At 39.2% G+C, this 144,179-nt stretch overlaps 3 protein-coding genes across 7 annotated transcripts in view; all 3 read left to right on the forward strand.

The window, feature by feature from the left end:
* Nucleotides 1-508: 508 nt before the first annotated feature.
* Nucleotides 509-59,108, forward strand: C6 (complement C6). 4 transcript variants are annotated; one of them, XM_014867418.3, is made up of 18 exons: nt 509-646; nt 5,893-6,055; nt 7,505-7,661; nt 8,920-9,064; nt 13,296-13,437; nt 18,006-18,144; nt 21,327-21,527; nt 25,087-25,327; nt 30,365-30,487; nt 34,237-34,403; nt 35,842-36,067; nt 36,884-37,055; nt 37,308-37,419; nt 40,914-41,046; nt 41,968-42,156; nt 47,114-47,204; nt 50,009-50,250; nt 55,491-59,108. In XM_014867418.3, exons 2-18 carry the CDS (start codon nt 5,913-5,915, stop codon nt 55,670-55,672), a joined length of 2,805 nt encoding a protein of 934 aa, XP_014722904.2. In that variant the 5' UTR covers nt 509-646; nt 5,893-5,912; the 3' UTR covers nt 55,673-59,108. The 4 variants fall into 4 exon arrangements, with proteins under 4 accessions (XP_014722904.2, XP_014722903.2, XP_070375814.1 ...); XM_014867417.3 differs by lacking the exon at nt 509-646 and adding an exon at nt 974-1,111; XM_070519713.1 differs by lacking the exons at nt 509-646; nt 55,491-59,108 and adding exons at nt 2,227-2,276; nt 51,981-52,122.
* A 13,011-nt stretch (nt 59,109-72,119) lies between these two features.
* On the forward strand, nt 72,120-74,031 carry LOC106847874 (eukaryotic translation initiation factor 3 subunit L-like). 2 transcript variants are annotated; one of them, XM_044779374.2, is made up of 2 exons: nt 72,220-72,448; nt 72,520-74,031. In XM_044779374.2, the coding sequence occupies exons 1-2, from the start codon at nt 72,371-72,373 to the stop codon at nt 73,849-73,851; spliced, it is 1,410 nt and encodes a 469-aa protein (XP_044635309.1). In that variant the 5' UTR covers nt 72,220-72,370; the 3' UTR covers nt 73,852-74,031. The 2 variants fall into 2 exon arrangements, with proteins under 2 accessions (XP_044635307.1, XP_044635309.1); XM_044779372.2 differs by having other exon boundaries at nt 72,120-74,028.
* A 27,700-nt stretch (nt 74,032-101,731) lies between these two features.
* MROH2B (maestro heat like repeat family member 2B) overlaps nt 101,732-144,179 on the forward strand; it is a 56,368-nt gene continuing 13,920 nt past the window's right edge. The window contains exons 1-29 of the mRNA XM_070519708.1: nt 101,732-101,855; nt 103,180-103,241; nt 104,674-104,784; nt 106,069-106,228; nt 106,938-107,036; nt 109,705-109,859; nt 112,950-113,090; nt 113,468-113,560; nt 113,649-113,718; nt 115,375-115,488; nt 116,430-116,503; nt 118,102-118,224; nt 118,973-119,086; nt 120,965-121,121; nt 121,483-121,523; nt 122,138-122,279; nt 122,846-122,889; nt 125,006-125,113; nt 128,218-128,334; nt 130,876-130,983; nt 131,534-131,686; nt 133,967-133,993; nt 134,712-134,831; nt 135,053-135,132; nt 140,095-140,230; nt 140,325-140,420; nt 140,683-140,772; nt 141,135-141,255; nt 142,654-142,751. Of these exons, the coding sequence (XP_070375809.1) occupies nt 101,732-101,855; nt 103,180-103,241; nt 104,674-104,784; nt 106,069-106,228; nt 106,938-107,036; nt 109,705-109,859; nt 112,950-113,090; nt 113,468-113,560; nt 113,649-113,718; nt 115,375-115,488; nt 116,430-116,503; nt 118,102-118,224; nt 118,973-119,086; nt 120,965-121,121; nt 121,483-121,523; nt 122,138-122,279; nt 122,846-122,889; nt 125,006-125,113; nt 128,218-128,334; nt 130,876-130,983; nt 131,534-131,686; nt 133,967-133,993; nt 134,712-134,831; nt 135,053-135,132; nt 140,095-140,230; nt 140,325-140,420; nt 140,683-140,772; nt 141,135-141,255; nt 142,654-142,751 (3,078 nt within the window). The remainder of the gene's footprint in view (nt 101,856-103,179; nt 103,242-104,673; nt 104,785-106,068; nt 106,229-106,937; nt 107,037-109,704; nt 109,860-112,949; nt 113,091-113,467; nt 113,561-113,648; nt 113,719-115,374; nt 115,489-116,429; nt 116,504-118,101; nt 118,225-118,972; nt 119,087-120,964; nt 121,122-121,482; nt 121,524-122,137; nt 122,280-122,845; nt 122,890-125,005; nt 125,114-128,217; nt 128,335-130,875; nt 130,984-131,533; nt 131,687-133,966; nt 133,994-134,711; nt 134,832-135,052; nt 135,133-140,094; nt 140,231-140,324; nt 140,421-140,682; nt 140,773-141,134; nt 141,256-142,653; nt 142,752-144,179) is intronic.

Raw genomic sequence — 144,179 nt, forward strand, 5'->3', positions numbered from 1 at the left:
ATGACGTCATTTAAAAAATTACATATGTATGTGTGTTCATGTGTACACTTAGAGAGACACACATATATATGTTATATGACTGAAAGTATTTACTCCAAATATTAATAGCAGTTTTGTCTGTTTATGAAAAATGATTTTAATTTTCCTTTTCACGCTTTTCCATATTTTCTAAATGTTCCTCAATAAATATTCTAGAATCAGAAAAAAGTAAGAATCTGTACATATTTCAATTAAATGGACGCATTCCTAAAGGGGAAGGCAATTTTAAGCAATTTATTCTAAAGGGTTTTTAAAAATAGAGTCAGAGATTTCTTTCCCTGCAACAGCAATATCTATTGCAATAGCTCTTGAACGGGAAAATCATTGAAAATTCAGGCCCCTGTGTAAAATCTTGCTCAGAGTTTCAGGATTACTGCTGATTGAAGTAATCATTTGCAAAGTCCAGAGTTTCCACAGAACGTTTATTTTGACAACACTCTAGGTGGTGTTGGGTCTCTGGGACATAATGGCATTGTCTTGTGTTAGCTAGCAATAGCGAAAGAAAGTTTGTTTGGATTTTCATATAAACTCTTTTCATTGTGAATACCTATTGTTTCCACAGCTATTTGCAGATTAGCTCTCCGGATACCACAAACTCTGTTTAAAGGTGAGTGACATCATGATTTCATTTGTAACCTTAATATTTCAGAATTGTAGATTGTGTTTCCAACAAACTTACTCTTTCTTGCATTAAAATACATAACTCAGATTATAGCCATTTCTTTGTCTTTCTTTTAAAAGAAGAAATAACTACTTTGCTAAAATCTCAAAAGAACCAAAGGTTTATGTCTTTTAAAGAAATATCCTGCCAGAGAGCTACCCTGTTAAGATCAAGTTTTTCTATGAGCTAAACTACAGTTAGAAGTAAAGCAAACATAACCTTTAGCCAAAGGACCAGTCATGTGCCTGGGCTCCCCAGCCTGTCCTAGCAACGGTAAATATCATTTCTTGAGCCTCTGGGGCATGCGAAGAAGAAAACAATAAGAAATAAGGGATTCGAGACATTTACAAGGAGACGGAAAGGAAGAACCTGCAGTTGGGGTCAAACTAGAGCATCCTCTGAACCTGTCGGGTAAGATGTGCCGAACTGCTTTATGGACAAATCTTTCATGTGACTCAAGTACTTCTAAACGTGACAGGTCAGAATAAGATGGACTTCACTCTATGCTAGAATTCTCTAAATGCTCACAAAGCCATCTTCAATGGGCCCACTGATTTTTAGAGTTCAAGAGGGAATGGCAAATATAAAAAAACTGCAGAATTGCTGCTCTTCTATCATGATACTGCAGTGGAAGGTTTTTCCTTTCTTCCTCTATTCACTGAACATTCTTTTGTTCCATGTTTGTTTGGTAATGGGTCGAATGCCCACATGTAATTTCAGATGTCTCCAAAATGCCTAGAGATGTTGGAAATGAATAAATAAGGAACCATTTGATATTATATGCTGGGCCATGGAAATTAAAAAAATAGAGAAGTAATTATCTTTATTTGAGTGAAAATTATCCTTTTAACATAAAACAATTTTTCCTCGTAACAATAAAATGTTATAAAAGGAAAAGGTACCAATTAGCTCTTTTATTAGCATCTCCTAAAATAAGAAGCTTTGATGTTATCGTCTTAATTTATAGCATTTTCCAAATTGCCTCAAAACAGTTATAGTCAAAGAAGAGATCAGGATATTTTATAAGAATTCTGTCCTTGCAGTTTTTGATGAGAATTGGAATAAAAACCACATATACTTTCCAAGCTTTGGAAGTTAAAACAGATAGTGTCTGCTGAGAACTGAGAACTGGTAATCTCTGGTAATTCAACTTCTCCCATTCATTTACATGCTGATTCCACAAAATGCTCTAAGAATCTGTTTTGCCTACAATTGAAGGAATTATTCTGGAAGATAGCTATCTGTTTAAAATCTAATAAGAAAAAACAAATAAATAAACAACAATAAAAACCCCTCTGTTTAGGTTTCTTTGTTGAAGTGGTTTGTGTATAAGAAGATCCCAATTTGGAGGTGGGGGGATGGGGTGGTGGTCTGTCTAGCAGTTAACGGGGAGACTTCACATTGTCTAGGAGCCTTGGCTTCCAAGGGCCCCAAAGCCAGCGAAAAACCACCCAGTCTGGACTTGAGTCTGATGATTAGGATTCACACTATTCTGTCTGATCATTGCCTAAATTTTGTCTGGACAGTCTTGTCCCAATGTCCTGTGGTTCTATGCTGTTGAGGAAAACCAGGAAAGGTAAGTTACTTATCAGTGAACTAAAATCAGTAGACAAGCTCAGCAATCTTTAAAGGAGCCTCTGATTTTTATGATTGAAATAGCCTAGGGCTGTAGTAGCTTGTCTATGAGTTGGATAAGAAAGTTTGGATAAAAAGCCTAAGAAGCATCTTCAGTTGCCGTCTACCCTCTGCAGACAGTGATAATGGATTCTATTTCTTTGTATTTCACTCAACGCCTAGCAGCACACAATAGATACTCAAACGTGTGTTGATTCCATTTTAAATTGAAGGACGCATTCAGCCATATGTCAATGGATTTGGTCGCTTTTATTCTAGCATTTTTCTCTGAGCTTGTAGGAGAGTTCAGAAAGCTTACTGATTTATTAAGAAGAAATGTTCTAATTTCTGAGCATATTGGAGAAACAGTTCTTATATCTGATTTCAAACTCTTGGCTTGAGTGAAGATTTATAAAATGATGAATCCAGTTTTTTTTTTTTACTGAAATATCCTTTCATCACAACTGAGAAACGTAAATGACCACATTAAAATATGATCAGAAACTCACCCTCTGAGACATTCGTTAGGGCAATTTGGCATATCTATCAATATCTTAAATTTCATATCATTTGACTGAGCCATTCTATTGTTAGGAATACACCCATTGGTCCAATGGATATACTACAAAAGCATGCTAGGATGTAATACAAAGATGTTTATTGCAGGGTGTGTCTATACTAAATGTCTGCAAATAGGATAATGGTTAAATCCAATATGATACATCCATATGGTCTAAAATTATGCAGCCATTAAAAAGAATAAAGTAGATATGCATATATTAATATGGAAAGATCTTCAATGTACACTCTGGAGAGAAGAAAGCAAAGTACAGAATAGCATACATCATGGCTCCTCTTTTTCGTGTGTATTTAAACCACATGCATGCATGTGTCTGTGTAAGGTGATGTATGGGAGAATTTTCCCTCTTTTGGTTACCTATAAAAAGAGAAAACAGTGATTATGTGTGGGGAGAGGTTCTGGCTACAGGTGGAAGAGAACTCAGGCCTTATGTTTTTCTTTCTGTTCTGTTTAAAATTTCCAAATATGGGAACATTATTTGTATTTTTTGAATGTCAATAGAAGTTTTCTGGGTGGTTACATTATAAGCCATCTTAATTTTCTTCATTATAGATTTCTATATATTTTTTTCTTTTTTTTGAGGAAGATTAGCCCTGAGCTAACTACTGCCAATCCTCCTCTTTTTTGCTGAGGAAGACTCGCCCTGAGCTAACATCCATGCCCATCTTCCTCTACTTTATATGTGGGATGCCTACCACAGCATGGTGCTTGCCAAGCGGTGCCATGTCCGCACCCGGGATCTGAACCGGAGAACCCTGGGCTGCCGAGAAGTGGAACGTGCAATCTTAACTGCTGCGCCACTGGGCTGGTCCACTGTATATTTTAGAACACAACAAATGTTATCAAATAAATAAGAAGTGTACTGACTAAACAAATTACAAGTGTTTTAAAAGTAAATCTGTATCTCAAGAGGCCTAGTTTTTTATTTCAATCAACTATTACAACTAACTAAAGCTAAACCAGCTATACTGCAAACTATCACTCTTGCTAAAATGATGCATAACAATTGAACAGATGAGTTCATTTCCCAAAAGTCTAGAAAATATCCTTAATCTGACAGAAATTTTAAGAATAGTATTACAGGGCCGGCTCCGTGGCTGAGTGGTTAATTTCGCGTGCTCCGCTGCAGTGGTCCAGGGTTCGGATCCTGGGCGCAGACATGGCACCGCTCGTCAGGCCACGTTGCGGCGGCGTCCCACATCCCACAACTAGAAGGACCTGCAACTAAGATATACAACTGCGTACGGGGGCGGTTTGGGGAGATAGAGCAGAAAAAAGAAAAAAAAGATTGGCAACAGTTGTGCCAATCCTTAAAAAAAAAAAAAATAGTATTGCAGAAGTGGCCGTAATGATGGACCCAAATTACACTATTCAGATTTCATTAAAACCCATTTCTAAACAGTGTCCTACACTCCACCAGTTCAACAATACTTATTCATTATATACGATGCTTGCTCTCATTCTCCTAAATGCTGAAATAAACAAAATGGACAAAAAAAGATTAACTGCCATGGTGTTTACATTCTAGTGAAAGAAGAGAAAAGAAAGAGGAGCTATTTATTTAAACTTAGTTTATACATTAGGGGGAGATATATAACAGAAAAAATAAAGCAGTGAAGGAGATAGGAAACTGGTGGGAATTACAATTTCAGATAAGATGGTCAGAGATCCTATTTTATTTGTGAGATGAAAAGCGACTAAGGACATATTTCTAAATCATTTTCACTATGAATAACCTTACTTAACATCAAAATATATTTTCTATCTTCACGTGATGCTTGTTGTAATTTGAGGAGCCCCTAATTTTGAAAAATGCATGACTAACAGCTACAATTAAATTTGTAACATTTTTAAGTGTTATTGCTAATTTGAAAGCTAATATTTATTGAGGTATGATTTTATGCCAATGGTTATTCTAAGCACTTTACATGAATTTTCTCACTGAATCCTAACAAAAGCCTTATGAAGAAGGTAAAAGTATTATTCCTATTTTATAGATAATAAAACTGAGACAGAGAGAAATTAGATGAATGCATTTTACTTCTTTAAATAAAAATTAAATATTAATTACAGCAGCATTTTCTATATTATCTAGCCATGTTGTATATTTTGTTAGAGATGTAAAGATCAAAATAACAATATTGGGAGGCAGAGATGGTTTTGAAAATTCCTTTCAATAATTCACAGATCCTCAAGGTTCCACAGCACACCGTTGGAAATCACTGGTCAAAGTTTTCTCTAGCACGCAGCCACAGCTGGATAAATGCTCTTGTGGCCTGGGTGGTGGAGCTCTAGGCATCCAGATGAGCCAGTAACACAATTATTGGTGTTATTAGAAATTCAATGCAGCCACGCACCTCATCCAAGAAGGTGGAGTCTTCGGCTCTTACTTGACATGTAGCCTCACCATTCCCGCACCTCCCTAAGCCTCAGTTTCATCATCCATAAAATGAGGGAGCTTAACCTGGAAGCTTCAAAGATCCATTCCAGCTCTGATTTCTGTGACCCTATACGTAGAGACAGTTGGACAGTGAACTCTCTCTTTAGCAGGTTTCCAGGATGCCGGGAAACTAAATAAAGCTTCCAGAGGAATGGTCCAAACTCCTTCCTCAGTCCCGGAAAAGTATAAAAGTTGAAAGGTACTTGAGGGTACTACCCACAGAAAATGAGCAGCTGTTTTGAAAAGTATAAGATTATATAAGAATTTCCATTTTGGAATGAAATAGGATACAAACATACACTACATATTTTGTCTTACAGTCTATCACTAACAGTTCAGAGAAATTTACTAGTCCTGGAAGTTGTAACTATGGGAATATCCACCCTAAGAAATAGGATTTGTACTCATGAGCATGTGAATTTATAGGTGTTAACTTGCCTTAAGGAAGGCAGGGAGATGTTGATGTTTTCTAAGATCATATTCGAGTCTGTAACTGAAAATGACTTGTAAAGTTTTACCCCGATAAGGTTGGATATGTATTACATCCTTCCTCCTCAGGGCCTGGGGGCTCTCAAGGCATGGCCAGACACTCCATCCTGTATTTCATCCTGCTGAGTGCTCTGATTGACAAGAGCCAGGCCTGTTTCTGTGATCATTACCCATGGACTCAGTGGTCTAGCTGCTCAAAGACCTGCAATTCTGGAACCCAGAGCAGATGGAGGTGAGTGTGAGCTATGTAGCTTTCCTTTGTGCCCTGGGTACCCTGGAGGACAGAGTTAGCAATATCAAAAATGCCACTCTAAGCAATGGGGACAAAAACAATATCTTAAAGTGAGAACTCGTGAATTTGGATGGAATTTGAGGTCTTTTCCATATAAGGTTGAAATGAAGTCTACTTTTGTTCTCTCCATAAAATTGAGGAGTTTCAAAAAAACTTAATTAGGAATCTGTGTAATATTTTCAGTTGACTATTTAACTTACTTAGACTCACCACTCAAGCTTTTTTTCAATCAGCATATAACTCTGCTTGCCTGCAGTTAGTGAGTTCATTATAGAGAATTTTCTACTTATTAAACCGAGTCTAACGGAACCTCAATTGAGCGGCACTGCTAGCTATTAGCTTGATTGTTGGCATGCACAAGAAGGCAAGAAAACTATGTTTACTTGATGGCATTTAATAATTCAGTCTTTTCACCAATTCAGACTACTTGTCCCCCACATTTCTTTAAATCGGTTTCTTTAAATCTGTTAGATGTTTCTGGTCCATGGAGATGCTCACATGACATGGGGGAGAAAGACATATATTTAATGTGTTTTAACCATTATAGCACTTTTTAGAGACCTATTTTAGAAAACTATTTTTGCCTATGTAGTGTGAGTCTTGTTAAAATCACCCACTGACTTCCCCAATAAACCATTCACTAAGTATGTAAAAACAGGTTTGTTTATAATACTCCCCTACTCAAATGTCCCTCAGTAGCTCTCTACTGCCTACCAAATAAAGTGCAACAAATATCCAGTCCCTCTCAACCACGCACTCCTCAGGCCCATCGCACAAGCTCCTCCGTGGACACGTCAGGCTCCTCCATCTTCAACTGTTGCATATGCTGTTCCCTCCACATAGCCTTTCCTTTGTTGCCTGAAGAATTCATATGAATTTTTCAAGATCTCTCTCTCATGTCATTTTCTGTTTGAATCTTTGGCCCCACAGCACTCTGACTCCATCTCAATCATTATACTTATCACATTGTGTTATCATCTTTTAAGCAATTTGCAGGAACTTTCTTCTCTTTTCTTTCCTATCCAGTCCCTTCCAGGAATTCCATCAGGGCCAGCTTCATGGATGTGTGACCTGTCAGTAGCACAGGACCCCACACCTAGAAGAGCTCTGCGCTTGGCTTAACGCTCTGCCATCACTGTCTAGAAATTCTTAATAATGTTTGAGTAAGACGCCCCCCATTTTCATTTTGCACTGGGCCCCACAAATTATGCACCCAATCCTGAGTTCTGCTGAGTGGTAAGAACTGCACACATGCCAACCTGCCTGATTTTCCATGAAAACCTTCTTTTCTTTTATTCACTGTAGTTAATGCTCGACAATATTTTTCCTATGGGGCTGGAGTCCCAGTGAATTCACTCATTCTAAGTAGTTTTTTCCTTACTGTTATAGACAAATAGTAATAGATCAGTACTATCTGGATAACTCTTGTGACCAGCTTTGCACCAAGCAGGAGACCAGAGAATGTAACTGGCAAACTTGTCCTATCAACTGCCTCCTGGGAGATTACGGACCTTGGTCAGATTGTGATCCTTGTGTTGAAAAACAGGTAAGGGCCATATGGGCATATTCAGGAAATCTGAATCACAATAAAATGGCTTGCGTTCCCTGACAGGCTCAATAATCACAGAAATGCTGAATTTTTTCAATTTCTGAAAACAAACTGTCCTAGCTTCCATTGAGAGAAAATTCCATTTAACAATTTTGGAGAGTTGTGGGGGAGGATTCATTTTACATGTTTTCCTGTCCTGCAACCAACTAAAGGAAATTCTGTCCCCAGTACTGGTATTGCACCTGCCCAGCTCTGAGTTCCACTGCCTGTGCTCTCTGAGAGCTGAGAAAGCACAAGTAAGGGCTAGACAATGGAGATTTCAGTCCAAGCTTTAAAATCAGATGGAAATGAGGGATGTCAATCCACAGCCTGACTCCTGGCCCTTCCTCCAGTTGCCCTCTCCCTGGGGGAAAGTCCCTCAATTTGTTTACTGTTCCCAGCTGCACTATTTACCCACCTCAAGTTCATTCCTGTAAGGGCGGTGGCCCATGTGGACTCCAGTCAGGGCAGGTGCTGAGAATTCACACATCAGGGAAGAAAAAGAAACTTATTTGTGGAGCACTCCATCTCTGAGGGAAATTTTTGTAGGCCCTTTACATACATCACCTGATTCAAACTTCACATCACATTGTGTTTTTCTACCCATTTTTCAGGTGAGGATGTCATAGCTCGTTAGGTGTTAAGCAATCTGCCCAAGAATATAGCACTGAGGAGCTACATTTTGAACTTAGATTTTTCTGATTTTAAAGTCAGTACTTTTTAATCCTATCATATTTCTATCATTCCCTGACTCTTTTACTATTCACTCTTTTCAGCTGTTAAGAATGTGTCGACCTTGGTTTCCATGGTGACTTCCTTATGCAAAAGAACCCCCACATCCTTTCACATTTATCACTTCACACTCTCCTTGAGATATAGAAGAGCCATTGTTATTACCTGGAAGAATTTACTGTACTCGGGACACTCTCAGTAAATATTTCTGCATTTAATTTTGATTCTATTTATTTTCATATGATTTCAGAGTTAGAAGTCTTAGAAATCCTTTTTACCCCGCTTCTTTAGTGTACAGTTTGGAAAACTGAGGCTCAGAGAAGTGATGACTTCCGTAAGCACACACAATAATGGAATTGGAAAAGTCATTAGTTAATTTAGGAAACACCACTTAGGAAAAATCACTACTGTGATTGAGAAGCCAAGTTTTCTCAGATACGTTTTGGCTTTGACCGTGACTCACCTTTCTCTCCTTTCCCTTCAGTTTAAGGTTAGATCCATTTTGCAACCCAGTCAGTTTGGGGGACAACCATGTTCGGAGCCCCTGATGACCTTTCGACCATGCATTCCGTCCAAGCTCTGCAAAATCGAAGAGATTGACTGCAAGAATAAATTCCGCTGTGACAGTGGTAATGTACTTTTGGAAAATGTTCAGCCTCTATTAAAAACGACTTGACTAAATAGAGTTATTCCAACTGACTACCAATAAAAGCCATGATAGAGAAGTCCCACCTTATTTTAAGCATGGGGAGACGGGGGTGTTATGCTACCAATTACCAAGGTATTTATGTGTGAAATTATAGCTGTCAAACTATAATCATCTTAACCAGTTACCTGGTTCATTTGCTCATCAAGTATTGGTGCCCAAGTCCCCACACTGCTACAAAGCAAGAGGAGGAGAGAAGAGGAGAAAGAAAAGGACGAGTAGGCGGCTACTTTTAGAAATTGGCTATTAATATGCATAAACCTATAATCAGAATAAGCAATTGAAAAGGAAGGATGGATTAAAAAGATTTTCAATATAATTTATTAAAATAAAATATTAAGATACTATGTCAGGGGGATGACTAGAGATGATCTAACAAATTTTCTTCAGGGTCCATCAAATGGTTCCAAAGGTAATTTCAAAAGAGAAGATTGAAAATGATTTAAACAGTGGCAACATTCCCAAGTCCAATACTCATTCAAATTCATAAATTCTGATATTTAAGTATCATTAGATTATGATCAAATCTTGAATATACTGCTTAATCATATGTATTCTCTTGCCTCTTAATAGCTCTTGAAGGCCATCATTTTGAACAGTCTAGATCATGTTTCTGTAAGTTTTTTCAGTAAAGGTCCAGATGGTAAATATTTTAGGCTTTGTAAGCCATGCAGTCTATGTTGCAACTACTCAACTCTTGCAATGTAGCATCAAAGCTCCCGTAGACAGTGTATAAACAAATGAGCACGGCTGAGTTCCATTTGAACTTTATTTATGAAAACAGGCAGCAGGTCAGTTTTAGCCCATCAGCCATAGTTCACTGACTTCTTATCTAAACAGTCAATTTGAAGTTAACATAAAAGCAGAGCTAAGATGAATAAAATCCATACCATTTCTGTGTAGTCTGGAATACATTGAAAAGTAAAATATTTATAATAAGATAGCAGATCTCGAATCCCATAGAAAACTGACCCCAGACCTTGGATCTAATGTTTTTCTCCTCTTACTCCTTGCTTCCTCCCTTCAGCTTTTCCAATCTTTTCTGAATGTCATATAGGAATGTTGGTGTCAGGGTTTTCCCTCTGTGCTCCTCCAAACCTGAGATACGAGTGTGGGATGTGGGAAGGGAGATATACATCATGCCTACACGAATAAGGTCATTCACAAGTTGACAAAAGAGGGAATATGAGAAAAGTCTTGATGGCAATAGCTGAGGGGAATACAGACCTAAGCAATACATCTAGAATGTTAAGAAAAAGATTTAGAACTGAAATAAAACTATTTGAACCTTGAAGGATAGTTTTTAGAGCAAATTACCAGGAAGAAGTCCTTTATTCAATGGTTAAATAATCTGTGAAATTTATTACAAAAGAGCTTTGTTTAGGTCAAAAATCTTCACAAGTTTGAGAAGGCCTGAGAAACACCAATGGGCTGTCAATTCATAATGAGTGATTTCAGGAAAGTTAGTGGTGTAAGCATGGCTTATCTGTAGTTCATCAGCAAAATCCCCACAGAAAGTGACAAAAAACTCAACTACTGAAATGCATCAATAATGTTTGGTAAGCAATTGCTACCTAGAGCTCTCTTAGTGACCCTTACCCTGCTGTCCGGATCCCTTCCCCAGGAATACCTAGACCTTCCCAGGACCCAGCCACTAACTAGTTAATCCCTGGCACGGTGGTTGGCATCCATTCTCATTGGGTTGTACCGTGGCCTATTGGTTGTTAAATATTCCACTGAAGGTGATATGCTACTGTGCTCTTCTAAAAACGTCCAATAATGCCACTCTCAAAGGGAATAAAAGGTTGGATGGATCATCATTTGTCTGACTTAGGATGATGTTTGGCCCTCAGTTGACAAAGAACTCTCTATCCTAAAGCATTTCCCTCTTCCCTTTCCTCCCTCATGATTGCTAGTCAGAGTCCTCTAAGACTAAATATATTATTTTAATGTATACATGGATCTTTGAGAATTACCCATGAGATTAATCCCCATGCACTATGCCAACTGCTCTCTCAAAATCACAATTTTAAGCATTAAGACTAGAGAATTTGCAGCTGGTAGTAAAAATAATAAACTCTTGCAGTAACACAAATCAATTCAAGTAAGTAGGAAAACCTCGTACAATTTCTAAATGATTACATAGCTCCTGCTGTAAATGTACAAACGTGTGTGCTGGCTAAAACACACTGACTTCTGCAAATCCTGCACTATCCAAACTGCCCTTCCGCTTTCCCTTTCCTTCTCTGCTATAGGACGTATTCACGGCTAACAGTCTCTCTCCCCTGTGCTTCCTATTTCATTGAGTTTCCATTAGCCTGGAATCATTCTCAGCTATGCCCTGTTAGACCTGTATCACTCCTGCCACACTTTCATAAACATTACTCAAGGGGTGTCCTCCTGCTTTGATCCATACCCTTGCTAATAGGTCCTCTCCAATACCCCTAGAAGTACCAAGTGGATAGAATCTCTTGTATTCTAACATGTCTGATACCCATTCACAAAGCTAGGTTGGTGAGAACTGTACCCTGCATGTGTATTCCTCTACTCACAAAATGGGATTTTTTTTTGCATAATCATATCAAAAATTAGCTTTTGATTAAATTTGTAAGTGCCAGGTTCAAAACTTCTTAAAAATGTAATATTTGTTCTTTTTTATTCTTTAGAAAAAAACATCTCTATTTCAAACTAAATTACCCATTCTGTTCTGCCCTGAAAAAAGCAAACAAACAAAAAACTAGAGATGTGCTATTTCAAAAACAGAGCATCTTTCAGATTATGTCTTGGATTGACAGAAACTCAATTCCTTCTATATTTTCAGTCTTGTTTGATTGTGGTGCCCATAACTCTAATTCCTTATAGGAATGGTCTGGATACAATGCAAGGTTTTAAATAATCAAAGGAGGACTTAATTACTTTCATTACACTCTACTTAGTGAAGATTATTGACTAAAACAGTTGAAACCAAATGCTTTCTGGGGAACTCTCTATTAATAAAAATCCTTTAATTCAACAGAATACCCAATCTCCCCAAGCACTTTAGTTGCTCAAAATAGTCGTGCATAGCTGTAATGAGATGCTGATCACAACTTAAAATAGTTAACCAGATAATCTTGAGTAAAATATTTAACCATTGCCAGTGAGACCTGTACATAATGGTACAGATGTTAGCATCTCTGATTATGGGCAAGAAGCTGAGGGACAGGAGAGGGGTTGTCACTGTACATAGTAGCTAAGGCATTTCAGTTTCCGTAATATGTGGGTACACACTGATTCCAAGGATCCTTATGAAATTCAGCAAGCTTAAAAAGGATGGGAATTATCTGAGTATGTGGAGTTTGTTCTATTTTCTAAATTTACTCATTTAACCTGCTACCTAATGCTGTAGTACCAAGGCATTTAACTTGTCCAAAAAATAGTTAAATATAGTAAATTATATGTGGTAAAACAATCATGATCAATAATTATATATAGTAAATATATACAATAAAAGATGTATAGTTATATGTGGTAAACACAGATAAGTGTGCTATTTGATTTTGACAAATGGATACCCTCATGTAAATAACCCCTAATATAGAAAATTTCCGTAAACCTAAAAAGTTCCTTCTTTTCTCTTTCCAGTTAATCACTCTTCTTGCTCTTTAACATCAGTTAAAGGAATCACATGGCATGACTCTTATGTGTCTGGTTTCTTTCACTCAACACAAAATTTTAGAGATTCAGCCATGGTATTATTTGTACCTGTGGTTGTGAGTGGGTGTCAAATTATAGTTTTTTGAATAAAAACAGTGACCTTGAGTCTGCTATCCTGAATCAAAACAAATTCTGAACCTACTGTTAATTTTCTCCTACAGAACATGATTTCTGCAATAAGCTTACTGCAGTGAAAATGGGATTCTAGAATTGTTTCTCTTACTTGAGACAATAAGCACAATGAGGATTGAATAATTCTATAATGACTCTTATCCTAAAAAATAAGGGAAAATATCAGTTTTTCACTCTATTTCCATATTTCCTAAATCTTTACCAAAAATAATGAAAACTTGCTCTCAAGTTTCTCTTGAAATTTAAAGCTTGCATGTTTCAAATCAATAATTGCTTTCATAACTGACCATTTGTTGTCAATCTTGTTGTTTGTTTTTCTTGACCAGGCCGCTGCATTGCCAGCAAGTTAGAATGCAATGGAGAAAATGACTGTGGAGACAACTCAGATGAAAGGAATTGTGGGAGAAAAAAAGCAGTATGCTCACGGAAGTATGATCCCATCCCTAGTGTCCAGTTGATGGGCACTGGGTATGTAATATCTTTTCATTGTTTTGGGCAGTAGCGGCATCTCGGATCTAATGAGTCAGAAGCAGCAATGAAACAATGAGACACATCGTTGTCCATCTTCCTCATTATCCTCTTACTACTTCCACCAGCCCTGTCTTTGACACTTGGCTACCATGTTAAGGCAGCATGTGGCCAGGATCCTCACCCCTAGGGAATAAAAGAACTTAGCACTTTCATACTTAGTTTAGCCAGCAATGTTACAGGCCCTTCATAAATATTGTTTGTTTTAATTCTCATATATCCTTCTGACAGCTCTGGAGTGGATGAGGGTAAAGTGGTGGGAGGCCAGCCAAGCTGGGAGGTACTAGGGCGGATTCCTGGGACTGGGTCTTTAATGGGTGAGTAACCACTCAGAGAAGTGCAGTTTCTCACTGATAATGGAGGTCGAGGGTATCAGAAAAGTATGCTTGTGACTCTATTAAAAGTCAAAACACTAAAGAAGCAAAACCATCTTCAGGTGTGAGAGGCAAGCTCTGAATTAACAATGGGAGACAAAGCCAGAAGGAAAGGAGTTAGGCAAACAAGAAAAGAGGGTGATAAAAAAAAAACAATGGTGTGAAAAGGTAAGAGAGCAAGAAGTAAAGTGACCATGGCTGGGGGTCCGAGCTTCCTCTCACATGGCCTGTGTGATGCATGGGTACTCCGGTACAGTTTAAAGGCAGAAGGTCAGACCTGTGTTACCCTTGAGTTCTACTCGCTCAACTTACAAACCAGGAAACTGAGCTTCAGGAAGCTTAAATAACCTGTCCAAATCTACCAACTAGTAAAAGGTAGAACCAAGATTCGAATCCAGACTTCAAAACCCAGGTTATTTCCACCATCTCATTATGATTCAGGACTACATCTGCTTAAGAAATGGAAACATACTGGAAGAAACCTTGGTAGACCACACAACCCTCTCAATCTTTGAATAGTGCTCAGAAATTCTAATGTTCCTATTGTAGATCGTGAGGACATTGGAGGTTTGACAAAGGATTCTAAGATCATTAGACTGAGCCAATGTCTTAGAAAACTTTAGGAAATATAAGAGAAGTCAATGAACACAGAAGAGCTTAGCCTTAGTTGGAAGCATAAGAAAAATCCGTAAAGATAATCTCCTGTACTCTCCTGTTCCCATGGTTAAGAATTCTCCCTTCAATTTTTGGGCACAAAGCAAGTAGTTTGCTATAGGCTTTTATTGCTTTGCATTGGACTTTTTTAAGTCTTCACTTATGCTGCCAGGCTCGCATAATATGAAACCTTGGGGCACAAAAGACAAACAGCAACAGTTGCAAATACAATCTCTTTTGATTAGAATAAAAACCAGAAACTCAAGGACAAACTCAAGGACAGCAGTAAAATGGAACAGCCATTAGTCTGGAAGGAAGGGGAGTCAGACTTTAGCCACAGTTCTGCACTAACTCACTATATCATAACCATGTCATTGAATGTCTCTGGGCTGCTGCTTCCTTATATGTATATTGGATAGCTACGAACCGATTTGAAGTTCTGCCCTAAGAATTCCTATTAGAGTTGATTTCAAGGAGGGTGTTTCAACAACATCTTATCAACGTGCAGAAATGGTTTCCTTCTTTTTTCTTCCCCGGAAAGAAAACCTCAGCCAAAAACTCCCACTGATAATCACATTTTCTAATGTTCTGATTGATGAGGGGTGACATTCCAAACTCACCTCTTGTTCAGTTGGTCTAGACTCTAGAGTTGCAGATGGGGAGGACCACATGCTGTGTGTACTTTGGCAGAAGGACCATGTGGCCCTCTGCCAACCAGAGCTGTTGTTCCAAGGATTCTCAGAAATGAGCAAAACCTGCTGGCTCCAGGACAGCCAGTCCTCTGCTTGCCTCCCCAGGGACTGGGAGTTTTGAGAACTGCTTACTGGAATCTCTTTCTAATCTGCTGGCCTCAGAATCTCTGCCCCTCTCCTACACATGTCTACCCACAAAAGATAGCTTCCTGGGTGGCTGCACCTCTTTTTAAATGGCATCTCTCCAAGAAAGAATTTAACAAGACGTACCAACTTTCCTACCTTGCCAACATCAGTCACCGGGTCTAAAACTTGAAGGAAGAATCAGGCAATAATAACATACTGTTTGTTTTTTCTCAGGCTCAGCTAAGGTACAAATGCATACACACGCACTCACACACACACACACATACATACATGCACACAAATGCATATTTTTATATATATAATTTTTTATTAAATTCAAAAAGTTACAAGATATGACACATAATGTCAAATTAGATAAAAGCAACTTAGAAACCTAAAATATTAAAGGCCTTGATGTATTTGAAACACCAAAATATTTAAAGTCAATTTCAATACCACAGACAGAAGGAGAAAGAATAGAGCTGAAAATTGCTGCATAGTTTACTTAACACCTAAAAGAGTCCTCAGGCATGCTCTGATAGAGCCACGTGCACAAAAATCCTGTCTTCAGGCTCTCTGCAAGCAGCTGCTACCTTCACAGATTCCTTACGACCTGGGACCCATTTTTCTCAAGCCCTTTCTTGTTTGTGACAAACACAATAAGTACACAGCATATGGTAGTCTGAGTTCAACAGTTCTTTTTTCTCTCATTGATCCCAGTTAACTCGGAAAACAAAAATGAATGAGTCTTGAACACGTGTCTGTTGCGCTAACTTAAGCAGTTTAGAAAGTTCTTCCCAGACCAGCTTCTCATACTTCGTCCCTAAGATACCTATTGATACAAACTCAAATATGGATGCGAATGAACCTCAAATTATGCTTGCAGCTGAGTATGAGGTTCTTACAGAACCCACAGGAATCACTTCTTTTTTTAACAGCTTTATTGAGATGTAACTCGCATACAAATTCTCCTCCTGTGTGCCTCTTTTACTCTCACACTACTACCATACTCATGACACTTCTGACACCAGATGTGTGAGGTTTTCTCCCACCAAGCAATTCTCTCTGACACCAGCTGGGTGTCCTACAATTTAACTTAATTCTGACACTATCTACCTGGGCACAGTGTCAGATCCTGCAGGTTAAGGGCCCAGTCTAAGAAGACTGTGCCCCCTACTTCAGATGCCACGCTCAAGTCCAGGTTGTCACCTGTGCTTCTGACATACCAGATGTTCTAACAACTCACTCCTTGGGTTTGACTAATTTGCTGAGAGTGGCTCACAGAACTCAGTAAAACAGTTTAGCTACTATTTACCTGTTTATTATCAAAGGATATGATAAAAGATTCAGATGAATATCCAGATAGAAGAGGTGAGTAGGGCAAAATATGTGAGAAGGGGCGTGAAGCTTCCATGCCCTCTCTCAGAGCACTACTCTCCCAGCACCTCCGTGTGTTCACCAACCCGGAAGCTCTTTGAAACCCGTACTTTTGGGATTTTTATGGAGGCTTCATCATGTAAGCATGATGGATCATTAACTCCATTTCCAGCCCTCTCCCTTCTCTGGAGAATGGAGGGTGGAGCTGCAAAAGCCAAGCTTCTAATCATGGCTTGGTCTTTCTGGCGACCCACCGTTATCCAGGAGCCCACCAAAAGTCACCTCATTGCAACAAAAGACACTGCTATCACTCAGGAAATTCCAATGGATTTAGGAGCCCTGTGGCAGGAACTAGGGTTCAAGACCAATATTAGAACAAAAGATGCTGCTGGTGCTCTTCTCACTCAGGAAATTACAAGAATTTTAGGAACTCTGTGCCAGGAACTGGGAGCAGGGACCGTTAGATATATTTTCCATTATCTCATCACATGTAATCCAATATTACCAAAATTTTTGTCAAAAAAACTTCCTTTTTTCACAGAACAAAAATACCTATAAGAATTTGGAAAACTATTAGCACCCTGGTGAAGTTTTTCATCTACCACAAAACAATTTCTTAAATACTTGGTTTGTGAAAGCTAATTAATCTCTGTGTGCTTCAACTTCCTCCTTTGCAAAATAGGTATAATAATTATGCCTACATCACATGGTTATAATGAATATTAAATAAATATAATAAATATTAAATATAGGTCAAGCAGTGCTTGACTTATAGTAATAGTATGTAAGCGTTTGTTAAATAAATTTTAAATATTATTACAGTTACTAATAAAGCAATAGTAATATTATTACCATTCTATTAAAATATTGCTATTACTATCTCATTATTAACTCTCTGTGAGAATTCCTTTATTGTACCATACAGAAAGGAAGCGGACCCAGAATGGCATTAACTATGTGATCATTTATTTCATAATCTGCTTCCAAAGTTTGCACTGGCTTTGTAAGTCATGAAATAATTATAAACTCAAATTTTATTTCATGTTGGAAGCCGACAACAATTAAGTGAGTGGAATAAGGAGAATCTAACAGAGCCAAAAGGGTTGAGTTTTGGCTTCCAGTCCTTTCTGGATGCTTCACTATAGACTAGAAAAAATGGGGTTTCCTTCAAGTCATTCGTCATGAGTCAAAAGTGTCTAAAAGAAGAATTTCTTTCATATAAGTAAGGTAAATTTTAAAGATTGCTCTACATGTATTGAATTCTTGAAAATTACTTTGTTTCTAGGTTTCATTTTCTGGCAGGAGAGCCCAGAGGAGAAGTCCTTGCTAACTCTTTCACTGGAGGAATATGTAAAACTGTCAAAAGCAGTAAAGCAAGTAATCCATACCGTGTTCCGGCCAATCTGGAAAGTGTCAACTTTGAGGTATGACAGCCTATCATGGCGGCACTCCAAGGCCAATGGTGATTAAAAGCTGAATTTCCAATGTAAAATTAGTGATGAATGAAGGGACAGGATAAAAAGATAATGAACAGTTTTATCACCTATTATACATTGGTGTTTAGTCCTTCCACAACCCAATGAGGTCAGTGTTATTATCATCAATTTACGGATGAAAAAAGTACTATAACTAATTTGCCCAAAGTCAAACAGCTAGTAAATAGTGGATTACAGACTCAAGCTGAGGTTTCCCAAACTCCGGATGTTACCGGCTCCAAACACAGGTTCTTTTACCTGACACACAAGAAAGATACCAAAATAAAAATGGGAACACCAGGTTTATGACAAGGAAAGACCGCCAGACAAGGAGATGGGAGTTTGTTAGAACTCAGATCCACTTGCTCAAAGGAAAAAAGGTAGGGTTTTTGTTTAAGGTTTTAGGTAGAGGAGGGGAAGCATGTGACCTTGCTGGTTCGTGCCTTCCCACCAGCCTGCGGTTGGCCTTGTGAGGCTGCTTGTAGGAAGGAGGATGGTGAGATAAGGGAATCCACAGGTGAATATCCTTCATTGTCTGCCTCCACAGTGGATGGTGGATTACGGTGCCAGGAAGCCAAGGAACTGGGGTGTGGGAAGCTTCAGCTTCTTTTTTTTTGAGCAAGAGTAGTCCTGAGCTACCTACTGCCAGTCCTCCTCTTTTTGCTGAGGAAGCCTGGCACTGAGCCAACATCTGTGCCCATCTTCTTCTACCTTATATGTGGGATGTCTACCACAGCATGGTGTGCCAAGTGGTGCCATGTCCACACCTGGGATCTGTACCGGTGAACCCCAGGCCACCGAAGTGGAATGTGCGCACTTAACCACTGCACCACCCAGCCAGCCCCCAGCTTCTGCTTCTTGATAGTCTCTGGATATCAGTTTCCCTGTAATAAAACTTCAAAGGACTGGAAAGCAGCCAAAATGTTAGCATGAGGCCACCTGGGCTCTAACCATTCATAACTTCTATTTGCCTTGTGAAGTTCAGGGATACAAAGGTTTAAAAAACTGACATTTACATATGAATGTAACTTAGAGAAGCAGAGGAAGTGGAGAGTGCTTTTGGTTTTAACCCCATATATGCTGGGTTTAATGTAGGGAAACTGATATCAGGGCTGGTGTCACAGAGTCTGTGCTTTCTACAGTGAACATACAGCTGTAATATATACCCACACAGATAAATAGCTCCATTTATTCAGAATTTTCTCCTATCGTAGATAGCTCTTTCAGGTAACCACAAAATTTAGACATAAAAAAGTGCCTGGCTTCTAAAAAAATCAATATGAATCTAAATATATTGGGGGTAGCTCTGCTTATCTTCCTTCCCATCTTATAAGTTGGTTTGGTTTTCTGTTTGTTCTCCCAAGTGGTAATGAGCAGTATCATGCCTACTCCCAGAATCTAGCCCAGTGCTTTACACATGGTAAGTGCTCCATACTTGTCGAACTAAAGTAAACAGTCTACTTCATTTAATTTATGGTAAGAGAAACAGGAAAGACATGATTTTAATGGTGACATACATGCCTACAAATTTGACATGCTGGAGAGCATTTCTGAACGTCTAATGATTTCTGAGATATTTATGGATAGTAAAAGTTCAGAAACATTCATTCAACATTTCCTTTTAAAAAAAAACCTTTATATACATATAACTATAGGTATTTTCCAATTTGATAAACTCAATTTAAAACCATCTAATGTACATATTAATGAGTGTGGGAAATGTCCTTGGGAACTGCCAAATTCCAACACCTTTTGGAAGACTTGCCCTGAGAAGTCCCATCTCTGCCTGGAGGTAGAAGTGACAAGAGTAAGGAGGGGCCTCTGACCAGGTAAAGAAACTACCCGCTGTCTCCCTTCAGATCCAGAAGTTGCTAACCCCAGGGCCCACCAACACCAAGGGAGGTGGAAGAGGTCTTGCCGGTACCCTGAATAGGAGCTCAGAAGGTACTTTTTTCCAAAGAAACAATAAAATCAGGAATCCTGTCAAAGATGGTACTACTCTTACGATGTACAGTATTGAATAGGCTTTGTTGACAGAGCTAAAACCCAAACATTTACATATAATATTGTTATGTTGGAGGATGCTTTCTAGCTCCTAAACAACCAATCAATGAGGTTACTTTCAAAATACAATACTTTCCAAAAAACAAAATGTGGACGTTTTAAATGCTAACCAGCAGGCACTTCAATATCTGAAAGTAACACTGAATTTTGGACCGTATTTTCCTGTTGAGCAAGACTCTTGCAACTGGGTTATTTTGTCTTTCTTTGACTGATTTTGCAGGCTATTTAATCGTGACATGTGGTTTGCCTCACAGTGCATTTTAATATTGAATATTTTAAAACAAGAAGAGGTTGTTTCCATTGCAAACCAGACAAGCATCTTGAACATAAAGAAATACTCTTCGATCAATTTACTTTTCAGCTTAAAAAAGTATCTATTGTTGTCTTCTTACCAATATAACCATAACAGGGATTTAACTTGTAGTTGGAAAACATCCTGCTCTACTCATAGCTCAAGTCAAGTCCCACTGGCTTTTTCTCTTCTTCCCAGACCAAGTCAGTGAAGACTGATAACCCGCCACCAGGCAGAACCAATCTATTCTTTGTCCTCTGCCTTGTAGACATGGCCAGTAGAGTGCTGATGCCCAACATTGAATAAAGCTAAGGGGATGGGAATGGAACCAGAGCAGACAGGACCTACCCTTCCCTTTTCTAGCCCTCAATTTTCTGAAAGATACCTTAAATTAAACTCAAACTGCATCAAATTAATAGGCAGACTGAAAATAGTCCTCGTTGCTTATCACCTCAGTAACTCTCAGTTTAGGAGTCATTTCCTTGAGCAAGCTTTTCCTGGTATTGCCTCTCTGGATTTTGTATATTTGTGGCAATCCCGTTGACAGTACAACACTTGTCACATTGAATTAAGTGTCTGTGATTGTCTTTCTTCCTAACTAAACTATTGACTCCCTGAGGGCAGGGACTAACATTATTCCTTGTTCCCTAGCAAAACGAGTCCTCAGTAAATATTTATTAATGCATAAAATGAACGAACGATTCTTGCATCAGATCTTCACAGTAGCTCTGGTATTTCCTAAGTTATGTTTTATTTCATATGGATTTTTCTCCAGGTACAAACTAAAGAAGATGATTTGGAAACAGATTTCTACAAGGATTTAATTCCCCTTGGAAAGAATGAAAATCAACAAGCCTCAGCTTCGGGCGTAGGGAGCAGCAATTTTCATTTCCCTGTTTTTTATTCCTCAAAAAGAAGTGAAAGCTCTACCCATAGCTCTGCCTTCAAACAAGCAATTCAAGCCTCCCACAAAAAGGTAATACACGTGGTTCTTGATCTTTTTATTCTTTCCTAAAAATTAATGCCAATTCCAGCAATCATGCAATGAGAAGGGGAGAGTTTTCACATTAAATCAGTAAGATTTCTAACACAGATTTAAATAGTTTCATGTCTTGTTCTTGTTGTATCTCACTTTAAAAGTTACAGAGGTAATATGTATAATGATGCTCCCTGTCTGCATGCGTTTTGCTCTGTTTAGGGTTGTGTTTTCTTTATTGTAACTTTTCTTTGTCTTACTGTTTTAGGTTTATTTCTTATAAACTGCAAGTAACAGAATTTTGCTTTTTTGAGTGTAATCTGACAGTCTCAGGCCTTTGCTAGGGAAATTCAACCAACTCACATTTAATATACTCACTGAAACACTTGATCACATTTCTTCCATCTTTAATTTTTCTACTTATTTCATTTTGTTGCTATTTCTTGTTTCTTTACTTTTTCTGTCTTTGTCACATTTCTATCTCCTCCCTCTTATCCTTTTGGTCATTTTGGAAGTTCTACTAAACTTTGAAATTTTGATTATAGTTACCTTTCTCTAGTTAACGAGCATAATTAAACCTGTGTTTTTCTTCTGTCACATGAAATAATGTCTATAGCCCCCAAAAAGATGTTTTATTTACCTGTTCCCCACCTCCCATCCTCACTGTCTCCTTGAGAACACATTCACTTCCCTACTCCCCCACCACCGTGATCACAGATCTCCAAACCCTCAGTTTTATTGAGATAGTTCAAAACGTATGTGTTCCAAGCTATTCATAGGTATCATTTTGTATTTGTTTTTATGTTATATATATTTATTTGTTTTTATTCTGACTCTTGTCTTCTCTATTTAAAGATTCTTCACATAACATGTAAATTCAAAGTTAATAGTCTGTATTTTATATTTGTGTTATATTTTATATATGTATTTGTATGTATATGTGTGTGCATATATGTATATCCCATTTACTCCTCACTGTCTCCTCTTTTCTCATCTTCTCTTTCTTGAAATCCTTGTTCTCATTCAGTTGTCATATTTTTATATTTTCCTCAGGTAGGATACATGCAAGGTATATCCCCTAAATCTTTATATATCTAAAAATGTCAACCCTAGGGGCCAGCCCCATGGCCTAGTGGTTAAGTTTGGCACGATCCACTGATATGAACATGTAAGAAAAAACGAGAATAAAACAGATTCCTTTTATAACTAGATTATTAGTTCAGTTTCAAATGGGTCACAGAGTGTCCCTCAAACTTACCAAATTATATTCTTAAGACAAGATAAAATTACCGGGAAGTAAAAATATACACCCCCACCCCCAGGCCCTTCCCTTAATTTCCTGATCCAGAATATCTGGGGTCGGGCATGTGATTCTGGCTTTTTCTTTTTAAGTCCCCCAGCTCACTCTGATGTCGTATCCAGGATTGGAAATAATTGCCTAAAAATATAGTGAAAGATGGGGAGGGAAATGGAGATGTTGAAAGAGACATAGATAGACAGATCTCAGTCTCAACATTAAGATTTGCTTCACAGAATTAGTTTATAAGTGCTTCAAACATATTAGAGGACATTTGTAAAACCCTTATCTGTCAGTAAACAGCTGTTATTTGATCCTCTAATAGTCTGCCCCAAAGTGGAAACATTTTGGGCTATTCGCAGTATCGGGTTGGATCCTATGAAACTGCGACAGTCAACTATTTTTGACTCACAAAATTGTCCACTTAATATGATTCAACCCAACATCTTTGATTAGATCTGAACAGAATAAGGAAATCTCAGGTTAAATCGAAAATGCCACTGCAACCTTAAGTCTTCAAATAGTGAAAACAAGTTACCACAAACTTGAAAATCAATCCATGCCCTTTGGTGGAGCTTAATGCGCTTTATTTATTTATTTTGTCAATGATTGATCTGACTAAACATTTGTTGGGCAGTCTGTTTCAAAGTCAAAATACCAATTATTGCAGTAAGATTCAGTGCTGTTTCTGAATTACTTTACAAAATTGAACCGACAAAAAGATGGTTAAAATAAAGCGAGATCTCACAAAGTGTTGAAATAGATCGTACGTAGTTAACAACCTACTGTTACATAACTCTTTAGTCTAAAATAGCCTATTCCAGCCATCAGGCACTGGCAAGTGGAACGCTAGAGAAGGTGATGTGTTGAGTTACCCAAATTTCACTTGTATTTTCCACAATTTAGTTTTTAAAGCAACCTGAAAATTTTGAACCGCCCATTTAACATCCCTGTCTGAACAGGCATTTCAGAGACTCAGTGAGTAAGTGTGCTTCTTACTAAAAGCACAACGCCCCTCCAATTTTTGAAAACCATGGTTCTATGAAAAAATTCAAGTATTAAACTTAAAAATAGAATTAATGGACACTTACTAAAATGTAAGCTCCGCAAAGGCGTGAACTTTGTCTGCCTTGTTCATTTCTGGGCCCACAGCACCTGAGATAGCAGAGCAACATAAATATATTGAAGGCAACAAGGTAGGAAGGAGGGAAAGAGGAAGGCAGGAAGAGATATAGGAAAAGAGAGAGAGTGGAGGACAAATGATGACTCTTTTTCATTTCTTGTGATTATTTTTTTCTTTTGTTTACGCAGCTGTCCTAATTAAACATACAGGAAGATAGCTGTTTAATAATTTACCACCACAATAAAGTTATTTCACTAAAATATACTCCTTTCTCTGTTACTCTTACTCAAACACTACAATTTGCTAAAATTGAGATATTAGATAAAGTATACAGAATTTTTAAAAAATAGTCTACATGGCTGCACTCATAAAACTCAATGGATACGTAGAAGGGACTCTAACAGAGTGAGATTTTGAACATAGTAACAACCACCTAATCCTAAATGAACCTCAAATAACAAGAAATGATTTAAAAATACAATCTTCAAACAAATATTTCTGCTCATGGGTGGAAGAGAGAGAATATAAACAATTTTCTTTAATTTTACCCCCTAAGTAATTTAGAATCATAATATTTGGAGTTGAAAGGGTATGTAATGTCACCTGGTACACAGACGAGAGCTGTATACCAGGTGACATTTCATAGCCGACTGAGGCTTGGAAAATTTAAAGGCTTTCTCCCAGTTAGTGACAAGGTATGACTTGAATCTCAGTTGCATAACTTCCCGTTGAAAATTTACATGATCCTTTTTAAATTATTTGCATTAGCAAGGCCTTCTAAGTAAAAACTTCGTAAGGATGTAGTCACAATTGACAATCGAGAGAGAAAATTTTATTTTTCTGATAATTGATCTCTTTCCCATAGAATAACATATGCCTCAGTCACAGTTTACGTTATTGAGATAATCTTGTCTGTTCAGCACTTTGAAAGAGCACCTCATGGAAAGGTGCTGGAAAATAAAATGAAAATTATACTTTTGTACATGAGAACATGCAATTGAGAGTTAAAATTGTTGGCGTACTATGACTGGAATGAAGCTAATGATAAATAGATGACATTTAATGCTTGATACCTCAAGCTTTCATTACCTTTAATCATCTTTATTTTTTTTTTACCTCTTTTCTCCTCTTCCATTTAGGATTCGAGTTTTATTAGGATCCATAAAGTGATAAAAGTCTTAAACTTCACAATGAAAACTAAAGATCTGCAGCTTTCTGATGTCTTTTTGAAAGCACTTAACCATCTGCCTCTAGAGTACAACTCTGCTTTGTATAGCCGAATATTTGATGACTTCGGGACTCACTATTTCATCTCCGGCTCCCTGGGCGGCGCGTATGACCTCCTCTATCAGTACAGCAGCGAGGAACTGAGGAACTCAGGTATGCTTGCTGCAGCCCTCATTTCTTTTAAGTGATATGATAGCATGCAATACATTTTTCACTTTATCATTTTAATTCTTCTTCTTTATTGACTTTATTAGACTCTGCTTTATTTCGAAAATAATATGAACAACCAAAAAGTACAACTCAAGCACACAAAATAAAAATAGAAAATTAAGACAAAAAAAGAAGGAAAAATAAATATGCTTAACCTCTTTGACTGGGCATCAGATTTTGTCTCTGAATTTCCTGACATCTAGGAACAACATAAGCTACACAGGGGTGGTAACTGAAAAAGAGAGACACATGCCATTATCTCAAGGAAGACAAAATGTGTCCTGGAACTAAATTCTAAAAGATAATTTATTTATACTATTTGTATAGGAGATAATAATTTTATAGATCAATAAATATGGCAAATTCACTAGCAGTCTTTTTCTTTTAATGAGTTTAACTAAAAGCCAAGGGCATAAGATGAAAGAGCAGTTAAGGACTTGGCAAGAGGCTGAGTTAATGTAGCCCAGATATGCACCTACCATTGATAAAACTTGAAACCAAATGAGAAGCACTTTTGTTTAAGGAAAGATTGCAACTTTATATCTTGGGATATAATCAGTGATATTTTTCTGCTTACGCATAAAATAACAATATAAAGCTTGGTTTATGAATAAATTTTGGTTTCTTAAGTATTATCTTAAATTACCAATATTAATTGTTATTACAGCTTGAGCTCCTGAGGATAAATTTGTTTTCAGATTCCTGTGTGAAATGACGTAGGGTCTTTGTGATGATTCTATCATGTGTCTCTTGAGAACATGGCTGGGAAAACTGTACGGTAACTAGAACTCCACTGGCCACTTCCCCGAAATGAATCAGAATTCTACATCATGTAACTTTCATACAAAAGAACCCAGGAATTTCTTTAAAAAGACAACATCAGGCCAACCCAGGGGTCAATAGAGTATCAATCGCTCTGTTCTTACACCTCACTGTGGCAAATACTAATGCTCAGTGTGACTGCCCTGAGTCCTTCCAAACATTAAATGACCAGATATCCCTCATGATCTGCTTCCTAAGAGAAGAGATGGAATAAATGTCTTTGAGAAGGACTTTCAGTAAGAAGGTATTAAAAACATTTTACCTGACAGAGTTACTGAAATCCAAAAGATTTATGCCATGATGGGCTTTCCACACTGCCTGTCCCTTATGTCCCATTTCAGTTATCCTTTCCACTGAAGCAACGTTTGCATGATGAACCGGACGTCTTCTGCCACTGAGAATAGCATCAATGTTAATGCTGAGCAAAAATGGTTAGGGGAAATCTCTGCCCCTTGACTTGATTTCATCTCACCCTTGGGATGAAATTATGCTGGTCACTGCTGCTGTAGCCTAGAGAATAATTTTGCCCTGGATGAGCTATACTTATCATACATTCAGAGCAAAGCTTCTAAAGGCTTTGGGATCAGGTCAGTTAAATAACTATGTGAATCTTTAATCAACCACCCAGCATTTTAATAGCTGAAGCCCCATAACCAAAATGAAAAGGGAGGAGCTGCATTTTCCTACTAAAACATTCTTACCTATTCTTACCTGCCCTCTCTTTTTCTATAAATAGAAACCAGCAAACAGATATGCATAATAAGGGAAAGAAAGGGAGCTTGAGATGTGATAGGAACTAAAAAGATATAACCCTACACATCGACATACACATACATACACACGCTATATATAGTATTTATAGTGTGCATATATATAGGTATATTCAATATGTTCAATAAAACATTCTTACATATAATATATATTCTTATATATATATATATTTCTCTGAGTCACAATAATAATATTGGTGTGCAATTTTAATTGTGGTTAAGATGAAGCACATTCACACAGAAACAAATCTCAATAAACTGGAATTCTCTAGTGGGTGTGTTTACCTGTTTTTGGCCACTCTCTAGATGAATACACTCTGGGCTCCTCCCTTTTCTCTTTCTATTCCTTTTCCCCTTATCTGGCCATTACATGGAACTAGAGTATAGGCTTAGTTTTTGTTTACTTTATTCAATAAGAATTATATCCCTTGTCATTAGTTTCAAAAAAATGGCTTGAATATTTCATAGTCCTTTTTCTCCCTCAAGAAGAAGGAAACGATTAAATTGCTTGTTATTTGCCTCCCTTGATTTATTCCTCTGTTGTTCAGTGTGCCATAGTCAATTTAAAACCTTGAATAAAAGTTGACATTGCTTCAGTGTGCAAGGTGAAAAGAATTTCAGGAATACAGTGAAAACATTAAACAATTAAAATATCATAATATGCAAGATGGTAATTTTAAACTCCTTTTGTTGGGAAGTCATTTTCTGCTTTGAATTGGAGGAGAGAAACTATTCACCCCACTGTTTATCAGTATGCCATTTTTGAGTCACACTGTTGACCTTTGCCAGTCAGAGTAGCTGAGGAGATTTTCAGAATACTCATCCCTGTGCTGCATCAGAGGGATGCTCAGGTTTGAGAGGCTGAGTGCTGTAGCATCAAGCAACTCTGTCGTTAGTGTGGATGGAGGTCAGGCAGTAAACTACAGGACACACGGTATTTCGAGGAAGAAAAGAAAGAAATTCAGACGGAAGTTCTCTGATAAAGACGTGACATTTTAATTCCTGCATGACCAACATCATGGCTCATAAGAGGGATTCATCATTCAAATCTTCAAGGATTTTTCTATAACCCTCAGAAAATGAAATTAACTAAGTTTATAGTTGATTAATTATGTTATAGTTAATCGGACACATAAAACATAATTTTCACTTATAAATAATAAAAACCTAATGAAAGACTAGGAAAAGGATAGGACTTGTGCCCTATAGATGCATTAAATTCCTAACATGGCCTAAACATTTGACTGATCCATTATAAGAACAATCTTACCAGAAAACAAAATGACTTGTATTTATTCAGCCTGGCCAAGTTAAAGATGCAAAGGAAACATGAGGGTTTCAAACCAAGAATTTTTTACTCCCAACTTAGAATGCATCTCTTCAAATGTGTCAAACTATTGAAAAAACTTTGAAGTAGGCAGACCCCAACCCCATCTCCTCAGCCTCATTTCTCAGTGATCAGTGCCTTTAGCTTTCAATTTCCCTATCACACCCAAACTGTGCCTCAAGCTCTAAAAACACTCTTTCCTGCCTATTGTAAACTCCAACCCTAAATATCAGTATTTGTAGCCAGCCCTGACAGCCTAGTGGTTAAAGTTCAGCATGCTCTGCTTCGGTGTCCAGGTTGAATTCCCAGGTGCAGAACCACATCACTCATCTGTCTGTAGCCATGTGGTGGTGATGGCTCACATAGAAGAACTAGAAGGACTTACAACTATGACATACAGCCACGTACTGGGGATTTGGAGAGGAAAAAAAAAGAAAGGAAGACTGGCAACAGATGTTCGCTCAGAGTGAATTTTCCCTGCAAAAATGGGGAAAACTTGAACTTAAATATCAGTGTTTGATAAACTTCCTTGCTTTAAGGTGCCTAAAAGCTGATATTAACAGCTCTCTCTCTCATATGCTTATGTTTTGCAAGGCAACTTTAAACATCAAAAAACCTGGATTCTAATTTTGATGTTTCAGGTAGCAGATCAGGTAGGTTGGGAAGCTATTAAGCAATATGGGGGCCGGCCTAGTGATGCAGTGGTCAAGTTTGCACAATCCACTTCAACAGCTCGGGGTTCCCTGGTTCAGACCCCAGGTGTGGACCTATGCACTACTCGTCAAGCCATGCTGTAGCAGGCATCCCCCATATAAAGTAGAGGAAGATGGGCATGGATGTTAGCTCAGGGCCAGTCTTCCTCAACAAAAAAGAGGAGTGTTGGTAGCAGGTGTTAGCTCAGGGCTAATCTTCCTCAAAAAAATAATAAAAATAAAATTTAAAAAAAAACTAAGAAAAAAGAGAAATATGAAACATTGCTTCTTCTCAAATTATCCTAAATAGGCAGTCCCAATTCTGCCTACCAATAGCCAGACCTGTGTCCATGCCCGGTCCTACTCCATCCCTCACATCCACATAGATTTTGAAGTCATTGAGAAAAATGGCAAGCATTATAGTGGGAAAAAGTGATTCAGATGCCAAAATCTTCAACAAATGATGCTTGGAAGTTTGGTAGAAGATAAGAAGAATGAGGATAAATTTATTAGAGCTGGATGGCCTGAGCCTCAAAGCATCAGGGTTTTTACAAGACTTATGAAACCACGGAGAGTCATGCTATGGAAGCAGCAATGGAAAACTAGGAAGATATCAACCCCAGTTCCTATATCTGAAGGGGCTGGGAATGAGGCAGTACCAACCTGCCTTGGAGACAATAGGGGAAACATGTCAAGTACAGGCTTGAATTAAGATAAGGAGATAGAACAGCCAGTGAGGACATTGAAAAGAGGAGTTCATAGGTCAGGACGTGAGAATTTCTGAGAGCAAAACAAAAGGGTTTGGAAGTAGCGATGGAGTGAGCAGCTGAGCCAGGGAGCAGAAGCACAGAGAAGTACGAGAATGAGTGTTCAGGGGAAGAGAGATGATCAACAAGGTCTACTTTCAGTGAGGAACAGGGAAAAATGTGAAGTGACCTCAGGTCTCACAGAATCAGCTGTGTCCCAGAAAAAAGACCTGACATTGGGGCACAAAACAGATCATGTGCTCATCTCTGGGTTTTCTGGGCTATACGGTGGCAGTGGCAGGTAGGACCAGCAGGCTTAGAGGTGCATTGTGTGTAGGCAAAAGGGAGAGGCCAACATGATCCCCATGGGAGGGCCACAGTGACCCCAGGTTTGCTTTTAAAGGGCCAGTGTTGAAGGGGGAGATGGCAGAGACTCACAGATACCTCTTCCGTTCCAGCCCATCTCAGGGCCTGTAAAGGACAGAATCTGTAGGGAAAAGCTGTTAATCTCTCTAGCTTACAGAGTACCTGTAGCTCCCAGAGTGCCCAGAGCCTCATGCACATCTTCCCTGAGTTCTCAGTGGTGCAGCCTCAGGGTTTTTGGTTTTTTCTCCACTTCCCAGGTCTAACAGAGGAAGAGGTCCAACACTGTATCCGGATTGAAACAAAGAAACGTTTTCTTTTTGTTAAGAAAACAAAAGTGGAACACCGGTGCACCACGAACAAGCTGTCAGAGAAATATGAAGGTAACAGTACTCTCTCTTAGCAGCCTACCCAGCGTGTCCTGAGGCCGGCAGTAATTTAAGTACCATATTGCACATGACTGTGCTATTTTTTAACTGTTCATTCATTTCATTTATCTACCTCAGAGCTCTATGTGTGGTGGTGATGAGGATTATTTTAGGCTGGTTACTTTTAAAAACTGCAGATGGGAAGGAGGCTCTGAGGAGTAGAATTTACTTACCCTTTGTTAAGAGACATTTACATTGTAAAGGAAATCTCCATCTGTAAAGGTGTCTCCCTCTCTGCACCAGGAAGAAGGGGGGATGACCTTATCTCTAGAAACTTATCAATGCAGAAGGCAAGAACTTCAATCTGCATCTTGTTTCATCTTGTTTACTGTACTTGTGTGGTAATCTCCCATGATCGACTCCCCCTTCACCCCCAACATCCTCCTTTGTCTTTAGCTAAAAATAATATTTAAGATGGTGGCTTCAGCCATTTACTTAATCTGGTTTGATTCTTATCTAAAAGTTATCTAAAAGACCAAGCAATAACCAGACCCCACCTGCACTGATACCATTTTAACAACTTTTTTTACATATTCTTTCCTTTGTCTTGTAAAGAGATAACTCACATACCTATGACTTAAATTTAGCCCTACTCTCCACCCATGTTTGCAGCGGCTCTCCACTGCCCATGGGTCCTGTCCCTATGCTATTCCACACTATTCTCTAGATAAAAGAGCACTACTGCCAGACCTTGAGAGTCCAAGAAATCTTTCTTTTGACTTCTTGGCTCACCGATCCCGCATCAGTGGGAAGAGGGTGCAAATAAAATCATTAGTGCTACTTACAAGAGGAAAGGGTTAAGGTTTTCTTTATCTTATACTTAGGTTTAATTTAACGAATATTTGTTGATTCTTCCCCTGGGCTGAACTCAATATTAGGCATTGTGACGTAAAGATGGGTGTGAATCAGGACTTCCTATCAAGGAGCTTACAAAGTAAGGATACCTATAAACAACCATTAAAAATACAGAGTGACAAGGATCCAAGGGAGGTATGTGAAAAAGGCTCAGGCAGCAAAGCCAGAAACCTGCGTGTTGTCTTTGATTTCTCCCTCTTTCTAGCCTCCACATCCAATAAGTAACCATTCTACCCCATTAATACTTCTCCCAGTTATCCCCATCTCTTCATTCCATGGGCATGCCCTCATTCTTTATTTCCAACCTGGATGCCACAGAAGCCCCCAACTGGTCCCTTTGCCTATGGTCTTGCTTCTTCCAATCGATTCTACATACTTTCTATGAGAGGAATCTTCTCCAAGGCAAATTTTATCCTGAAACTCTCATGTCTTCAACATGTCATGGTTTCTCATAGCCTTAAAGATCAGTCCTTGTCTCTCTCTCTGCCTAGCTAAACTTTATGTATTCTCCTACATAAGTCATGCTCTCTCCTGTGCCTTGCTATTATAAATAACTCCTTCCTCTGTGTAAAGTTCTCTTACTCTCTTACTCTGCCTGACTGATTGCTACTCATTCTGCTCAGAACAAAGGGAAGCAGAAAATCCCAAAATAGGAAGCTTATATTCTCATGGAGAGACAGACAAAGAGCAAATAAAAATATAATATTTACTATAATAATAATAGATAATTTTAATTATCAGAATATATAGATGTTCTACATGTAGATACCCATGTTAAGCATAAGAGAAATAAGGAGAACTGGCTTGACAACTATGCATTTGTATTACAGCAAAAAACGAAAAAAGGGAACAGCATGCAAAGCAGACAAATGATTTAATAATGTAAACCAGAATGGAAACAGATTCTATAGCAGTTTTTCATGCAATAGAATGATTTAATAAGAATGTGAATTCAGTAAATCAAGAGCTCAGAGACAAAAAGATTAAATGTAAGAATTAATTGAAAAGGAAGATTTTAAAGCTAAGGTACAAAGACAAACAAATATTGAAAAATATCACCATTATAGCTAAAAGTAAATTAGACATTGCAAGGAGAAAATATAATTGTCTGAGAATAAAATTAATAAAGCTAATCACACATAGGAAAGATCTAAAGTAATTCATAACAAATGCAGAGAAAAAAATCAGATATTAACAGTTATTAAAGAAAATCTAATGGACTCGGAATGACAAATATAATTTAATATATGGGAAATAGTGTCCCCAAAATAGAGATCCCAAGTAATGACACAGAAAAACTGTTTTTTAAAAAAAGGCTATATAACGTGTCCCTGAAATAAAGGAAGAAACTTGTCTTGATTATATGTATGAAAAATATTGTTCGAATATACAACTTCAAGACAAATTCTAGTTAATCTACTAAATACAAAGATTTTAAAAATGAATTCTTCAAGTATCTCAGTTGAAAGAACAAGCCTCCTACAGAACAGCAACAACAACAAAATCTCGCTGACCTCAGACTCTCCATAACAAAATTCAATGCTACCAGACAATAGAGGAATATCCACAAATTTCTGAAAGAGGAAAAAAATGTGGTCATATGTAAATGTAACAGGAAGACATTCCAAAACACGAGAGAATTCTGGAAATATACATTCTTGAGTACTTACTAAAAAAAGCTACTCAATTATAAAATCTATCCAACAATGAGATGATAAAATGTCAAATATGGACCCATAGTTTTCAGCCTGTAGGAATAAAAGGAGGACATTGCAAAATCAGAGATGATTGCAATAGTCTCCAGTCTGATTTATCAACTCTCCATTGCTGCCCAGTTGACACATTGCTAATATTTTGAGTTGCGTCAACTTCCCAACTCAAAACCTTTCAACGTTTCTAGAGAATGCAGTTGTTCCTAAACCTAAAGAATGAAGTCTAGTTTCCCTGGCTTTACATCCACATCCTCTTTATTCTTCTGTTCCTCTCCTACCTAAATCTTCAGCTTCAATTCAAACTGATGCTCATATGCATTGTCTCCAGAACATGCCGAATCTGCCACTGGTTCCAGGTCTTTGCCCACACTGGAATGGCATATGATTTCATTTCTTGATGCAATTTCCTATTACTCATCTCCTACTCATGTCAGTTAAAGACCCCGTTAGTGAATAGGAATTGTCTTGGAAATTTGTATAAAAGATCTGTATTGTGTACGTTAAATGTCATTGCCTCTAAAGAAACATTGTGCCAACTCTTAACTTAAGGTTTAATTTTTTTTCTTTGACTGGTTGTGTTTTTATTCCTGTCTTTAAGCTTAAAAGCGTTCTATCAACTTTTTTCTGTAATTAGAAGTCTCTGGCATGGCAGTCAACTGATCAGATATCAGAATCACATGGTTTATTTTATTTCTGAGGTCCAAGAGATGAGCTAATATAAATTAATAGCGAGAGGTTTGGTGTCAAAGAGCAGGACATGGCTGCATTTGCAGCCCAGGCCCCTCTCTTAGTAACCACGTGTTCCAGGCCAGATTACTTGTAGCTTTAATGTCCATCTTTGTAATAATCGTAATAATTCCTACTTCTCAGGATTGTTCCCAGTTACCTAAGATAGTGTGTGCGGAGTGCCTGGCACATACAAACTGCTCAGTAAATGGTAGCTGTTCTCACTGTTATTATCATTTCTATTATTAAACTCCCTATAGGGACCAAGAGGAGCGTTTGCTTGCCTTTCGCTTAGCTTACTTAATGGAGCTACGTGCCTGTCCTCTCTACTTCTCCCTCCTGTGCAAATAGGCTCTTCTTTGAAGTTTGAATTTGCAATAAAATGAGTAATTTTCTTGAAACACCTTGCAGGTTCGCTTTTGCAGGGAGCTGAGAAATCCATATCCCTGGTTCGAGGCGGGAGGAGTCAGTATGCAGCAGCTTTGGTGTGGGAGAAAGGGAGCTCTGGGCCCGAGGAGAAAGTGTTTTCTGAGTGGTTAGAATCAGTGAAGGAAAATCCTGCTGTGATTGACTTTGAGGTAAGATTATAAAGTATTATGGGTAAGAGAGCTAAAGTGGTTCTCTAGCAGCTCAAATTGAACATCACACGATTCCTTTTCCATTTTCCTCTCAGATGATAAAGGAAATGTCTTTCTTTAGGGTGCATGCACAATGTACCTTTTTAAAAAATGTGAAATTACACATCTATTGCTTTTGCTACTCAAACAAGCATTTTCAAGTGCAGTATTTAGAATCTCTAATATAGATAAAATACTAGAAAAGGGAATTTAGTGAATAAAACTGTTCAAACTTGCCTTGAATAGCACTCTTCATCTCCCCATGTATACAATAAATCTGATTTCTTTATTTTTCTTCCAACTCTTTATTGGATGAGCACTCTTAAATCTTCATTTATAGCTCTGTGGGATAAATGGGATTTTAGATCCATTTGGCTTTCTGTTTCTATCACCATTGATTAAATTTTATCAGTTTTATATTTGTTGTAATTACATAAAAAGATGATTTTTATTATTTATGCAATACTTATCTGTTTATGCCCACATATCAGTCATATGCCTTTTAGAGCCAGTTTTCCACAAAACATAAGCACATTTTAAAAAGCCCCCAAAGAAGCTACTCTGCTCATTTCATTTAAACGAAGATAAAGGAGTTCCATCACTATGAAAGTAGAGTAATTTACATGTGAAATGAAGATACATTGGGCTCTACAGGTTATGGTGGGAAATGAGATCCAGCCGCCCATCTGGGCACTTGTGAGTCATATAGTGCACTAGAGAGTCATTCCTTTGAGGTTTTAAAGTGTTAGTAAAATGAGCCTTGATTTTGTGTTAGCTTCATTCTTTGTTACAATAATTCTCCCATTCATCCTACCAGCAAGTTCATTTCTCCATTTTCTCCCACTTCACATTTTCTCATCTGATCCCACCAAGAGTCAAAGTATTGTCCCTGGAAACACAAAGAACACAGAAAACCTCTCTGCAGTTTTCAGCTTGAGTCAAACTGAACAAGGTCTCAGCAGAGCCTTCATGAGCTGCCTCCCTCTTGCTGGTCACCTGTCTCAGGACTTCAATGCATGCATGTGATGCTTGATAAATAACATGATGTAAGTCCAAGTAAGCGACACCTCACGTGAGGCTTCCTTTGTCATAGAATGCCAGGGAAAGTAAGCTCCATATACGTCACGCTGCCACACTTTAGGGACAAGAGAAGCCAGCTCATCTTGGAGAGAGCTGCTCTACCCAATTTATAGAAGGGAGAGAAATTGCCCTGCCTTCATCGAGAGGGCTTTTCCCCACTGGTTCGACAGGCAGACAGACTATATTCTACAAATAATCCTTTTGAAGTGTGGGATTTTCCAGGCCTTGCGTCTCATCCCATGAAAATTGGACAGTGATGGCAACATATGCCAAAGGGACGGGACTGTGACTAGACCTCCTCTCTGCCATCTGTTCTTAGCTTGCTCCCATCACGGACTTGGTAAGAAACATCCCCTGTGCGGTGACAAGACGGAACAACCTCAGGAAAGCTTTTCGAGAATATGCAGCCAGGTTTGACCCTTGCCAGTGTGCTCCATGCCCTAATAATGGCCGCCCCACGCTCTCGGGGACCGAATGTCTATGTGTGTGCCAGAGCGGCACATACGGCGAGAACTGCGAGAGACGCTCCCCGGATTATAAATCTAGTAAGTATCAGTAATTTACTGTGAAGTGGATGCCTTTTCCCCTCCAAAAGGTATTCTAGGTAGGTTGGCCAATTAAAACAAAACAAAATTTCTATCAGCAACTTCCACTCACAAGGAAAACAAGCCTGTAAAAAGTTAGACTTTACAGTCAACCAGCCCTGGTGAGTCTCAGCTGTAACCTACCAGCTATGTGACCTTGGGAATGTCATCTAACCTCTCTATGCCTCAGTCTGTTCATCCATAAAATGGGTATGCCAGGATGTACCCAAAGATACACAGCACAACTCCTGCAACGTAAAATAAAGTCGTAAAACCTACTATATAAGAAAATATGTGATACTATTGTTCTAAGCCTCTTATGTATTGTAACATAGAGTGAGCGTAGCTTTGTAACAAGGGATGAAATAATCCACATCAAAGGTTTCTTACAGGACTAAGTAGTGTTCATGTTTACCTGCAATCTTGCCTAGAAAGGGGATGTGTCATGGGAGTGAGAATATATTTTACTACCTTTAAAAACATATCTTGCATATTCTGTTCAGAAGTTCATATTTATACATATCTGCATGCACATACGTATGTGTGTGATGTGTTACAGATAGTTCAAAATGATTCATGATTGTTGCCATTTCATTCAGGCTGTGGGAACACGAAAGGGTCATCAGGCAATGGGCCAGGCCCTTCCCACAGGTGACTTCTTAACCACAATAACCCTATGATATTCCATCAAAGAAGTCATAGCAATAAAGTGAGGAAACCAAGTTGGCCTGGCTTCAAAGCCCACGTGACCGGTGGGTGGGTCTCCCTGCGTTTCAGCTGCGGTGGATGGGTACTGGGGTTGTTGGTCTTCCTGGAGCCCGTGCGATGCTACTTATAAGAGATCAAGGACCCGACAGTGCAACAACCCTGCCCCGCAGCGAGGAGGGAAGCCCTGTGAGGGGGAGAGGCGGCAAGAGGAGCGCTGCACATTTTCAATAATGGAGAACACGTAAGGCCGGTAATGGGGAGGAATGGGTCATTTTCCCCGCTGACAAAAAGAGTTAAGATATTTATTATCCTACTGCTAAGTAAAGAAATAATTAGCATTGTACAGACTCCAGCGCAGCATATTAATGAGGTATTGGGTCTGCTGCTACCTCTTTCTCTCTGATGTTTTCTCTCTATAATATATTTACACACATACACATATATGTACATATATATGCATATACATACATGCATATGTATTTTTCCCTCTTAGTGGACAACCATGTATCAGTGATGATGAAGACGTGAAGGAAATAGACCTTCCTGAGATAGAGTCCGATTCAGGGTGTCCTCAGCCAGTTCCTCCAGAAAATGGATTTATCCGGGTGAGCATCCTGACCTTTACTTTCAGTTTGGAATTCAAAAAAAAGAACTTAAAAAGTATGCATTTTTTTTATTTGAAGTTATTGTTTTCCTAGTTTAATAATCTTCTGTTGACTTAAAAAGTAAAAAGTAATATATAGAAACGCCCCCCCTCTCTTCCGTCTTGAATTCCCTGGAGGTGTCTTCATACCTGGTTGTTAGACCAAAGGATAGCCGGTTCCTTGTGTTCCTCAGCACTGTTCATTCCTAGGCTAATGGCACATTTGTGTGTTTGGAGAATAGAACTTGAGCATAATATGGCTTTGGATGACTTGTAAGAATCTGCAACTAAGATCTGTTTGTTTATTTCTGAGTGTGAGCAAACCAATCCCCTATCAAAGGCATGTTATCAGAGAGACAATCTAGTTCATAATCATAGGAGGTGTTGAGTCTGTAATAGACTGTTCTAGTCTTATTAGATTAGAAACTTGCAGAACTTTTAAGCAATCAATACAGTTTTAATACCCTTTAACTTTATCTTTTTTCACTAAGCCACAATATGTTTCTATGATTAAAAACAACTAAATATTTTTTGTCAGACAAGTCTGTGACTTTAGAGATAAATTTTCAGGAGACACATAATACTTAAAATTGATCACAGAAAGCATCCTCCCTAATCAATTTTACCTTTTTACCATTTTTTTTAGTTTTACCTTTCTTAAACTCAGTAAAGCCTTTAAATTAATCTTTTTCCAACTGTATCATATTTATGTTCAAAGATCAGTAACCCTCGATTTGCCAAGGCCAGCAAATAAATATCCACAGAGCATAGTCTGGACTAATGTGTCTCTCTTCCCTGCTCATCTGTCTTCTGCCCATGTGAAAGATACCATGCCGAAGGCTTTAACGGGAGGAAATATTTTGGAGTGAGGTAATGTCAATTAGTCTTTACTCTGGAATGCAGATTCTCAAACTCTACAATACCCTGGAGAGCTTGTTAAAGTACAGATTGCTGGATCTCACTCCCAGAGTTTCTGATTCAACAGGTCTTGGGCAGGGCCCGGAAACTTCCATGTCTACTAAGTTCCCAGGTAATACTGACGCTATGAGTTCAAAAGCCATACCTTGGGAACGAATCTTTTAGAACAAGGGTCAGCAAACTATGGCCCACAGGCCAAATCTGGTCTGCCATCTATTTTCTTTTCTTTTTTTTAATGAAGTATTACTGGGACACAACCACGCTCATGTATTTATATATTGTCTATGGCTGCTTCGTGCAATAATGGCGGAGGTGAGTAGTTGTGACAGACACCGTATGGCCTGCAATTGAATATTGAGGCCCTTTACAGGAAAAGTTTGCCAGTCTCTGACCTAGAACATTATCCTCAAAATTACATTTTGTCAGATCCAGATACAAATAATTTTTAATCTATTTATGCCAGTTGCTTACAAAAACTGTTAAAATTATCAACATTCTAATTTTGAAAACAAAGGGTTTAAACAATGGTTCATTATTCTAATGACTCCTTCTGTAAAATTAGATTATATGTTTCCATTTTCATGAAGAAATTCACTCCTTGTTTTATTTTGTTTTTTATTAAAGGCCTAATCTCTATCTGACAATAATTTTTGGTTTTTTGGTGAAGAAGATTGTCGCTGAGCTAACATCTCTTGCCCATCCTCCTCCTTTGGCTTGAGAAAGATTGGCCCTGAGCTAACATCTGTGCCAGTCTTCCTCCATTTTGTATGTGGGATGCCATCACAGCATGGCTTGATGAGCAGTGTGTAGGTCCATGCCCCAGGTCTGAACCAGCGAACCCCAGGCCACAGAAGCAAAGCACATAAACTTAATCACTACACCACCAAGCTGGCCCCTATCTGACAATGGTTTTTACGCAAAAGTAATATAATTTTAATTTTCTTAATGAGCACCTACTGGAATTTCTAGTAGCAAAATGTCCCTCTTATGGCATCAAACAGAGGCAGTTATGCCTAATTCTAGGTTGGAACAATTATGTTACTGCAGAAGAAGATATCTGTTCAATGACCAAGACAAAGTCCTACCCCTAAGTGACAGTAACTTTAGGTTAGGTTTCCTTGTTTAGTCAGTCTGGTGGATGTGTTGGTCCAAGCTCGATGGCTGCCACATACACTAATAGGTTAGAGCTTCACAAAAGAAATGGAAGCAGAATCTTCAGGTAGTCACTTATTTCAGGAAGAATGCAAGAAAAAATGTGCAGCCTTGAACTAAAACATCCAAATCATTACTACTACTCATCATTCCATTTCTCCTGGGAGCAAAGCCACACTCATAACCAGTAGTAGAATAGTATTTTGTATTCAGGAAATTAAGAATCTTCTAGGAGACAGGTTGAATCATGCAGGCAAGTAATAATAAAAGTTGACGATTAAGCTTTCCTCTCCCTCAAAATTCCCAACTTCAATTCTCAGAGAATAACTTCTGGTCAATTCTTTGTACTTTTCTCCTGCTCAGTAAGGAAAAAGATTGTTAAATTGCTGCCTCCCTAAGGAGAATAATCTTTTGCATTCTTTCAGCAAAGAGTTATTAAGCCCAGTGTAAAGATTAATGAGACAGAGACCTGGCGGTGGAGTTGCCACTCAAGTATCAGGGGGTGGGGCTGATAAATGTGATCAACACCATAAAACAGAACTTTGTACAAGTTGCCCCCAGGACTGAAAGGAAAGTACACCTCATGAAGCTGGGAAAATGGAGTTTTCACAGAGGAAGTTCTTTTTGAGTTGGGTCTTGAAAGAGGGTGTTGAGAAAAGAGGGAAGAGCCAGGTAAAGACATAGAGGCGTGAAAGAGAATATTGTGTTCAAAGAATGGCAGATGGTTCTGTTTTGCTAGAGCACAGATTTTATGGGAGGACATGGCAAGAGGTGAGGATGGTAAAATGGGTTAAAACTAATATTCCAAGCTAAGAATATAAGACCCACTTTATCTTTAAAATTATAGTGAACCTCCACATGACGGTAGTTGTACTTTAATTACCCATTAATTGGGAAAATATATAATGACCACTGGGTTGTTAGGAATTGAGTAACATTTTTAAATGATTTGTAGTCAATTTGTTACCATAGCAACTGCTACGTTTGCTGCATATGTAGGTTACATTATTTATTCAGTTGATAGCCACTACAAGGTACATATACAGTTTTTTTATTCTTGCAATAGCAGGCCATCTCATATACAGAAGGCAGCAAGTTTTTAAGTTAAAAAAAACTCTAATCAATTTAGAGCAGGAATATGGAAGATGGATTAGAAGATGGACCAGTTCGAAAGCTGTCCTGGTAAGAGACAATAAATGCTGTGAACAAAGCCAGTGATGATGGCAAAAGAAAGGAGAGAACTTTGAGAGATATTTAGAAGTGGAAATTGAAAGGAATCTGTGACCGAGAAGACAACAGGAGTGAGGGTATTGAAAGATGACCCCAAGATGTTCAGAGCTATTATTCATAGCATTAATAATTTGCTGGTTTCTGTTTTAATTCTAGAATGAAAAGAAACTGTACTCAGTTGGGGAAGAAGTTGAAATTTCATGCCTTACTGGGTTCCAAACTGTTGGATACCAGTACTTCAGATGCTTACCAGACAGGACCTGGAGGCGAGGAGATGTGGAATGCCAACGTGAGAACTGGGCAAACATTTTGCGTGACTTACTCTAAAGGATGAATGTGCCCGATATAAATAGAGCCAGATCACTCCCTTAGATCAGTACATTTTGCATTTTTTTAGTAACTCCGGTGAAAAGGTTTAGTGAAGCAGAAAATAGGATTCATCTGCTAAAATTAGATTTCAAAGCATCTTCATATTTCGGTTCTCCTGCCCCAGCATATTAGCCTCATATACACAGGACTGCGAAGCATGTGCTTAAAAAGAAATCCAGGAAGTCTGCTAACTGCATCTAACCACAGACATCTGCCTCGCCTGATGCACAAATTGATGCAAATTGATGAGTCCCAGGAAGATGATACTTATAGTCTGTGTATCAAAAATGGGATTTTGTGTGAAACGCAGTTTTCTCCTTGAGGCACATTCACATCTTTTGCTGAGGAATAAAGGATGAGCTTGTAGGCTCCACACACATCCGTGTTACAGTAAAGTCCAAATGAGATTCAAACAAGCCTCAAACGGGAACTCCAAAGAGTTATCATGGGACACCATGGCGCAAAGTTGAGATGAGCGTCAATGAGAATGTCCTGCCTCAGTGTCCCCCACAATGTGGTGATTTGCTTTTGGGAAAACCCACTGGGGAGAAGAAGGAAGAAGATCCTTTCTTGAAAGGAAAAGGTCCCAATAATGTAATGAAAGTTGAAGTATCTAGAGCCAGTTTCTTAGCAAGGGACCTCAGACAACAGAACTAAAGGGAGTTTCTCAGTGGAAACCTAGCATCCTCAACCTCCATGTTTTCTGATCCAAAGGTGGCATTAGAGCTGAACCAATGCAGTAAATGGCAATAAAATTGCCTCTTGGGTTGCATAAAATCTGCCTACATCCATTGAAGAATCTGCTCCATTAAATACACCTGCACTCTTTCTCTGCCTGCAGGGACGGGGTGCCTCAAGCCAGTCGTGCAGGAAGTCCTGACAGTCTCGCCATTTCAGAGATTATATAAAATTGGTGAATCCATTGAGCTAACCTGCCCTAAAGGCTTTGTTGTTGCTGGGCCGTCAAGGTACACATGCAGTGGGGATTCCTGGACGCCACCCATTTCAGACTCACTCACCTGTGAAAAAGGTGAGTAGCAGCTCGGGCTTCTGGGATCTGCTAAGGGGGTGTCCCTCGAGACTGGTAGTGTGGCATCTACAGTGATGCTATTTCCTAAGTTGGGGGAGAAAGCAGAAGATTCCACTGACCATCTAGGTTGTATTTCCCCCTGTGTAGATGATGAGGTCGGGCAGCAAATAAGAAGCTATCGATCAAGTGAATATCTTCAAATTTTAAGAGCGAGGTCAATTTTCTTTTCCAATGTAATGCTTCAATATTTTGAGGGAGTGCAAGCTCTCTCGTCTAACAAAATCAGAATTGACTAAAGTCAGAATTACCTAAAGATTTGGTTAAAGTGGAAAACTATAAAAAAGTAGTACACACATAATTAAGCATTTTATTTTAACTTAAAACATAGAAATACACATTTATTCACCAATTTTCCAATGTAAGAACAAGGCCTTTTATTTCATAAAGGGTCTCTTGATTAGAGTTTCAAATTAATAAAACAAACACATAATCATCCCATACCATGTTTCCCATTCCAGTTTCTCTTAAACAATGGTTTTTTAGTTCCAGGTGAGGCACATTTTTAGAAAAATACTTCTGCCCAGGTCCCATCTCCTGATTCTGATTGTCATTGAGCTGGGGAAGGCCCACTATTTGGTGTTTATTTAAAATCTCTCTTAGCTAACACAAATGTGAGCAGAGAGGGCAACCATTGTTTTGAAGAGAAGGGAAAACTTAAAGGCACTTTTGAAGCAAAGTGACTAGAGAATGCTTTTAAATTTTTTTTTTTTTTTGAGGAAGATCAGCCCTGAGCTAACTACTGCCAATCCTCCTCTTTTTGCTGAGGAAGACTGGCCCTGTGCTAACATCCATGCCCATCTTCCTCCACTTTTTTATATGTGGGACGCCTACCACAGCATGGCTTTTTGCCAAGAGGTACCGTGTCCACACCTGGGATCCGAACCGGCAAACCCCGGGCCACCAAAGCAGAGCGTGTGCACTTAACGGCTGCGCCACCGGGCCAGCCCCGCTTTTAAATGTTTTATGTGTCTTTCTTTACTCTTCTCCGGAAGTCTCATCCACAATTAATTCAAAACAAATTTTTGAAAATCACTTTTAATTGTTCAAAATTTTCAACTTCGCTTTTATAAAAGTAACTCCCTTTTTCTTCCTTTTTTTATCAGCTGATAATGTTTAATAAACTCACACAATTACAATAACAACTGATATAAATAGATTTGGAAGTAAACAGAACCGACTCTTGGGTGGTGGGAGAAAAAGTGTGAAGCTGTAGAGGAGAGGACGGTAGAAACCCTAAAGTTCGGTGTCAGACAGGCAGCTGGCACAGAAGGACTAGAGAACATCGGTCAGGCTGGCAAGTCAGTAACTTGGACGAGAGTTAAGAGAGATTCTACTAATTCATATCTTCCAAATTTCTCAACACGCTTCTTCAAATGGCATCTCATTTTAAATCAGAGAGTCCTTGAGGATGTTTCTGAGCTCAGATATAATTAGGCCTATTTTGCTTATGAAAAAACCAAAGGCACAGAGAGAATAAAGTAGACCCAAGGTCGGACAGTTTGAGTTGAACAGGAACCCTGCAACAGCTCTTTGCCGTCTTGCTTTCTTTATTCTCTTCTGTGCTTTTACAATGTGGGAAGGAAAGAGGGCAAAGTTAAGCTGTTAAGTAACCTTTAAACTATTGATAAAGAGATCCCACGGAAATTTGAGAGAACTTCAGGTTAATGCTGTGTCTTGGTTTCACTTGACCCCTGATCATCTATGTCAGGGGTGGATGTGTTCAGGAACCACAGGCTTCAGAAAATTAGGATCCTCTGGGCATCTTAGGTAGCATCCTCTTCTCTATACAACACAAATACACACACACACAGCTCTGTGTTTGGAAAAGAAATTGAAATTATAATCCAAACTGAGAGATAATGAAATGTTCTACATCTAGATAAAGGAAATAAATATCTTATCTCATATACTTTCTCTCTAATGACAATGGCAGAAAGATCAATGAGAGGAGTCACAGAAAGAGAAAGAAAATCATCAGTAAAACTGAACACTCTTTCCTCTCACTGTGGGGGGAGTTGTGAGCCAAGAGACTTTCAGGCCATCTTTTGGTCAGGGAAGGACTTTTCGTTCTTCCAACGTGACAAACCATTTTGCTTCCTGAAGAAATAAGATGCTGCACTCCTCCACAGTTACTTTTTTCCCGTCCTCTGAGAAATCAACACCTCCAGAAGATCCTCTTGCCCTAGGCACTTCCAAGATCACAATGTTCTCATTTCCACGTGGCTTACAAACTGCAGGGTGAGCAGTGTGGGCAGCTGAGGGCCAGTTCCTGCTTCAGCGTGATACCCAGTCAGGTTGTCGTTGCACTCATGCAAATGCTCCTTGCACACGATCACTGACACTTTCAAATCAGTGGTGAGAGCAATTCTCTGTATGGCTTGAAAGTTGATCCTCTTTAGAAACAATGAGGCATAGTTATACAAGAAACCAAAGAAAAACAATCCTTTATCAGTGGAAATCTTAATATCTGAAGCCTTACCAGCAGCTATAGGTCTCCATGTTCATGAAAGTTCTGAGCCAAATCTCACTAGATAGAATGAGAGTCCTAACAGAGGATAGTAGTAGGAAATGGAAATAGCAGCAAAAAAAGAAAACCTACCAATTTTTAAAAATCTTTATTTTTGCCTCTAACATAAACCTCCTTCCCTTATTAAACTTTCTACCTGAGAGGCTAAGAGGAGAAACCGTGAGCTGGGTCTCCTGTTCTGCCATCTAGTGTGTCAGATTATCTAGCTATAGCTGCCTATTGCTTTCCTTTGACAATTAGTTGCTTATAGAGGCCATTGTGGTTCTGTGGATGCTCAATTAGTCAGATTCAGACCAGGGAAGTTTTTTCATCCAACAGGTTCTGGAGGTCAGCTCCAGGTCCAATTTAACCGGTTTAAAGTTTCTCTGGATTGGCCTTAATGCAAGCAAAGATGAACAGGATTTCCCCTCTCCTACAATATGCCTAAGTGTTCTTCCCTCTACTTTTATCTCCATTCCTCACATACACATTATTCAATTGCTCATCTTGGCTCAAGCATCATTTCCTCCTGGATCTTTCCTTACATTTGTCAGTTGGGCTCTTTTTGCTGTATGATCTCCTGGAACCAGGTTCTCTTTATTCAAAGTACTTATCTGAGCCTTTAATTATAAATCCATTACTATGATTATTTGATTAATGTCTATTTTTCCACTATCCTTTAGGTTCATGAAAAAAATAACCACTGCTGTTTTTGTTCTTTCTTTTTATTTTTTTTCCCACCATATTATCCCAGTGCCTAGAATATCATGCAGGAATAAATAGCTACATTTAGGAGTTGCATTTCTCCATTGATTCTTCTTATAAGAAAATCTGATTTTCAAGCCATTACCCTCCAAAAACCATTTACATGATTGCTGTCACTGACATCCATATTGCTAAATGTAATGGACATTATTTTGGTCCTCATCTCCTTTGACATCTCAGCAACATTCAATAGTGTTGACCTTCTTCTGCATATACTTTCTTTCCATGGCTTCCAATATACAACATCGTCTTGTGTAGCTTCTACCTCTCTGGCTATTGCCCTCTAGTTTTGGCAGGGTCCTCCTTGTGCTTAGACATTAGGTGTTGGAGTTCCTCAAGGCTCAGATCTGTCTCCTCACCTTATGCTACACTCTCCTGCTGGGGAATCTCATCCATACCCACATTCAATGATCCTCCATAGACTAATAACAAATTTAAATCTTTAGCACAGACTTCTTCACTGAGCTTAGACCTGAATATCCAAATTCCTATATATCTATTTTGTTTGAGTGTCTTAAAGATACTATAAATTCAATGCAGAAAGGAGATTTTGAGTCATCACTCTCCCCTCCCTAAAGCTAAGCATCTTCTAATATTTTCTATTTCAGTTAAGCCACTAATATTCATTGTCTTATGCAAACCAGAAACCTAAGAATCATATTTTACAACTTTCATAACTTACCCACAATATGCAGTAGCCTCCATTTTACCTGCTAAATATGTCTCAAATTTATCGACTTCTTTCCATATTCATCTCTGGCACTTTGGTCCAAATTATCATCAGATTGTCTACCCATAATCCTCTTGACTACCACGCCCATCCAAATCTACTCTCCACACAGAAGCCAGAATTAATTTCTTTTTCAAAATGCAGACCTGATTTTGTCACACCACCCACTGCTTAAAACCTACCAAAAACATTCCACTGCTGATAAAATAAAGACAAAAATTGTTCAAAAGCCACTTAAGACCCTGCACAGCCTGCCACACACCCACCTCTCTGGCCAAAATGATCTTACTTTCCTGTGCTTTAACCTCACCAGCTTTCTTTCAGTTCCAGAAAAGTCACATGCTGCCTCTCTTCAGAGCGCTTTATGCCTGATGTTTCCTTTGCTTTGAACACTCTCTTTTCTCTTCCCATTTTTACCATTCCTAACCTTCCTAGCTACATCAATTGTCTTGATTATATGCTTTCTCTTTAATAGCACTAATAATGACAGCACATCTCTTTGTATTAGTATTACAGACTATAAGTTCTGTGAGCACAGAATCTGGGTCAAATTTTGCTCAATCCACTATCCCCAGAACCTACTGCAGTGCTGGGAATATCGTAGTTGTTCAGTAAATATTTGAAAGACGAATAAACAAAACTTTCACTAATTCCATTTTCTTCAGTTATCTGAACTTAGCAGGAATTTTAGGTTGGAAAATGACAGCTCATGAGACCTAGAAAGGACCTTCCAGATGGAATATTTCAAGACAGCGTTATTTGGAAAAGCCAAACAAAGGCACTAACTCCAGGAGATACATGAGAAGCTTTCACTATTGCTTTTTCTCCTAAATTCAAGCTTATCTCTTGGAATCTATGCTGTGCACTGTTCTTCACTCCCTTTTCTTTTGTTTCAGATATTCTGACAAAATTAAAGGGCCGTTGTCAGCCAGGGCAAAAACAGTTGGGATCTGAATGTGTTTGCATGTCTCCAGAAGAAGATTGTAGGTAAGAGATACTCTGTGGACTTATTTGGAAATTGGAAAACCAGTGTAGTGTAACCAGCTTGATGGAGAAGCTGAGCTTCTTGACGCACAAACAAAAAACATATTAATTTTTCACGTAACTGATATGCCTTGTGCTCTATTGAATTCCTTCTTCCCCACTAGGTAGCAAGGTTTCTTAATTATCTCTCAGCTCAATTCCCTAAGTTTGCATGGCTTTTGTTTATCAACACAGTCTCAGTTTGGTTATAAAGACTTATTCCCGGCCATTTGAAAACTTCAGACTCAATCATCTTGAAGCCTTCCTCTTCCCTCTAAGTTTAGGGAAGGTTGTAATTCCAAAAACTTGCAGTACAGAAAGTAGTGTAAGTGTGGACTTCACAAACACACACACCCCTTTTTCAGTCTGTTATTTCATGTTGGGGTAGAGATCCTGAAGCATGAAGAAAAAAATGATATATTCTCTTGTGACTGCCATGACTAGATGGCTATCTCCTCTTTGTTGTAACTGCCCCTTCTTTACATAAACAAACCCGGGACTGTCGAGGGCGCTTATTAATTTAAGGGCTACTTTCAGCCAAATTTAAGCCAAACTAGCATTAGCTAAAGATCAAATTTTGTTTCTCTGTCTCACAAAATAAATGCAGAGGTAAGCAGCTAGGGCTAGTATGGCGATTCTCTCATTGCAGACAGGACTGAGACTCCTTTGTGCTGTCTGTTCTCCCATCCCTAAAGTTAGTTCAAGGTCCAAGATTGCTCTGCTGGAGCAGGAAGGAAGGAAGACTAAAAATGGACACATCCTGTCTTTCTAAGAAGAGCTCTTGGAAGACCCATTACTTGCTTCCATCTATTAACCTTCTCTTATTCACATGGCTACATGTACCTGCAAGGGAGGCTATGAGATGCAGTTTCTTGGCTGGCTACGTAGGCATTTTAAATAAAGTTAGAGTTAAATTACTGTGGAGGAGAAAGAATGGCATTGGGTTAGGAAGCTGTGGAAGAGGATAACTTTTTCCCTCTTCTCTTTTAGGTTCGTTGGCTGGTCTAGTAATTAATTTGACATAAGACAGATTAACAGGAGAAAAACAAATTTAGTTTCATGTGCACAGAAGCCCCAAAGATATGAGACTCAAAGAAGTGACCAAAGCAGGCAGCTTTTATACCTTGTAGACACAGAAACAATTATTTGTTAAGATTTGAGAAAATAAAGGATTTAGGGCCTGGGGTAGTAAATTAATGAAGAAGTAACAAAGTTTGTTTACACATTCTTCTTGGCCTTGAATTCTCTATCTCAGGCAATAAGGGTGCCTTCTACCCTTCCGGTATAGGGAGACTGATTCCACAAAGGAGATTTATTTCCTGCTTTTAGGGAAACAAAGGAGGATCAGAGAGTCTTTCTTACACTGGCTGTTCCTTAGGTAACTTTAATTCAAAATAATCAATATGCCAAAGTGGCATATTTGGGGGCGGCTTATTCTGCCCTCCTTCAAAGCCAACAGACGCCACCCAATTGTTATATATCACTTTTAACACTGATTGGCTATCATGTTCCTCTGTGCTGCAGATGAACAATTGCTTGCAGGGACACATTTATTTATTCATTTTGGAGAACATCACAGGGTGTTTTCCTGTATAATTCCATTGATGTAATTCAGCCCAAAGGTGGTTCTATCTACTTTTCTCAGCATTCAGCACAGGTGGCCCACCACGTAGCTTCTTGCTGCTGGAGTCTCCTCATTCAGCAGATGGCCTTCTGAGGAGTACTTACAACATTCACATTGTTCATTTAACAAAGAGGAAACTTCTTTCTTGATCTTCACAATACCAAGTCTGAGAATACAGACTGTCCTCTGGAACGTCTGAATTTCAGCTCTTTCCTACCTCTCTGGCCTCTTTCTATAGTCCTCAGTTCTCTTTTATACAGCGTCGAAGGTGTTTATGGGAGTGGCTGGCCCTATAGTTTAAGTTCTCTGAATTTAGAACCTTTTCTTCTCAGCTATGGGCTCTAGTTCCTGGAAATAATTTTACACACTGGTGCACTAATTGTTAACTCTACAATTGACATCAGAGAAGAAACTCAAATTTGGAGCAATCAAGGAGCTCTTGTCCTCTCAGCAAGAGAAGGGCTGTGGCCACTGGTTACCTCTTGGGAGTAGGTATTTAGAGAGATTAAGATTAAGAGATTAAGCAAATTACCCAGAGAATGACTTAAAAGCTCATGCTCTTAATCACCATACAAACACATTTGCAAAGCTATATAATGATATAAGACTCTGGGGTTGCAATCAATGAGTGTGATAGAGTTCAGAGGAGGCGCATCTTTCTGTGGGCTAGGTTGATCAGGGTTAGATTCACAGTGTAGCCAAGAATTGAAGTGGACACAGATAGGCAGAGGAAAGAACACAATGCTGATTGAGCAGGGCATGAGATGGCAGCAAAGCAAGAGTAATCTTAGCAGTTTAGAAAATTATCAATACAATTGTCAAGTGATAAAGAGGGATTAAGGAGGATGGGAAAATAAGTCGAGAAAAGAAAGTTGATTGGAGTCTAATTATGGAAGATTTTGATTACCAGAATTTGAGAATTCAGACTAATTTGAAGGCAATTAGGAATAATATCAAGATTAAGAGAAATTTAGAAAGAGGAATCCCAGCGCAGGCAAGTTGAAATGAGGAACTGAAAGAAGAGAAATCAGGAGGGAAAAAAGCAGGGAGAAGAAAACTGGCTGTTAACATACTAAATTGGCTACATGCTGTCTCTTTTTTTCTGGTCTTCATGTATAAACGCTTGCTTTCATCTCTTGGGCAGCCATTATTCAGAAGATCTCTGTGTGTTTGATACAGACTCCGATCATTACTTTACTTCACCCACTTGTAAGTTTTTGGCCAAGAAATGTTTAAATTATCAGCAACTCCATTTTCTACATGTTGGTTCCTGCCAAGATGGTCCACAGCTGCAATGGGGTCTTGAAAGGACAAAACTTTCATCCAATAGCACAAAGAAAGAATCCTGTGGCTACGACACCTGTTACGACTGGGAAAAATGTTCAGGTAAGCTCCAGTGGTGACCACACACTAGAAATACTCTCACTTAACCTTCATCTCAGCTGATATATCTTACTTACATTTATACACTCTTTATTAAAAATAACCCTTCCTTAATGAAAGATAATTCTTTTTCATTGTAAAAAAAATTTATAAAATTATTTAAAGAGAAAGGAAAAATATAACCTACCCACAATTGGAAATAACGAACAATTTTGGTGTAAATCTTCCTGATCTTTTTTCTATGCATATATAATCCGTACCACCCTTAGACCCCAGTAAGAAGAGCATTCGTCCCAATCTCGTGCTTCAGGCACTCTTCTCACCCCCAACTTTGGAGGAACTTCATCAAAATTGTCTAAGTTTTTCTCTGGCAGTTGAGACCAGCTGGGGCCAGCATAGGTAGAGCGCCCTGAGCCTGGGCTGGGTTCCTCATGGAACCGATTGCTGGAAGTATCTTCCTCAATGTTTTTTTAAGTCCTCTTGCAGTGCCTGGGACCAGCTAAGGCTGACAGTATTATTCAGGCGGGACACCCTGACTTCAAACAGGGTTGCTCTTGGCCTCAGTTCCTTCATGGAACATTCTCTGATCCTCTACTGCTTCTCTCTCTGGCTATGCATGAGGTCAGCCAGATGCTCCAAGGAGCTCTGTGAGTCCACCTATAGAGTCATCCTGGCTCAGATTTAGACCTTCATACCCAGAGAGCAGCCTGTGAGCCACCAGCCAGCAGGGTATTCTTTTCTCAAGATTGCTTGAGATTGGACTGCTACTATGGTGCTGACACTAATTCAGAGTGACTTTAACTGGTTATATAGAGAGGCATCACATAAAAAATTTTTCCCTGGGGCCTCACATACCTCAAGAGTGGCCCCGATTATATTACAAATTAAAAAAAATAAAATAAGATCATACTCTATATTCTATTTTATGTATTGCTGCTTTTTGCTTAAGATATCATGAAACTATTTCTGAAACTATTTCCATGTTGTCATATATTATTCTGCCACATAATTTTCCATGTCTACAAAAGCCCATGTGGACATTCTGTGATTTATTTAACCAATCTTCTTTTAGGCATTTAGATTTTTCCCAATATTTGACTATTATAAACAGTGTTGTAATAGACAAATTTATCACAGATAAATCTATAATCTAAGATTATTTCCTTAAGATATACCTCAGAAAATGGAATTTCTAGTTAAATATTATTTTAAAATATAGTCTTTGTTGATACAATGTATTAACCTGCTTTCCAGAAATATTTTGACCATATTATATTTCTCTCTACAACATATAATAAAGACTGCCATCCCACACCCTCACAAATGTTGGAGTTATCACTCCTTTATATCTCTGCCAATTTAATATTCAAGAAGTAGCGTTACATTTCCACTTTCCATAAGCATATTGGCTATTGAAATTTCATTTGTGAATTTCTTAGAAGCAGAAACTTCACAGCAGTACATTTGCTCTAAGATGAAGTTTGACCCTGAAATAACCCATCTAAGCTTCATATAATACATAAATATGGGTTGAATATCGGGATTTAACAGAACTCAAATAGGCAGCTAGATTTCCCTTGTGACACATCTTCAAAAAATTATCTTAAATCAAGGCACAAAGTATGCAATAGAAACTTGAATTGTTACATCTAACTTTTGCTGAAACCACTTACTTTTGCAAAAACAAAGATAAAAACCTTATTGTTCCCCTTGATTCTTCTTTCACATTCCAGCCCAATGATCTTCGGTTTGATCCTGGAAAAGGGGAGAGGACTTATTACCCAAATCCACTTCCTTCCTGATCCACTTAAAGTTGATTATCAAGATCCCATTCCCTTGGCAGGCAGCAGGATTGAACTCATGACAGAGGGTAGACATAGGTGGCATGGTCAACAGGCCATCTGATGGTGGCAACTCAGGAGGTCAATGTCTGGGGCTTCCAAACTTCATTCCATATCTGAACAAGACAATTCCACATAAGAGACAGCAAACCAGGGCCTGAGATATACATTGCCCATTTCTAATCAGTATTAAATCATCTTGCAGATAAATACAACTATTCATTTTTTGGCTGCCTGACCAACACCATTACCCAGCTGACATCTCTCTGAGAACTAATAATTTATGGTAGAAAAGAGCTGAAAGTATTATGCAATATCATTTTGTATTTAAAATATAAACTTTTTCCCTGCAAATTATAGTATAAGGACATTACTGTCAAAAATACATATGGAAAATAAAAGGAATTTGGTCAACAGGGAGGATGACAGTGGTCCCTGTCTATACCACAATAGGTGTGTAGTCTAAGTATGTGGGAGGTGTTTGCTGTTAGCTTCCATTCTTCCTTCTGTATAATGGAGAAAATGTCTTCATGGAACTCCTCTATTACAGAGACTTTCTTTCTGTTTTTTAAATATTTTCCCACAAATTATTCTTTTCAAATCTATCTGAATGAAAAATAATCTGCAGCTTACAATTTCATCAAAATATTTGTCTTTACTATCACCCATTACTGTACATCTATCTAAATCCCACTGTCTTTAGAAGTCTAAGTTTGTCTAAAAAATAACACTAAAAAGTTTGAAGACTTAACCTATATCGCTCAAGTGAGCAGAATGTCTTAGGATAATCCAACTAAAACATGAACATTTCCTTAAGAAGAGAGTTAAGGTATCTAAAATATTCTTTGATTCTGCACACAATCAGAAACCTGAGAGTATTTTTCCCCCTAAAGAGATAGTGTGCCTCTGCCAGCCTCCTCTAATTGGTGAGCGAAAGTGAAGGGGGCAGAGAATTCTGTTCGGGGAGCACTAGAGAACGGCATCCGTGTACAAACCACAGCATTCAGGAAGAGAGAGAAAGCTGAAAATGTATTTTATACCCAACCCACTCATGGGAAGTTGGGATATTATTAATTTTGAGTTGAATGTCACTTTGATTAAATTGTGTTCTTGATTACATTGTGTACTTTGCTACTCATTTCCTCCCTATCTAAAATGAAATACGAAAGAGTTTAAAATGAAACTTCAAAATAACATGAAGTTCACTTTTCAAATGTTAGAACACAAACGGCTTCCCAAGGAGCCTATTTTTATGACTATTAAATGTTTTGTCTGACTTTCAAAAATATCCACCATCAACCAACAGGAGGAGAAGATTTACTCAGCCAACATCCATGTGGTACCCAATATGTGGAAGTCACTATACAAGTATGGTGAGAGGTCTGAAGATAAAGGGCCTTTATATCCTCAAATTGTTCACAGTACTTGGAGAAGTAACTTTACAAAGTAATTGCATGAAGAACTTTAATGCAAGGCAGAATGTGATAAGAGCTGTAAGAGAGATAAATATCTTCTGGCCTGGAAGGGTTTCATAAGGCTGGAAGCAAGAGAGCTGTGTGTTGGAGGATGAATTGGTAGAGATGGTGGGAAATGCCTTTGGGTGCTGGTAGTCTGAATATAAACTTGCTAAGAGCATTTAACCCATAACTATGGTAAAAGAGCAGTGAGCATGGTCTTTCCAGAAGCTTAGGGAACTGACTTCCTCTCCAGAGGTGAAATAGTCTCCTGTCCTTTGCCAAACCCTGTCCTTTCCAGCAATGGACAAGACTTTCCATAACTAGAATCTTCTTTAGCCAGTTGACAGAGGGCATAGAAGGGAAATGCATGCATTTTCATTAAGTATTTCCCACCAAGGGCAGGAAGCATATGCATATGAGCACCTCCCCATTTCCTTTCCCTTTTTTCTCCCATCAGTTGAAACACATGGGAAAGAAATTACATCTACCCAAAAGAAGCTACTCATTAATGACATCATTGCTGATTTTTTAGGCCAACTCAGATATTTTGGCAACATGAATTATCTCAGATCTATCAGATACACTTCTTTTTTTGGATACTTATACCGCCCCCCCCCCCGAAATTCAGAATTTGAAATCAATTGATGAAGCACAATTAATTGAGCACCTTGTTAAGAGCTGAGTGGGACATACAGATGGACGAATCTTAGCTCTCAAACAGAGCACTTATAATTGTCTTGGGAGAAAGACATACGAAAAGCTGGCTGACAAGAAAGTATAAAAATGTCAGATATAGTATTGACAAATTTACATCATCAAAGTTTAGTTAAAGGAAAGATCAGTGTGGGGGTGAAGTGGCTATGAAATGGTTCATGGAGGACGTGCGACTTGTAGAAACTGGACGTGTAGGGAAAAAGTAGTAAAGAGCACATCAGTATGGCAAAAAAAAGGGGATAATATGGACAAAAGGAAAAAACTGACCACCTTTGGTGGCTTTTTGGGGAAACAGAGAGAGAATTGATCTACCTGGAATGGAGAGAGCAGAAAAGATAATGTTGCAAAGGGATATGGAGGGCAAACTGTGGAGGACCTTGAACTTTGATGAAAACATGCATGTATTTATGAATGAGCCTATATCCCTTTACTCAAAATTGATTTAATATACTTGGCTTTGGTAACTTTGCCCCTAAATAATTGTTTTAAAACTATTTCATGAACACAAGTTTTATGTGAATTATGAAATGATTGGATGGTTCTGAAACCAAGCCTCATAAGAGAAGCACCCAATTTTACTGCTTATTAAAAATACAGATTCCCAGGCATAACCCAGGAATATTCTAGAAAGAAATCAACAAATGTGGTGTAAGTTATGTTAAGGAGTTCAAGCCTGTGTGTCATTTATGACTTAAAACCTGCTTCTACCACTTACTAATTGTGGGACCATGGGCTAATCACTTAATCTCTGAGCTCAGTTTCCTCACACGTAGAATTAGTGTGATAACACAGAGTTCATATATTTGCTGTAAGGATTAAATGAAATAAAGCATATAAAGTGTTTGGCATGATGTGTGGTTTCACAGTACATGCTTAATAAATGATAACTATAAATGTATTCCGTCAATGCCAATGAGAAAAGAACAGAAAGGACTGAAGACATTGTGGAAATGGATTGACAGGACTTGGGGATCGATTGGATCTGGGCAGTGAGTGAGAGGGAGGAGTCAGAGACAGCCCAACTCCTGAATCTTACTGGCTTAGTAGTGCACTCTGCTCTCTTACATCCAGATCACTCCTTTCAACAATGGTTGGGTCTTTCGAGTCATCGCCTGTGTTCCAGCTTTCTTATTCATTGCCACCAAGGTGCTCACCACTCTGGGGACAAGTTAGGTGAGATCAAATTCTAAAGCACTGTGGTGAGTCACACCGTCTCTCTCTCTCATTGCAGCCCCCACTTCCAAATGTGTCTGCCTACTACCGCCCCAGTGCTTCAAGGGTGGACACCAACTCTACTGTGTCAAAATGGGATCATCAACCAGTAAGAAAACAGTGAACATCTGTGAAATAGGAGCTGTAAGATGTGCCAACAGAAAAGTGGAAATACTGCATCCTGGGAGGTGTTTGGTCTAACACAATTACTGATAAACAGATTTACCATCCAAAAATAATCCCTACAAAAGGGCATTCTTGTACAAACAACAGACTGGCAGGCCTAGAAGTTACTGACAAATTCTCTTGTGTTAGTTTCATGTAATTATTCTCCCCTACCTCTCCTGTCTTAGCCTCCTCTATCCAGTTCCAGCATATGACCCCCTGTAGCACACTCCTAGGTAATAACTTTCACGTCAATCTAGCAAATTCCTCTGTTCAGGTTGCACTAAAATGATGGAACTTCCAAGGACTTTATGAAGCCTGCAGTATTAAGCATCCTCACAAGTAGAAATAGGAACAAAAACCATAATTTCCTTCAGCGAATTAGTAAACACGGAAATCTACAACAACTTGTAAAACACATTCTTGAAAGTGAACTTTCATGCATTCATTCAGCAAATAATTCGGAATGTCTATAATGGGCCAAGTACTGTTTCAGGTGCTGGGGAGTCAGCAGTGAACAAAACAGACAAAAGCCCTCATGAAGCTCACGTTCACGTGGAAGAAGATCTACAAAAAATAAAACAGGCAGGTAAAATATATAGTAGGTTTGATGGTGATAATTGTATGGAAAAATAATGCAGGGAAGGGTGAATCCTATCCTTAAGCCTTATCTCATGCAAGCAAATATTCCATAGTAATAAGCATCACATTAAGGATGATTGCACTCAAGTGGAAATTACCCTGTTTAAAGTAGTTAAGAATAAACTTCTGGAATTCCATTTTCTTAGCAAGGAGAAAAAAGATTCAGCTTGTAAGCTGAAGTGTGTGATGGATGGAAAATCATAAGATAATTTTGAAGGAATAATTTTTAAAGCAGTCAGATCTTTCGTATTAGGCCATGTCAAGTAGACGCCCATATTGTCGTTTTGGATTGGAGAAGAGAAGATTCTTTGAAAGAGCAGTTCTCAAATATTAGTGTGCTCGGAATCACCTGAAGCTCTTGTTAATACACATCCCTGTGACTGACCCCCAGTTTCTGGTTCAGTAGGTCTGGGGTGGAGCCTGAGAATTTGTGTTTCTAACAACTTTCCAGGTAGTACTGCTGATGATCATGAGGGGATCACATTTGAGAATACTTAGTTTAGAAATCGAGTCATCAACCAGCTAATCCTGATTACTAATTGATCTCAAAACCTTAGCCAGCCAATGTCTAAGCAGGTGAGTGGAAACGCATTCCCTTCCTCTAAAACTCATTGGGATTCCCACCTCGTGGAAGGGGGCTATGAACTACAGCTCCCTGGTGGCACCCACGCTAGACTGTTTTACATTTGGATTCCCACCTCGTGAAAGGGGGCTGTGAACTACAGCTCCCGGGTGGCACCCACACTAGACTGTTTTACAGGAAATGCAGCTCCTCTTCGATCTCGTTAATCAAAGGATGTTAGCAAAATCTAAAACATCTTGTAATATCAAAGGAGAAGAATGAGAAAGGAAAAAGCCTAGAAACAGAAAACATATTTTCCTGGTATAACAGCAACTGAGTGGGAAGTTTTCTTTTTCTAGGAGTCTGTAACCTATCTTTTTCCCAGGGAAGTCACTCCACTCCCTCCTCACTACAGGAGTGGTACAGACCACACTTTTAAGCCTCAAGCCTTTGGCACTCCCAAGACCCCAGATGGAGGGCAAAGAGGAATTAAATACTCTCACATCCTAAGGAAAGCCACTAACAACTGATTCAAGGAACTTTCCTCAGAACTGCTGTACCCAACTCTCACACCAGCCCCACACCTCTCCAGGCTATACAGCAGGACTATGGGCAGAGGGAGGGGAGCCATGGGGATCTGCAGCCACATGAATGCAGTGCTCATAGTGAAAGTCCTCCTCCTCTCCTGTGCTTTTCCTCCCGTTGGTGAAGAGGAGGATGATGCTGAAAGTACCCACTGAAGCTAGGCAACTGAAGCCCCGAGAGAATCATTTGTAGGGTGTGGGGTCACAAGGATATGTGGTCCTGCCCTCGCTGGCTGGATGCTGTGGAATCTTAGAGCTGCCGCTGGTGAGCAGGGCGCTGGAGGAGTTCCCAGAGATGGGGATCCATACCACTGGTGGAGTTCTCCCTTATATGAGCACAAGACCACTTCCTGCCTAGAGAGTGCTGAGGGCAGGATGCTTACAAGACAAGCCTGCACCATTTTCATAGCAGGGAGTGGTGTGGCATGACTGGGTGCAGCCCTTGCTCTATCAGAATCCCAAGGCATAGGGAAGGAATGGAGAACTTTGGTACTGCTGGCTCAGCAGGAAGGAATACAGAGAAGAGGAAAGGCAGGAGCTCTGAGGCCATCCTGAGTCTTGAACATAAACCTATGGAAAGTACCAAAAGGAGCCACGGCTGCCTCTCTCACAGGGAGTTCTGGGGGACAGAGTGGGTAGGGGTAAACCAAAACACCACGCCAAGAAACACAGGAACCACCAATAACATAGAACCAGATTTAGTAAGAACAAGTCCAGAGGTGATGCTCCGTCACTGTCTATTACATCAAATAACTCCTGCCATCTCTTCTGGGTCCACTTCCTTGCTTCCAATACCAGACAGCCAGACCCAGCAGATCAAGGGGAGGGGAGTGTCCTAGAATGAGGCATGCTCCTCCCCATCACTTCTATGATGCCAGAGGGGTTATAAACAGACAAGAGCAACCCTGGTACCCTCCCGACCCCACGTCTTCAGATCCACAAGCCTGGCTGACCCTGGAGGCGGAGAAAGAGATAAGATGTAAATTGGATATGACAGTAGAGACTTAAACTGGACCAACTTTTGAAAACAGAAACTGACCAGAAATCTACGTGACCTGTCCCAGACATGAAGCATGAGGAAACCGGAATTTGGCAGAACATAGTGAAAGCTGTGAGCATGGCATTAGTTTTCTAGGGCTGACATAACAAAGTACCACAAACTGCATGACTTAAAACAATGAAATATGTTGTCTCACAGTGAAGAAATCTGAAATTAATGTGTCAGCAGTGCCATGTTCTCGGAAATCTGTGGGATAGAATTCTTCTTTGCCTTTTCTGGGTTTTGGTGTTCGTCAGAAATCCTTGGCATTCCTTGGCTTGGAGATGCATCACTCCAGTCTCTGCCTCCATAATCACTTGGCTGTCTTCATCGTCTTCCTTCTGTGCACGTCTGTCTACCCAAATTTGCATTGTCTTGTGAGGACAGCACTCATGTCGGCTCAGGCCCACTCTAATGGCCTCATCTTACTTGGATTACATCTGCACAGACCCTATTTCTAAATCAAGTCACATTCACAGGTACCAAGGTTTTGGACTTTAATGTATCTTTTTTTGCAGACACGGTTTAACCTATAGCACTGTGATTGGGGAAAACAAAATGTTTTCTTTTTGCACCCCATAATATAATCAAAGGTTTATACCAGCTATTACACTCATATTGTTTGATTAAAATCAGTCATGCTTGCTTTAAAGTGTTTTATTCTTTTACTTGTAGCAATCTTCCCTTTTAATGGTGATTAGTTAGTCTTTTTGCCACTTTAGTTACCTTTGTTTCAAAGGATTTTTTGAGTGCGCTAATCCATTAAAGTTTGCATTAGGCTGATTTGCATTCCATTTACCAGTGGAATTTTTCACTCTGATATTAATATTAATATAGCAATTTAGTACAAGTGTTAAGAGCTAGTGATAAAATTGTCATCATGAAGCAGAGAGCAAACCTGAAATATATTAAATACCTGGAATTTGGACCTAGAATCTCCAACGCTGTCCTAGAAGATTAAATAAATTCTAGATGAGAGGTAACAGCTTTATCCTCTTGGGCTACCAGAGATGAGTACCAACCATTCATGCTTATAGCTTAAGTAACTGGAAACCAATTCAGGTCTTTTTTTAAAATATGGATTGTAATTTTTGTTGATTCTGCCAGATATTGACAAAATAAATGAGACCTCCATTTAAAGAATTTTATAGATAGAATGCTATTTATCTCACAGATCCTAGGAGCAGAGCTCTAAGACTATGATTTTAAAATTCCAGTCCTCTGGTGAGGTGACATTCAAGTTTAACTAAAGAGTTCCTCTTTTTGGCAGGCTTTAGTAAAGCTCTCTAAATTTTAGAATATGTTACTGTTTTTTTCTCCTTCTACAAAAGCCTGCAACTCCCACAATCACCTTTCTTTAGTTTTAAAGATTGAGCTCTTCTGTTATACCCAGAAGAGCAGCCACAAGCTAAACCTAATCCACATCCCTTCCTCAATTCAAATTCTGAGTAATGAGACTCTCACAGACCATGATGTCTCCAGTTGGTGTTGGGCACCAAATCCCCTGAAGCTTGATTAATTGGATTTGAAATGGCTGGCTCTCTCTAAGGTCACCTTCATTCTTTTGGAATACGTTGTGTGTGGAATCAATGAGGCATCAATCTTCTAACCAAACAAATGGCCTGCAAAATTATACTTGTATCCATTTTATTTTATGAGAGTGAGACAGGCCACTGCTATCCTATTTGTCTTCTTGACAAGTTCTAGCTGCACAGCTTCAGTTCCACGTGTCAAATGTCAGTTAGTAGAGGTATGTGTCACCAATCAAGGGACTCCAAGGAACAGATGGTGCCTTGAAAGTCATGCTCACAAAGATTTATATAGAAAGATGTTCATCACGACATTATTTTTAATAGCAAAAAATGATAGAGTCTAAATGTCCAATAATAAATTATGGCCCCTCCATATGATGGGACAGTATGAGACCACTGACAAGCATCTTTTAAAAAAAGATAGGAAAGGACATAATAAAAGATGACAAACCAGGTTACAATACTATATATAATTACAGCTATGTAAATTGTGTGTGTACGAAAGCCTTTAAAAACAACGATCGGGAGAACAAATCTCTGGAATTTAGAGTTATTTTCATTTCCTTATTTATATTTTTCTGTACTTCTAGATTTTCTACAATCAGCAGGCATTTTTTTTTTTGAATAATTGGGCATGAAAACTCATCCTAAAAATTTTTGCTTCTACTTAGGTGAAAAGAACAGATAGCTAATTCTGCTTGTATAGACACACTGATGACAAATTGGCCTTGGAGTTCAAGCCAGCCTCATTGGTCTAGACCTGCCCACACGAGGCAGGTAGTAGCTTTCAGCCAGCCATGTAAGCCACACATGCATTCATTCATTCATTCACAAGCATTTTCTGAATACCTGCTAAGCCACAGGAGTTAGGTCTATAATCATGCAGAGATTTTTGGAGAGGTTTATGGTATACTGGGCAGATTTTAAAGGTATACTTAAACCAGTATTACACAAAATAGAAAGCATTGAGTTACTATTAAAAACTTACAGGTACCGATAACATCCTTAGGAAATAAAAAAACTGGACAGTTTAACAAAATAAAATTGAGCCTAAATTCTCAAAGTTTGATAACAGTTGGAGATACTGAGTAGCTGTTTGAACATGGACTGAGTTCTTCTGAGACTCAGTTTCCTTTTGTGAAAATAGGGACAATACCAGTCAACTCATTCTATTTGTTCTGAGGATTGGCAATAAATATATATTGCAACTACTAAAGAGCCTAGAATAAAATGTGCATTCAACTACTTGGGTGTTATCATTTAATGCCGATGGAGAAGAGTGACTGGACTTCACCTCTTATTTCCCACCACATGAGACACTTCCTCTATCGTCAATCTTGTCTTGAAGCCCAATTTATTCAGGAGCCCATGGATTTGCTTAGCGTGTTCAAGAGAGAGAGATGGCTGGAGTATTCAGACTCCACATCTAACTAAGCTGATGAAATGTGCGTGTTCACTGTGCTCATGCAGGCGTGACCACAATGATCAACATCAGCCATAAATGTTTTAAGTTCTCTTTGGAATGAATCACCCTTCATGCCAAATAAATGGAGGTGGCCCAGTGTTTACAATTGAAAACCTGACAATCTGTGATATCAAAGCAATATGAACAGAAGATCCATAAATAGAAAGTGAAGAGCAAATTCAACTGGGTAGCTGGAAATAACACTCGAAGGATTGCTTGCTTAACCACCCTTGCATGATGGAACAACATAGTGGATTTGGAAAGACTACATTTTACCTAAAACATGAGGGTAAAGCCATATCACAGTTCAAAGCCAGGAGACCGGAATTTGTCTCCTCCATGAAGCTGTATTTGTAATAACACCAGGATCTAAAGCACCACCCTAACTGAAACATCTCCATTTTGTTTATAACAACTGAAAACTAATTCTTGCTTTGGGACTTGTCTCCTCTTCTACCAAAAGGCAGTGATTCACACTGGTACATCTTTGCAATTGTCAAAAGTGCTACTCACCAGTGTGGCTGGCTCTCCATCTCCCAGGGACCTGGTAGGATCATACTTCTTGGCTCCTGTGGGTTGGGGTACCACGTAATTGGTTCTGACTAATGAAATGTGAGCAGGAGTACATGTTTAGCTTCTGGACAAAATGTAATTGTTGGCATGAAGATTCTCCAAAGGCCCGCCTTTCACTGTGGCACATTTGAAATGGTGACTGCTCCATCAACTTGAGTCTCTGAGTCACTAACATGAGCAGAGTCCTCTAGTCTAGAGAACTCTGTCAAACTTCTGTGGGTATGTGGCATGAGCAAAAAGTAAACCTTTCTGAGATTTGGGGGTGGTTTATTTGTTACATTATTACCTATCCTACCTGTCTGTCTATAAGTGTAACAAATGACATGATGACATTAGATGCTGATCTCTTTCATGTCCCCAAATTACATTCCAGAACACTTTCAGCTTTCTATGGGCATTATTGAGTAAATAGGAATTGCTATTGCTTTGAACATGGCCTATAATCATTACTATGCTTGGGAAAAAATACAGAAATAAATTAAAATTAGAAAAAGGGAATGATTAAGTTTAGTTCTTAAATACATTCTTAATTGCATCCATAATTTTATAGAGAAATTGATTAGTGGAAAATTTAAGTGACAAAGACCAAATAAATCTTGTATAGAGAGTTTACCTGCTAGTACTAAAAAGAAACGTAAATGCAAAAATGGTGAACCCTTTTCTAAGAAACTCATTATATTTGGATAGTTTTATAAAATGTTAGAAACATTTACTATTTTAAAAAGCATTTCAAAGTTAATTAAATCTGCTTCATATTTCTTGATTACCAAATTATTCCTATTATATTTCACACAAATTGCTTATCAAAACTGCATTCTAAAGAACTTCAGGCATTTATAAAGATGCATATAGACAAAAATGGATTCTTCATTCCAATTTCTAACACTGGGATATAGCTTAAAATCTAACTACTATATTGTAGCAAGTACTATTTATTACCTCTCCCTCTCCCCACCTCCCAAAATCTATTCATCCCCCTGTCAATGGCCACTATTTCACAAGAGGCTGGTCCCAATTCCAACACCAGACCCAAAAATTAAATTGCAATTGGTTTAAGTCAATCAGGGGTGTCCCATTTCCCTTCCCCATGTGGTTTAGACGGTGCAGGTGATGCAAGTCTGATGAACAAGAGGTGAGGAGCATCTTTTGGAAGGCTTCTTAGAAGGACTTTCTCACTCTTCAAGAGTTCACAGGAAGAGATGATCTCTTCTAAATGTTGCCAAGTCTGAATGTGATGCTTGAAATTGCTGCAGCCATCTTGCCACCTTGAGAGGATTTCCATTTGTGGTCTAGGCCAACACATGGAAGAGGCTCCAGCAGAGGCATGAATCTGGACCCTTTGTGACATCACTAAGCCCCTGAATTAACCAACTCTGGAGTGTCCATGCTTCTGGCCTTCTTACTAGAAAATAATAACTTTTCTCTATTGTTTCAGCTATTTTTGAGTTGCATTTTCAACTACTCATAGGCAAAGATATCCTGATTCAGAAATGAGTCATGTTCTTGCAGTTTGTATTTCCATGATGTTGATAGATTGATAGCATGTTTTTCTTTTAAAATGACTATACCTTGTTTACAAAAAATGGAGAATTCCCACTCCTGATTGAAAATACTTATCTTTTATCTAACAAAGGAAAGAGGAACCTTCAGAAATGGAACCTTATAAGGCAACAATTTAAGCTTATAAAGAATTTCTTCTTTATTTCTTAGAATGCCAAAGTCACCTCCAAAGCTTCCCACTGAACCAGTAATAACTGTAGGCCTGTTGTCAGTGCCTTGTTTAATTCTCTGAGGTGAAAGGGAGACCTACAGCTTACCAAGCCCTACTAGGTGCCAGACTCACCACAGAGCTATTTTATTTAGCCTCACAGCAACCCTAAGAGACATAGATATTACAGAACTCATGTAGAGATGAGGAAACTAAAGGTCAGAGACCAGAGTTACTCACCAAATGTTATATATCTTGTAAAAAGCAGAGACATAATTCAAACCTGGCCAGTCTAACTCAAGACCACAGGGGCTAACTGTACAGTATCAATGTTAAATTTATTGGTTTTAGAATGATACTGTGGTTATAAAGATGGCTGCAAATTATCTGACATTCTTCCACTGAGATGTGGGTTCTAGTTCCCCACCACTTGAATCTTGGCAGGCTTCTAATCCTTTAAAAATGATTTTGATGTTTTATGTGCATATATTCAATGAGCAGTTATTTAAAGCAAGTTCCCATGTCCCCTCTCACCCCCAAAATGAGTTTTTCACTTGAAGAAAAAGATTTAATAGATTACTGCTTCCACTAATGAAGTAGAGCAAAAGTGATGGTATGTGACTTCTGAGGATGTCAAAAAAGCCTTGAAGCTTTCACTTTGTTCACAGAAACACTTGCTCTTCATGCCCTGAGCTGCCATGCTAGAAATCTGACAACCCTGAGGCCACCATATGGTGAGGAAACACAAGCCACATAAAGAGGCCATGTGTCAGGGCCCTGGTGAACAGTCACAGCTTAGTCCAGATTTTGAAATATCCCAGCCCAGATACCAGATGTGTGAATGAAGAAGGCTCCAGGTGATTCCAGATTCCAGATGTTTAAGAAACCTCCAAAGGTTTCAATCTTCCCAATTGAGGCTCCGGACAGCATGAAGCAGCGACAAACCATCTCCACTGTTCTTGCTCTGGATTTCTGACCCACAGAATCCATAAGCAATATAAAATAGCTGTTGTTTTGCACCATTAAGTTGGAATTGGTTTGTTATAGAGCAATAGATAACCAAAATAGTTACATAAGAGAATGTCTCCGTTCTTAGGAAATACACAATGTAATATATAGGAATAAAAGATACGGGGGCTGGCCCGGTGGCATAGGGGTGAAGTTTACATTCTCCGCTTTGGCACTCAGGGTTTGCAGGCCTGCATCCTGGGTACAGACCTAGCACCGCTCACCAAGCCACACTGTGGTGTCATCCCACATAAAATAGGGGAAGATTGGCACAGATGTTAGCTCAGCAACAATCTTCCTCAAGCAAAAAGAAGAAGATTGGCAACAGATGTTAGCTTAAGGCCAATATTCTTCACCAATAAATAAATAAATAAAAGCCCTTAAAAAAAAAGAATAAAAGATATGATGTCCACATCTTTTACTTTCAAATGGCTCAGGGAAAAAATATAAGATATATTTTTGTATATATCTTATGTATATTTATATATATTATATTTATATATGATTATTTATTTTATTTTACATATATATGTACACACACACAGACAGAAAATAAGAAGTGTGGCAAAATGCTAACAATTGGTGAATCTGGGTAAAGTGTTTATGGAGTTCCTTGTATTATTCTTGAGATTTTTCTGTAAATTTGAAACATTTAAAAATAAATTTAAAAAGAGAACCCATGGGCTTTCCACCATAACATGGGTGAGACATCATATATGTGTGAACACAGCTAACAACCCAAGGCAGTATCTAATTTTCTGTTAAGTCACATGGTACAGACAACCTCATTCCATTTCTATGCATCAGTATCAGTCTGGAAGAGAAATACTCACAAGTAAAACAGAGTGTCTTTCCACCTCGGAGTAAGGGACAATAATCTAAGCAGAACAAGGCACTGTGATCCTACCTGGAACACAGGTTGTATTTTAGCATGGGCTCATTTTCTATCCAAAATAAGGCTTTGATGCCGCAAAACTCAATTATGGTGTGCACTCCAAAACGTCTGTTTGTACAACTATTTAAAAGGTAACAGGTGCCCAAGAAACTGAGCAAAGTCTCCCACTCTTCAAGAAGAGCCATCAGTCGAACAAGTTGTGCACTCTTGCAGAGCTGAAAACCTAGGTGAGAGCAGATTGACAAAAATACCAAAAAAAAAGTTCCTTAGAAACTAGATTCCATTAAACTATGAACAAGAATTGTTCTGAGGTGTTTGCCTGGCTGCACTGAAGGGCTGACAGCAGCTGATCATGCAAGACTGAGCATTAATGATTACAGCCTAATTGTTCACAAGCCTGTAGTTACGGAACCTGAGCAGACAGAGGTTAACAGTAGAGCTATGAGGTTGAATTTCCCTTTGTGGGTGGCTGTCTTCTTCACCTGATAAATATGCCCATTTTACTCAAGATGAGAGAGCTCATTTTTCAGACTGTTGTGACTTTCTGCTCTTAGTTCTAAACAACATCTTTAGTCTTTGGAGGACTTTATTGCTTGCTTCCCTTCCCAAAGACTGACTGAGCAGGAATGGTGAAGGAGGGCCAAGTCTGAGCCCGAAGTCCTCTGCCTGTCAATGCAAGGGCACAGAATCAATGACAACAGGACTTGCTTTCAAGGAATTATGGGTAACTGAACTGAGGGTAACTCAAGAGTGTCGTTTCTGGATCCTCAGCCACTGGAAACCCTGCCCTTAGCACCACAGGACTGGCCAACACTAAAAATTCCTAATTGTGCTTTGTTTTTATCTGGTGCATTAGTTTCCCATTGCTGATATAACAAATTAGCATAAACTTAGTAGCTTAAAATAGCATATACTTATTATCTTATGGTTCTGGGAGTCAGAAGTCCAAATGGATCTCACCTGAAAACAAGGTCCCAACAAGATTACATTCCTTCTGTAGGTTCTAGCGGAGAATCCCTTTCCTTGCCATTTCCAGCTTCTAAAAGCCACCTGCATTCTTTCATACATGGCGCCATTCCTCCATCTTTGAAGCCAGCAATTGCATCACTCTGACCTTTGTTTCTGTCATCACATCTCCCTCCTTCTCTCTCTCCTTCCTCTTACCACTTTCTCTTGTAAGGACCCTTGTGATTACAGTGGGCTCACCCAAATAATCCAGGATAATCTCCTGATTTCAAGATGCTTAACTTAATCACATCTGCAAAGCCCCTTTGTCCATGTAAGGTAACATATTTACACGTTCTGGAGATTAGGACATGGACATCTTTGGGGAGCCATTATTCGGTCTCCCACATCTGGTGTATTTCAGATATCATTAGCCATGATAGATTTAGAGTTCTCCATGAACTGGGACTTTTTCTTTTTTAGTAAAGAGAAATCATTTTACAAAGCAAATGATCAACGTACCCCTACTAATACTAAGAGTATCCTTACCACTTTGCTCCTGACCCCATAAGATGGGACCAGAGCTGCTAGGATATTCCAAAATACTTAGACTTGAATATTATCAGGACTATCTCCCTATATCATACTTAAGTTTCCTTATGCATTCTGTTTTATTCTCTCTCTCCACAGATAAGCTTTCTCCCATAGTAGAAAACAAGGTAGCCAAATTTTAAGGAAAGAATAAGTGGATAAACCTTGGCTCTCTGAATCTCAAGTTAAAACCCCGGGAAAGACTCTCATTGGTCCTGCTTCAGTAAAGTGATCAACTGTGATTAAAGGCAAGGTCATGTAGAGCAAAGCAGCAGCTCTGACACTAGCCATCTGGAAGTGTGTGTGTGTGTGTGTGTGTGTGTGTGTGTATACGGGGGTGTGCAATTCCCTTGAGATTAGTTACCATAATATAGAAGAGCAATGCCACAACCAAGCTTCAAATTTCCTGTTGACCCACCAGACAATGAAGGATGTTGAATCAGGGTAGTGATACCTCCTTCAGAAAGTTGAGACATTGTGCAACAATAAGAGATCTCCTGGTAGTGGTTCCCAACTGTGGTAATCATCAAAATCATTTGGAGAGCCTATGACGCCGGCTGGTGGCGCAGTGGTTAAGTTGGCGTGTTCTGCTTCGGCAGTCCGGGGTTTGCCAGTTTGGATTCCGGGCGCAGACCTACGCACCGCTTATCAAGCCATGTTGTGGCAGGTGTCCCACCTATAAAGTAGAGGAAGATAGACATGGATGTTAGCTCAGGGCCAATCTACCTAAAAGAAAATAATAAATGATTCCCAAGTCCCACCCAGAGCTACTAAAGTAGAATCTTTAGAACTTAGATAATAGCACATATTCAATAAAAGCCCAATCAGGAAAACTGTCTCAGATCCAGGCTGAGGCAGGCATTTATATCAGGAATTATACTGCCTACCTGCTCTGAGTCCTTCAACATGGGCCCTAGTCCAAGCTCTATCCCTCATTCATTTTCTTACATCCACTTTAAGGCCTCTAGAACTTTCCCAGGCTTGTGCTAGTGCAATAAGATCACATGGCTACTTGAAGCTTGTTCTGAAAGTTTGTTCCATTAAACATCATGTCCAAGTCCTCTAGCTTGGCCAACTGCACTGGCAACTTTAGCTTTAAGCTTGAGAATCACAGAAATCCGCACCCACTTGTTCAGGGGACCGTTTCATTCCGACTCTTTACCTCTAGACTACTTACTGCTCTGAAATAGTGAGGAAGAGAGGAAAGGAAATGATAGAGAGTAAAATGAGAGTACTATGACAGAGTCAGGTGAAAGAGAACAGAATGTGTCACGGTAAAGGGTACGCAATTTATCCTTTAACTCAAAAGATGGTGCCAAGGTCCCCTGTGCTGAAGTCACCTCAGGTCGTGCAACTCAAAGTGCTTGTCTGTGAATTATTTCTTCTGGTCTCTGCCAAGACAATGAGCCAGCACCAGAATGTAAATCAACAAACTGCTTCCTTCATCCACAAAGTCTTGCTACAGCAAAAAAAGTAGGCTAAACTAAGCAGTGCCATTAGTGGTAAAGGTCACACACATTCTGTCATACGTTCCTTGCCCCCTGAAAACCAGCAAAACTCAGTTCTCAGAAGTGGCTTTAAATATCCTTGACCAAGGGTACTTGTTTAATGAACAACCACCACAGTAATATTAACACACTTACTATTTATTAAGCATTTACTATGTGCTTAACTGTCATGTATAAAAATGTATTGTAAGCTTTACAATTGTGTCTACTAAAATTGATAGCAATATATGTGAGGACAGGACAGTTAAAAATCTTCTTGGTATACCTCAAGATAACTGGCACAGAGCTATTAACACCGCAAGTGATCAAATATATTTAATTGATTAAAGCAAAAGCATAGGAGAAATAAAGAAAATGCTGGATTAGAAATATAAATGTGGAAGTCATCTATCAGTGACACTAAAAGCTATATAAGTAAATAATTTCCCTAAGAGAATAAAGCCCAATTGTTTCTTTTTTGAATTATTCATCCATTAATTCATTTCAGTATTTATTTATTCATTCAACTGAGAGCTTACTAAAAGCACTATTAGAGACAAACATGATTCTTATTCTCATGGAGCATAGATTACTATGGAGAAGATGAAAGTAAATTATTAATTACTAATAAATAAGTTATTACAAACTGCAAAGAGAACTCCAGAGTTGGAAGAAGCCAGATGACATGTGAAGTCTTAGGGAGAAAGTAGCAGACGGTGCGAACAGCCAGTGTAAAGACCCTGAGGTGAGAAAGTCTGGGGCTTTCCTAGGAAGTCAGGCTCATTTGACTTCTGCTTTCACACAGGTTGGAGGCCAATATGCTGCTGAAAGCAAAAAGAGAAGCCAGAGAAATTCAAAAATCATAGTACTTAGGCATAAGAGAGCTATAGATGCAAAAGGACTAAAGAGGATAGCATTTCATATAAGGAGCCTTCAAGAGGTGAACTGAGGATCTGCCTCTGTCCCTGGGGGGCACCTGCTGATCCTGGACATTGTCTAAAAGCCAAGAGTCAGGGCGAAGCACAGGCAGTGAGCCACTGCTTGGGAGACAGAGAATCCAGTGGGATCTTTGGGTTGTGCAGGACTTAAGTGATAAAGCTGGTGAAATGAATGGCCTCAGGTACGTGTCCACTTTCTCCCTCAGAACACTGACATTCCAAAGATGCAGAGCAGGTGGCTAAAACATGAAGCTGAGGCCTCAGCAAAGCAGAGAGGGATTTCCTGCAGCATCCCAGGGCTTTGGAGCAAAAGGCCTGGGAAGAAAAGAACAGCAAGTAAGAGCTGAGAGCCGTCGGGGGAGCAAAGAAATGATCCTGGCTCTATCCAGCCACTTTTTACATATTTGCCAATATGGGAGCACCAGCACATCTAGAGACTGAAATCCAGCCTGGGTTCCCATCAAACATGCATTGCTGGGGGACAGAAAAGCCAGCAGAACATTGGCAGATCTATCAGCTAAGAATGACAAATGCGGAGACTTACGAGCACCAATACAGAGTAAGTCTCTTCCTCAAGACATCTGGCCATCTTGAAGCCACATGAGGTAGGGGGCTGAAGAGTTAAGTCAAAACCTCTCAAGATGCCCTACACTTAGATTGTGGTGATGGCTGAACAACTCTGTAAATACACCAAAAGTTCGGCCACGGGGCCGTCCCCAAATCTGGGTGAATTTTATAGCATATAAATTATTTCTCAAAAAAGCTGTCTTTTTACAAACAAACCAACGAACCTCAAAATCAGGGTAGAAATAATCACCACGTCTCACCACTGAGGAGATGAAATTCTACAAGACTTTCAATGAAAAGCCCCAGAGGACCAAGCCCTAAGATCAGGGTTGACCTGGAGGGGGACCACAACCCAATCTCAACCCAGCTCAGACAAGGAGCCAATTAAGTTCATCAGTTCTGCACTCTATCTGCCTAGCTAAGGAAAGAGTAAAATTCCCCTGGTGGATAATAACACCAAATGGAGCCTCTACTCTTTTTTTTAATATATATGATATTTGATATTTAACAAAAAATTACTAGGCATGTGAACAGAGAGAACCATATAATGGTTATGAAACCAATAATCAACAGAAAAAAAATAGGCAATAACTGCAGGTCCTCATGTGACCTAGATATTAGAGTTAGGAGAAAAGACATTAAAATAAGTATGATTTTTATGTTCAAAAATATAATTTTTTAAAATAAAATGCATGTGGCTGGACCATACAAGCAAGTGAGATATGAGATTGAAGATGAAGGTAAGGACTGATCATGCAGGGCCCTCTAGGCTCTGGTAAAACATTTTAATTTGATTCTATCTCATGGTTTTAAGTACGAAAGTAAAAGTAATTCAATTTTCATCTCAAAAAGCAGGATTAAGAAGTGATAGCTCTAATCCAGGTGAGAGATGACAGTAGCTTGGGCTGGGATTGTCATAGAAGATAGAGAGAGAAGTAGCTAGATTCAACATATATTTTGCAGGTAGAATCAATAGGACTTGCTGATGGTTTGAATATAATTGATCAGAGAAAGAAAGATACCAAAGATAACTCTGAGGGTTCTGATTTGAGCAAAATTGGGTAGAACGACAGTAGAATAGGTTAGGGAGCTGAGGGAAGTCCTACAAAAGTTGGGAGGCTTTCCTGAGATTACCAACTAGTTAGTAACAAAACAAGGACAAGCTCCTGATTCTTGTTCCAGTACTCTCTACCATACTAAACTGACTATCCTCTATGAAGTATTTTCAGGAGTATTATAAGAGTGTCTGTCTGTATTACACAGACACTGCACAGAAACATCTTGTTTAAGAGCCCAGTTTCCAAGAGTAGTCAAATATTAATTTTGAGGCTTTAAAGATGGGTGGCAAACACAAGTGCCTTCAGAGCCAGGAAATTTAAAGTGGGTAAAAATTAGGAGAGGAGAGGGGGGGCTCTTTGATGAAACTTCAGTGCTCATCATACCTAAAGGCATTCAAATTCAATTTTTAAAATATTTGTAATTACTCTCTTGCCAATTAAAACAGATTTTTTTATATATGTAGTACACCAACTACCGCTAATTAAATGCAAATATTTTTGGTAACACTTCATTTTGTCTTTGAACATAAGCAAAAGATAGGCAAGTCCTGTTCAAGGACTCTACTCTTGTTCAGCCACTTATTGGAAATGGCAATGTGTTTCTAATTGCATGAATATTTGTATGTAAAATAGAAGTCCTAATTTCATTCCATAAACAAAAAAAGAGCTAAAAGAAGGCCATGACTAAACTAATGATGATAATGCATTGTGATTCAGGGAATATAATTAATCCAATCTTTTACAATTAAATCCAAAAAAATTAGTTGGATTATCTTGCCTGATGTATTTATTGTTCCTTTAAGATGTGATGCCAGGAACCCTCAACCTCATCACCTAAGGAACAGACAACAGAAAGAGGAAGAAAAGGATGATCACAAAGTAGAAGCTGCCAGGTCTCTGCCGCGGTGTTCGCGAGCGCCGCAGCCATGTCTTATCCGGCTGATGACTACGAGTCCGAGGCTGCCTATGATCCTTATGCTTACCCGGGCGACTATGATATGCATACAGGAGATCCAAAGCAGGATCTGGCTTACGAACGTCAGTATGAACAGCAGACCTATCAGGTGATCCCCGAAGTGATCAAAAACTTCATCCAGTATTTCCACAAAACCGTCTCGGATTTGATTGACCAGAAGGTGTATGAGCTACAGGCCAGTCGTGTCTCCAGTGATGTCATTGACCAGAAAGTGTATGAGATCCAGGACATCTATGAAAACAGCTGGACCAAGCTGACAGAAAGATTCTTCAAGAATACACCTTGGCCTGAGGCTGAAGCCATTGCTCCACAGGTTGGCAATGATGCTGTCTTCCTGATTTTGTACAAAGAATTATACTACAGGCACATATATGCCAAAGTCAGTGGAGGACCCTCCTTGGAACAGAGGTTTGAATCCTATTACAACTACTGCAATCTCTTCAACTACATTCTTAATGCTGATGGTCCTGCTCCCCTTGAACTGCCCAACCAGTGGCTCTGGGATATCATCGATGAGTTCATCTATCAGTTCCAGTCATTTAGTCAGTACCGCTGTAAGACCGCCAAGAAGTCAGAGGAGGAGATTGACTTTCTTCGTTCCAATCCCAAAATCTGGAATGTTCACAGTGTCCTCAATGTCCTTCATTCCCTCGTAGACAAGTCCAACATCAACCGGCAGTTGGAGGTGTACACAAGTGGAGGTGACCCCGAGAGTGTGGCTGGGGAGTATGGACGGCACTCCCTCTACAAGATGCTTGGCTACTTCAGCCTGGTGGGGCTTCTGCGTATGCACTCCCTGTTGGGCGATTACTACCAGGCCATCAAGGTGCTGGAGAACATTGAACTGAACAAGAAGAGCATGTATTCCCGTGTGCCCGAGTGCCAGGTCACCACGTACTATTACGTTGGTTTTGCGTATTTGATGATGCGTCGCTATCAGGATGCCATCCGCGTCTTTGCCAACATCCTCCTCTACATCCAGAGGACCAAGAGCATGTTCCAGAGGACCACATACAAGTATGAGATGATTAACAAGCAGAATGAGCAGATGCACGCGCTGCTGGCCATCGCCCTCACCATGTACCCCATGCGTATAGACGAGAGCATTCACCTCCAGCTGCGGGAGAAATACGGCGACAAGATGCTACGCATGCAGAAAGGTGACCCGCAGGTCTACGAGGAGCTTTTCAGCTACTCCTGCCCCAAATTCCTGTCGCCTGTAGTGCCCAACTACGACAACGTGCACCCCAACTACCACAAGGAGCCCTTCCTGCAGCAGCTGAAGGTGTTTTCTGATGAAGTGCAGCAGCAGGCCCAGCTCTCGACCATCCGCAGCTTCCTCAAGCTCTACACCACCATGCCCGTGGCCAAGCTGGCCGGCTTCCTAGACCTCACCGAGCAGGAGTTCCGCATCCAGCTGCTTGTTTTCAAACACAAGATGAAGAACCTGGTGTGGACCAGTGGCATCTCTGCCCTCGACGGCGAGTTCCAGTCAGCCTCCGAGGTTGACTTCTACATTGATAAGGACATGATCCACATCGCAGACACCAAGGTCGCCAGGCGCTATGGGGATTTCTTCATCCGGCAGATTCACAAATTTGAGGAGCTCAATCGAACCCTGAAGAAGATGGGACAGAGACCCTGAGTATGTTCACCCTTGCGTTAAACGGGAACCTATTTTGATGTCACTGTAGGTGGGGAGTGTTTTTACCACCGTGAAGCCTTTACCCAGCTCATCTATCAGCAGGTCAACTGAGTTGAAGTTTGTTTGTATCTCTGACAGAAATGTTTTAAATACGTCTCAGTAAAGGCTCTTGGGAGCCAGAAAAAAAAAAAAAAAAAAGTAGAAGCTGCCAGTGATGTACTCAGATGGGTATTCAACAAGAAACCAACAGGAAAAAATTGTGATACAGAAAGAACTATTTTTCACCTGTTTCATGAAATTGTTTAATGCTTAAAGAAAATGTTTAATTTGTGTATATTTGAATTGGGAAGGCATCCAGCTTAAACGTTTCTTGCCAGTTTTGTAATTTCTAAATGTATTAATATAGAACCAAAATTGGCAGGATACCAGTGTAGCATGCCTTTGACAAAATGCCTGAATGTTTTTAAATGCTTAATTCTTGAAAATGTACTTAATGAAAGGACAAAAATTCAACCCAATTATGTAACTCACAAAGGAAAATAATCAAATAATAATGAAATATTTTGAAAGCATATGACCCACAAGGACTGTCATTATTGAGTTAACATTTTAGAATTTTTATTATCACTTTTGCATCTGTTTTTTCATAACATTTCATAACATGTCTTTTTGGCTCTCAAGATATCTGTTGTGACTTGATTTATTTTTTTCTTTTCTCAATCCTTAATAAAAGTGGGCAATTTGATCTATTTCTTCTGCTATTTTATTATAAACAAGAGCTTTCATGTGCCTATATGAGCATGACTGTTTCTCCTACCTGCTTACAAAAAACATATGAATGGACATCAAAAATATGGTTTTGTATGTAGAAAATCAAACACTGACTTTGCAACAGTTCAAATGAAAAAATCTGAGACTATGAAGTGGTGACAACCATTTAGATTAGCCAACATTGCAATAATTACCACTTCTATTTCTACTGTTATTATTACTACCATTGACAACAATAACAATAATACTTTATTTTAGTCAAGTAATATTATAAGAATATGCATTAAATAGACAACTTTATTATAAGCAGAAAACAATGACAAATAAAATATTTGCATATATTTTAAAAGTTGTATTTGTGCTTACATGATATTAACCAGATATTCATAACCAGAAAGAGAACTTAGTTGTGTTAGGACCCCAGACCTACTGAGCTTCAAAATAAAACCAGAACAAATATCTAGATCAATTTCTAGGTGGTTGATTAGAAACTATAATGCCACATACATTTTCGACAACCAGAGTCAGTTTCATGGCATGAATTCAGAGATGAACAGGAGCTCCTTGACATGAACAAAGTCTTTTTTTAAAAACCCCGTCTCAATCTGGAGAGAGTAGCAGCATTTGAGATCCCAAACATAGGTCAAGCTAACCTGCTGGCTTCAGGAATACATTTTTTATATTCTCTCAGGATAACAGACCCATGTTACCAAAATAAGGTCTGATTCCCCACTAGGATTCTAGCAACTGGGTAAAGGGGAATTGTAAAATACTAACACGGAGATATGCACATGGCAAAAGAGAAAGAAAACACGCACAAGTGCTCACACACATACATATGAATCCTACACAAAATGAACTTGCAAATAAAAATTTCAAAGCAAGTGAGAAAAATGAGCGTCATAAAGCTCAAAAAAAAAAAAACCAGAAGAAATTATTCTAAAATGACAGCAAATATTAAAACATCCTTCTATGGACTCTCTTCCATAGAGAGGATGAGAAAGAAGAGGAAGAGAAGAAGGATAATGATATTAATAACATCCACAACAAAATAATGGCAGCTAAAATGGATTGAGTACCTTTGTCACTATTCTTAAGTGGACTGATTCATCTACCACAACAAATCAATAAGGAAAATAAAGGAGGAAATTGCAATTTTTAGCTATGTCCCATTAATCCACTAAAAGCTCTGCTTAATTTCTCAACCTCTTGACTGTAGAATCAACAAACATCTCAAGAGAAAATAAAATGGTGCCAAATGCTCGACATTCCTCTGTGAACTTCCACTCTCTCTTCTGAATTTTGCTTTCATCTCCAAAAGCAAAATCAATAATTATGAAACAAAGACAGCATGATAGGAATCAAAAATAAGTAGAGCTAGAGGAAAACTGAAATCACAGAGATGAAAAGTACAACCACTGAAACAAGAAGAGAGAACAAGGATCTAACTGATGAGAGAACTGGTAAATCAAAGGATCGTAGTTAGGAATTTATCCAGAACAAAATGTAGAACATAAAGAAAAATAAAAACTTAGACGACATAGGATAAGGAGAATAGATGAGAAGCTCCAATATATACCTAATAATTCTTCCAAAACTACAGAATAGAGAACATAGTTCATCATTTTCCTGAATTAAAGGAAGACACAAAAGATCAGGAAAAAAAATCCTGGTACACAACAAAACAAATCAAAATAAACCTGCACCTCTGAGTTTTCTTATAATAATAGTGATATTTCTATAGTGTTGCACATTGCTCTGAGTGCCTCGCAAAAGTGTTCTGCTTCTGGCAATGGCAGCAGGTTTTTCAGACTAATCTTTCACTGGAGAACAACTACGAAATCTGGAAAATTTATTAAGCAAAATTTGTATGAGAACAACAGAGAGCTACCAGGAGAAGGAGGGCCTGCAGTACCAAGATCCAGGCAGAGGGAAGCAGAGAGAAGCAAGCTCTTCCCTTTGAGGTATCTGTCAACTCTGAAAACGGTAGTCGAGGGGTTGAGAAGCTGAGCTAAGCTTCACAGCAGTTCATGAAGCTGCCACAATTTGAGTTCAGGGACCACACAAAAAGAGGGGTCCTAATAAATACTTCTGTGCTCTTGATTTGACCTTGAAAGAGCTGAACTCTAAGAGTAACGCTGAATTAGACCACCTGTAGGTCCATCACGGTCAAACTGCTAAACACCAAAGAGAGAAAAAAATCTTCAGTGTTGTTAAGAAAGAAAGAAAGAAAAAACTTTTCAAAGGAGAGCCAAACTTATCTCTGACTTCTAAACAGAAATAATGGAAGCCAAAGACAACAGAATTATATTTTAAAAGAGCAGAAAGGAAGCATCTACTAAAATAGATACTATATAAAGCAAAATACCTTTCAAAAATGAAAGCGATAAAAAAATATTTTCAGAGAGACATAAATGGAGAATTCATCATTAGCAGATCTGCACTAACAGAAATAACAAAAATTGTTCTTTCAATAGAAGGAAAATGATTGAGATGGAAATGCTAATATGTGGGTAAGTAAATACGGACTACACAATCAATATGTATTTTTGTAAGGATTATAATAAAATATGAAGAAAATTGGAGAGAGAAATATATGAAAACAACACCACATAATTTGAGAAGTGGATAAATGAGGTTAAAATGTTTTAAGGTCTTTGCTTTGTCTGGAAAGTGGTAAATGTATTCATTTATATTATACTTTAATAATTTGAGAATGTTTTATAATCTCTAAATCCATAATGACTAAATAAGAATAAAAACATATAATTAACAGGATAATAAGGGAGTAAGCAAAAATTAAAAATATAATTTAAAAGAAGTCAAAAGGAGCAAAAAGAAATTCAGAATAGTTAAGACAACTAGAAGGCTAATAACAAGATCAATGTAAAAGTATATTAGTAATTACATTAAATATGAAACAACTAGATTGTGTCAGTTTGGTTCCTCCACGTAGCAGGCATCAAGATGGAAAGAGAGGTACAAAAGATTCATAGGCAAAAATAAAAGAGGAGAGGAAAAAAGAGTAGGCAAGGGGAATCTCAGATCACAAAGCAGATCTGATACTGTGAAAAAATAGGGCCAGAGAAGGATTGCAGAGAAAGACTCTCAGAGGGGGATGCAGCTCTGAGAAAGTCTCCGCCAGGCTGATGTTGAGCCCAAAGCAAAGATGGAGCGTTAGATGAGTCACACGCTGGACAGCACAGGCTGGGCTCTGCTGTGCTTTCTCATTGCTAGAAGCAGCCTTAGTAAAGAATGACCGTGGGCTGAACGCAGCGGCAGATCACAAAGTAGTTGGAGGCTGTCTGCTAAGTACACTCCTTGCAGCAGCTTCTCTCATCAAGACTGATCTGAGCAACATACCTCCTAAATGCCACAGCCCACCCTTTGTCCTGTACGGATCCACATCTCCACACACATTCAAGAAGCAACTTCTTTAGGGCCTTTCTTCTTCAGGTGAACACGGAAGAGGACAACATATAGCTTCTGTCATTATTGGTCTTGGGGCCACAACTGGTGCTCATTGTCTCCCTACTCCACTATCCATTCTCAGCTCGCTCACCCTACATTATCATCTGCAGGTTTTAGTGCTTCCTTGGTAATATTACCCAGAGCCTCATTCCTGAAAGATCTGAGACCCTGGTCATAGTACCCTTCTCAGGAGAGGGCTGCTGCATTTGTCCATTCACAATTATAATCAGGTAAGAGAGTAACAAAACAGACCCAATTGGATCACTTAGATTCTAGTAGATTCCTCCCTATCCCCATTGTGTAAAAGAACCCTACCTATGTGGTCCTGTATGTATCATTTTTATTCCTGCAGTCTTAGCTCTGAATATACCACTTCCATCTTGCCGTGGACTGCTGCTCGTCCTCTCTGGCTTTAGATTTGGCAGGTCGGACAGAACCCAGATCATAATAGGAAATGAGGGATGCATGGTCACTTGGTAGCCATGGTCAAGTGTTCTACCAGGACTCTGTAACACTCCAGTAGCTATTTCTCAAAAAAATGTATAATTCTCCACTGCAGATGGCTCTGTCTTTCTCCAGAACACCAGAGATCTGCATTGCAATTCTTCTGCTGGGGCTTGCCATAAACTCCATAATGAGTCCTTTTTCACCTCGGACACTTCAGTGCCATAGTATTGACTGGATTATATGGCCGAGGGGCAAGGGTGTTTGTGTCAAAGTTGACAGCCTTCCATGTTACCATATGTATGCCAGAGCACCATTCCTAGGTATGGCATACGCTCCCTCCAGAACCTAAAGAGGACCATCCAGCATTGTGCAGCAATTTGTCCTTTACTTTGGATATTCTGACACACCCCTGACTATATCCTCTAAAAACTTCACTGAAATGTTAGGTCACTGGATTTGTATAAGATTTTTCTCTCATCCTCTGGAATACCAAGGCTTCTGGCGTGCTAATTACCTTTTGCTCATCTTGCCCAATCAGCATGATATCATCTGTGTAATGGATCAGTGTGGTGTTCTGTGGGATATCCAGATGGTCCAGGTGGTCCAGACCTCTTTGAAGTATGTTATGACAGAAGATGGGAGAGTTAACATAGCCCTAAGGCAAAGCTTTAAATGACTTATTGTCCACATGGATACAAATTGTTTCTATTCTATTGAGAATGGAAAAGAACACATTCACCAATGGCCAGACAGTATGTACCTGAGACATTATTACTTTGCTCTTCCAATGATACCATGTCTGGTATGGCAGCTGCAATTAGACTTATGACTTAGATGAGAGAGAAGTAGCCTAGAATCATTCTGTAGCATCCATTTGGTTTCTGCAGGGGCCAGATGGGCTAATTAAATGGAAATGATAGGAACCACCACCATATATCTTTAAGCCCTTTAAGTATGACACTAATATCCACCCCCTCAGGATTGTTTTATATTTAATATCTTGTCTGGGGTTTGACATGGTTCCGGAGTCTCACGTTTGTCCTTCTCCACTACAGTAGCTCTTAACCTGCAGGCCAAAAACTCAAATGGGACGATTACTCCAACTGCCAAGTGTGTCAATTCCAATTATATACTCAGTGACAAGCAATGGACTCAGTGTAAGGCAGACTTTGGCCTGGACTCCATTCATTACCTGGCTCCTGTTTGTCTTCACTCTAACAGGGAGGTTCCAATGATGCTTCGAGTCTCTATGCCAACTCAGACCCTGTGTCCCATAGTACTCAAAATATTTTGACATTCTTATTTTCCCAGTGTACAGAAACCCAAGTAAATGGCTGTCAGTCCCTTTGGGGAAGGACTAGAGGTGTTTTTACAATATAAATTTGCCATGGCGTTGTAAGGTCCTCCCTTTTGACCTGGCCACCTGGATTCATTGAGATCCAGACTAAAAATTGGCTCAATAAGGAAAAATTGGCTGAGCAAGGGATCATGATCATTTTGTTAGGCAGCTGTTCCCAGCCTCTTGCTCCTCTATTCTTGCCTTCTTCTGATGGTGGATGTAAGTAGCATCCTCACTGACTGCCCCTCTCAGCCATAACTGATGGTCTTAATGAGCAGAATGTCCTCTAAGTCATTCCATGTAATACAATCTCCTGGTGGGTCTCTTGACCTCCCATAACATATCTACTCCAGCATGCTCCCTTCCCTCAGCCTCTTTGCTTCCTCTACAATCTGCCTCAGCAACTCAGGTATTTCAGTTTCACTCAAGGGGGGCTACAACTTCCTCCTGGCTTCTAAGCACCACCCCAGCAGTTAATTTTCCCCATTCTCTGGGGTCCTTGCCAGAGTGTTAAATCTCATGTTTGAGAAAGCTCCCCTAAATCACTGAATTCTTGCCTATGCTGTCTTACATTCCAATTACTAGATCAAATACCCTAGGGGATAACACTTTGAAACCTTTCAAAAGATGTCAGATACAAACTGAAGTATTTACAACTGAAATGGTACGATATCTGTGATTTTATTTAACTAAACAAAAAGTAAACGAAATAAAATGTGTGTGGAGAGTGCTAGATGAAATTAGAAGACCAAAATGTTAAGAAGTACTGACACTGGTTGATGGACCCATGAGGGGATGTTTGTGGTCCTTATTATATATTCTTTTTTATTTTTGTATCTTTGAAAATTTCAATAATAAAAAGATAATAAAAAGAAATTAAAGAGCTTCAGATCTTTTATTTTCCTATGGGGTTTAACATTTTTGAATTTTTTAATAAAAGGTAGGAAGGAAAGTTTGAATGTAATGGGATTGGGCAATGTAAGAGAGAAGGAAAAAACAAAGAAAGAGAAGGAGAGAAGGAAAAGAAAGAGCAGAGGGAGGAAGGGAAATCTTACATATAATAGGAGCTGGTGAAGAATCAAAACTTAAGTGTAACTTAAACACTACCCATCCAACATTTCCTTTTGCAGAGAGCTGCAGCCGCTGGGAATTGCGCGGCTTCGCCAGATGCCGCGTGAGGGCTCTTCTGAATCTCTTGGGTGGCCACATGGCCTTTGGAAGATGAGAGACTGGTACCCTGAAATCTCCAACAGCCTCCAGCATGTTACCTCGAGGTCCTGTGCCCATGTTTAAGGTGTGAACTAGCTCCCTTTGCATAAGGGATTCTAACATGCAGTCAGGGTGGAGAATAACCGGATTAAGAGATAAAGGTATAGGTACCGCCCTGCACGAAGATGCTACATTGAAGGATGAATAGGAGAATATTTTTTGAATAAAATTTTTTTCTGATGTAATCCTGCTGTTCTTAGTTAGGCAAGTCATGTCACTTCTCTGTGCCTCCCTTTTCTCAGTTGTCAAATGGAAATAGCCATACCTACCTGAGAAAGTTATGAGGAGTGAGTATAACACACTGCACTATTGTTTGGAAGACATCTAGCTCTCTACTTCCTAGATAAGTGCTCAGTGAAAGGTAGCTATTGTTATTTTACAAAACGTTGATGGATCCAGGCAAGCCTTCCATTCCCAGAGGAAAAAATCTCTAATTGTGAAATAACATTACAGATGAGTAGCGGAGATCTTTAGGGATTTTCATAGGAGCCCTCAAATTATACATTATGAGGCTCTAACGTCTGCCTGTACAAGGTTTGGAAAGGGGCATTCATAAATCTAAGAGAAAATGCAAATCAAGGTCAGGATGAAAAACAAGTGTATCTCATATTATTAGGAAAAAATAAATCTAACAATACTGAGTGTGAGAGAATAGCTATCTGTGGGATTGTTTATATTCTGCTAATGAGATATAATTATAACACTGGGGAAAACTTTCATATTACGCTGTATAGTCATGCAGCCATATACCCTCCTAGCTAACAATTCCACTCCTAGGGGTGTAAAACAGGAGAAGCTCCTACACATTTTACCTGAAGACACGAAAAGAGTTCATGTCATTTCTAGATTGTAATAGCAAAACCTGGAAAGAGTCAAGGTGTCAAAAAAAATTCTCACTGTAGAAAATATGGGCAAAAATCAAGAAGAAAATGTAATTATATCATCTTCAGTATTTTTCCTCTGTAAAAATGCAGTTTATTGGAATAATACTATAGATACAGTTTTGCATCCTATCCTTTGGAGCTCACATATGGGCTGATATTAAGCTGGAATATGCATGCCAACCACTTCAGTTATGAAAATATTGAAATATTTCCGTACTGGTTGGAAATGGTTGCTACCCCAAGCCCTCCATATGCCCCTACTGAATTGACCTTGGCTCCACCCCTGGGGCCTCCATAGACTCTCTCACATTTCAGAAACTGGAGGAATATGTCTGACACTGCCAGAGGGTCCCAAAACGACTCCAGCACAATGGTCAGCATCCAATATGATAAAAGAGTGCTTGTGCCATATGAGTTGTTAAATATTTCTACTATGCCATGTCATTAATTTTTAAACATTATTATAACGTCCATATAGTGAAGTGTCATAATTTATTCAATTATCCCCTAACAAACAATTGGGGTTTTAAAAATATTTTTATTTTATAAGTATCACTGTCATGAGCATCTTTGTTTCATTGCTTATTTGTGAAATTACTATCAGGTCACACAGGACAAATACCTGTGTGGCTAAAGCCCTTGGTATATGCTGCCTACTTACTCTTGAAAATACTTTTAAAGGATGGCATTTGGTTGACTTGAAAAGAAAGCTGTAAAACTAAGGAAACTCAAAGACAAAAAGGTCCTGATAATGTAAGAGCACTCCAGAATAAGGGTTTTCATGACAGCTAAAAGATATAATTATAGCACTTTAACATTTTAAAAGAACTTTCTCATTATGTATTGTTTCATTGACACTCAAAACAGTTCTGCAGAAGCAGAAGGACAGATATTACCAGTGGTGACTTATCCAAAGCCAATCAGCTAATAAATTATATAGCTAGGACTGAAACAGGCCTTGTGAATCCACGTGCACTCTCCTTACTCCACAGCTTTCAATTTGATATAATATTATATATACACATCAATTCATACTAACCCTTTACAAGTGAATGTTGCTGAAGTTTACTCTCTCCTTTTGCTAATATTTGATATTAAGTTAACCCAAAGTTTAGTCAAAAAAAGCTACCAGGAGCTCATGCTGACTTTAACCAAATGATGGCCACACTATCCTCAAAGTCAGATGACCTCTATTGCATACTCCTAAGTACACTCCAATTGCTGATGCACTTTGACAAAATGTCATGGATTATTTTCATCTCTAATATAATGAGTGATTATATCACTCTTAACTCAGCTTGTAGGAAATAAGAATTGCAGTGCTCCAGGAAAAGAAAATATAATGAATAGTTCTAATGATCCTAGTAGCAAGGATATATATTTCCAGAGTTATTTTTTTCACTTTCAGTAGAACTTTCATTTGGACTTATCCTTCCACTCGGCCTCAACTACACAAACTGGCATCCTTTCATAGTCAAAGCATATATTCTTTAGCACTTCAAATGTTCCTTCTAGAAACAGATATAATTTTTGTTTGTTTGAGGGGAATTTAATATGGCCCTTGACAGTTCTGCCATGACAACAAATTTGTTTCCATCCAGTTCTGTAATGTCAACTTGGTTCCAAACATATCACCTCATGCACTCCCAGCATGCAGCATCTCTCTGTTATTTTAGACTTCAATCTGCTGCAGGCTCAGAGAAAGCTGTGGTGTGTCTGTAATTCATGTTTATTTTTAGAGTTATATGGCTTTCATTAAAAAATCACAAATATATCTTAACCCAGTTTAGACTCATGTTCTGGCAAAAATGTTCATGCCAGGAGAGTTTCGATGAGCAGGCTTTGAAAAATAATTGAAGGAAACATTCCTGGGGAGGTATGATGGTGGTGGAATCCTTCATCTGTATCCCTCTTGTAGGATTAAAAGAGTCTTTCTCCTTATTTGATTCATGACATCAAACAATAGCAGATGAGAGTTTCTTTAAAGATAGAAATTAAAACATAAGTCTGCTAAATAAACCATAGCTCCATAAAGCAAGATGAAAGATATTTGAAAGAAAGCATGTTTGAGGGAGGGACTAGTACTCATTAAGTGCCCACCAGGTTCCAAGCACTTTCTGCAACATAAGAAGTGTGTATTGTTACTATCCCCATTTTAGAGCTGACAAAACTGAGCAAGTAAAAAGCAGAGCCAAGATGTGAATCCAAGTCTGCTTAAATTCCAAAAACTTTGATTTTTCCAGCCTTGTGTACCGTAGCACACATGTTGAGTGAGAGTGTGATCTGGCCTTTAGTGGTAGATTGCATTGATGCTCCCGATTCTTCACTGCTTTCTGCATATATGCCCTTTGCTGTGCAACTTTCTGGGGCTCTCTCACTGCAGGCAGAGAGTACCCCCATATCTAAACTCTGACCTCAGCCATGTGATTTGCTTTGGCCAATAGGATATTAATAGGCCTAATGCAAGCAGGGGCTTGAAAGCGTTTGCGTGACTGGGCTTGCCCTACTATCTCTCCACCAACACCACGAGAAAGGTCCAGGGGGAAGATGAGAAACATGAAACAAATCCGTGCTGCCTCGATCAGCTGAATCCAGCAAGTTGCAGATACATGAGTGAGTATAGGCAAGACCAGCAGAACCATCCAGCCACACCCTACCTAGGTCAGCCACTCTCAGAGAATCTGCAAATTAATGAAAATAAATGCTGTTGTTCTAAGCCACTGAGCTTTGGGGTGACCTGTTACACAACAGTTTTGTGGCAATAGCTGACTAACATAACCCCCAACGTGTCCCAGCATGATGCAGGAATTGGGCTGTGTTTTTTCATTTAATCCCACAGATTGCAAAACTTATCAAAAAAATTGAATATTGCTTGTGTGCATAATGAAGAAAAACTTTTCAGTCAAACAATCAACCCTAGAAGTGTTCCGTAAGAATTCTTGAAATATTAAAATGTTCCCCACTCTACACAGTTAAGCAACTATGAAATAATAAGTCCTAAGATCACCAGCTGTTTGACTTCACAGAAGGTGATGACGTTCTAGGGACAAAGGTGACATGCTTTTGAGAGACTGGCAAGCTCTGACTCTGAAAGAAGGGGGTATGTAAAAATTTCAACCTATGAAAACCAACTTTAAAAGAACTCATGGGATAAGTTTGTCTGGTTTTTATCTTTTATTCCTATGGTTTCATATAGAGGCTATCTTCTCCCAAAGAACTTAATTCTCATTCAATAAGAGAAAAAATGACAATGTGAAAATAGATCAGTTATAACTACATTTTCCCATCTTTCTTATTATCAACCTTGTACTGACACTCAGGATGTGCCTCCATTTTGCATATTCTTTAGTGTCTACAGACCACTTCTTAGAAGAAGACTTTTTCGCTCTATAGCAAACTTTTACCCATGCTTTGAGATGCCACCCTGATTTTCGCTCTTTAACGAAGAGTTCCATAATTTGTTCTCTCATTCTATCCTAATGACTTGCCAGTAGCCAGAAATAATCTCTGTCCCACAGTTCTCTCATTCAATTTATTTGCACTTTGTTTAATAGCCTCTTAACACTCTCCAGTTGGGTTTTGAGGTATTTTTGTGCATTTTGCCCCATCTGCTATACAACAGGTCATAAACTGAATTGCCTCTAGAAGCCAGAAGGGTAATGATGAGTAAAGAGGGCTGACAAATGGCAGTCGTGGGTGGTGGAGATTCTGGCTAACTGAAAGAGCATGTTTCATCCGTAGGGAGAAAGCTATACTCAAGTCCACCTAATTTTTGCAAATATGGGAATATGGGCTCAGAGGTGATAAATCTTCCCATTTTTAAGATTTGAGAATCCAGTTTTTTATGTAAAATTTCCAAACTTTATGAGAAAATCCCCATTTTTAAATGTTGTTGGCATAGAGTTTTCATTACTGTTCTGAATTTCATTACCCACTGCCTTGAGGCGGAGTATAATTCCCTCCCCCACTGAGAAATGGTCGCCTACATGACTTGCTTGAACAAGTACTTCATGTCTCTAACTCCGTGTCTAACCAGAGCTTTAAATCTGCCACTGTAACCTCTGATCCCCAAATGAGAGACACATGGAGCAGATCCCACCGCTGGCCTGAGACCTGGAGCACAGCCACTCCAGCTGACCTGTAGACCCACAAGCAAGAAAAATAGATGTCTGTGATGGCATGCCACTGAGATTTCTAGGGTTATTTTTTTTTTCAAGATTTTATTTTTCTTTTTTCTCCCCAAAGCCCCCCAGTACATAGTTGTATAGTCTTCGTTGTGGGTCCTAGTTGTGGCATGTGGGACGCCACCCCAGCGTGGCTCGATGAGCAGTGCCATGTCCACACCCAGGATTTGAACCAACGAAACACTGGGCCGCCTGCAGTGGAGCGCGCAAACTCAACCACTCGGCCACGGGGCCAGCCCCTCTAGGGTTATATTTTACACAACATTGTTATATCTGAAATCTGACCAAAATATTTGGCTATAAATTTAAAGAAAAAAATTAAACTGCACAGCACTCTGGTAACCAAGTTTGGCTCACAGGCCTGTAGCTTTCAGTCTTTATTACTGGGAGTTGTTTGAGGAGTATTCATAGTGATTGTATTTCCATTTAAATTCCCTGTCCCCCATCATTGCAACATCTAATGTCATTTATTACAGAGTAAAAAAAGTAATTTTTTACTTGGTAATAATCTGTTACTTTATGTCAAATCTCTGCTTTTTAAAAATAGAATCTTCTTGCCCAGAGTCAGATTATAGGAAGGTCAATCTGTAAAGGATGCTGAGTCGTCACGAGAATAAACTGGTGTTTCCACACACCATTCCATACACAAACCCTACAAAAGTGGATAGCACTCTTGAAATGTGAAAACACACCTCCCAGCGCTGACGAAGCTCTCTTGAACATCTGAGACAGACAAGAGCAATCTCATTTAGCATCAAGTTAACAATTCAAAGTGAGATGCAATCCTGAACCTGGATAATTAAAGATGTCACGCACAGAGAAGTTTATTTCTCTCCATATAGGTTTTGTTTGGCTGTCCTGGTTGGTACATAGAATCAGCAAAGTCTGGGACAGGCTCTCCTTCAATGCTTTTATGCATCCCTAGGTGACACTCTTTTCCTCAAAAAGGACTCACCACAATACCCAAATTCCAGCCTACAGGGAGGAGAAAGAAAACAGGAGTCAATCTCCTTTCCTTTTAAAATTATGACCCAAGAATTATCCTGGCATTTCTGCTCACATCCTATTGGCCAGATTATTGTCACATGACTCCTTGGTGGCAAGGAAGGCTGGGAAATGTAGTCTTTATGGGCATATTGCTACCCAGCTAAAGCTTCAATTACTATAGAAGAAGAGAAAATGCATTTAAGAGAAAATGAACAGTTTCTATAATATGCAGATAAAGAGAAAACATTTTGACAAATTTTTTTTCCCCAAAGATTTTATTTTTTTCCTTTTTCTCCCCAAAGCCCCCCGGTACATAGTTGTATATTCTTCGTTGTGGGTCCTTCTAGTTGTGGCATGTGGGACGCTGCCTCAGCATGGTTTGATGAATGGTGCCATGTCCGCGCCCAGGATTCGAACCAACAAAACACTGGGCCACCTGCAGCGGAGCGCACGAGCTTAACCACTCGGCCAGGGGGCCAGCCCCCATTTTGACAAATTTTTAAACATTGATTTTGCTTTGGTCATGCATGTGAATTTATAAGTAAATCTGTTTCTATTTATACTTCTTTAATAAAAACCACTTTTTCCGCTTATTTTCACTAAGTAAATGTTGAAGGAAGATATTTAAGGAAATAAAATTTAAAACAGGATCATAATTTTAGAACGCCTGAAATGTCTAGAGGATTTGATCAAGACTTTTCCTTGCTTACCATTGGATTGATATTGGTTAAACTTGATTTTGAAATAAAGGGGAGTGAATTTCACAAATGATACTCAGGCAGATAATCTATATTCATTCATTAACTGGTTAATGCTATCTATTTATTGAAGGACAACCAAGTCAAGGTGCTTTGCTAGCATTAAGGCTACAGATGGATAACAAAGCACACATAGTCCTTGTCTTCATGGAGAGAAGACAGGTGTCAAACACATAAGCAATAAATAGAAGTATAATTACAAATAGAAGTAAGTGCAATCAAAGTTGATACAGAGTGTAGGGTGGTATATAGGCACAGGGAATATGAAAATAAACAAGCCCTTAGAGGACACAAAATCTTCTCCATTCACACTCAAGTACCAACTCTAGCTTTTTGTGTATCTTTTGTTTTGGGAGGAGAGCTAAGGGATTCCCAAAGAATATGATACCTGGAAATGTAGCTTATCAGCTTCCAGGCACCACAGTCACACCTCTTAAGAGTGCTCTATTGATATAGCAATTGGTTTTTACTCTAGTCTAGTTTTCTACCAAAAAAAGTTGAGTAGTCTGTATGAATAAGAGAAAACAGCTCAGGGATGTGTTTGTCCCAAGACATACACTCTGCTTCTCTCATGGAAGTCTTGTTGAGCTGCCAAAATGATAATCAGCTTCATTAAAAGCATCCCAACTGTCAGTGCTCAGCAGAAACTGAGGGGGATGCTGGGAAATTGCCATTATTCTGCCAAGATGCTGGGTGTAAATTAAAAGGGTCATGTTTTTCTTGACAGAAGAGTAAGGTACAAAATAAAGTCGCATCTCTGGATTATATACCATCTAGGATTTTTTAGAGAACTGTAGTTTCTATTTTGGGTGTTTTTCATTGTACACACTAATATTTTTCTTATATTATTGTTAATATCTTATGACTATTGCTCTTACAATATCCCACTCATTCGCCCTTGCCTCCTGAGTGAGGTGACCCCTTTGTGCACTGCTGCCTCCTCCATGACATCTAGATGCTCTCAGATAACATTCACTCAACTCTAATCTCTGCCTTTAAGCCCCCAGAAGTGTCCTTATCCTGTTCTACTCCTCAGTGTTCAGCCAAACAACAAAATTTTTAAACACTCAATAATTGCATTTTCCAACACACATTGAGCACCTGCTGGTATCAATAAGGAAAACAGGAAAGGAAGTCAAGAGACATGCAAAAAGTCAGGAGACATTAGCAAGTTGCCAGGTCTGTGGAAGCCTTCTTCTCCTCAACAGTAAAATGTAGTTAAGAATAGCTGTCCTCCTTTACCTTGTGTAGCTTTGATGAGATGAAGTATATGAAAGCGTTTTGAAGATGACAACATGGACTATATAAGCCAAAGGCAAGAGAATCAGAGTGTCTCCTGAAGGCACTGCTTGCAGGATATTTTAAAGATCCTGAAAATCTTGCTGTCTTCATGACTTTACTCCTCTCTGAAATCTCAATATAATCCATTTTATCATGATAGCTGAAGTATGCACTCTTACCTTTGTTCTTTTAGATTGGGTCTTGGGTTTCCAGAAGTCCCTCTGAAAATACACAGATCTATCCAGTATTGGTAACAATTGAACCTCGAGGACAGACAGAGAGAAGTTTACCAGATTATTCCATTTTGGTCTTGCCAAATGGGTGGGCTACCTTAGAACATGGGATACCACAGGAGTAAATTTGGACTGAATAAAGAAAATTCAAGTTTGGTTGAACTACTTATGGGCTTGGATAGAACACAAGGAAGACAGAAATTAAGAATGGTCCCCAAAGGGAAATGTGGAGGCAAGTAGTAAGAGAAACTTCATCTACTTAACCACTTGACTCAAATCTAGACAATGAGGAGCAAGTTTGGCTGTGAAAATTCATTATCTTTCTTTCCAAGTCCCTTTCATCACATCCTCTGGGAGTCTTTGTTTTCTTATTTATGAAATAAGAACAGCAATGCTCACCTTCTAGTTTTATTGGAAGATTAAATACTAAAATAACGAAAAGCACTAAAATACAGTATCTGGAATACAGCATGTCCTCAATAAATACGACTTTTCTCCCCTTGTCCTATTTGTGAAATTTTACTGTATGAAGCTTTTATTAGGGGTACAGAGGAAGAATTGGCATAAAGGGGAGAGAGCAACATTTAAATTCTCCCCTTGGTGGGACCTTTCTCCTCTTCGTTGGGAACTACAAGACCTAGAAAGTTCTCGTAGTTCACATAGTAAAGGAAAATACAAAACAGAGATAAGATACCCTAAAAATTGTGTAGAGATGGTCAAAACTCAGAAAACAATGAGGCATGCAAGCAGGAAATAACACAGAGCTTTCAGGGCTATGCTTGAAGGAAAGAACTGGATACAAAAGAGTGATCCCACTGCTGTTGGAAGTTCCAAGGTTATCAAATAAAAGGGATAAAGCAGGATGACCCATTTCCGTGTACTGAGAGAAAGTGCAGCCGTGGTCCTGAACCCACCCTCAACATTTTAGGAATTTGGGGGAATGAAAGAGATGCAAAACAAAACAAACACTACAGGGAGAAAAAGTTCTAATTTTCAAGGAGGGGAGAAAGGTGGATCATGAAAATATAGTTTCATACCCCCAAAGATGTTTAAAGAAGACTAGTAAATATATAATTAGTAAGATCTTGAAAAAGGAAGATATGATGGCCAAGAATCTGATCATCATTCTAGGCTCTCTGAATGTCCTTTGTTGATATGATTCTTAGACTCATTAGGAGTGCCATAAAAAGTGTGTTTCTATTTCAACAGATTATTTAACAAAAACTGTCACACCTGTGTAGTCAAGAGAGAGAACTCTATGATGGATATGTATAAGAAAGAAAATTCGTAAATTTATTGAGCATCAGTACTCAAATAGTTGGCTCATTAATGCCAATAAGGACACAATAATTTAGGGTCCAGCTACAGGTTTCAATTCCTGCTTGATTTTCCTTGCCCCCATCTTCCCCATCTCTAGAAATTGACTCTCCAAATTCTCCCTATATGCAGCCTTGAACAAGTCCCCTTTCCCAAGCCAATCTTGACTTGGGAAGAAGAATATGAAAGCAGAATATACATCAAAAATCTACCTGTCCCACAAAGAGAACTATTTAGTGGCTACCAGGAGTCTGGGGGTGGGAGATGGGCAGAAAGGGTGAAGGGGAGAACCTATATGATGACTGACAAATAATAATGTACAACTGAAATGTCACAATGTTGTAAACTATCATAACCTCAATAAAAATCTCCCTGTGTTCTGGAGCTCAGTTTCCTAGTCACAATTCCTGGGGAAAAATTTTATTTTACTGATGTTCTTAGTCAATTCAGGCTGCTATAACAAAGTACAATAGACTGGGTGGTTGTAGACAACAGAAATTTATTTCTCACAGTTCTGGGGGCGGGAAAGTCTGCGATAAAGTTGCCAGTATGGTAGGGTTCTGGTGAGGACCCTCTCCCAGGTTGCAGAAAGAGAGGGAGAGCTCTCTGGGGTCTCTTTTATAGGGGCACTAATCCCATTCATGAGGGCACCACCCTCATGACCTAATTACCTCCCAAATGCCCCACTTCCTAATACCATCACGTTGGGAATTAGGATTTCAACAGATGAATTTTGGGGGGGACACAAACATTCAGTCCATAACACTGACGCTCCCATCCCCCAAGGTATTCTTCATGCCAATTAGACTCAGATCTGATGCACCAGGAGCAGATCTTGGGCACCTGAGTAGTAATCCACAAATTGCAGTGCCAGCCCCAACCCCTACCCTTCCAGATTATATTGGCCCATCTGTAAACCTATGTGATCTTAAGTAGTTGACCACTAATTGTTATTCTGCTCTGTTCCTTCTAGTAGCTGAATTGCACATTGGGTTGGGGTTGTAGGAGACTATCAAGCTCCTGCTGTGCTCCTCTCTGGGACACTCCCTGGTCCTCACATACTGACTTCTTCTACCGAACAGAGATCTCTCTCCCCATGTTATCCATAGCTATGACTTGTTCTGTATGTGTCTCCTCCCTGAAATCCCAGGATTCAGAACTTTGCCCACCTTCCTGAGTAAGCATAAGCCTACTCTCTTAGTCCCTCTGAAAACATTTACTCTTCACCTCAATAAACATGTCTCTATCCCCCCATATTCTCTCCCTACTGGCTGGCCAATGTTACCAACTCCTAAATATTGTTATGGCTAAGACTGCCCAATTTACAGCCTCTAAACTATTCAGAGTGTTTATTTTTTTAATTTGTTCATTAGACAAATATTTATTGAGCCTCCAGCGTATGTCTAGCACTATTCTAACAACTGGAAACAGAGAAATGAATAAACAAGTTAAATTCTCTGCTCTCATTTAAGATAGATATACTTTATTTGAATTTTTCCTAAAAACTAGGAGATTAGAAGACAAATCAATCAAAATAAACCAGAATGATAAACCAAAAAAAATTTAGCAGAGTAATACATTTTCATTTGGCTTTAAAAACTCCTCTGCTCAAATATAAGTTGGGGAAGATCTGGTATGTTGGCAGTTCAAGCAAAAAGCATCTGTGAGTTAACAGAGCACAGAAACCCAATGTGATAGAGCTGCTAAAAAAACAAAACAAACCGACTTAAATCTTAGGCTGAACTAAGAGAACTTCAATGTCCACAACAGTCTGGAATAGTGTAATCGGTTATTGACAATATAGAGGGGCTTTTAAACTCTGGAAAATATTCAGGGGAAAGTGAGAAAGACGGTAAGAGACCTGGAAACCAAATTATTAGAGGAACTATTAAGAGATCATTTAGACTTTTTCCTAGAAAAGAAAAAGTCTGTGCAAGGTAGAATGGTTCTGGAAATCTTTTCAAATACTTGAAGTGCTATCATGTGGACACAGGAATAGAACCTTCCTACTACAAAGGACAGATCTGCAGCCAAACAAAGCCTTTCCAAAATGAAAGAAATTGGCTCATAAGGTTGGGTTTTCTGATCATTGGAGTTGTGTCAAAATGGAATAGTCTGATTGTGTGAAAATGGTAGCGTCCCTGTCTCTGGAAGTTTTCCAGCAGAGGCCAAGTTGCCACCTGCTAAGAACTGAAGGGGGTATGAGGAGGACAGCAGGACCTAGGACAGTAGGACATAGGTGACCCTCTACCACCATCCAACATGTCCTCCAATTTTAAGTTTCTCTCACCATCCATACTACTCCACCACACACCCAAGGAGAGAGAGAGACTTCCCAGGCATGAGAGAAATACTCAGACAAACCCGATGACTCTCCTGCGATGGAGATGCTAGACATAAATGCAGCCAGCACAAATTGAGATAAAATGACCCTTGTGAGAATTGCTAATTCAATTGCTTAAATAAAACTGTCTAAATTTAGATGTGCATATGGTACTCATTTAATAAGTCTTAAAAGTGACACTTCTTGACAGGCAAGGGAAATATTTAAGTGCCAACTTCAGAACCACAAATCTGTCTAAGTACTATAACTTGTGAATGAGATACTTTGCCAATTTATAATGCAAATAAGGTATACGTATACATGCATACACAGACACAAACACACACACACATGCTTTTTAAAGTTTGCCTTCTGGGGCCAGCCCAGTGGTGTGTAGTGGTTAAGTTTGCGTACTCTGCTTTGATGGCCCGGGGTTCACTGGTTCAGATCCCCTACACAGACCTACATGCCACTCATCAGGCCATGCTGTGGCAGGCATCCCACATAGCAGAAGTAGAAGGACTTACAGGTAGGATATGCAACTATGTACTGGAGCTTTGGGAAGAAAAAAAATAAAAGAGGAAGATTGGCAACAGATGTTAGCTCAGGGCCAATCTTCCTCACCAAAATAAATAAACAAATAAAGTATGCCTTCTTGTTTTTCTTTTAAAGATTTTATTTTTTCCTTTTTCTCCCCAAAGCCCCCGGGTACATAGTTGTATATTCTTAGTTGTGGGTCCTTCTAGTTGTGGCATGTGGGACGCCACCTGTTAATTTTTAAAAATATAGTAATAACATTATGCTTACTTTTTCTTTAAGGACAATTTTGAATCCTTAGCTTTTAGAGAAATATCTAAAATAATTGTGAATGAAATCATATGATGTCTGGGACTTGCTTTAGAACAATCCATGAATGGGTAAGTGGAAGGGGGTATAAATGAAAGATGGTCTACATCTTAATAATTACTGAAACTGGTGACGGAAGCCTATGAGCATTTAGTATACAATTATCTCTACTTCTGTATATGTTTGGTATTTTCCACGTTTTTAAAAATGAAATAAAATCTTATTTAACATGTCTTTTCTCTCCCAAAGTCTTTCTTCAATCACTAGCCATCAAATTTTCCCATTCACTACATTTTCTCTTAAACTCCTGTATTTTCTCAAGCAATGCAATTTTCACCTCATATTTACAATCCCCCAGGAGAAAAACAAAAGCCTTGAAGCTAACCACACCCAGTCCCTTAGAGGGCATATTAAAGATTATTAATTATGCTTAGAGTCTATCCCTTGAGGTCTTGCTTCTTATGCCAAAACATCTGTTTAATCATCTAATCTAAGTGTGATTCCACTTGTACATCATTACACTGGAATTTCTTAAGCAAGAAAAATGTATTATCCTAAGTTTTGTCATCTCAACAACATCAAAGTTCATGTGCGTGTGAATCTGTGCAAACACACGTGTACATGTATATCTCTGTCTATGTGTGTGATCCAGAGGAAAATTAATAATTTTTAGAGCTTCTGAATTAAATAGATTAATAAACAAATCAAATCAGAGTAAAGCTAACAAATTAGGACAATGATACAAGATATAGTCTCCATTTGAATTTATCTTTTATGCCCTAAACTAATTTTATCATCTTGCCTTTACTTTTATTCAATCTTCATGATTTACATAAGTCCAACTGACAAACACAGACGGAAAATGCTACCAAACACAGGAAATAAGTGACTATGTCTAGTTCCCACAGATCTAGTCATATTTAGGCTCTTGGCAATATTGTATATCCTTAAATGAACACAGTAGGATTATTGTTTTGGCAGACACGCTAGACTATCTATCCAAAAGATCCTCACAACCCCTTTTTTCCCTTGCCTCTCTCTTTGGAGAGGCCTAGAAACTAAAGTACATGATTTCCCAGACTCCAATGCAGTGAAGAATGGCCACCTGACCAAATTCTTACCAATAAAATGCAAATGGAATTCACTGTGGATGTCTTCTCTTCTCAAATTAAAAATGTAAAATCTTACATGGAGAAAGCTTTGTACTCTTCTGCTTTTTTCCTTCTTGGAATACAAACATGACGACTGGAGGTATAGCAACTATCTTGCAACTAAGAGGTCAAAAACACATGCTCAAGATAATAAAGCAGAAAAAGAGAAAGAGGCTGGATCCAGAACAAGATCGGTGAACAGCTGCTTTACTTCAGGCTACCTGTCCCCAGATGGATCTTTATATAAGAACAATAAAACACTGTATATACACAAGCCACTGTTAATAGTGTTTTCTGGGTTTCTGTTTTGTTTTGTTTTGTTTTTCAGGGAAATGTATTCCTGACTTACACACTAGTGTTCCTGGCAGCAAAATAGGTGGCAGGAGTTCAGAAGACAGAAACAACATAAACATATGTAAGACTGTTGGCAGACTCCTGCTGCTGGCAAAGATGAAGCAGCAGGGATTAGATTGACCCTTCCACCTAAAATAACTAAAACAATAGACATAATATGAGAAACAACAGTTTTCAGACATTGAACATCAGTGAATGCAGGACATTGATCTCTGAGAGAGGGGAAGAATATCAGGTTAGCCTCAGTGATTGCCCAAGATGACCTCCCAGAGAAAGTTTCTAAGCCTCAGAACAGAGCAGAGGAAACCAGGTGGAGCCTGGAGATCTCCCTGACTTGAAGCTACAGAGCTGGGAGTCCAGGAAGGGCAAAGCGGATAGAGTTTATATGGCAGACTACTGGAGAGGAGGGAGCTGCAAAGGGAGAAAGCTCTAGAGATCTGCGGAGCATTCCCCTCCAGTCTTCAGCTGAGTACAGAATAGGGAGGGCATCTGAGGAAAACACTAAAAGAACAGAAGTAATAGTCCCCAAAGGTCACACAGGCCTGAGAATAATCCATATTTTCAACCAGCCAGAGTGGAAAACGTCAAAATTCACGAGACATCAGATAGTACTCAGAAGGATAGCATCTCAGAAGTGAAGCCAAATTAGCCCCATATTAAGGCTGCCAGTGCTTACACCTTACAAAACCTAAAAGTGAGCTTGGAAAGGACCCAACTGTTTCCAAGTAGCTTAGCTGTGTGACAGAGCAAAGCTCAAAAATATTCAACACCCGACAAGAAAACGTTTACAATGTCTGCTATCCAGTGGGAAAAAAAACACTCAAAGAAATGGGAAACTATGACCAGTAAGAGGAGGAAAAGAATCAATAAATAGAAATAGACTTAGAAATTACATACTTTAGTTTGTAAACAGCAAGAAAAAATGATCAGTATATTTGCTTTTATAGAATTAGTATACTATCAAGAAGAGTGAGGATTTAAGGAATATTGTTTTACAAAATGTAATACAAAAGAGAAATGCAACAGATAATATAATCAATTACTTTGATATGTGGGTAATTAACAATTGAGTAATTAACCATTACATTGATTATGTCATGGGTATGAGTATTTCATAAAGAATCCTGGAAGAACATTTCCTCCCCAAATCAGAAACCATACTCTTATGACCTCAATTAGCTTAATGCTGCTGGAAGGATGTGGTCTGGTTAGTCTGTTTTTGGTTAAGTTATAAATACAACAAGAACAAGAACAATGCACACAAAATAACAGAAAACAACAACTTAATGATAACTCAGTGCAACATCCTTCCAGGTTCATCTTTTTGAACTTCTGTGCTCATCTCTGTGCACAGAAGCACCAAAGACTTGCACATACTAACACTAGGATCAGCCATGAAAGTTATGTTTTGTTTCTCAATCCTCCGTTCAGAGTATGGGTTTGTAATTTACCTTCTTTCCAGCAAAAATCTCTACTCATATTTGAGTGCTACTGGTAACCAGGAATTTTATTATGTGAATTTTTCCTTTTTTTTTTTTTTTTGGTGAGGAAGATTGGTCCTAAGCTAACATCTGTTACCAATCTTCCTCTTTTTGCTTGAGGAAGATTGTCACTGAGCTAACATCTGTGCCAGTCTTCCTCTATTTTGTATGTGGGACACCACCACAGCATGGGTTGATGAGCAGTGTGTATATCCACTCTTGGGATCCAAACCCACAAACCCTGGGCCACCGAAGCAGAGCACACAAATTTAACCACTACACCACTGGGCCAGGTCCTATTATTTGAAGTTTTACCATGACTTCTTAACTAAAATTCTTTTGAACAGTTTCATTTAATAAGTTATTTTTACAAAATTCATTGAACATTTGTAGGATTCTAAAACATTCTCAGTGTAACACCAAAATTTACACATTTTTATGACACATCTGAAGACCATTGAAACCACCAAAATCATGAATTAGAAATGTTTTTAATCTTACAAAAGTAATCAAAAGACAACAGAGACAGTTTCTTTCTTTTAAAAAAAATGGAGAAGATTTTTCTTTCTAAATGTAAGATAACCATCCAGAGGCAATGGAAATATCTTTTAACTCTTAAAAATATAGCACAGACGACTGTTTTTTCTAAGATTTATTTATTTAGACAGTTACAGAACCCAAGTAATTCATTACAGAAAGGTGAAATAATGAAAATATCCTACTTTGAATTATCTAGCCACCATCAAAGATAAATTCCCTGGTCAAAAAGATGATGTTTCATTTCTCACTAACACGACCTGAGCGTCCAAGAGGTAACTGACAGTGAAAATTTAGTCCTTCTGAAAGCTCTGGCCAAGGTCAAATGAGCTCCAGAAAGTCAAATCCCATGAGGCCAGGCCACTAGGCACGGTGTTCAGAGGTAAAGGGCTCCCGTTGTTTCTCTTCCTACTCCAAATTATAAAGTCAGGCTGTGTTCCCCTGGCCCCCTGTTGTAATGAACCTAGAAATGCTAATATGAAACGTGTTTAGGAAACAATTTGCTAGAAAATTACTAACTCATCTGCAGAGGCTTGAATCATCTATCACTTGAGGGGGAAACCATTTTATAAATTCATCCCTTCTCCAGATTAAATTCTTAAACTCCTCCTGAATTCCTAATCAGACGACTTTGAAACCATAGTCTCAATTTTAAAATGCAGCATGCTTAATATACAGAAAAGTAACTGCTGTTTACACACGTTTCAGATTAGCAATTCATGCCTAATATCTCCTGAGGATTATTAACCAAGAAACATTCATTGAGGCTGGTTCATTATATTAAGTTTGAGGTGTCTTCATGTATCTTACCTTGCTGTCTACCATGACAATTGCCTTGCCTTCAGTCCAGAGGCATTTCTACAACCTCCTCCCCGTACATCACTGGCCGCTGTTATCAATGCAAGGAAGAAGAAAGTCTCCATGCTGGGTTTGTTCCGGGAAGAGTCTAAGAACTTCCCCATCCACAAAAGGTCCCAACACAAAAAATCCATTTATAAATTTGTTGTTTAGGAATTAAGAACAACATTACAAATGGTTTGGGTGTTACCAAGAAGGTGAAAACAAAGTTGCCACATGCAGAAAATGATCTTTATGTCAACTAACCCCATCTTCTTGTTTTTGCAATTGAGAACTCAAACTCAGTCCAGAGACTGATTTTCCCAGATTAATGCAGCTTGTTTGAAGCAGAACTGAGATATAATTCAAGATTCTGAACTCCAAGTCTCATGCTAATTCTTCTTTCCTCTTTTACTTCATGTATGAATCCTGCCCTGGCACGAAAAAAAGGATCTTGAATATATATTTTATCATAATAACATAGCTGAACACTGTATATTTGCAGCGACACAATAACAATATAAATCTTGGTAAGTAAATAGAAAAAGATCAAGAAAATAATATTGTGTATGCTCCTTATTTATGCTGATGAAGAAATAAGTTAATTAGGGATCTGCTGTCTTCTACTTCGAGAAGGAAGAAGATGAGTTTCTCTGCCTGAGGGTTTAGAAGATTTGCCTCTGCTTTCAAGGACCGCTTCAAATGCTACCCTGTGCTCTGCGGACAGAGTTCACAACTCCTGCATGCTCTTTGTTACTCCTCTATCATAGCAATCACTACTCTGACCCATTTTTCAGTTAGTTGTGCCAGTGGACTGGCTTCTCCCCATAGACTGTGAATTCCTGGAGGTTAGGATGTGGCCTCTTTCATCATGATACATCCGAGCACATCTATAATGGGGCTTCTGGCCTAACAAGAAGTCAGGAAATGTGTGATGACTTGAACTAAAGTGAATTATACTGGAAATTATCTTTTTGTTGTTATTGTTTGCTACAAGTAGAGAAAGCAAAAAAAGAGTAAGAGAAGCAGGAACAAGAAGAGAGACTAGAGAACAGGAGAGGAGAGAAGAAGACAGGAAAGAGCAGAGGTTGGAAGGATGAAGGAAGAAGGAAGAGAAAAGAAAAAGAGGGAAATGAGAGACTACTAGTAACAGAGGCATAGTTCCTTCGACATGAAATTACAGTCTAATATTTCTTGCCTTTCCATATACTAGAGTATAAGGGATTAGGCTTATGTTTTAAAATTGACTTTTTTCAAAAAAAACTCAGGGCCTAATTTTATTTTTAATATTTTTTATAAAATCTAACATTTCACTTAAAGAATAAAAGGACTCATGTCAAAATTTAAATGAATTGTACTTACAATAAAACCATTAAGAACACAAAAATTTAAACTTCTATAAATTTTGATATTATTTTTACATATATCTATTCTCCCATAGCCTTATATTTTGCCTTTCCTGCCATATTAATATTCTTACTGGTAACACCTCCTTTGGAACATAGCACTCCTGGGATGGGGCAGTATCATTTGACAAGTTGCACTGAAAGGGCATGGTTACCATATACCCAGGGAGAACTCTTAGTTCTTTAGCAAGCTGAATTTAGGCTCCCTTGAAACAAATATCTAGAAACAATACTTCATTAGTTAGCACATGCCATCCTATTAGCTCTGAGAATTAGTGTTTAGCATGTTCCTAGGGCTTCAGAGAAATCCAACTCATATTGTGTTAGCCTCATGTAAAGACAAGAGTGGGCAATAATAGGAAAATGCAACAAGTAGGCCCAGAAAAATGGAATAAAATGACAGCAAATTTGCTGTTTTGAAATTTGACTTTTTTAATCTATCTGCAATATTGCTGTATGAAAAGAGAGATCAATGAGTAAATGTGCTTTATCTGAAAGAATATTTAGCCAAAAGATGTGTTTTGAGTGCCCTGATGAATAAATTACAAAGTCAATATAAATCAATCATCTCCTAACTTTCCTATTCTCTATGAAATCAAGGAAATCTCTACAGACATTCAGAAAAATCATTTGCCATCATTCACAAAAAGAGTAAGAAATTGATTATAACAATTACCTAAATGGCTAGCTTTCTTACTACTGATTCTATTGCGTGTTGTTCTTTAAGATTCTAAGAGCACATAATTTCCAACGTTTTTATTTCCCTGTAAGACCTTAAGAGTTTCAGGCTGCCTCCCGTCACCTCAGTACCTCCCTGACCCACCAATTCTAGGCCTGTCCTCCAATGGGTGAGTCCCAGGCTGGAGAGAAACACCTACTGTTCTTGCCCCACCACAGTGAACATCCTTCACGTAACTGCTAAATTCTCAATTATCCCATAATGGGTGATGGGGCAAGGATCTTCTCCAGTCCTTCTCAGACTTTAGCGAGCCTAAGAATCACTACGGGTACTCCACAAAAACAGATTACTATCCCTCACTCTAATTTACCAGGTCTGAGGTGGACCTGGGAGTGGACATTTTAAACAAGGACAACAGGTGATTCCTGTTACAAGGCACTTGTGGACACACTCTGGAAAATAGTGATGCCTACTTGGGAAGCTGAAAATATTCTTGACCACCAGCCTGCTGAGGACCTCTATAATAAATACAGGGAAAAAATATCTGTCTATGAAAAGAATGATAAATTAATTCAGAGATTTAGTTGGAAACATTTGGCCTATGAATCTGAAATAAACTTTGCTAATGAAAGGAAGATAGCTGGAGAAGAAGCAACAGCTGAGAGTCATCACATGCCCCTCCATTCAGCCCTTTTCACATCCAAACCTATAGACTGCTAGGGAGCCCTTCCCACTCCCTCTAACACCTACCACATTAACATAGGATCTAAACATACACTGGAAATTGCAGTCATATAGATTTAGGGTTAGGAGGGCATTGGGACCAGATTTCGGTCCATAAGGTCCATTTAGGTCTGTAAAGTTGAAAGCCTTATAGCCAAGAGGTCTGGATAAAAAATGATTTGAAAACAAAGAGAATGAAGTCAGAGAAAAAGCCTGAGCCTGAGTGAGGTCAAGATCCAGACCAAGTCAATGATGAGGGTTGGATGGGGAGAGCAGGAGCGAAGCCAGGCAAGGCTTTGCTTTGCTGCTGTCAGTTGGACATTCCACTCAACTGCCCCTGGCAGGCATTCCAGTCCACTGAGCATGCCCAGTTTGTGTGACTGACTTTCACCAAGTAGAACAATCAATAAGATCACCATAAAGGCTTTACCAACACCAGGCCAGTAAAGTGACCACTGAAAACCATTCCCAAATTTGTTCTCAATGGACCCAAGTTTAGGGAGAGGAATTCCTTTGGTTTACAAAAATGGTTTGAGTCCCAGTCTCTAACTGCTTCCTTCTCAGATACTCTGGTCTCCACCAAAGGGACAATATTCGGTGAGATGCAGCCATTTTGTTGGTCAGCAGGAGCTCAGAAGCAAGAAAATGTCATAGTGGTAGAATACAGCATCATCCTCCTCAACAGCAGTCCATCGCTGGAAGCTTCCAGATCATTGTGCCGATCAAGTGGAGGAGGGATTTTCATCTAGAGAACCTTATGTGAACCTTATATGAGAAACTGCCAACGTGCTTCTTTGATTTTTTAGCCTTACTATTACTGATATTTAGGTGCTGTCTCTTAGAGAGCCTGAAACAGCCAAAACAACAACTCAGGACATGGAGGAATCCATAGGTAAGCATCATCAGATCCCGAGCAGTTAGGTGTTTTGTCTGTGTGACCATATGCATAAGTCGGGTGGCAGACAGTGTGCGTCCTTGTGAGAGGTCTGTACGCCTTAAAGTTTAATGAAAAGCTATGCTGAAGTAAGATTGTTTCTCTCTACTCTCCGTTTATTCCAAAAAATAAAATCACACTGATCGTAAAGGACCAATGATAGACTAGGAGGCTGACAGATGATTGTGCCTTACTTTCTTTAAAAACGTGTAGTCTGACCGAGGAGAATGTGGCTACAACACAAAGAAAGGCAGTTTCTCGTTTAATCTTAAATACTGGAAGAGTCCTTTGGAAATATTTTCCCTCAATTTTCAATTATGGTTGCCTTTCTGCTTTGCCGAAAAAGACTGTACTAAGGGGCTATGTTGTTTGATTTGGAGGCTTGTGGAAAATCACCACCTCCAAAATTATCTCTTACCAATTTACCATGTGGGCTGAAATTGCTCGATTCCTTTGACTCAAGTATTTTTTTCAGCTTTCCAGGGAGCTTTATTCAAATGCAAACATTCCTGGAAAGTGCAAGTCAAAAACATTTAGGTCATTATCAGAAAAGAGCAAGATTCCATGAGCATGGGACCAGAAGAGGGACCTGGCAGAGCCAGAAGGGAAGACGGGGGGAAAGAAGGTGTGGGAAAAGAGGACGGAGGAGGCATTGAGGAAGAAGTAGAAATAAACATAAACATCACACCCTTGCCTTCAAATGCTCAAGTCGGGTGTAAAGGATTCAGCTTATGGATTCTGAGAGCTGAGCCTTGCAACAGAGGATATATGTATAGGGTGATGCCTACATGACTGGAGGGATAAATAGGAATCTAGCATCTTTTATCTTCCCCTCCAAATTTAATTCAGATTTTGAAAAACATACTAAGCATCTGCTCTTTTCAAGTATGTCAAGTATATGAAGTACAAATAAGACATGGTTCCTGCCATCAAAGAGCTAGCAGTTAAGGAGGAGAGGGGGAAAGGTCAAGAAGGAACGGGAGAAAGAAAGAAGGAGAGAGGAGGGGGAGGAAGAGAGAGAGAGAGATAAAAAGAAAAAACTTTTTGCAACGATTGCATAGTAATTAACAGGAGGGTGTTTCTGCACATACTCAATTCTTTTTCTGTGCATTTTAGAGACTTTTGGTGATATTAACCTCACTCTCAGCGTACTGAACAAGGAAGATAATATTAGCAAGGTAAGGGAAACAGAGAAAAAACCTCTTTCCCATTCACTTTTTCTGATACAGTTGTCGTAACATTTCATATACATCCTTCTTTGCTTCAACTTGCTCTTTTGTCTCTGGCTTCTTACATGACACTCAATTTTACAGAAAATGCAGTTATAATGGAAGTCATTATAATGTTTAAGCAGTGATATTTAACATTTGAGGGATCCGAGTATCCAGTTCTAGAAGCAGCAAAAGAATGTCCCTTTCCACAACTTTATACAGGCAGATGTGGAAAGAGAGGGAATGTCAGACTTACGACCATGTGGATTAGACCCTCCTCTTGTATAATTTGAGGGCTCTGGGGAAAAATCCCAAAAGATCTCCCCTTCTCGTCTGTAACGCTCTTTCACAATTAGAGCTTTTTTCTCTGGGATTTGAAGCCTTCAGCAATCTTCTGTAAAATAAGTATAGTTACCCTTCATTGAACACTTATCTAGGAGGTAGAGAGCTAGAAGCTTTCCAAACAAGAGTGCATTGTGTTATATTCACTCCTCAGAACTTTATGAGGTAGGTATCCCTATTTCCATTTGACAACTAAGAAAAGTGAGGCACAGAGAAGTTACATGACTGCCTAACTAAGAATACAGGAGTACAGCCAAACGCAAGCCTGTCTGATTCCAAATTATGCTCCCATTCATTATTTGATGTAGTTGAACGACACTCCCTATACTTTTCTCTCTTAATCCAGTGGTTCTCCACGCTGACTGCATATTGGGATCCCTTATGCAAAGGGAGTTATTTCATGCCTTGAACAAGGGCACAGGACCTCAAGGTAGCAAGCTTGAGGCTGATGGAGATTTCAGATCACTAGTCTCTCACCTTCCAAGGCCATGTAGCCATCTAAAAGATTTAGAAGAGGCCCTCACATGCAGTGTCTGGTCAAGCCACACGATTCCCAGAGGCTGCAACTCTCTCTAAAAGAATTCACAGCTTTCTCTCCACAAAGGCAGGAATGAAGCAACGACCTATAAATCTCCCTTAGGATCTGCTTGCATGGCTTAGCAGCCTCTTTGGGAATCACAGTGTGTTCCTTAATACCATAGTCTCTGCCTGGTGTAGGAGCAACAATTAGGGTGGTGGCCATTTCCATTCCCCCCAGTGCCCTACAACAGTGATTTTCGAGAGACTGATGTGTCAGGTAGTTTGCCCCTGCCTTCGAATAGATTTTGCCTTAGAAATGTAGTCAAGTTTATAGTTGTCAGAATAAACTTTGCTTTACATATAAGGCTTTGACTCCTAATGATGTATACCATGTTCAGGAAGCCCCAGTAAAGATATATAAAATCCATTGTGTAGCAGAGATACATTGTTTAGTTTGATGGTGGTATTCATTTGGACTTCATCTGATTCTTTTAGCTTTGCAACTGAAATTTCTATGTATACCCTTGTGTGTTCACAGGAAGACATTTATAGTCATCTCACTTCTGTTATTCAGAATACTGACATCTTGGATGATGCAATTGTCCAACGGTTGATTTATTATGCTTCTAAGGACATGAGAGACAACAATGTAAGTTTGATTCTTGATGACAAATCAGTGTCAAGGCCAGCAACAGTTGACCCAGGTGCACCCATGTAGACATCCGTAAGCTTTTTCTACATCATTGCCAGGACCACAGATCGCTTTTATTTGTTCATGATAACTTAGATATTATTACAGTACCTATTATTTACCCCTTCACAGGAAACTGAGGCAAAGTGAAGAAAGACTTTAGAGATAATATTATCCAATCCACTTTTAGATGAGGATGTCGAGGCTTGGAGAGATTTTTTTTTCAAAGTAACATAGCTATCTATTGACAGAACAAGCAACTAGAACTCAACTTTCTTGGTTCCCATGTGAATTCTTATCGTTTCATATGCTTACTTATCATTGTATCTGAAAAATTATTTGTAGGAATAGTCTGAGTCCTAGGATAATGTTACTTTCTTCCAGAAGGAATTTTTCCTTGTGTTCCTGCCAAGGATACTAACAATCTATGGTTAATCTCAGGGCTTGAAATTTTGGGGGGGCCACTTTTGTGACTCAGAGTTGGACTACAGTCCACAGAGGGCTGATTGAAACGTTCATCTAAATGCAGCCCTTGGGGGCCTTAGACCAAAAAATGAGAGGTGGGGTGACCAGGGTCTCACCATTGGTTGGCCCTGAATTCTGGCTATTCTCACAAAATGTTGCAAAATAACCTCAAACGCAGGGCTTACTCTCTGGATTCCCAATTTTTTCCAGATCTCAACTCAGTAATTCATTCCACTCTACATTGTGAGATCTTTGATGTTTTTATGGGTATATTTTTAATATCTTGTCCAGTTCTTTTTATTTTCCTCAGTAGTAAGGTTGATCAAATTTACCTAGTTGACCATTACTAAAAGGGGAAATCCTTCCCAATTTCTCCATCATCAGAGATATTAGGTTAGGACAATACTAAAACCCAAAGCTTGAGATTCCTAGCCCCATTTTCTTTTCACCATTCCCTTCAGTCTTTCAACCACAGTAATTCATATCACTTAAACATAAAACATAAATCCTATGTTCATGGTGCCTGATCAATTAGCAAGAAAACCTGTATTGACCTCAAGTTTACAAGAACCCTATTAAAACCTAGTTTTACAGTGCATTCAAATTACCTGTGCTTTCCCAGGTACTGACACCTAGAGGCTTACACCCTAAGTTTGTAACAGCCTGTTCTCCCTCTGTTCCAAAGCTAGGAGAACTTACAATTATGATGTATTTCCCCTCTGCAGACTCACTCTGCTCTTCCTCTAGCTGTTATTGTTATTTTCTTTTATCCCTCAGATCCTCAGAGAAATCAGAATGCTGGCTGGTGAGGTTTTGGTGTCTCTTGCTGCACATGATTTCAACTCTGTGATGTATGAAGTACAAAGTAACTTCAGGATCCTAGAGCTACCAAACGAATTTGTTGTGCTTGCCCTGGCTGAACTGGCAACCAGCTATGGTATGAAGGAATACTCTCCACATTTTTCTGGGAAACAACCACCCCTGACTAATTGTCTAAAACCCAAATGGGAGCAAACAGCAGAGGGGAGAGCATCTCTCTCTTCTGCTGTACTAGAGAACACAGATAGATGGATTTGGGCAGTTGTTTTTGACACAGATGAGCCTGTTGACCAGCCATTAGCCCAGGCTGCTCAAGTTGAGTTTGGCTGGGCTCTCTCCTACCCTCACCTTCCCTTTCATCTGGCTTTGCGTTTGCAGAAGCACGTTTTCCACAAGGCATATTCTGCAAACCACTGAACACTTTCATGAAGTAAAGGTTTCTTACGATTTGTTTCTATACCACTTTATTTAACAAATATTTATTAACCACATATTACCTGTGCTAGACCCTGGGGATACAGGCGAGTTCTGGTGGGAGGGATGAACATTAATACAATAATTACTCAAAAGAGTGATTGCTACTAAACAGCAGGTAGAGGTGGCTGTATTGCTAGTACATTACTTTAAGCCAACCCCTCCCTGGTTCTACATAACACGACCGCCTGGCATTATGAGAGGGAAGGCATAGAGGAGAACATCTTTCTACGGCACCTCATCTGCCTCCCCTGAGCAGCCTTGAAATGCTTGCTGTTGACATGAGGAGGAGTCACAGAACTCCCCCGTGTGAGATGATAATTGCCTTTCTCCTCTCGCACCCCTCACTGCAGTGTCCCAGAGTATTCCCTTCATGATGATGACTCTGCTCACCATGCAAACCATGCTCAGGCTGGCTGAGGAGGAAAGGATGAAGGGAGCCTTCTGTGTCGGTGAGTATCCCTGTGGTTTCCTCTTTGTTAAGACCAGACTGTGAATTGAGCAGATGTCTTATTTTTCCTTTTACTCTAGTCATGTCCTTTCTAATAATAATAGCTACCATTTATTGAGTGCCTACCACATGGAGGGCCCTCTGCAGGGAGTTATCTCTCAGTCCTCACAGGAGTTCTGCAAAGTAAGTACTATTAGCCTGTTTTACAGATAAGAAACCTAAAGTCATGTAAATTAAGGAATTTTCCCAAGGTGGTGACTCAGTCAGTGAGATGTGGAGGTGGCATTCAAACCTAGGTTTATATGACCACACAATCTATATGCTTTCCACTATCCTATACAGCCGCCATACCTACCAGCCTTTTTTAATTGGATCACACTTTCTCAACGATGATTATGAGGGCTTAACCAGCTCTTAGCAGTAGGCTAAATTTTGGCATCTCTTTATAATGCAATATAATAATAATGATAAGTAAACAATCAAGTCAAAATGCAAACAATCATAAAATCAAAGAAAATAGGTAAACAAACTATGGTCACAAATCCCCTCTACCCAAAAACAAATACATCTACAGCAATCGAAGGTCTACAGAGAAGAAAATGCTCTGGAATTCCTATGAAAAAGCATTGCCAGCATAGTGAGAGGTTTCTTGGATGAGTCTGGAGACCTGGACTCTTGTCTCTGATCATCCACTGGGCTATTAGGTGACTCCTCCCCTCTCTCAATCTCAGTTTCACCTCTAAAAATATCAAATAAAGTGATTGCTAATATCCTTTTCACTTCTAACATCTCAACTCTATTATTTTGAAATATTTTAAAGCCCATGCTGTCAGGAATGTCTTCTTTACCTATCAACCAAGTCTTTCGTATTCCATTTACCCGTTTCCTCCTTGTTCTGTCATCAATGAAGGTAATATTTGTACCTGATACATACTGAGAATTTACAACGTGCCTGGGCACTGCCCTGGGTATTTTAAGATTATTATTTCATTTAACCCTCACAGCAACCCCATTAGGTAAATAACATTTTTCCTCCATTTTACAGATGAGAAAATTGAGGCTCAAAAGATTGAACAGCTTGGCTGTGTTCACACAGCTAGTATGTGGCAGAGCCAAGATTTGAACTATGACTCAAGGACTTGAGCAACTATACTAGATTAGCCCACTTTTCAACTTTTTTCTTTCCCTACTTACTATCACAGCCAACATTGTGTTCCTGCAAATAAATTTTGGTGCCTCTAATAGCATTTCTATCTCCAAAATTAACAACCAAGAAGGTAAAAGGAAATAAAATCAGAAATCATCATGGCAGTGAATAAGGGAATTCTCTGTCTTTGTGTTATAAAATTATCTAAATGCCCTTTGGTCCTAAGGCAACTTTTGCCTGACTGCCACTAAAAAAAGAAGTATAATATTTAGTAGCCATCCATCTATCCATTCATTCAATCATCAACAAATAAGCAGATATTGTGTTTGTTACTTCGGATACCATCAGTGAACAAGACATCATCCCTTCTCTCACGTTGCTTATAGGCCAGTGCAAAACACACACACACATGCACAAAAGATAACGATAAAGTTTAGCAGGAGATTATCAGAAAGAGAGTGGAGGGAATATGACTGAGCCAATAAATGGCCAGCTCTAAAGCCAAGATACTTGAGATCTTTTCTAGAGTATTCTTTGAATGTAAGATCTCCTCAAAAAACTAAACTACAGATTTTCTTTGTTACCTAATGAAAGGCATAGCATGAGGGCTAAAGGAAAAAAATAATATTATTTAATGCATTTAATGCAAATGGGTTAGTGGCCCAAATGATATTTTTGCAGGCCCAAGAGTTTTTAAAATTTTATTGAAGTAAGACAGACACAGGAAAACCTGCAAATCACAAGTGTACAGGTTGATGAGTTGTTACAAAGTGAACTTATCCATTTGACCACCACTCCACTCAATAAGTGGGATACCCCAGAAGCCCCCCTCATCTTTTATCCCAATCATCACACTCTCTGTCCTTTCCAAGGGTTACCCCAGTCCTGACTTCTAACACCAAAGATTAGTTTTGCCTGTTTGTGAGATTCATACATGTTGGTTTCTGTAGCTATAGTGCATTTTCATCTCTGTATACTATTATGTGCCTAAACTACAATTTATTTTCCCATTCTACCTGTTGGCAGATATTTAGACTGTTTAATGTTTGAGGCCATTAAGAAAAAATAAAGCTAATATGAACAATCTTGTACAAGTTTTTTTTTAGTGCCTGTATGTTTGCATATCTAGTAACTATATACCTAGGAGTGGAATTTCTGTGTCCTAGAGAACACATATTCAACCTTAGTAGATAGTGCCAAGAGTTTTCCAAAACGTTTGTATCAGTTTGTACTCCCAACAGCAGTATGTGAAAATATAGGCTGTACTTTAGGCTTGTCAGCACTTGAAATTGACTGTTTTAAATTTTAGCCATTCTGAATAGTATGTAGTAGTATCTCATTATGGTTTGAATTTACATTTCACTAATGTGGCTGAACACTTTATATGTTTATTTGGTACAGTCATAATACTTTATAGAAACTATTACCCATTTGCTGATCACCAGTACTCTCTTCTCAAATTATTTTATGGTCCTTCATATCTTTATATTTTTCTCAGTCTGTGGTTATTTTTAAAATGCAGCCCTTGAGAAGTTCAGCAAGGCCATTTACGAGTATGTCAACCACTGGAGAGATTTCCCCTATCCCAGACTGGATGCCAACCGCCTGTCTGACAAGATCTTTATGCTGTTCCGGTATATAATGGACAAGTGGGCCCCCATGACCTCACCCATGAAAGTGAGTGGGGGCCTCAGCTAGCTCTCCTTCCATGCTGGTTTAACTCCCTTTTCTTTTTTTTGACTGGATAGTTAATCTCAGTTCTTTTGGAAAGTTAATGGGCTGTGTTTTATCAGGTTTATCAAATCTTTTTTCTTTCCTATTTCAAATCACTGTTTATTCATTCCTTCAGCTAATATTTATTGAGTCCCCATGGCATGCTAAACACTGTTCCACATGCTGGAGATACAGCAAGGATTAAACAGACCAAAATCCCCACTCTCATGGAACTCACATTCCAATGTGTGGAGATAATAATAAACAAGAAAAAAGCAGTAAAATATATAGAATGTTAGCTATTCATGTCTTAAATATCATAGCCCATATTTGGGCTGAGTCATTGATTAGGAAAAACAACAGTCTGCAGAAATTGCCTGCATCTGTGAATATCACAGTGAAATAAAATAACATCTAAAGAATGTACTTGGCTGCTTCAAAATATTGTAATGCCTTATAAAGGATAGATTAAAAAGTGCATTCACATGTATGATCCCATCCTTGTTTTGCTCAATTGCTATAATTTTTTGAAGTAGGCTAAATTTTACCCTACTTAGATCTCTTTCTTGCTATATTATAAAATACTAACACTTAGCTGCCTTCTCTAGTTCAGTTTCTTTTCTATACTTTAAGTTATTAAAGCATTTAATTTTTAACATGCTGGGGTAGTTAAATTATTAGCAAACATGGAACTTTTAGCTATCCTGTAGAAGTCTTTTCTTCAAGACACCTGGAAAACAAAATTCAGTACAAATTTGATGACTACTTTCCCAATTTCCCACAGGAGGAATTAGGCAAGTGACAAGAAGGTACACAAAGTAATAAAGGAGCACAGAGAGAGAAGCATGTAACTCCCGTAGTGAGCACTGGAAAGGCTGTGACATTGGAACTGAGCTTGCAGCCCATGAAGTTGTTCACTACAGGGAAGGAGAATTCTCTGACGAGGAAATAAAACCCATTGAAGCATAGGCTGGACATGGGATAACATGCACACTTGAGTTAGTCCAGTGGGAGAAAGGAAAGGGGGAAGAGGAAAGGAGATATAGAAGCAGAAAGAAATGAAACCAGAAAGCTGGTCTTAGCCATACAATGAAGAGCCTTGAGTGCTACACAGAAACTTGGACCTTTTTTTTTTTGAAATGAAATACCTGTAAAGGATTTTAAGCAAAGATTTGAGTATCAGAAAAAATCATTCTAACATCAATGTTAAAGGTGGATGGGATGTAGGGGTGGATTAAGACAAGACTATCAGTTAGGAAGCTATAGAAATATTCTAGGTCATAAATGCTAAGGGGATCAAAGTATGTAGTATCAATGGTACTGATCAGAGTTGTCAGATGCTGAAGAATACAATCAAGAGGTCTTGGCATCAATTGGGTGTTTATAATGAGGGAATTAGAGGCACCTGGGATGACTCCTAGATACACAATTTGAATGATCTTGGGGCCATTAACCAAGATATGAAAAATTTGAGCTGGCCCAGTGGCACAGCGATTAAGTGCACACCTTCCACTTCGGTGGCCCGAGATTCACTGGTTCAGATCCTGGATGTGGACATGGGACCGCTTGGCAAGCCATGCTGTGGTAGGCATCCAACATATAAAGCAGAGGAAGATGGGACAGAGGTTAGCTCAGGGCCAGTCTTCCTCAGCAAAAAGGGGAGGATTGGTGGCAGATGTTAGCTCAGGGCTAATCTCCCTCAAAAAAAAAAAAAAGATATGAAAAATAGGGGGAATAATACATTTAGGGCAATAAAAAAATGAATTTAATTTTAGACTTTTTGACTTGAATGCCCATGGGACATTCAAGTAGAGATATTAGTATGTTTGAGGATATTCAGGATTGGTGTTAAGAGAAAAGCAAAAGCCAGATACGTAGATTTGGATATCATCACTATATAAGTGATAACTGAGGAAATGGTTTGGGATGGAGTTGTTCAAGAAGAGCATGCAGAGTGGAGATGTGCCAAAAGTAGACTTCCAGGGGCATCAATATTTAAGGAGAAGGCAAAGGGAGAAGAGCTCATGATGGAGAATTGGGAATATGCTGCTCAATGAAGAGGAGAACCAAGCAGAATGGATGTTAGAAAATAAGAAAGGAGGAATTTTCAAGAAGCAAAGAGACATCTAACAAGCCCATTGTTACAGTGCTCAAGCTAGAAAAATCTTGAAAAATGTCCATTGCACAGAAATCTTGTAGAGGCACCATCCGGCTGGCACACGGTCTTGAGTGAAACAAATGGTTGTTATTACTGGCACTAAATTTTGAGGAGGTTTGTTGAATAGAAAAATTTAGGTGACGGATAAAACTTATCATATAATATTAGCTAGAAAAAGCAGAATATAGAACTATACATTAAAGAATGATGCCAATTTTTAAGAAACTAAAATGCATACAAAATAGAAAGTTCAGAATAAATCAAATAAATAAAGAACATATTAAAAATACACCAAACAGTGATTTTCTATGAGTTCTATGGATACTATGTTTTCTTCTTCATCATAATTTTTGTGATTTCTAAATTTTTATAATCAATATATATTGCCTTTGTATTTTGTGCTCATTCATTTTTGATGTCAACAAAAGCAGATTATAGTGGATTGAGGGGTAAATGGGAGGCAGGAAATGGAGATAGCGAATGTAGGCCACTCCTTCAAAAAGCTTTGCTTCAAGAGAAAGGAAAGAGAAACAGAACTGGGTGGGGAAAATATGGGGCCAAAGTGACAGGGAATGAAAGAATTTGCTCTCAATATGAGGGAAATTTTTAATTTGTTAATATATCAAAAGAAAGTGACTGTTAGAGGTTAAAGAAATAGGAGAGAGGGGCAAATATTGAAATGAGTATCGACATAGATATAGACGTAGATACAGATATAAATTCTGCCTCATACCATGATCTTAACCTAAACATTGTCTAAAGTTGTTTGAAGAAATCTGTCCTGATTGAAAGCAATGAGGAAAGTTTTGGGGGGTATCTAAAGCTCCTGTTCTTCTGAGAAATGTACCAAAGCATAATGAAGTATTAGAAATGGTATTTGTCTGCTGCCTCTGCAGACTTTGGCCATCATTAAGGCTCACGGCCCCACAGTGAGCCTGCTGCTCCATCGGGAAGACCTCTGTGAATATGCCCTGGGCCAGGTACCCTGGCTCCTGAACCAATACAAAGACAAAGAGACTGATTTCCATGTCACTCAGGTAAGAGCCACACCCTAAAGGAACTGATTTCAAAGAGTTGACTGGCAACCATCCCAGAGGATATTAAGTTTCAAGAGGGCCTAAGAACTTAAGTATCTGTTTGGGCAGCTGAATTTAAATACCTCTTGGGGAATATGCGGTAAAGAACGAAGAAGTTGGCATAGCTGGATGAGGGAAACTCCAGAAAGGGATTGAGAATTTTCTTTTCAAGCTCCTGAGGCACTGAACAAGGTGGTGGAGCCAGAATCACCAAAGCAAACTGGTAACTGCAGGAAGGTTAGGGGTTTGCTCTCTTCCCAAAACATATTTGCCTTCCATATCAGGTGCTGCTGCTTCATGGGCAGCCTCAAAATAACCTTTGAGAGCTTCCGTTCTAGAGTCTAAAGCAAATATTGACTGCGGCAGTTCTTTATGATGTTGACCTTCCAAAGGGCTTGAGGAGAGCCATCTTTACCAATTTACTCCACCAGGTAAGAAGACTGTGCTGTCAAATCTGATTGTTTCATTTTCACCAGTTTTAACATCTACACACCTGATTTTTCCTCCTCATTCATTCAGGTCTGCAGAGTTCCAGAACATCCAGTAAAGGAAAATGAAATTGAAGCTTCAAGCTGTTTTCTCATTCTAGGTAGGACCCAGCATCCAGATGCTTTGTAATAAAAATGTCTCCGAGTGGTGATGATGATAACGATGAAGGGTGTGCAAAGTGTCCATTAGTTACTTTCACACATACGCCCTCAAAATGTTTCTTTGGCTCACAGTATTCTATGCCTGTCCCTATCCTACACGTTCCCAAGAGGAGCATAATAGATGAAGTGACCAATCATCCTGGTTTGCTTGAGACTAAAGAATTTCCAGGGAGATGGAAATTCAGATTCTAAAACCAGAAAAGTCCCAGGCATATTTTGGATATTAACCCCTTATCGGATATATGGCTGGCAAATATTTTTTTTCCCATTCCGTAGGCTGCCTTTTCATTGTGTTGATGGTTTCCTTTGTTGAGCAGTAGTTTTTTAGTTTGATGTAGTCCCACTTGTTTGTTTTTGCCCATACTTTTGGCGTCAAATCCAAAAAATCATTGCCAAGACCAATGTTAAGGAGCTTACTCTATGTTTTCTTCTAGGAGTTTCACGGTTTCAGGTCTTATGTTCAAGTCTTTAATCCATTTTGCTTTGATTTTTGTATATGGGGTAGCATAGGAGTCCAGTTTCGTTCTTTTGCATGTAGCTGTCCACTTTTCCCAACACATTTATTGAAGAGACTATCATTTCCCCATTGTATGTTCTTGGCTTCTTCCTTAAAAATTAATTGACCATATATGGATGGGTTTATTTCCAGGCAAACCAGAATGAGTTGGTAAGCCTAAAGATAGGAAATGGTTTTTACTTGGTATCTGAGATTTTTTGAAATTGTGTCAAACTCAAAATCACCGTTTTTCCTCTCTGGTCATTTCTTCATATCTATTCCTTATCTTTCTCTCTCTCCTTCACTCTCTCCCTTTTCTTCTTGCTATCACATCACAGTCCTACCCATCATCTGGTTAGAATACCTGAGACAGATTGTAGAGGAGCCACTGAAGTCCCAGGATCAGGATACAAAACTGTGTTCCAACATAGTCCCAGAGGACAAGGGACAAGAGCAATCTTACACCTCCCACACCTCCACCCTCCCCAAAATATGTCATTTCTACTACTTCATTACATGCCCTTCTATTATGCTCTGGTTCTCTCCTAACTGACCCCTCTATTTCTATACTTTCCACTTCTCTATGCCCCAGCCTATTTAACTACTTCGCTTTACCTCTGACAACTTGCAACCCAAACTGCTCTGCTCCAGCCAGGCCTTTCCTCACTCTTCCCTGATTCCTGCTCCACCTCTGTAGCTCTCTAGCTCCACAGCCAGTGAAGCATCACTCCAGTATGTGTTCACAAGGTGTTCTCCCTGTGTCTCCTCTTCTTTTCTTATAAAGAAACCAGTCGTATTAAATTAGGGCCCACCTTAGTGACCTCATCTTAACTTGAGTCCTTCTGCAAAGAACCTCATTTCCAAATAAAGTCACGTTCACAAATATGAACAGAAGTGAGCCCAGGTATAGAAAGCTCTCTTACTGATCAAACTGCTTCATTAATTCTACAATACTGAAGAAACACAGACATAATAAAATCTAATGACCAAATGAAGAGTGACGTTGACAATCCTCACAGAATTACCTTCTTCCTATTCACAAGTATTTTACCTAAGGTGAAAATGAGTTCTATGACCCCAATATTTCTTAAACCTGCAGCCCATTCCAATCCTGCAGACCTGATGGAATTTTTTGATGAACAGATGAGAAGTAATAATGAAGCCATTCGAATGGGAATCTTGACTTTGTTAAGATCAACTATCAATGCAGACGGTAAGTGATAGGGATAAAGCTGGAGTGGTTTATTTTGTACCAAGAAGCACACTGAAGTCTGTGCACTCTCTAATCCTGTCCTATGTCTTTGAGATATTTATAGAACATCGAATCCAAGTGAAGTTCTGTCTTCTCAGTCATCTACACTCTACTACTTTTAAACAGGCATTTTCAGTTACCTCCCTTCTTTCATGATATTTATGGATGCACCCAGTTGAGAAGCACAAGTAGAATATTTGAGAATTGAATTTAGAAGTTAGAAGATCTAGTAAGCTGGTTAATGGCCTAATAAAGAGGTGGTGAGAGGAATGCACAATATTTTAAAGATTAATATCTTCAGAAAAGAGCAGAATTTAATGAATTCTTACATTTTGTTAATTCCAAGAAGCTCATATTTTCATGACATTGGAATGCATCTTACAACTGATGGCATCTTTAATGATTATCAGCCACTATAGTTTTTTCTTTTTTGATGTGATATAAAATAATAAAATGATAATACCTCATAAAATTGATGATATCTTGGATTTAAGAAAATATGAGAATTCATTTTTGCTCTACATTATTAAAATTTTACATTATTTTGCTCTAATTATTAAAATTCAGTTAGCATTGGGGTTTACTGAAGAATCAGCAGACAAGAAATATGAAATAGTCTCATGAAATTTAAAACTGATCCACTGGGCATCATGCATTGAATCCACTTTGGAATCTAACATTTTAAACAAGATGAAACGAAATGTAATAGAGAGCAAAGAAAGCAATCAGCATCTTTAAACAGTTGGAAAAGAAAAGGGTAGGAGGGAATTGAATAAACATAAAACGTTAAGGACAAGAGACTTGGCAATTATGCACCATAACTCTAACCAGTTTTCATCAATCCTAGAACATACAGTACCCCTACTGAATCGGGCCTCTCAACCACTCCCTCTGTCTTTCAGAGCCCAATTTGAGGGATCACATGACTTCAGTTGAAAGAACAGTCAAAGTCGTCATGAGTGACCACAGTATAAAAGTAAGAGAATGAATGGGGACTTTTATTTGGTTGATGATAGATTTAGGAATAAATGAAATGGTTTTGACTATTTAAGGATCTGCTTATGAGATTGCTTTACAAGGAACTCAGTGATCACCTCTATTTTTAAAATAACTTCATGTTTCTCCCCCAAAAAACCTATATCAAGGCAACATTCCAAAGTACATTCAGTTCAAGGGGTTCTCAGTAGAAAAAACAACTTTGCCCAGAGCATCACTATGTCATGCTCTTCGAATAGTTTAAAAATTAATTGTTAATTATAAAGATAATATATCCTCCTCCGAAAAATACTAACCCCTAAAACTTGTTCTGAGTATTGTCATCCTATTTTCCAACCAAAGAGCACCTAGAACAAGCCTTACACATAATAAAGTGCTCAGCATTTCCTGACTTTTGATTAACGTATTCCACGTTAGGAAAGGCATAGAACTTATGCCAGAACAAACAAGAAAATAACAATTGTTGTATTTTTTGTATAGAAACCATATTTTATTTGGATCAAAGTCCTACAAAGAAGCCAATGAAGGGGAGAAGATTTCCCTAAGATGCTTTGGTCACCAGTGACCCTGTTTAAAATAACAAAAACTACACAATAAACAATACAGTGATTACATGTAAAAACTTGACCCAGTAACTGGCCAATCCAATCGAAGAATTCATAGAAGATTTTCAGGTAGAATAAAAGAGTACAGAAACTTTAAGGAAGGCCAGCTCCTAGGCAAAAACAGAGAGAAGGTGTACCTCTTTTTTCTCACTTAAGGGGACTACTGGGTGCCTTTATGCTAATTACTGATTGCCACCATGAAGTCCTGCCTCCCTCTTCAAAATTATTTTTTTCTTCCTACCCTCCATTAAAAGACTCATTCTCTAAGGTGTTAGATGTGATCTTTCTACCCTCCAGGGAAGCAATACAATAAACCAATTGAAGCCAAATTATTAAAAACTTATAACAGATTTATAACCCCTTATTCCAATCCTTAGGGCCAGATATATCTCAGAAGTCACAATTTTTCAGATTTTAGAAAAATATTATTGTGACAGTAGCCCACAATCAGACCCATTAATATTTCTGCAAGAAAATATATGCATATCTACACTGCATAGAATAAGTAAAGACTACAAATAGCTTTGAAATAGTTCAGTTCGGATTTTGCCACTAATGAGTTGGCACCAAATTTAAGAGGCAAAATACAAATTTGCAGAGTTGTCTGGGTTTTGAATTTGTGGATAAGGGATTGTGAAACTTTATTTCAATGCACTATCTTTGATTGAGGATTTTAAAAGTGATGCAGTGTTTTGGCCCAAAGTTACCAATATTTCATAACATACAGTAATAGAGGATACATCTTGGAAGCTAGGGAGAAAGATTTTGGTTAAAGAGACTCTTTTCGGTGACCCTTAACTCATAACCTAGAGACTGCTTCCTGACTCATCTATTATAGTAACATCTTTCAATTTGTACTCTTTTTTGACAAGGTTCCTACTAAATGGTCCATGAAGGTTAAAGGATAAGATAAGCTAAATTTCCACTCTGCCCAACATACTAATATGTTGTGAATGCATTTTTCTTACTCTAGGTAAGGACTTCCACCCTCCTTCTCATTCAAACCATGTGTGAAAAATGCTACATTGAAGCCCGAGAAGGATGGCCACTGATTGATTATGTCTTCTCCCAGTTTGCAGTGTCCAACAGGAATCTGGTAGGAAGAGGGAACAGTTTTAAGTGCTGCATGGTGACAAGTGCAGTTGACTCAACTGAGTTTCAAAAGAAATGGCTGGGGTTACATTCAATAACTAATTGAGAAATTACATTTCAGTCTTATCATTTTTATTGATAAATTTTTTCAGCCTCTGGTATTCTTAGCTCCCTTTCACTGATATCACTTCTAACTTATAAACAGAAGGTAGGTTAAACCACAGTTTTCCACATGGAGGAGGCAACCTGGCCCCAAAGGTTTGGGGTGGTTTGGAGAGGGGCGGAGAAAATGAATTGCTTACAGAAAATAAAAGACACCAATACTTGCTGCACTGGAGCTGGCTTCCTTTGGGTGAATAGCCTGAAAAGCAGGCGTGTAAGATTTCAATGATCTTAGCAAGTTTGCCACAATGGAAATTACAGTCCACTCCACTAGGAAGCAGGATATTTGAAAATTTTGCCCCAGAGAAAATAGTAAAGGCCTAAGGCAGAGAGGGAATATCTGTGATTCAAGGATCCTCACAATTTTTGCTTTTCTGCTTTAGCCAGGGATGTTTTTCCTACCCTATTCCTCCAAGGAGCACTTTAAAATAGGGATTAGACACTGGAGACCAAGATCACTGGGTTCCATGAACCCCTGCAGTTGAGTGACTGTGTCCTCCACCCCAGAGTCTGACAACACATCCAAGTAAGGTCAGAGGGGACCAACAGGAGGGATTACTAACAAGTCACCTGTTTCATCTTTCTTAAAGGAGAAACTAACAAAACCTAACTCCCATGAGGATGAAAAGGGAGAGAAATCTGTCCGAGAAACAAGCCTCGAGGTCTTGAAAACCCTAGACCCATTGGTCATTGGAATGCCACAGGTAATTGGTCTTTTGTCACCACTTAAAGTTACTTTGATTACCTTTCTAAAGCTCTGCCCATTTAGGAGTAAAGACATGAGTTCATAGTCCACATGTCACCAGCTTTTTATACTCTGACTAGAGGAAGTGTATTGTGATGCTCAGTGCCCAGCACACAGTAGTTCCTCAAAAACTGGTGTTGAACTAATTAATTAAATAATCTCTTCTATCTGGATAGCAAATGACAGTTTATGAGCACCTTGATATATTATTTCTCTTCTTTCCCTAACATACCTGGACATATTGTTAAGTAGCGAGTGGTGATTCTAATGCAGTGAATGCTAAACTTTCCCCATTCATCTGGAAAAGTGTTAAAAGCACACATTTCCAGACCTCACTTGAGACCTAATGCAATCTGAACCTCAAGAGAAAGAGCCTTGGAGTCTATATTTTCCTTAAGCAAAACCACCCGAGAGAGGATTTAGTGGCCAGAGATACATGGCACAGCCAGGAGACAATCAACATACCAATTTAAATGGATCAGAAGTTCTGTCTAGGATATTTTAAACTGTGGTTCTTGGATTATCTGCAATATTTATTTAAAATGCAGATTTCCAGGCTGTATGCTGGACATACTAAATCAGCATATCTGGCCTGCGGCCCATGAATCTGAATGCAAATAACTTCCAACATTTCTGATGCATACTAAGGTTTGAGAAATCCTGAACTAGCAGTCAATAATGAAAAAGTAGTCTAGGGCCAGACTCTGAAGAGACAAATTCTTACCTTGTGCTTGATGAGTCATTGAAAATTTTAAGGAAAGGCTAAACATTTAAAATGATAATTGCAGGAAACCATTGGACTGACGTAGGGGTAGGCTAAAAGCAAAGAGACTATAAATGACACCAGATGGAACTCATAGGAACTGGAGTAGGATCATAATAGTAGGAAGGAAAATATGGAAGGGCATGAGAGATCTTACAGTGAAAAAAGGACTAAGCTTGGTGATTAAATATAGACAACAAGACAAAAGGAAGAGTTCATGTTGACACCTAGGTTTCCATTAGGACAAGGGAGTTTTCCAGGGGATGTGAAACATACTGACTATAGAAACTAGACATTCCAGGGCTCCAGAGCAATAAGATTAGCGTCTGAAGGGCTGGCCCCGTGGCCAAGTGGTTAAGTTTGCACGTTCCACTTCAGCGGCCCTGAGTTTCACCAGTTTGGATCCCGGGCGCAGACATGGCACCACTCATCATGCCATACTGAGGCAGTGTCCCCCATAGAACAACCAGAAGGACCTGCAGCTAGAATACACAACTATGTACTGGGAGTGGGGGCCTTGGGGAGAAGAAGAGGAAGAAGAAGAAAAAGAGGATTGGCAACAGATGTTAGCTCAGGTGCCAATCTTAAAAAAAAAAAAAAAAAAAGATTAGTGTCTGAAGCACAGAGCGTAACAGCAGCCCATCCGCTGTCCATTTCCAGTCATTCTCACTTGGGTAGTCCCATTCCAGTCTTGGAGTTCGTGTAAATATATGGGGCATTTTGAGTTGTCACACTGACAAGGGGTTTACAGGCACTTGGTAAGTGGGGCCCAGGGTTGCTAGACTTCCTGCCATGTCTAGAACAGTTCCTCACAATGAAGAACTGTCCTGCCCTAAATACCAGCAACAACCCCCTGGGGAAACACTGACCAACACTTACTCCAACCAGCACCTGAAAATGAATGTGCTATGCAGAGGTCTTTTTTAATGATTTCACTTTGATTTGGCCCGAAGAGTAAAATAGTAACAAACAAGAGAAAATTTTCTAAACTGAAGGAAAACACACAGTGAGGACCAAGGAGAAATAATGGAAAAGAATGAGCAATCCTTGCATCTGGCCCTGTGTTTTCCACAGGTACTATGGCCAAGAATGCTGACTTTCGTAGTACCTGCAGAATATACAGGAACTCTGGAATACTTGTTTAATATTATCAGAATTCTGATTATGGCAGAGGAGAGGAAGAAGAATAATGCCAAGGAGTCAACAGCACTTGTCATCTCCACAGGAGCTGGTTTGTACATTCAAAAACGAAGCAGGGGCCAGCCCTGTGGGCCAGTGGTTAAGTCTGCATGCTCTGCTTCGGCAGCCCAGGGTTTTGGCCCAGGTTCCCGGGCGTGGACCTAGTGCCACTCATCAAGCCATGCTGAGGCGGCGTCCCACGTAGCACAACTAGAAGGACCTAGAACTAGAATACACAATTATGTACTGGGAGGCTTTGGGGGAAGAAGAAAACAAAAAACAAAACAAAGCGAAATATTTCTCTCTTGAGAGACTCATTTCCAGAAAGGCAACAATGCTTTGATCATATACCCAACCCCAATCTGGATTTTTTAGCCCTCACAACAATAATGAAAATTGCTTTGTCTTTCTAGTGAAACTTCCTTCACCACAACAGCTGCTGGCCAGACTTCTGGTGAGTGAGTGATGAAAAGCCAATGTGGGATAAATTTAAGTCAATATAGATAATTCAGTTCCAAATAAATGCTAATAAAAATTACATGGATACTCCAAACCAAAAGAAACATGAAAATGGCATAACAAATGTTCTGCTATACTAATGACACTCATGAAGATTTATTATTGACAAGATTATCTTCTCACTCTGAAAAGCTTGTTAAATTTTATTTATGATCTTAAGCATAGACTAACTTTGATCCTTAAGTGCCAGTCAAACAAATTTCACATTTATCATTTAGATTTCCCTCTCTTCTTTTGACCCCGTATGTATCATTTACTTAAGCCCTATTTTCAAATACCCTTATTTCATTAATAAATATGTCTAAGTGTTGGTACCTTCCACTTAATTTTGGTTGATGGCTTCCATATACTTTTTAACCTTTATCCTCAGAAGAAAATTGGAGAGTTTTACCTTTGCTCTAGAATAAGTAAGAATAGGCTGTGATGATTTGTTAAAAGATTATCTAATGTAGAATGCGAAGGAATCTAAGACAATGGTAAAAAGGAAAGGGTAGGTGGGCCTTTTAAATATCCCTGAAGTTGATGAGCATTTTCTCTTCCATCCTTCAGGTAATATCTATGCTCGCCAGTTTAGGGAAATTATGTGGGGCTGGTGCAATAGGACTTTTGAAGACACTGCCTGAGATCATTCACCCCAAATTGGTAGACCTATGGAAAACACGCATACCTGAGCTCCTGCAGCCTCTGGAAGGTACAAGGGAGTGGGATCAGGTCTTTATTCAAGGGGGCAAGAACATGAAGAAATGAGGCACCACTTCTGTGTCTAAAGTCATTATTATTCATTTTAGGCAATAAAAACAATGAACTTGATATGCAAGGGAGACAGCTATGTTTTTTTCCTTTACTCTGTATGTTCTATTTCTCTACCAAATACTTGTCCTACGAGAGGACCTGGTGGGTAACATACTTAGCAGGAACTTTTACTTTTGTTCTGATCTTTTTCATGTATTTAGAGAAACTCTTTTTTGGCATTCTTCTAAAAAGTTATTATTCAGTCACGTTAGATATGAAAATGTGATCATTTCAGTAATTACTGTTGAAATTCACAAAAAGTCTAGATGTTTTCGTGGATTGCAGACCCTCTGTCCACCTGGCTAGCACTTTAAAGTTGGAAATACAGTCAATTTCCTCTGAAATAACCATCCTGTGTAAGGAGAAAGCTTGAAATGGTACTCCAGCATCCAGTGGGGGGCCTGGCAAGGGAGAAATGGCATCTTGATTTTTTTTTGCAATTATTGCATCAATTTCTATTTCTAGGAAAGAACGCTAGTATCGTGCTCTGGGAAACCATGCTGCTCCAGGTAAGGGTGGCTCCTAGACTAATTGTTGATGACAGGGGTGACGAAATCACCTAAAGTTACCCGTCTTCACTAAAAGAACTAGATTCCCAAGGGTAGTAAATAACATTTCCTTTTCTTGAGGAAAGGACTAGAACGTTAGAAATGATCACATAAGAATTATGCTCTTTAAATTGCTACAATTTGAACAACAATCTTTAGTTTTCAATTTGATAAGGAGTTTGATGACAGTTTTGCATATTTCACTTACTAATATTTTTCTCTATGTCTTTCTGAAATCTTCTCCAATTTTTAGGGTTTTTTCTTCTCCTTGCAATTGCATTCTTTTACCATCCACATAAAGAAACAGAGATTAACATAGTTTCCACTTCCATGCTCCTAAATACAGCTCTGTTTCCTTCTCTATCTGCCTCTCACTGTCTTTTTCCTGATTTCTAAAACCCAAAGGGCCACGGTGTACCCCTTCTCCAGAAAAGAATCTTCTTCTCTCATCCATAAACTTTTTGGACCTTTACAACTAAACAGTGCCACAGACGATGCCAAAGCCCCCAAAATGGTAAATTGCAGACAGGAGTTGGACATTGGCTTTACAAAGAAGAGTTTGATTTCAGGAGCCCACGGGCAGGTAGCCTTTCATCTAGCAGGGTTTCAGTTCATAAGCTACTTACATAGGAGTTAACTATGGCTTCTTAAAAATGTCAGTTTTCAGTGACCTCTATAGAGCACCTTCATCTCCCATCACCACCTCTTCCAGAATCAGAATCTCTGGAAGGGGTACCTGAGAATTGATATGTTTTAAAGACTTGCACAAGTAATTCTTATCCAATATGGGGTTTGAAAGTGACTGCTCTACTCTCCTTGGTCCTTAATTTTAGGATCCACCTCTCCTCTTATATGCATGCTTCTTTTATCTCCTCCTCTCTCTCTCAAAATTTCTGCCTCATTTTCCCCTGCTACCATTTTTATTTTATTTTTTTTTAAGATTTTTTAAATTTTTTTCCTTTTTCTCCCCAAGCCCCCCCGCCCCGGTACATAGTTGTATATTCTTTGTTGTGGGTCCTTCTAGTTGTGGCATGTGGGACGCTGCCTCTGCGTGGTTTGATGAGCAGTGCCATGTCCGGGCCCAGGATTTGAACCAGTGAAACACTGGGCCACCTGCAGCGGAGTGCGCGAACTTAACCACTCGGCCACGGGACCAGCCCCTACCATTTTTCAATAAGTGTTCTTACTAGTAAAGAAGGTCCTTTCTCTAGAGGGAAGCCTTGAGAACAGTTCCTTTTCCTTTTCCAATCTTAAGTGTACTTCTTGACTTCTTTTTCCAAAGCTGTTTGCATGTGCCTTCTTCCCCTAAACTTCCAAGGTTATTTAATTTCTTCTCTTCAAAAGACCCACTGAATGAGTTCCCAATAAGAAAATGCATACAAATCTTTTCATTGGCTTTGACATGAAGTATCCTCTTCTAAGCTTAAAGTACGGAAAATACAGGAGAAATAATAAATTTTAGAAATAGCAATAGATTTTGTCCTCCAAAAAGACAAAAACACCTTTTTATGCATTGTTCAACGAAGAAGGACATGGGTTCAGATGACTAATTGTGGCCTTAGCTCAGAACAATTGGTGAAACCAGGAATATTTAGTTACTAGAGTTGAAGTTAGCAAAATGTCCCTGTGCAGCTAATTGATTCTTCAAGACGTTTAATTCTTTATTCCAAAAATGTCCCCTTTTTCTTAGTATGTAATAAAACAAGCTAACATTGACAAATGGAGTTTTTGCAAATCCACTTAAAACTTGAAAAATGTTAACTTCAATTTAAGTTTCAGATTGGATTAGTTTCTATTTTAAGTCTTTCAGTAATTTTTGCTCAAAAGGAAAAAAAAAGGTGCTTACATGGAATTACTTCCATGCCCTGTGTATCTTATTCTTAACAAGAATTAGGGACATTGCAAAATATGGCTTTTAAAATAAACTAAGAGGAAGAGTTCCAAGGTAACCAATATTTTTATGGGAAAAGGAATAATCCATTTAGTAGATATTTATACTTTTAAAAGATAACAAAAAATTACCAAGAAAGCGCATTAAACAGTCACTTTCATATCTAATTTTCACTTCCTACAATAGTTGCTCAAAGAATCTTTATGGAAAATCAGTGACGTAGCCTGGACCGTTCAACTGAGTCGGGATTTCAGCCAGCAAATGGGCAGTTACGGCAACACCTCCGTTGAGAAGGTTGGTTTTTCAGCTAAGGAATCTCAGCTTCTACGTTATGATCTAAAATGGCTGCTCAAGTTCCACCTTGTCTGTACTGCAACCAAAAGGAGGGAGGAGTCATCAGAAAAATGTTACCTTCTCTTCGCCTTACATTTGACCAAAAGTTACTCACGAGGCTGCATCTGTCTGCAAGGAAAACTGCGAAATATAGTGCCTTTGAGATAAATACATGCCTGACTAAAATTCAGGGGTTCTCTTCTAGAGAAGGAAGAATGATGGGTACTGGAAGGCAAATAGTAGTCCCTGGCATAGCACTGGTTTAATGTCAGCTTATGTCTTCGTTTCCACTGGGCCAATCTTGTGGGTTGGCTAGGAGAAACAATCTACTACAGTTTAACAAAATCTTAGAGCTAAAAGAATGCTTGAAGGCTAGTTCTTTCATTCCTCTGCCTCCAAGTGGTCTCTACCTAACCTTCCACATTGTAGCCATCCATTCCAAAGGGAGTTTGAATCCAGTTTCTTCTACTTAGGGCTATGTAGCTTTAGGTAAATTACTTACCCTCTCTGGAGCCTCAATATACTTTCCAATAAAATGGAAATTATACTCATCACTGAGAGTTGTAGTGTTATGAGGGTGCAATGAGGCGAAGTGCCTGACACAAGGCACATGCCTGATAAAAGTAGGTCATAGTTATCCTTATGGTTATATCATTCCTAATTTTTTTTCCAGGAAAAACATTTCCTAACTCATCAGTTCTAGTATGAAGTGTCTCTTCCCACAACTTCTTTATTATCAATTTACAACTCTCATATGTAATTTTCAAAATTCCCCCCACTGATTGACTCGATTTTACACAGAGTACTGATTCTCCAAACTGGTCTATCAAGCCTGCAGACACATCTTATTATACGTGAACAAGCCTTGTGCATCTCATGTAATACCATTCATTCCACAGCTTCCAGACCCATAAGATTAGTCCAGGATAATGGTGGCATGGGTAGGCAGAGCAATTCAAGCAATGAGCTCTCAACCATTACACTTAACACCAGAAAAGTAAGAATGTACCAATGAGCTTTAGCTGCATAACAAACCACCCCTAGTGGCTTAAAATAATATCCACTTATTTAGCTTACAATTTTGTAGGTTAGCAATTTGGGCTGAGCTAAGCTGGGCAGTCTTATGATCTCAACTCGTTTCACTGGGGTACACTAGGGATTGGCTGGTCTGGGATGACCTTAACTAGGACAGTTTTTTTCTGTTCTTTTCAGTCTCTCATCCTCCAGCAGGCTAGCCCAGGCTTGCTCGCATGGTGGTGGCAAGATCTCTTGAGGTCTAGGCTCAGAATAGGCACACCATCACTTCTGCCACATTCTTTCAGCCAAAGCATGTCACAAGGCCAGCCCAGATTCTAGGAATGGAGGAATACATTCTTCTTGATGGAAGGAGCTACATATCAAAAAGGCTTGGATAGCAGTGGGGTAGAAAGGTTGTGGCTACTTTTGCAATTGACCACATTTTTTCTCAGTTCTGAGTTCCTGATTTCTGGGATTCCTTGCCAAGCCCCAAAGCAAGAATGCACTACATGCTGAATCTGTCCAAATTCAGCAGAGAAGCAACAGGTCAGCAGTACTGAGAGGCACTGAGGCTAACCCTTTACACACAAGTCACATTTTCCCCTTCATTACATCAATTTTTTTCACAGTGCAAGACTTTTCCAGACTCTTCCCTATCCTTCTTCCAAGCTGGAGGTAAATAGACTCTAGCAGCTTTGGCCTTAACTTTACTCCAGTGTTGTAATCAGTTTCCTCATTGTCATTCCATTATTAAAGGAACCTCTTGCCTGGACAACCAAGAGAAGTGTCAGATTGTCACTCTGATCAAGGCCACTGTCACTCTGGTAGTTGATCCACCTGTATTATCACCTCATGTCTCCCTCTTACCCCAAGTCAGGCTGATCTGTACAATTGCTCCTAAAGGTACTAATTGAGCTCCATCTGTTACTACTAGGTTTTCTTTTCTTCCTGTGCCATAGATCCCTTCTAATCAATAATGACCACTCAATAGCTCCATCCTTTGAGGTCTGCCAAGTCCTTGGAGTGGACCTCCAACTGGCCAGTTTTCTCTCCTGTATGTGACAAGAAGGGCATTCTAAATAAAAAGTTGCCAATCTGGTATTATATAGCTGTATAGATGCACATATACATATTTACATCCAGGCATGTGTTGTGGTGGTCAAACATAAGCCACAGCTGGGCTACCCCTTCCCCTTGTCATGCCTCTAAACCTTGCATGACTTCTAATGAAAGATAAGTGGAAACCATGTCTACCTACTTGCTTTTTCTCCATCCTGACACTGCAGAAGTAACCAGGACAAGGTTAGCATGACGAATTTGATATTCTTACCTCCTCTCAGGGAGATGGAAGCCACACAATGATTCCACACATTCTCTCTCACCAATGTTCGCCCACTGGGTGCTTTCCCTCCCCGATTTACTGAGAGTTCCTTACTAAAGACATGATGTGTATGCATCAGTTCAGATGTGACTTTTCTTCACCCTTAACTCCTTTCTGACAGCACTTCTGGACCACTTTCTCTACTCCTGGGAGAGAGAGAACAGTAGAGTGCACAAAGTATTATTTTCAAAACTGTTATAGGTTAAATCTCCTAAACCATAAACTAAGTTGATATACTTTGGAGGTTGAGAATATATGATGGCATCTTCAAAATAACCCTATTTTCATTGAGCATGTTTATTCAATAAGCATTTATTTGCTACCAGTGACTATATACTGGAGATAATCAATAAGACCATCTGCTACCAAGGACTGAAATTCTGAGCATAGAGACAAACAAGAAAGTAATAAATTACAAGAGGGAATGAAAGGCATTGCAATGGCGGGGCACAACCATGGAGGTGTGAAGAGGAGGGCACAGGTAAAGGACAGAGCCTGGGGGACAGGACACTTTCAAGAAGAAATGATACTTGAAGTGCACGGTTATTAAGCAGTCATTAAGTCACCCCAATTTCTTTCCTTTGGATGACTGTTTTAACTCTCCACTTTTCATTAGAGTCTTGCTTTCCAGTCTTTAACATTCTGGTGCTTGTCTTTTGTTTTCCAGAGATTCCTTTGGAAAGCCTTGGGAACCACCTTAGCATCCTGCCAAGATACAGACTTTGTAAGCTCACAGATTAGGGAATTTCTGATTTCTCCCAACCAACTGGGAGACCAACGACAGGTGGGACTCCTTTCTCTCAATTTCCTCTTAGGACAAAGAGAATTCATTCCACCCAGAAAACCTCTGACAGTTCTTATGATAGTGTCTCGCTTATTCAAAATTATCCACAAATACATTCAGAATAGTCCAACAGAAGTTTTCAGGAAAACGACACTTTCCTGTTTAAATATTGATACTCCATTATTTAACCAGGTTTGTGAAAATATTGAAAAATGAATTTCAATCCTTCTTACTCAACATGAGCATCTTTAATATATTTTGGCATTGGCTTTATAACTTAAGAGTATGATCATAAACATCAAAATCATTGAATTTACAAGCGAAAGGTAATCTTATAATACCATTGGTTTTCAACCTAGAGTGAATATAAGTGGAACCTGGAGAGCTTTGGCAAAGCCCTTTTACCTATTCCCCATCCTAGCCTAGACTGGAGAGGACATGTGAATGTGGAGGAGAGAGAAGATGTATATTTGAAAAAAAACGAAAAAGAAAACTCCTCAGGCTAATAAAGACTGCCTAGTATAAAATAAATTATTTTATTTAATGTGTTGTGTTACATACTCTCCTCAGAAATTATGAGGTGTTTAGGGTTCTTTCTCCAATAGTAAATGTCCGGAAACCACTAAACTTACTGAAGTTTTGAAACTGCTCTTGTATGGCTATTGTTCCTTCTTTTTCTTGTCAAATATTCACTTGTCATTTATTGCTCTTGGTGTTTCTAACACCACTTTCCCCATCCAAGTTGCCCTTTTACTTCTGCTATAGGATAGGAAACAAAGAACGTTTATTTTAGATATGAGCACACAATCAGACTCTCATTCAAGGTCTGAGGGTTTCACAAACTTTGTGACTTCCATTTGAGTTTTTCAAATTCCTTTTTCATTTAACTTCACTTCAAGTTCTCGAGTGTGTCCCCCACACTGAGTCACTTAGTAAATGACTTCTAGGTGGGTAAGGTGTTAATACACAACTTTCTTAATCTCATGAGCCCATTGACTTTCCGTCTCCTAAGCATGGCTCACATAACGCCGGAGCCCAGATTCTGGCATCAGACTAGCTGGACTCAAATCTTGGCTCCACAACATACTATCTGTATTCCTCAGGTGCCTCCAAAGTGAAATAAGGGAAAATAGAAGGCTTCTCGAAGCTCCTATTCCTGGAGAGGGCTGAGTGAGAAGTTTCAGGGGAGGAAATTTAAGGTTAAGAATGCAACTGTGAGAAACTGGAGAGAGAAATAAGACCAAGGGAAAGTATGCAGATTTGAGTGCCCAGTTGGGGTTGAAATCATCTTCTACTGCTACTGATTGTCTCTGTGGTGTCACTTGTTCTCTAGCAGCATCCAGAAGACCAGGTGTGGGGACAGGTGATCAGTAAATTAGAGAGTCAAATTTATCCAGGGCTTGGGTTTTCCCAGACTTAAATGACAGAACGACAATGGGACACAGATCACAGAGTGGAAAAGTTGGGGAAGGAGACAAGAAGTTAGGAAGATGAGTTGAGAGAGGAGAAACACAGAGCATTATGAGGCGGGAGCACAAAGAGGATAAAAGATACAGACAGGTTTGTATCTTAAGCCATGACCAAGGAGCACAGCGATGTCAGGCCAGAAGCCTTTAAGGAATTCTTCCAGGCATCTTCTGGTGATGGAGGATGTGTGGCCTGACATCCAAGGACCAAGAACAGTGCTGTTTGAGACCTTGGTGACAATGGTCTAGTCCCTGAGTTCTCACAGTGACTCTAGCGGGGTTATGCAACCAAGTGAAATTTAACAGGTTTCATGAACAAACTGCCATGTAGGTACTGTGGTGAAATCAGCCTGGGCCTAGAGAATTGGAGAGGGGACAATGTGGGTAAGGAGAAGATAACCTTAGAGAGTGCAACAGGAGCTACCAGTGTTCAAAAACTTAACCACTTAAGATATAACAAAGCTTTAGCAGCAGAGTGATCCTTTGTAAATGTCAGTCAACTCTAGCTCAAAAAACAGCCCTGGGCTTTCCACCAATCTAAGAAAAAAAATACAAAATCTTGAATGCAGTCTAAAGGGCCCCACTCAAACCAACCCCTACCTCCTCTCTGACCTCATCTTGCACTGCTCTTCTCCTTGATCATTCACTTGGTCTCCCTTGATGTACCTCAGGGCCTTTGCACTCACCTTCTCACAGTTTGGAACTGTTCTTCCCAGATAGTCCAATAGCTCATTCCCTCACTTATTTCAGGGCTCTGCTAAATGTTACCTGTTAATGAGGCCTTCTCTGCAAGCTCCCCCAAACCTGCAGTCTCTATTCTCTTTTCTTATCTCCATAGCACTTATCAGTATGTAACATTCTAACATATATTTACATGTTTACTGAATTGATGGGTTTACTTAATGTCACTGTCACCCACTCCACAAGGTTGTACACTCCACAAGGACAGGGAGTCAGTGTGTTCTGTTCACTATTGTCTCCCCGGCACCTAGAAGAGTGCCTGACACACAATAGGTGCTCAATAAATATTTGTTGCCCAGTAAAACTCAAAATCTCATATCTTTTCTGATTTTAGGGAATAACATCAATTTTAGGCTACTGTGCCGAGAAACACTTCGATATTGTTTTAAAAGTTCTTAAAACATTCCAAGATCGGGAAAAGTTTTTCATGAATCGATGTAAGGTAAAAAGAATAATCTTCCACTCCAAAGCACTAGGTCGTTGCAAGAACGAACACCGATTCGCTCAATGAATATCCCTTCTCCGTATTATGCTTATTCTTGCCCCCAGATCTTCATTCCAGGTCAGAACTGTCTGAGCCCAGGCCCTGTAGAATGACCAGCTATATAACAAGTTGACTCCATTTCCTGTCACTAATGCTGACCTGGAAGGGCCTAAGGAACCCTGTGTGTGCCTAGGTTTGTCCCTCTGCCAGCTGTTCGGGCCTCATGGACCCTTTCCATTGCATACACTCTACTTCCCTGAAGGAGAGGGACTCAATAAGTAAAAATTAACTCAAGCTTCTCACAGATACCTCTGTTAAAGCTGGAGAGCTCCACAGCACAATCCTAGGTGTTTCAATTTGGACAAGCAAGAGCATCAGTTTTAGACTAATTTTAATCATCCCTGTCCCACTTCTTAATCTCGGTAGTGGTCCATAGGATTAAGAAAAAACGTGAGCGAAAAGGAAACTCCTTCAGTCATAATTTTCATCTCTCTTTCCTCATCTTCAGGGTATTTTTTCTGGGAAAAAGAGCCTGACCAAGACCGACGTCATGGTGATCTACGGAGTGGTGGCCCTCCACGCTCCCAAGACTCAACTCCTCACCAGGCTCGACCAAGACATTGTATCCCAAGTCCTGTTTCTTTATGGCCAGTGCTCTCAGGTAACGGTCAACACAGGGCTGCCTCGTTTTCCAGGTTGGAGTATCCAAACCTTGGAGGGGCTCAGCTCTTGGAAATTTTCATGCTCAAAGTATACAGGCCAAAGGAAAGATAAGATCTGGTATGTTTGGAGAATGAGAACATACGGGAACAGAGAAATTTATTCTGAAACAGGGTTAGGTGGTTTGTTTCTTTCCTAAGACCTCGGGCAGTTCATGTCTTCCCACTCCAGGATGCCTTCCTAGATCAGTTGTACCCATAGTGGTCTCACCGCCTTTGAACTGAAAATAATCATTCCTGCACTACCGTAGGGCAGCTGACTTGTTACTTCCCTGTAATAGTCTGCCTGTAATAGTTGTTTAACCTTTTACGTGGTAATATTGATAAACCACCTAAAACAGTGCCTCACAAATGCTAAGTGCCACATCTATGTTTTTAAATGAATAAAATACGTCATATATCAATCTACTCAATCCACCTCATGTTGTGCTATTTTCCCCCTCCACACTCATCCCAGCCACGCTGAGCATCCCTGATGTTCCTCAGACATGCCAAGAACGTCCCTGCCTTGGAACCACCGCATTGAGTTGGAATTCCTCTGATCATTTCTGTCTCCCATAGGACCTTTTCGTATCCTTAGTAAAGTGCTTTATACCTATTGTCAATTCAGCCATTTTGCTGACAGTACCAAGTTAGCCACCTAAGAGTCACCTAGGGATCAAGTGTAAAGTATAGCTTCCCAGAGTCATTTTCTATGGAAGTTGATTCAGTAGGTCTGGGGTGGAGTCTGACATCTTTATTTTTAAAAGATTTACGAATGATTCTTGTCCACAGCCAGGTCTGCGGAGCTTTCATTGATTACGTGCACATCTGCTTCCCTCATTAGCTTGTCGGCACCTTGATGCTAGGGACTGTACCTGACGCTCCCTTATCTCCTCTTCTGTGCCCTCCTCAAACCAACTATTGGATAAATCTGTGCTCTTGACATTTGTTCACGTGTGTATGTGATAAGAATGGAATCCTAGGGAGCTCACGATATCATAGATCTAAGTATATGTTAGTGGAAAGGGGAGGGCAGTGACCTGCACACTTCAGTTGCATGAGAATTACCTGGAAAGTCTATTAAAAATAGAGAGCCCTAATGAATCACCATCTTCAGAGATGGATCACTTGTATTTTTAACACGCTCCTTGAAAGGTGATTCCGATGTACCCAAAATTTAATAAGAACTGATGAGAACCAAAAACATCATTTAAAAAAGATGTTTTACATTACATTAATTTTTAGTCCATCATTGAGAAAAATTATGATAAAAATAAAGGAAAGAGATAAAGATGTTTTAAATAAAGAAGAATGTATACTTTCAAGGTACAGTCAGTTCTGCTATAACACAAGAAATGCATAAGATAGTACAAGGAAAACCATAGAGATTATGGGGGAACGAAGTGAGAGGCACAACTTTCAAAAGACCCCATCAATGACATATTAAAAAGACAGGAATCTAATTTTAAAAACAATTTTTAAAAAACTAATTAAGAAATACAAAAATGCTATAAAAAATTGTGGCACTTTTTCTTGAAAAACACTTGAAGTCAGTTGTGAAAATTGTGAGTTATTATGAGATGGTGGCGGGAAGGAGGGTTACCTGAAATCTGAAGGACAGTTGTAAGGCCAGATTTGGATGGGAGTGGCTCATAACACACACATGTCTGAAGTCGTGCGTGTGTGCTTGCGTGTGTGTGCGCTTTGAGTATTCCTACGTGACTCAGTTCTGCTGGTGCACCTTCTTGCTGTCACAGAAAAAAGGGTGCATAAGAAACACAAACTCAGTATACGCTCAAAGCGTTCCCTCCTATATCGATTTCCTTGGAACAGATTTGCATTTTCAACACAAGTGTTACAGCAGAACTGACTGTATTCTCAGTTCCAAAGTTAGCTGCCCTATTAACTTTCATTTTGTAACTTTTCACTGCTCTTTCCCCCAAGAGCCTTTTCCCTTTTTCTTACCAAAGTCTGGCAGAACCTCTTGAAACTGACTGTGAAGGCTGAAAACCCAAAGCCTTGACATTTTGATGCTGCCTTCTGTAGCTTGGTCATGACTCACTTGGGGGAAAGGATCTGCAAATGTACAAGGTATCACTTTGAAAATGGAGGAGGAAGCGGACGGCCCCGCCCCTTGTCCTGCTTCGCTGTTGCCCTTCAGGCTAGTGGATGGGTCTTTCTGTTGGGGTGAGGGAACTCTAACTGCTGCTCTAGTATCTGTTTTCACTTTGGTTTTTCAGGTCCTGGGCATGTCTGTGATGAACAAGGTATGCAATTTATTTAATATATTTGAATACATATATTTGAATATAAATATATTTGAATATAAATCATGCTCCCTGGAAGGCGAGTAAGCATAGATATCCTCTTGATTTGATTCCCGAGGAAAGGTTCACAGTCTATAACAAAGTAATCCAATTCTGAAGCCAGGATCCCTGAGCCTAGTCTAGGACGGAACAAGGAGCTGTATTTGGTTTCAGATGGTTTGGAAGTTAGGCTATAAACTAGAGCAGTGTTTTTAGAACTGTAGGTTGTGACCCACCAGTAGACCATGAAATCAATTTAGCAGATCTAATAGATCACAACCAGTAAATGTTTTGTAATGAAATAAAAGGAAGTAGAAGAGTACATTGCATATAGTGATAAGTATCACAAAACTTTTATTTCAGTTATACATTATATATATTTTGCACATGTAAGTACTGGGTGGAACTGTAGACTGTTTACTACTGTGGTTTATGGTCACAAAAGTTTGAAAGCCGTTGCTGTAAAGAAACCTCATCCATGAGGGGAGGAGGTGGTTGGAGATTGACCTCTGTTTTTCAACTTCCCTGAAACTTACGTCTTAGACTCAGGTACAGATGGCAAAAGGAGCAGAGATTCTTGCTCCTATCTGGGCACGGATTTCAACCCTAGGTCAAGTGTTTATAAAATCAGCTGTGGTGCCTAAGACCTTGGCTTGCACCATGAATCATTTTCCTTTAGGACATGGATGTGCAAATGAGTTTCACAAGAAGTATCACTGAGATTGGCATAGCTGTCCAAGATGCTGAGGATCAAGGGTTCAAGTTTTCCTACAAGGAGGTCCTGCTGGGTTACATGCTGGTGAGTGTGCAGAGAGGACACCGGCAAGGCCCTGAGAAGTCCATTACCAAGAGTACAAGGCTCTCTTTTAAAATATGAGTTAAACTACTTGCCAGCCCCAAGGAACATATCTCTGCCGTATTTCTGCCATAGGACACCCAACGGTCCCATGAGGTTGCAGCTGCATCTAGAAGCTCCCCTGATCCTTTCTGAGACACTTCACCTCCTTGTTTGTGTTGCAGGATTTCATCAGAGACGAGCCCCTGGATTCCTTAGCCAGCCCTGTTCGGTGGAAAGCCTTAATCGCCATCAGATACCTCAGGTAGAGAATTGCTGTGGTTCTCATTGAAAAAATGTTTCCTCCCCCATATCCACCTCCTGATGAACTGACTTATCCGTCAGCACACCCTCCCAGAAATGAACTCAGTTCATCAATGGGTTATTTTAAATAGGGGCTTTTTCTCTTTCCGGAGTTACAGAACTGCCTGATAGGCTGATTATTTGATGACTGGCAGGGCCTAAGGAGCTACTTAATGAGTCAGATTTATTGATATATGAGAACTGAAATTTCTGTGCAAAGGGAAATTTCTCTTCCTAGGTCTTGGCCTGGAGGCAAATTTTACTCTTCCCATTAAAAACTTATGAAAGCTTTAATCACGTCCTAGTTGGCTGGCAGCAACAAGCCTGAAGGAGAAAATAAATTGAAGCAAATTTTTAAAATAATGTTTTCCCCTGCAGTAAAAAAAAAAATAGAAATTCACTGTTAAAACTTGGAAACTATAGAAAGTTTTTAGAAATAATAAAAATCACCCTAATCCTCCCCCTGTTGTCAACATTTTGGTATATTTCCTTCAAGTCTTTGCTTCTGGTCTTCCCTCCTGGTTACAGAGTTGGGGTTCTACTCTGCATATGATTTCTCATCCTGCTTTGTCTCATTTTGCCTTACATGTTTCCACATTATTACCAATTCTTAACAAACGTTATTCTTTCCCCATTAAAATTTTTTTAATGGTGGTAAAATACACATAACACAAAATTTACCATCTTAGCCATTTTCAAGTGTACAGTTCAGGAGTGTTAAGTGCATTCACACTGTTGTGCATCTGATCTTCAGAACTCTTCATTTTACAAAACGGAAACTCTATACCTGTTAACAACAGCTCTTCATTCCCTCCTCCTGTCAGCCCCGGGCAACCACCATTCTGCTTTCTGTCTCTATGAAGTTTATACTCCTCATGTTTAAGTTAAACTCCTCAAGTTTAAGTACCTCATGTAACAGACATCATACAATATTTGTCTTTTGGTACCTGGCTTATTCACTTAGAATAGTGTCCTCAAGATCCATCCATGTTGTAGCATGCATCAGAACTTCATTCCTTTATAAGGGCAAATAATATTTCATTTTATGTGTATCCCATATTTTGTTAATCTATTCGTCTGATGGACATTCATCTGATGGGTTGTTTTCACATTTTGGCTATTATGGATAAGACTGCTATGAACTTGGGCAGGCAAATATCTCTTCCAGATCCTGCTTTGAATTCTTCTGGGTATATACCCCAAAGTAGGATTGCTGGATCAGATGGTAATTTGATTTTTAATTTTTTCAGGGACCACCATACTGTTTTTTATAGCAGTGGCACGATTTTCCATTCCCATCAACAGTGCACAAGGGTTCTAATTTTTTCATATTCTTGCCAACACATTTTCTGTTTGCTTTTTTTAATAGTAGCCATCCTACTGAGTGTAAGGTGGTATCTCATTGTGGCTTTAAGTTGCATTTCCCCAAATGATTAGTGACTTTGAGCATCTTTTCCTATACTTACTGTCTATTTGTATATCTTCTTTGGAGAAACATCTGTTCAACTCCTTTGCCCATTTTCGTATCAGTTCTTTATTTTTTGCTGTTGTTGAGTTGTAGGAGTCCTTTATATATTCTGGATATTAGCCCCTCATCAAATATATGATTTGCAAGTATTTCTCCCATTTCAAAAGTTGTCTTTTTACTCTATTAATTATGTCCTTTGATGTACAGAAGTTTTTAATTTTGTTGTAGTCCTATTTGTCTATTTGTACTTTTATTGCCTGTGCTTTTAATGTCATATCCAAGAAATCATTGCCAAATCCAATATCATGAAGAGTGCCCCCACGTTTTCTTCTAAGAGTTAAATAGTTTTAGCTCTTACATTTAGGTCTTTGATTTATTTTGAGTTGATTTTTGTATATAGTATAAGGAAAGTGTCCAACTTCATTCTTTTGAGTGTGGATATCCATTTTTCCCAAAACCATTTGTTGAAAAGACTTTTCTTTCTCTCATTGAATGGTCTCAGAACCCTTGTTGAAAATCACTTGACCATATATGCTAGAATTTTTTTTTCTTAGAGATTGGCACCTGAGCTAACATGTTACCAATCCTTTTTTTTTTCTTCTTCTTCTCCCCAAAGCCCCCCAGTACATAGTTGTATATTCTAGTTGTAGGTCCTTCTGGCTCTGCTCTGTGGGGCACTGCCTCAGCATGGCTGGATGAGCAGTGTTAGGTCCACACCTGGGATCCAAACTGGTGAAACCATGGGCCTCTGAAGCAGAGCAAGTTAACTTAACCACTTGGCCACAGGGCTGCCCCCTATGCTAGAATTTATTTCTGGGCTGTCTATTCTATTCCACTGGTCTATATGTTTGTCAGTTCATGCCAGTACAACACTTTTTTGATTACTGTGGTTTTGTAAGAAGTTTTGAAACCAGGAAGCATGAGACCTCTAACTGTGTTCTTTTTCAAGATTGTTTTGATTATTTAGGATCCTTTGAGATTCCATATGAATTTTAGGATGGATTTTGTTATTTCTGCAAAAAGTGCCATTCGGAATTTGATAGTGATTGCATTAAATCTGTATATTGCTTTGGGAAGTATGGACATCTTAACAATGGTAAGTACTAGAATCCATGAGCATGGAATGTGTTTCCATTTCTTTTTATCTTCTTTAATTTTCTTTAGCAAAGTTATGTGGTTTTCAGTGTACAAGTCTTTCACTTCCTTGGTCAAGTTTATTTCTAAGTATTTTATTCTTTTTGATGCTATTTTAAATGGAATTGTTAATTTTCTTTCATTGTTCATCATTAGTATATAGAAATGCAACTGATTTTTGTGTATTGATTTTTGTATTCTGCAATTTTGCTGAATTTATTAGTTCTAATAGTTTTGTTGTGGAGTCTTGAGGGTTTTCTATATATAAGATCATGTCATCTGCAAACAGAGACAGTTTTGTTTCTTCCTTTACAATCTGGATGCCTTTTATTTCTTTTTTCTTGCTTAATCACTCTGGCCAGAACTTCTAGTACTATGTTAAATAGAAGTGGCAAAAGCAAGCATCCTTGTCTTGTTCCCAATCTTAGAGGGAAAGTTGTTAGTCTTTCACCATTGAGTACGGTGATAGCTCTGGGCTTTTCATATATGATCTTTGTTATGTTGAGGTAACAAATATCATTCTTAATAGCTGCCTAATAGTTTGTTGTATAGGTACACCTCATATTACTTATCCAAACTCCTTTTGCTATATTTAATTGTGGCTTGTTTCTGAAAACTATAAATAATGCTTTAGTGAACACCTTTGTGCAAAAAGTGCCTTCTCAACTTTTAATTATAAAAGTTGACAGTTGGTTCAACAAATAGTATTGAGTTGCATCCACGTATCAGGCATTGAGCTAGGTTCTAAAGGATAGTGTTGAACAAAATGTAGCCTTGCCCTGAAGGAGTTTTGCCTACTGAGGAAAACAGATGCAAAACACATCCACATGATTTCTCTAAAATATGGTAAGAAGCAAGATAAGGGAAGGCACAAGTTGCCATGTTTGTAAAGTTGAGGGAGGTTTGAAGAAAACTCAAATAAATAAACTTTGAAGATGAATTAAGAATTAACCAGGCTCTCGAACAGTGTTGTCAAGTAGAAATATACTACAACTCGCATAAGTCATTTAAAATTTTTCTAGTACCCTCTTTTAAACATGTGAAAAGAAATAAGTTAAATGAATTTTAATAATTATTTTTTAATCTAATACGTTCAGTATATTATTTCAACATATATTCAATATTAAAAAGTAATGAGACAATTTATATGATTTTTTATAGCAAATCTTCAAAGTCTAGTGAGTTTTATAATTACAGCATACCTTAAATCAGACCAGCCACAACTCAAGTGTTCAGTACCCAGATGTTGGTAACGGCTACCCTCACTTGGATGGGACACCTATAGAACTTGCAAACTAATTTCTAATGATAGAAAGCAAATCAGTGGTTGCTTGGGGCCAGGGTGGAGGGAGAGATGAACTGCAAAGGGGCAGAAGGGAAATTGGGAGTGATAGGAATGTTCTGTGTTGAGTAGAGTGGTAGTTTTATGGCTGTAAAACTCATTTAATTGTACACTTTAAATGGGTGTAGTTTGTTGTGCATAAATTATACCTCAATAAGTTGATTTTTTTTAAAAGTCAGCCATATAATAAGGATGAGAAGACTGTTCAGCATATATGAGCACATTTAACATTTTCGATGGAGTTGTCCAGTTGGTACTGAGTTTTACTCTCCTGTGAGAGAACCAATTTCACCCTGCCCTGACAGTGTCATCATTTTTATTTTCTTTGCTAATTTGTTCACTGACAAGTGTTATCGTATTCTTAATTTACATTTAATAACAAATGGGGTTTTTCATGTTTATTGAACATTTTTATTTTCCCAAGTTATGTCCAAGTTTGTTTATATCCTCCTGATGTCGCTAGTAAATGTCAGGGAGAAAGAAAGACAGAAAAAGAGAGAGGGAGAGAGGGAGGGAGGGAGGAAGGAAGATTCCAATATCATTTATTCAATTGTGCATTCATAAGAACCTATAGTATGTGTGACACTACATATAACATGAAAGAACATATGAAATTGATAAAACTCACTGCTCTTTCTCTCTCTTACAAACACACACATGCGCACACCAAGTGTGGAAGAAAGCAAGTAGGTTAATGTTACCACAGATCATATAATAAAGGATTAAGTAATGCAAAGCAAGTAATGACGTTTATCATTCCAATAAGTTAGAACTGAGGCATGTTGACTGTGCTCACCAGTACAGTCTGACTCCACGTCCCCAATCTCTCTCTATTCCTGTCACCACCTCCCTCGACATCCCAACAAGTCAGAAAATGTATCTGACCCCTTCAGATGTGATTGGCAATTCTTGGGAACTCTAGTGGGTTATGTTTTGTTTGTCATCATAATATCCATCCCTCCACGTGGTTCTCGTTTCAGTAAACTGAAACCTCAGCTTTCACTAAATGACAATCTTAATATTCTTGAAGAGAATATTCGGAGGCTGCTGCCCCTTCCACCTCTGGAAAAACTCAAAAATGAGGGCGAGACAGACAAGGACAAGGAGCGCATCACTGTATGTGGGGGTGAGGCCCGAGGAGAATGAAGAACTGCAGGGAGCCTTCACTCTCTCACCTCAGCCTGACACTCACACTCACATTTGCTTTCAGTTTCTCTATGAACGATCCATGGACGCTCTAGGGAAGCTGCTGCGGACCATGATCTGGGATAATGTGAAAGCAGACGACTGTCACGAAATGTTTAACGTGAGTGGGGCCTCCGCTCAAACTGATTCTCATATTCCCTCATCTCTGCGGCTCTGCTCCAAACCCTACCTCATCCTCTTCACAGGGAGACGTCCAGCCTGACCCACTTAACCCATCCCATAGGGCCAGTCCACTTAAAAAGTGTGTGGGGGGAGGTGAGCACCCTGTTACTGAAGAGGCAGGGAGAGAGCAAGAGCGAGAGAATGAGAATGAGTGAATATGAAGAATATTAAGGAAAGGATGTTTATTCTTTGACCAACAGCTTCTCCGAATGTGGCTTGTTTCACAAAAAGAGTGGGAAAGAGAAAGAGCCTTCCAGATCACTGCACAAGTGCTGACAAATGATATTGAGGTACGTAATTCCCTGGAATGAATAGATTTCACTGCTTGCTAACAGCAAGGATCTCTGAAGCCTCTGGAATCCCAAAGCCCTGCGTGATGGACCTCCAGTCCCAGAATGGAGGGCTTTCCAGAGAACCACCCGGGAGGTCTCCCCTAGCCCCAGGAGGCAGCAAGTACTCCTGGAGTGAGCTATTTGGTTGTCTTTGCATGCTTGCTTGCTTTTCCACTGCCCTTAAAAGGAAAGTTCAAGATTCAATTTCATTCTAAGGACCTGCAGGGAGAAAACAAGGGGCTTAGTATCCAGTGTTGGGAATATCCTGGGATCTCATCAAGCCGCCTGATCACCTTGGGGGCCCCCCCTTTGTCCTGCAGGCACCAGAGGAGTTTAAAATCGGCTCGCTCCTCGGTCTCCTGGCTCCTCACTCCTGTGACACCCTGCCCACCATCCGTCAGGCAGCTGCTAGCTCGGCTATTGGTCTGTTCTGTATAAAAGGTGAGCAAAAGATGAGAAACACACAAATGAAGAAAAGATATCTCTTTTCTTTTGTTCTCACTTTTTCTCCTTGTACATCTATGTCTCTCTCTTTCCTCTTCTCTCTCTCTTTCTCTCTCTCTCTCTTCCCCCAGGCCAGCCATTTCTGAGTTCTAATACCTTAATTATATCACAGAATTTGTCTCTGTTGGGTCTTTTTTCCTCGGTAGCTCTGTTTTTCTTTTTTTAAAATAAAGATGATAACACCAAAGCATCATAAAGATCCATTAAAGCAGGGAAAATGTTTTGAGAGTGTCCAATTTAAATTGCGGAGCAATTGGGCATATTAGCAATGCTTCCTCTATTACATGGTTTTCTTCAGGCAGAAATTGCACCATTATTCTGGTGCTAAGTGACTTTCAAAGTTCTCTGAAGATAACGTTGTGGAGATTTCTCCAGCTTGCCTAACAGGACCTCTGTCTGCTCTCGGAGTAGGTGTGAATAACTGTCAGCATCAGTAAATGTAGGGAACTTTAAAACCTCAGTCTCAGGCTGAAACCTGGCCTCCTTCTAGCTTAAAACAGCAGGTGTCTCACCAAGAACAGCTCTGCACTGTGGTTCACCTAGTGCAGCCAGGAGCCCTCGGTCTAGCTTTAATGCCATCTCATACCTATGTTCAGCTCTTCGTTCATTTAGGTACTCGGAAAATATTTACTGAATGCCTTTCCATGTGCCAAGCACTGTTCTGATGCTAGAGACGCAGAGCTATTACAAGCCTAAGATTCATAGAAGAAAAATGTGTTAAAGCCAAAAGGTGGGATTTGGTTGGGGATGTGTAGTAGTCAGTCAAAAAGAGAAAAACATTCTGCAGCTCTAGAATAGAGATGGAATAAGTCTGCATTTAAAAACTGTATTGACGATCACTTATGCAGTTGCTGATGCTCCTATTACAATAGTTACCTTTCCATTTTCCCCAAAGTGTCTCACCGCAGAATGGAACTCCAACAAAGAGAGCGGGATGGCAGAGTCGTAAGAGCCTGGGTGCTGGTATCAGACAGACCAGGTTCAAATTCCAACTCTCCTGTTTTCACTCACTGCATGACCATGGCCAAATGGCTTCACATCTCTCTGCCTCAACTTTCTCATCAGCAAATAACAGGAGAGTCTGCCTCCAGTGATCTTTATGAGTAATAAATGAGATCATTGTATGCAGAGTATTTATATTTAGTATGGTGTGCAGCGTGTAAAAACTACTCAATACCTCTTTGGTCTTATGCTCACCATCTCATCAGACAGGCTTTAGTGTGTTTGTTAAAGGCGTCCGGCAGCTGAATTAGCGTCACATCAAAATACAGCCATCCTCCTCAGCACTTATCGGGTCTTTGAACTCTTACATCCATCTCCCTTCGTTGATTTTAGGCATTCGCCTGGAAGTGGAAAGACTGCAGGGTTTGCAGGAAGGCCTGCAAAGTGATGATGTGCATGTCCAGATCAAGATTTCTTCTAAAATAGCAAAGGTAATAGATACAGAGGACTGGCCAAGGGATGTAAAGATGATCCTGGGTTGGTTTTCAAATGAGGAAGCTGTGTACTCACCACTACCAAGGAGGGCAACCGTCTAGCCATTCAAGCTGAACGAAAGAAAGACCTTTGTTCTGTCATTTATTAACTCCGGGCACAAGGGCCCAGTCAGCACCTGCTACTGATCATTTTACACTCTGGGAAATGTTGTGAACCAAAAAGACCTTTCCGGGGTGAGGGAGGCGGTGGCGTGGAGTGGAAGGAATAATGGCCTGGAGTCCGTCAGATAAGCTCTCGTGTGCTCTTCTTGAAACTCAGTCTCCTAATCTTCAAAAAAATGCCTAACTTACTTCTCAGAGTGGTTATGAGGATTGGTTGGCCAATTCATTCATTTATTCAATCATTTGTTCATTCACCTAATGTGCCCTGTTCATCTACCATGTGCCAGACTTTGTTCTAGGCTCTAAGAATAGAAAAAGACAAAATGCCTGCCCTCATTCAGCTTGCATCCTAGTAGATGGAGTCAGCCAAAGAAATAACATATCAAGTAGTTATAATTGAGAAACATAAAGTTAAGGGAATAGAGAGTAAGAGTAGGATAATCCCCTAGAAAAGCCTACTCTGAAAGAGAGAACCATGGAGACATCTGGAAAAGATCATTCCAGGCAGAGGAGAAATAGCAAGTGCAAAAGCCCTGAGGTGGAAAAAGAAGTGGATAATGAGACCCAAGTGGTAGCCAAGGGCTGACTGAGGTGCCTTCCAGGCCTTGTGAAGGACCTTGGTTTTTACTCCAATTGAAATCAAAAGCCAGCAGAGGGTTTTGATTTCAGGCCCACTACGTACAACTATGCCACTTGTGAAACACACAAGGGCACTCTCATGTGAGGTGGCATCATTCCTAATGTAGACATTGCAGATTTATAAGTGCATTATGGCAATTATCCACAGATGTCAGGAAAGGGTCCAACAAAATCAGTCATTATGACAATATACTTACAGAGAGAAGTGGACTATCTTGAGGTCAGGGTGCCTTTTCCTAGTTTGCCAAAGCCTTTGTGAGCTGCTGGTGATTCTGCAAGGAGGAACATGATTGGATTTACATTTCTGAAGGGTCATCTGGCTGCTGTGTTGAATATAGGCTGGCAAAAAGTGAAATTAGCGAGGTCAGTTTGGACAAAACTAAAAGAATCCAGGCATGAGATTAGGTAGCTTGGACTAAGGTGGCTGCAGCAACGGCAGCGAGAAGGTGATCAGAATGTGGGCAAGAAGCCAGTTGGGAGACAGGAGAGAGCATATGTCAAATGCCTAAGAAAGAGTCTGATTCATGATAGGTGCTCACATACCTGAGTTCCCTTCCTTCCTTCCTTCCTTCCTTCCTTCCTTCCTTTTTTCCTAAATCAACATCTACCCCAATGTGAGAAACC

Source organism: Equus asinus, chromosome 10 (genome assembly GCF_041296235.1).
Source record: "Equus asinus isolate D_3611 breed Donkey chromosome 10, EquAss-T2T_v2, whole genome shotgun sequence".
Lineage (NCBI taxonomy): Eukaryota > Metazoa > Chordata > Mammalia > Perissodactyla > Equidae > Equus > Equus asinus.

Excerpts from the sequence above, each read along its gene's own strand:
- C6 (XM_070519714.1), top strand. The coding sequence starts at position 2,237 with ATGTCCTGTGGTTCTATGCTGTTGAGGAAAACCAGGAAAG. Across the intron at positions 13,438-18,005 it reads GTCCAGTTGATGGGCACTGG|GTTTCATTTTCTGGCAGGAG; the intron begins GTATGTAATATC and ends CTTTGTTTCTAG. Across the intron at positions 37,420-40,913 it reads CAGAAAATGGATTTATCCGG|AATGAAAAGAAACTGTACTC; the intron begins GTGAGCATCCTG and ends TTTTAATTCTAG.
- LOC106847874 (XM_044779372.2), top strand. The coding sequence starts at position 72,157 with ATGTCTTATCCGGCTGATGACTACGAGTCCGAGGCTGCCTATGATCCT.